The sequence below is a fragment of the Leguminivora glycinivorella genome, chromosome 1, assembly GCF_023078275.1.
Source record: "Leguminivora glycinivorella isolate SPB_JAAS2020 chromosome 1, LegGlyc_1.1, whole genome shotgun sequence".
Taxonomy (NCBI): Eukaryota; Metazoa; Arthropoda; class Insecta; order Lepidoptera; family Tortricidae; genus Leguminivora; species Leguminivora glycinivorella.
Genome location: NC_062971.1, coordinates 1,722,752 through 1,844,647, shown reverse-complemented (window position 1 = coordinate 1,844,647; position 121,896 = coordinate 1,722,752). Strand labels below are relative to the sequence as shown.

The following is a 121,896-nucleotide window of genomic DNA, read 5'->3' as shown; positions in this document are numbered from 1 at the left end:
ACTCCTAAGTTTCGACTTAGATTGGTTTCTTTTCCTTCTACTTCTAGAGGAAAATATTTAGCTTGAATTTCTTTTAATTTATGAAGCTTGTCATCTGTTGACTGGTTATTTCCTATCATCTCATTTGCTGTTATGATTTCCTCCGTTTCCATCGGATTGACATTAACAACTGGATCTTCTTTATCAACCATCTCTATGTCTTCTTGGAACCCAAGACCCTCCCCTGTCAGAAGAGAACTGGTTGGCTCACTGCCGGATGTGGTTGGCCATTTCTGTGGATCTTCTGTTATAAACTGCGGACCATTCAGCCATTTCTCCTTATCCTCCTCTGCACGAAGGGGTCTTGTGCCTACATCTGCCGGGTTCAAGCTTGATGGTAGATATCTTATCTCCAGGTCTTTGTTTGTCTTGATTTCTTCTACTCGTCTGGCAACGAAGGGAGGAAGTAGCTTGTTAGACTTACACCATTCGATGACAATCTGACTATCGGTCCATAAGACTTGTCTTACTATTTTCTGTTGCAGAAACTTAAGGACGAACTTCATCAGTCTACAGCCTATCAGTACTCCCAGAAGTTCTAGACGGGGTATCTTGAGGTTATCTTGATCCTTGGTTGGTATCAGACGGGATTTACCCATGATAAAGCTTTTCTTCGAGCCACAGACTAGAAACACCGATGCTGCGTAGGCTTGTAGTGAAGCATCTGTGAAGCAGTGCAGCTGGTAGTCCGCTTCCGTTGGTGTCTTTATGTAACATCTATCCACCGATACCTTTCCTATGACTTCTAGGTTCTGTCGGATGATGTTCCACTCTTCTGTTAGCTCGCTTGATAATGGTGAGTCCCAAGATACTCCGGCCTTCCAAAGTCCTTGCAGAAAAAGTTTAGCTGATAATGTATGAGGTGCAGCATAACCGCACGGATCATAAATTGATGCGATAGTCTTCAGTATTCCTCTTTTTGTGACAGCTTCCTCTTGGAGGTTGGGCTTCAGCTGGAGGGTGTCCTTTTTTATGTCCCACTCTAAGCCAAGTACTTTTACCTTGTTTTCTTGACATGTATCAGGGACCATCTTCATGAATTCTTCGGAGTTAGAACTCCAATCCCTGAGTGACATTGAAATATCTTGAAAAGATCCTTTTAAACTTTTGTAAAGCTCTATTGCTTCAGCTGTAGTACTACAGCCTGAAACAAAGTTGTCTACGTATATGTCATTCGCTTTCTGTTTGACATGCTGATCTTCTGCATTATTTAAATGTTCTTTAATAGTCGCATTCAGTAGAAACGGTGAAGATATCACGCCGAATGGAACTCTGCAGAATCTAAGGTAAAGTAGGTTATCCTGAGATACTGGTTTAGAGGTATCTTTAAGCCATAAGAATCTGGTAACGTCACGATCCTTCTCGTGTAATGCCATCTGTAAAAACGCCTTTTCTATGTCGGACGTCAATCCTATGTGATGTGTCCTGAATTTGATGAGTAACCCTGTAAGGTCTTCAAGCATGAGTGGTCCTCTGTATAAGCACTCGTTCAGACTCTTGGTGTTCTTGTTACTCTTGGAACTAGCATCATACACGATTCGCATAGGTTTTCCTCGATGACGTACTCCATGGAAGGGTAGGTAGTGAATAACGTTACCAGTTGACGTTCCTAATGTGGGTACGACTTCTATTATACCCTTAGCTAATTGTTGTTTAAACGTATCGTCGTATGACATTAAGGTTTCTTGGTCCATGCGCTTCAGTAAACTTGACAGACGCCCAAAGGCGATTCCAAAGTTATTAGGTAAGTCAGGCGGATAAGTTATCCATGGCCAGCTCACCGTGTATCTATTGTTAATTTTTACTGTAGTTTCATTAAAATTTTTAATAGCTTCTTCTTCTCTTGTTGCTTTAGGTGAATCACAAATTCCTATACATTCCAATTCCCAAAGGTTTTTAATGTCTCCCTCACAAAGAGGTGAATCTGGTTGATGAAGCTTCGTTTCAATACAAGTTTGAGCATAAGTCACTACATATGATTCCTCTTCAAGCTGTGGTTCCGTCTTGCCACTGACTATCCATCCAAGGGCAGAATCCACTAGAAACAAGTTACTATCTAGTTGTATCTTAGTTTCATAAATGATGTTAAAGTAGTAGTCGTTTCCGATTAGAATCTGCACCTGTCCGCTTACAGAACCATCATCCGCTAGTACATAAGACTCTGGTACGCCCTGTAACTTGACATTTGGGATGAATCCTCTTGAAATGCGTTGGACACAGTTAGCTTGTATAACTATCTTCTTATTTGTTCTAGTTATTAACTGTAGAATCACTATAGGACTATGTATTTCCTTCGGAGGATCTTCACCGAAGGTGAAAATTGTCAAGAGACTTTCTTCTTCGACTGGAAGCTTCAACTCCTTGGCCGCTTGAAATGTGACATAAGAACGTTGAGACCCTGGGTCTAAAATTAAACGGTATTTACACAATACATTATTCTTATCACCTAAGGGGTTAGCATAAACAACAGCTGTCTGTAGAGTGGTGATTCCTCTTTCCGAAATAGTAAAGACTGTTTCTTTGTTTTGGGATCCTTTGGAAAATTTGAAGGGCATAAGGCCATGTTGTGCCTTTCCTTTCCTGGGCAAAGTCTACAAGTCCAATTCACCCTACAGTCCTTTACAAGATGATTGTTCCTGAAGCATATAAAGCATCTTCCGGTCAACCGCTTCTTTCTTTCCTCTAAAGTAGAAGCGTCCTGGCACGTATGATTGCGGTGTTTGCCGTTGCAGAATATACAACCTAAGATTTTCCCTTTTTCCTTTGCAGTGATAATTTTATTCAATTGTTCCCGGAGTTCTTGTGTGGACTCATTCTGAATTTTCAGCTTTATTTCGTATATTAAATCCGAAGGAAATTTCTCCAAAATCATGAAACGAAGATGGTTGTGGTTGGTGTTTTCGCCAAGTGACTCTAGGATTTTGAGATTGCGCTCCACCTCGTTGAAAGTTCTTCTACAATCTTCTGCGCTGCTTTTTGCCACTTCGATTTTGTATAATGTAGCATAGTGGGCATCAATCAGATGAGATTTCTTGCCAAAACGTTCCTTTAGTAGAGTGACCGCTATCTTATAGTTTCCGTTAGTGGTAGGCAGGCCGTCAATAGCTTTCTTAGCATCACCCGTCACTGAAGTTTTAAGATAAGACAGCTTGTCTACATCAAGTAAGTTTCTTGAGTCGATATTGCTGCTAAAACTATCCCAAAATTCGCACCAGGAAAGCACATCCCCGTTATAAACCTGTAGTTGTAGTTTCGGTAGTCGACAAGAGGAATTCACTTCGGGCGGCTTTTAAGGGTCTCACGGGATAAGGTCACTTGGTCGATCTTCGCTTTGAGTTCTGCTAAAGTCTCTTCCGCTAAAAGCTGTTGGCCACTAATCAAGAAAATTTCATCTGATGCAGGAGTTGTAGCTAAACGAAAGTATTCTGATAAATTAGCGTTGAGCCTATTCACTGCAGCTTGCAGTCTGTTATAGACGACCTGAGCCTGTCCTATGTTTTCTGACCGAACCGTACTGGGTATTGTTTCCAGTTCTATACCAATTTTTTCATTGGTGATTCGAAGTCTGTTTAATAGAATCTCGTCCATCTTGTCCTGGAAGGTACAGAAATATATACTATAAACTAGTATCTTTTATTAACACTCTTATTGGGAAAAGTCTATTTAATTATCCTTCACAAGGATAGGTTTCTGACATTTTCTTTAATTATTTTAGAATGTTACTAGAAATGAGGAATTGTTTATTTTTTATTAATCTATTATTATTATGGAAAACACAACACTCAATAGTTAAAAGTAACAAAAGATTAAAATTTAATTTAATTTATGAGGACTCTTATTTGAAACTTTAATACTTTCACTTTAAAATTAATTTAATTAATGAGTTCTTTTATTTCCAAATTTAAATCATTTCACTTTAAATTGAATATCCCTAAAGAAAATTGAAATATCTGTAAACATAACATACGCACAGACATGTTATTGAACTCAAATTTATGTTAAGACTTATCACTTCTTATCAGTGCTTGTCAGTAACGTTGACGTTTACACGCAGGTAACTATAATATAACTTTGCACTGTCACTTTCACTAAACTCATTCACCTTAATCATTTGTTTTATTTTTGTATTTAATTTTTATTTTATTTGTATGACGTATTTTAACGAACACTATTGACACAAATTCACTTCTTATACTAAACCTGTAAAGAAGATGTTAATTCACATACACATACAATCAACATAAAAAAAATGAGGCCTTTAAAAACTTTCTCAAAGTTCTTTAAGAAATAAGTAAACAACATTGTGAGTTCAGGAAATATGCATAACATAATATGCGAAATATGCATAACATAATATCTCACGATGTTAAAAGCTTCTCTAAACTTTTAAAGAATACTAGAATTCGCCATTTTGACTCCGCTGCAAATGCATTTCTTCATCCAAGTTAATCTTCGCCAATAACAAGTACAATGTCAAAATATTCAAGATATCTCTAATAAAACGTAATACGGATGTTGAAACTTGAATATTGACTGTAATATCCTTACTTAACTAACTTTATTTCTACTTTTGAACTTTAAACACGCCATGTTTCTTTGCAAAACCACGAGGTCGTTTTCGCTAACTTTACGGCAAATTAGCTGACGATTGGTTTTTCTTTGAACAAACTAACTTCATGTGATGACGAAGTAGTTATTTAAAAACTTACCGAGGAATTTCTTTTCTCTTTTCTCGTCTAATCCGGTGGTATGTGTCGAGTCCGTGATGGTTCACGGAGGCCGGTTCGCGTTTTTGTCTTCCTATGACGTAAAATACACATATTTTTAATAATCGTACTCATTCACCAGTTTAATTCTTCTATAAAGCACTTGAAATTGTACGAAACAACTGCATCTTACCTATAAACTGGATGCAAACTTCTTGGGAACCAGCGCTGTTGCAGCTTCTCCTCCGTAAACAAAGTTTCAAAGTAAAGCGTATTCTCTACGGGAATTAGTGTTGCCAGCCTTAGTCAGAACTCCCTGATTTCTGACATATATTTAACGAATAAACTAACCGTAACTTGTTTCTTCTTCGGTCCTTTTAGATGTATCGTTATTATTTTTATACAAATACTTAATACTAAAATCTTAATTCTAATTAAGTTTAACAGACATGTATCAAGTAAAATTCAAAGCGGAAAATTCCTCTGCCCCTTCTTATTTACGCTTGTCTTATAAGACTTATAAGATATACCTGCAGTATACCATAGGCTAGTGCTTCTCTTCTTATCCCTGAAAAGATCTTCTAGCTTATATACTAATCAATCCAATATAATTACGAACACAAAGACAAAATTCTTACCGACTTATATCTATACACAGTTCAGTATGACCGTTTGACTTAATTACACATTCATCTTATAAGAAAATTATCATTTCTTCTTTCCAAGTCGAATCCGCTTGTAAAATAATTTCTTCTCTTCACTGAAGTTATCCGGTTAATCCTTTCGAGTCGTAATTTTCTCCCGACATTTTGGGTAATCTTCTTACTGTAACTGTAGCAACACTACTCCGTGCTATGGCCGCCGCGATGGCGCGATGGCCGCCATGTTTCGCTTTTGGCCAATCAAAGACGTATTCGTGACGTATCACGGAAGTAACTTTGTTCAATAACATGACCTTTTATTTTTGAATAATGAATTTTTAATTTCATAAATTCGGACGAATACTGAAATCTTCATACTTTTATTTTTTAAACATTATTTATAACAATTGAGCCTTTTTTCTTTTACGGGGAATAAAATGTATCTTATAAGTAAGTAAACCATCCTTTAGCCGAGAAAGTACGCCATGATGTATTTTCTCATATCCTGCCGTATTACATAGTCAATGAAATTACTTTTTTCATAAAATTCTTAACTTATTGAACTTTTTAAAGTAACTTTCATAACTAAATGAGCCAAAATTGATGTTGAACCAGACCCTATAATTATATGATTCCGCACGTGTACTTAAAGTACAAATCTTGCAATTTTTGTGACTATTGACACACACATGTTATTTTTGTTAGAATAATACATTTAATGTCAGGATAGTATACCTTGCATTCATTTTTAGGTTATGCCTTGATTCTATATCTGTTCAATCCCAGCACTAACCACCATTGTCGCCACCCTTCTCCTAGCCGCCTACGGTACATTTACGAGTCCGTAAAGGAGAAGGATGGCAACTTATTTGTGTGTGTGTGTGGTCAATATATATACTGACCACCAAACAGAATGCATGGTATACATACCTGACTTTTCTATAGATGATTCCTCATCCACGCTCACGCTGTCCCAACTTTCTCGGGGCCAGGTGAGCCTCTAATCTGCTTCGCTTGCTTTTATGTTACGGCGGCTGATTGTCACTCCGTGATCTGTGGGTTTTAAGTACTCATGAATATGGTATTCTCCTAACAACCGTCCCTAGAACATACATCATCGTCATACTACTCATACTAAGGATTGATCTTATTCAACCAGACAGGGTACACCAAATACAAAGTCCTCGGACGCCTGCACGCCCAAGTGGATAGTCGAGACGCACCGCTACACTACGGCACGTCTGTCTGGAGCTCGGCGGGTGTGAGGACGTGCTGAACTGTCAACACCCTCGTACCTATCATACCGACTCTTCTGGAGAACTCGTCTTCCAGGATTGATAACAGTGAGGGCCGTCGGCGTACCTCTCGACCCCCGGCGACCTCGTCTTTCCGGGCTGAGCCAGGTACGCTGCCGACGTGCCCCTCGACCCCCGGCGACCTCGTCTCTCCGGGCTGAGCTGAGCACGCCGCGGACTTGCACCTCACCCTCTGGCGATCTAGTCTTACCAGGATTGAGAACAGTGAGCCGTCGACGTACCTCTCGACCCCCGGCGACCTCGTCTTTCCGGGCTGAGCTAGGTACGCCGCCGACGTGCCCCTCGACCCCCGGCGACCTCGTCTCTCCGGGCTGAGCTGAGCACGCCGCGGTCTCACCAGGATTGAGCATGCATGCTTATTCTAAGTGTGTCTACCTGTCACTTACCGGCACCTTTAGCGTGCCTTGTCTGCTTGTGCCTCTGGAGAACTAGTCTTCCAGGATTGAGTACCATACTTACTATTTAGATAGACAACTTGGCACCTAGTGGCACCTTTAGTGCGCCTTGTCTGTTACTAAGATAATCGAGGTAATAGCCTTTAGTTAGATATGGAAACAATTGTAAGAGATACCATTACACCACTGCGAGCCACCAAGTATAAATAAATACTTAGCTTTAGTCGTCTCTGCAATATCTGGATAGCACGTGGATCACTTCACTGTGTTACACTTTTAAGTACTGGCGCGTTTCTCGCGCCTCGTGGAATGTCTACGTGGCACGTAGTTTGACAACTTTGAGATACTTACTATGGCTCCACCCAGAGGGCGCCGCCAGTGTTGCCGCAGGGGAATATTCTTGGGCTCTACAGTTTCGCGTTGGTCGCGACAATAGGAGTCGTTTTTGAAGGAATTCCATGATTAGAGTTACGTATGTTATCGCCCCATTGCAAAGATCTTTGTTGTCCGAAGCGTACGGATCGTAACCTTTCGCGTTTAAAATGATCAGCGCGGCCCATCGATCCTAATGGCAGATCTCAAAGGAGCTCTTACACCAAATCTGTAATCCCCACTGGCTCAGGAAAGTAAAAGCATTTGGCTGATCGACGCACGCTCACAACAGCCCACGAAAGTGAGCGCGCCACACGTATTTAAAAAAGTTAACTGTCAAAATCTCCCGCCAAAAACCATAGACACTAATTTTTTTTAAAGGTTTTATATCTTTTTAAATAGCATCGAACCTTTATGTGGAGTGCAGCGTTTCATAATTGTGGGTGTTATAGTATGTGGTGAAAGTGGTGTGACGCAACGTTACGGTCGGAGCAGACATGACGGAAATCGGTTTTGGAACGCAGTGTCTTACTGTCATCGGTGAGTTTGTTATTTTATGTAATTTTATGCTCGGCGGTTTTGTAATAGGTTTAGTGAGACGCGTAATTAAATTTAATTGCTCAATTATGTTTAGCAGCATAATTTTATTTGGCGGTAATGATTATAATTATATAGATTATCTAATACAAAAAAAAAGCGCGAGTTTTTTTTTTTCATAAAAAGTTTCAATAAATTTCTGGATCTAAATTGTTAATCAATAATATACATTTGATTGTGTCAAAGACGTCAGTTTAAATACAAAAAATGTAATCCATAAGATATACTCGCAAAATTTAAAATCCTATCTGTAAGAAATACTTTAGTCTAAATATGTACACGTACAGTATATGTGAGTGTGCACGGGAAAACGTCCCACTTTGTCGATTGCTATAAAGCCGCTTTGTCAGTTTATTCATATAAAGATACAAGTAAATCTCGCCTTAATGGTAACCGACAAAGTGGGACGTTTTACTAAACACACTCACGTATATTCAATGCCAAAATATAAAGGGAACCGTTCCTATTCATATATTCAATCGAATTCCAGGAATTTACATGTGGACGCACATTGTTTCCGATTGCCGGGGAATCGAATCAATTCGTGTTCCATTTTATTTACTTTTCTATTCGTCTTCATCGACAATTTTTATCGTCAAATATTTTATTTGTGTTTTACGTTACCAATTTTGATGCGTTCACTTGGTGAGGGAAATTTTCAATTAATTTCATTGCACGTATATACTCGGCCAGTATGCCAGTAAACCTTATTTTCCGGCCTCTGAAAAAATGTAATATAATGTACTAAACGTGCTCGAAATCCAGCTAGGAAAACCGTGTTTTATTTTTAATTGGACGATGTTTTAGTCATAAATCAGGTCTAATATCATACTCTTCCAATACCTACCGTTGCAGTCTATTAATTTTAACGTGCTTACACTACCTGTATATACTAGTTTATCAAAACCAATAAATAATTCACATAACTCTAGCATTAAACTATGTTACGCATTATTAGGTAAAGTAATACCAATTATCACAAAAAGTTTACGTTCATCATCACTGGTACACTCACTAGCAGTGTTGGTTATAGTTAAACGGTGAATAATAATATCAAAATCGTCATTATTGTTGTTTACATATTTGTTTTTAAATGTCAAATAGTTTTTGTGCCTACCGAATATATGCATCGCCTACTCTTATTGATTAAGTATGTTTTTTATTTCCGCTACCCAAAGGTTGTCTGGAAGAGATCGCTCTTTAGCGATATGACCGCCTGTTGTCTGCCTCTATTTAATTATTATAATTGTTTTGTACCATTGTGTTCTATCAATTTATCTATGTAGGTAAATTGTAGAGCAAAACCAAGATTTGAAGGCACGATTGATTTGTATTGTAACACCCGACTCAAAAACAACGGGGTGTTATGTTTGATGTGTCTGTCTGTCTGTTTGTCTGTCTGTCTACGTGTGTGTCTGTCTGTGGCCTTGTAGTTCCCGAACGGATAAACCGATTTAGATTTAGTTTTTTTTTGTTTGAAAGCTGAGTTAGTCGGGAGTGTTCTAGCTATTTTAGTTTTAGTTATTGTATAATTTGCATGCTGCCAAAACACAGCTAAAAAGTTGGTACACACAATTTATGTAAGACCTATCATGTTAACACTTTTTAAATGCGAATAAAGAATTATGAATTATGAAAATCGGTCCACTATGTCAGAAGTTTTTTCAAAATTTTAATTTTGTGGTTAGGTTAGGTTAGGTTATTACGTGTTTGCTTAACTCCGGGTTTTTAGTTTAAACCCGGATTAGCTAATCCTAGAACGTGCAAGTGGCGCTTATTCTGTAAAAACCACTTGCACCAACGAAAATGGTGGGTTAACCCTATGGAATTTGACAGTTGACAGCCCACTAACCCTGAGTTAAGTGGTTGGTGCAAGTGGGCCTTAAAAACATAAATTGAGGAGATCCCACAATTTACCATTCCCTCAATCAAATAATTTAATATTCCGGATCTCGCTATTGGCACACAAACCTGCTCAAGGTTTTGCCAACGATGGGTTTTGTGTCAAAATGTGTAATTTTTCTATTATTCATCTATAAACATATAAAAAATACGAAGGTAAGACAAAAGAAAATGGACAAATATATAAACTCGTTCTTTTTTGGGAAGTTAATTAAAAAACTTTATTTTAAGTGTAGGTACTTACCTCGCTCACGCACCAACGCATCTCGCTGATAAACGATACCGTGCTCAACGGCCGACGACCCAACCTGCGTTTTCTTAGAAATTTTAAATTTAGAATTTTGGGAACTTGAAAAGTGAGAACCTTGGAGGTATCACCATTACCTCTTGTGGGTGTGCATGCGCACACGCATCGGCTCTGATTTATGTCGTCGCGACGGCCGTTGAACCAGCCTTTCTTGCGGGAAGCGATCATGTTTACGTTAGAGAGTGAACATTGTTGTCTAATCAGACGCGCAGGTATTGAGAGTAATAAAGGTCAACTTGAATAGCCAAGAAATGATGACGGCGGGTTAGAGTGACGCAACTAAATGGTACATATTCTGTTTCACAGCTGGACAGGGCTATTCTAATGCGCAAGAGGTCTTAAGACCCCGTATCTTTGCATTTCTTTGCAGATATAGCGTAAACGTCGCTTCCTTACGCAAACAATATTGAAAATAATTTCATTATGATTTAAACCTGTTCTTCATTAAGATTAAGATTTAAATCGGGAATTCTGATGCCTTAGCACCATAAAGAATTTTTTTCCGCAGGTACATACGTTTTGAAGATCTACTCGTACTTGTACTCTTAATCGAAAGTTGGACTTATCCACTCGGCCACCATCGCTTAGAGCGGTTTCGTACTACGTCCGATCCAAATCCGATCGGACCCCGTGAAAATATGGCTAGTAATAGCCGTAGAACTATTTCTATGGTAATTTACGCAATATGGACTTTATTTTTACAGGTTCGGATCGGGTTCGGATTAGACGTAGTGGGAAACTGTGAGTATTTTTTTATTTAGCTTTGTTCTCACACATCCCATATTTATTAACTTCTGATTAGCAGAAACGTCTGCAATCGATGGCACTAGGCTTAGAATAAATTTAAAAGTGGAAAATGTCTGCCTAGGCTGAGACTTGAACTCGCGGCCTCTGGATCGATACTCCAGCGCTCTATTTATTTTGCAGCGCTTTATTTTGCTACATCATTTTGTTTATTGTATATTGGTACAATACAATACAATACAAATATTCTTTATTGCTCACCAATATAACAAGATGACATTAAAAAAATAAGCACATAACTTTAATTAACTATGTTAGACAACAGGCGGTCTCATCGCTAAAGAGCGATCTCTTCCAGACAACCTTGATGTGTGATCCGTTGAGGGTAAAAGCCTCCTCCATCTTCTTCCATCTGATTCTGTTTTCCGCAATATGCTCCCAATTATTTCCTGCGGTTTCTATGATGTCATCATTCCATCTTTTTCTTTGTTTCCCTATGTTTCTTTTTCCAAGAGGACCTTTCCATTTGGTTGCCAGACTGTGAAGTATAACACTTTATTATTTTGTCAATCTCCATTTGTCTCTAAGCCGCAAAGACATGATCTATTTACAAAGTGTAGCTCTGAAGGCGAACAGAATCAATAAAAGCCCACTTAGCTCCGACCTTTGAGTCTTCCCTTGAAAATCAGTTTAGTTCCGACGGCGGCCATATTAGATTCCCGTAATTTGGTTTCCTATGGCGGTGCCTAATCCTTTTATAGCTTTTTATAGATTAATAGGACCTAATTTAGGTATGGAGTAGACAGTTGACGTTCACTACGTTACAATGTAAGAACTACTTTACGATTACTCGTCCCTACCCCAGTTTTATTTTTGCATTTTAGACATTATAAGACTGAGTCGTCTGTCCATTAGTGCCTTAATTAGTTGATTAGAAGAAAATACACTTCCCATAATGAAAACGTCACTGGATTGCCTCTTAAATGACATAAATGATTGAGAATGATAGTGATACCCTTTCAAAGGTTACAGAGGCACATTTTCAACGGGGCTAAATGTTTATTGAAGACCGTAATAGGTACGTATATGTTTTAAAGAGCTCGACACCAGATATCAAATGGTTGAAGCGGAAATCTCTTTTTTTATAGGAGTGGATTCATATTTTTTTCTAAGTGCATGGTCATAGAAAAGGTATTGTGTGCAATGGTGTTTAACTGAGTCAAAAAATACTCGTGGCGTCTTTATTAACAATTTTCGGCTTCGCCTCAAATTGTTACCAACGCCAGCGCCACTCGTTTTTTTTTGACCTCCTTTAAACGGTTGCATAAAATACTATTTTACTTTGTAGACATGATTAACTGATATATGTATTACCTGCTGTCTAAAAATTGCTAACGGTCATAATAGACAAAAAACCTTGGATGTAGAGACTAATAGATTTACGGAATACGGATAAATACGGAATCAAAAATAAAAAGGTTCAACAACAACAACAACGTTTTTGAGACGTCGAAAACGTCAAAAACAGTATCCTAAGGTTCACATCACACCTGCGTGCGTTGAAACGCTTTCCTTCCTTTCTTCCATTGTGTAGCGAGCGCACTGCGAGAGGTCGTGTTTTGTTTTTAAAGGGCTTTGTACACGACAAACTACAACCGACGGCGATCAACTTTCTTTCCTTGGCGACGATGATATTGTGTTTTTGTTCAGTATCAAAAGTAACGGATTAGCCTATGCTTCTTTCTTCATCAGGTATAAGTATCGACTATCTATTTTACAATTACTTGTAGACTTTTGAACTGTATTAAGGTACTTAGAACAGTTTGAACGCGAGTCCTAATTCGTCGCTCTATTTTTGAATTCCGGTCTGGATACACTTTTAGGGCGTTGTTTATGCTAACCCAGTTAAGTATAAGTTTATATCGTTTACTAGCTTTTTCCCGCGGCTTCGCTTGCGTTAGAAAGAGACAAAAAGTAACCTATGTCACTCTCCATCCCTTCAACTATATCCACCTAAAAATCACGTCAATTCAATTCGTCGCTCCGTTTAGCCGTGAAAGACGGACAAACAAACAGATACACACACTTTCCCATTTATAATATTAGTATGGATATGGATAAGTTGCTGTAAGTATGACCGATATGATAACCAAATTGATAATACTTATATGGGGCTAAAAAATACATCACAATAGCTAATATTTGAAGGCCAAAGAAGTTCAGATTGAGGATCTCAGTAAGTAATAATTCTTTAGAATTATTGCAGTAAATAGTACCGATAAAACTTCCCTTCAAACAAAAAGAGCTAAAAACTGGTCCTCTTCACAAAAGTACCTATTATTTGCACATTTTCCCCGCCACGCGCAGCACCTTGTTTTTGTCGCACGCGGTGAAACTTAATTGTAATTAAACATCAGGTTTCCAAGACCCGAGGACCATTATAACTAAGTAGCAATGTTAGGTAACCGGTGACATCTCAGATAACGAACGGTCGCACGAGCTTCGTCTAGATTATGGTTACTCCGAGTACATCACGCTTTCTGATCTTAGACAGTGGTGAGAAACTGTGCGCTTCGGGCGAAATCGGATGCATTCGGCTCAGCAGTACTCTGAGGAGCAACTGGGGTTGGCGCAACTTAACTTCCCTGAATCGCTGTCAAACTTCGGTTATAATTTTTTGTTGGGCTTAAACTTTGAACTAAGTGCGAAAAAATAAATCTCTTATTCAATTTGCTGGTAGCAAAGTCCTCAGCACGGGAAGCATGGTCGCGCAATAGACGATAAAATATCAGCCCGTCCCTATCGCACTATTTGTAAGTGCGATAGGGACGGCCTGATATTTTATCGTCTATCGCGCGACCATGCTTCCCGTGCTGGACTATTGTAAATTTAATTAAGATAATTTTTAAGTATAATAATTATAATTTAGCTCTAGTGTATTAATTTAATTTAATGTATTCTAATTTTAATTTTAATAATATAATTATGATCCTATGTTGATCGCAGAATAAATTAATGAAATTAAATAATAGTGCCTATTACGATTTTTTTTTAAAGTCTTGGGTACGGGTTTTTACAAATACATAATTAGGTACAAAATATGTGTGCCACATTTGTATTAGGTCAAGATTAGAAAGACATTGCCAATTTCAGATACATATAAATCGCTATTAACCTTCCCAGGTACTCCCTGTACAATGTAAATAAGAGTGTACTCCCGTCTTAAGGTGGCTCGCTTTCCATACAAAAAACATCTACCATTTATTTAGTCACCGCACACTACAACTAAATAAAAATATGCGCATACATCTACTATACATTATCCGTCGTCGCGGTAGTGAATGAAATACATTGTTTCATACAGAAATCATGGACAAATCCATGTGAATTTTTTATTAATTTTACGTAAATGTGCGTGCCAAATTTTGTGTACAGACACAGAGCCGTCATATTTCGCACATTTTTAGTTGACATTGTCATCAGTGACATTTGGCTCTTGACAAGTAATTATTTAAAGATATTGGTTTAGTTAACTCAAGCAGACTCAGAAATAATGACGCATTTTGTCAACAAAGATACATATCGTGTATTTCGACACTGCTAATGTAAATCGAAATGGCGTCTCGGTCAAACGACCGACTATAATTCAGAAGATCGTGGGTTCGAGTCCGAAGTTTTTTTAATCATTTGAACTTTTATGGATTTATTAAGTATTTTTTATTTTTTTAATGGAATATTTGACTATTACTATATTGCTTTCCTATTTTTTATTTTCATACAAAAATACAATACAATCCTTTATTATGCCTTTGTTGATAAAATAAAATATTACACGTCTGGTATAATACATTATTATACATAGGTCATAGTGTGGGCATAGTATTAGTAAAGTATTGCATTTACTGAGCTGGTTGACCTATGTTATTGTTGTGTGAATGTTTTTCTTCAACAACTAAATGGTTATATACAAGAATATGGGTAGCTTTTGCACATTGTAATTTTTCCTCAGTCACCCGTTGACCACGAACGCTGTAAAGTGTTTGAAACATCGGGATGAATTTTAAACTCATTATACGCGATTCAATCCGTTTTCATAGTTTTTATTTCATGAGTAACTATCGCGGTAACTGAAGACAATATTAACTAAATGGTTACATCAATATAATCTGGTCCAGGCAGGCAATTATGGTCGCGCGATAAATGATAAAACATCTGGCCGTCCCTATAATCGCACTTACTAATAGTGCGACAGGGACGGCCTGATATTTTATCGTCTATCGCGCGACCAACGACCATGCTACCCGTGCTGTACTAGCTTTTGCCCGCGGCTTCGCTTGCGTTAGAAAGAGGCAAAAGTAGCATATGTCACTCTCCATCCCTTCAACTATCTCCACTTAAAAAACATGTCAATCCGTCGCTCCGTTTGGCCGTGAAAGACGGACAAACAAACAAACACACATTATCTTTGGTGAAACAACGAATTCTTCCACTTCAGATTATAGAGTAACCAGCTTTTCCCATTTATAATAAACTAGCTTTTGACCGCGGCTTCGCTCGCGTAAGAAAGAGACAAAAAGTAGCCTATGTCACTCTCCATCCCTTCAACTAAATCCCCTTAAATAATCACGTCAATTCGTCGCTCCGATTTTGCCGTGAAAGACGGACAAACAAACAGACACACACCCTTTCCCATTTGTAATATTAGTATGGATTTGACATTATTATTTATATTTAAATAATTATATATGTATAGCCCAATTTCGTCGGTAACAGCGTGTTATGTAATGGCGTCGTTGGTGAATAGTCGTCTGTCACGCCGTGAAGGTGCGTTCGTTTCCCAGGATTCTATAAACTTTTTGTATTTTTTTGGATATAAATTTCGTATTTTTTATTGACCGAGCAAGAATGGAGAGCCGAAGGTATCAATTTTATCTTAGAGAACATATTGATTTTTTTATTGTCATTTTGATTTTCTATTTATTAAGTTGAGATATAAAACACAACTTTTAATACCCTCGCTAAATATAATATTTTATCGAAATTACTCCTTAGATAAAAAAAGTCCACTTGAGTTTTTAAAGCATTACGTTACTCAGTTAACTATTGCATTTTCATTTACTGATTTAAGATTTCAAAAGCGATTTGAATACCCTTGCTCTATCGAAAATAAACAATTAGAAAAAAAAATCATTCGAATCGTAGTTTAGAAACTAAAATTTATCTATACTTTTTTGGAATTTTTTAAAATATCAGATTAGGATAATTATGTTAGAAATTCTGAGTTCGACGAACCCAAAAATTATTACCGTGTAAGAGAATAGGTTTTTAATCTTTTTTGTGGAAAACGCTCAGTAACTACTGTACGAGTACATATACATTTATGTATAATAATAAAACAAAAAATAGTGTCTCATAGTGTTGTGTTCCTGCCGGTGAGTAAGGCTGCCAGAGCTCAACGAGGGTGTGGGGTGCTGACGACGGGAGGACTTACGGAACTAATTTGTTCCGTCTATTGTCCTTTGAGTCGTCGGCAACCCAAACCCTCCTTTAAACTTGTACACTCCTTTTTGCTGTGCACACGCAGCAAAGGGGAGTGTAAGTTTCTAATGGGGCGGCAACGCGCATGCGACACTCTTTGAGTTGCAGGCGTCCATAGGTTACGGTGACCGCTTTCCATCAGGCGGACCGTATGCTTGTTTGCCACCGACGTAGTATTAAAAAAAAAGAGAAAAAGTCCTGGATTCGAACCCAGTACTTCCATGCAAATCATGCGATGGCACGTATTTACCGCAAGGCTATTTAAACAAGCTGTCGCCGCGTGAAATTATCGACTAGAAGGAATACAAAAACACTGTTTGTATGTGTGAGTGGTACTTAAAAATAGTGTAAAATAGTAAATTTATCTACATTAAGGGGATTAACGTTACAATGAGAAGTTGAATGTTTGTTGTAATACGTCAATTTTAATATTAAATGTTCGCGAAGCATAATTGAAAGTATATAAATGCCTGTACGACTCCACAAAAAAAATAAGACTGGTAATTTGCAGATTAACGCCATCTAACGCAGCCTGAGCTTCGGGTAAAGGCCGGCAACGCACTTCCATCTCCTTCCATGTCGCGCTTATCTTCAAGCAATCCATCAGCTCATATGCCTGCTTTCTCTTAGAAAAATATCTTGTTGTGTTGTGTTTTTATTCCAATTTTTAGACACATTTATATATATAGCGCTGTTGGTTTCCCATGTATCAAAATAAAATAAAATAAATAAAATGGACATGAATGGCAGATTGAAAAGTAAGTAAAATGGGGATGACGGAAACAGCACAAAAACAAATAAAACTAATATGGTACTAACAGATAAGCCAGATAAGGTTACATAGCGAAACTTGGTACACACTACTTTCCATTGACAAACCTCGAGAGAAACTGGAGAACAAGGTTAGGACAACAAACTGACACAAACGCACGTAACTCACTTAATTGTGGATTAGCTTTCGCGGGGCTCGCGGTGGTAGAACAGCTTAAGAAACGTTTAGCTAATTTACATAAGGTGCAGCTAATTTCAACTAATCCAAAAATTTCCCATGTTTTAAACTATTTACTAGTACAATATGTATCCACTGGTCAATATGGCACTCGTACACATAAACCACTAGACTTGATAATGTAACCTAAAACATTGAAGTTTTTTCGATCAAGTAGTTAAAAATTGTCCCTCAGTCGAAATAGGCCCGGTGCACCTTATATGTATCGTATCTGTTCTGTAGTTCTTTATTTTCTAAAGATGTTTTTAGATATCACGATTTTCTACTTCAAAACCAATGAATAGAAAAAGGCCATGTGCGTAGAACGTAGAACATAATAGGTACCTACTTATCTGAAAGTCTCATGTCATATTCTAAAAAAATCTTAACCAGATTTTTTGAGACATTTTTTAATTTAAGTGGTGTGGTAGTGGTACTTTACTTTTTAATGACAAACTCTGCCAATGAACCTATATCTAGAAAAAAATATATATTGACCATAAAATATAAAACAGAGGAAACAAAGTTTCGTCTGCCTCTCTTTTGTTATAATGCAAGATACGAGTAACTTAATTGACAAGTCACAATAAGATAATTCATTGAAGAGGGATCTTGACTGTTGTTAAAATAAAATATTTTATACCATGCACGAAATAAAGCATCAGATAGTTATAAGAAAAGCATGGACAGAAGTTATTTTTAAATCCAATTTCTATTTAATAAGTCAGGTAGAAATTAGGCATGTACCGACTATTGATTTGGCCGACTAGGCCGACTACCGACTAGTCGGCGCTGAGGTAGCCGATTAGTCGGCCGACTAGTCGGCTAGTCGGCCAAAACAGTTTTTTCATCTAAATTCACATTTTGAATGTCGTTTTTGGTCCTTTGTACGCGCTTTTCGTGATTTTTTTACAGGTTCAAATGTCTATGAGAATATTTAGATAGATTTTCCATTTTTAACAACCGGTTTGGCATAGTAGGTAGTGAATTAGTAATCCTGCCTCTGAAGTTGATAGTCCCAAGTAGGACATTTACTTCTGTGATATCTGATATTTGTTGCTTTGAATAAGAAAGGCATAACAAATAGGTACATAATACAACCACATCAGCTGTTGATTTATTTTTGTTTTATCACTTATAAAGTGCCGACTAATCGGCCTTTTTTGCCGACTAGTCGCCGACTAATCGCCGACTACAAAAGTGGCCGGATAGTCGGCTTTCCCGACTAGTCGGTACATCCCTAGTAGAAATATATAAAGTTTCATAATTTTCATAATTTCTTTATTGCATCCATGGTTACATCTAGGTGTTACATATTTATATTGGTTTCACATGGACCCTGACAGGGTACAGCAAGTCTTAAATCTAAATTATGCTAGGTATTGAATCGATTATAATATTACAATATTGAATTTTAACAAGGTAATTATGTAAAAGTATATAATAGGAAATAATGAAATAGGACATAAAGGTAGGTATGTCAAAAAATAATTAAAATTATGAATGTCACTTGAAATTGCTACGTATACCAAAATAGATAATATGTCACAGAATATTCAATTAAGAGGGTAAGAAAATAAAATAAGATTAAAATTATATTAATTAAATTGGCGTGTGTAAATTTGAACTAAAACTAATAGCATTCATAATCATCATTCTTTTCATCCAAAAATTCATTAAGTTTATAGTAGCACTTACTTATTAATAAATTCTTCAATTCGTTATTAAATTGTTTGTGTGATGTCTGAGTTTTAATATCGTCACTAAGTTTATTATATATTTTGATAGCCATCATTTTTGGGCTTGTTTTGTGTATGTGTAGTTCTGAACGTTCCGGTGGCGCCAGGTTATGTTTGTGCCTACTCTCATACCGTCGAGGACGGTCGGCTATTTTTGGAAAAAGACTTGGATATTTTCTAACGAACTTACAAATTTCGAAAATGTACATTGAAGTTACTGTCATAATTTTATACTTGATAAAATAGGGTCTGCAACTGTCCGGTACCGTAATATTTGCCAGTATTCGTATGCAAGTTTTTTGTAATATAAATATTTCTTCAATATCAGTACTGTTTCCCCAAAGTATTATCCCAAGAAAAGGCGTATGCGTAGTAGGCCTTAAGGGCGCATTCGAAGTTTGTCGATCTTTTTAATTCTCTTAGCGGTTACTGAGTTGACCGTGACGTCACTCAATTCGCAATTCTATTTCATTTAAATTACATATTAACAAGTCGTTAAAATTCGTTTTGACAGTTCTTAAAAAGAAGCTGATTTGACTAGGAGGCAAGCAGCCTATTAGGTGATAACATTGCTGTCGCTTATACCATTCCTCCTCCAAGCAGCTATTACGCTTTCGAGGCACGTGCTTGGCAGAAATGGCAGTCTAATGTTCACCACTTAAGAGATTTCGCATTACTCGCCCATATTACATTGTTTACAACCTTTTGACGACTATTGTTATGATAGGGATTGCGACTGTTAACGATGTCTAGTTTATGACGGCGATAATCTTAGCCTACGCATGATTATCTAATGAACTAACTTTCTGCAAGTTTATGGCAAATAAAAACCTTACAAAACACAACGGTAAAGCAAATTATAATCCTAGGTTTGATAGTTCAATAGTTCACTATTGAACTATCCCATAACATATATGCCATAAACTTGCAGAAAGTTACTTCATTTGGTATTGAGCTTAAGTTATAATAGAAGCAATGGGCGTCAAGGGTGTACTGAAGACAGCAGAACTTGCTAGAGAAAAATATTATAGAGTCGACTACTCCGTAGCAATAATCAAAGTAATTATTTTTCAATAAAAGGATAAAAACCTCTGATATATCTTAGTGACTTGTAAAAATTAGTTGTATCTCGATATTTATTTATGTAATATTAAATGTACTATTAGTTTGTGATATGTATTGACGCTGTATCTGCATGCTTCAGTAATAAACCAGTCATCGGTCCGAACGGTTGTTTTACTAGATACCTCACTGGCGACGACGCGAGAATACCTACTTACCCACGCGATTTAAAATAAAAACGAAAAATGGCGAATTCTTATCTCGGTTCTTTGCCTAATTTCGACTATAAATCCGGAGAGTGGTCTATTTTTAAAGGGAAATTAACACAGTTTTTTAAAGTAAACGCTAATAGCATTTCGTCGGATAACAAATGTGCAGTGTTAATAACACATCTTTCGGACGATTCGTATCGCTTGGCACGTAATCTCGTGTACCCTCGTGATTTAGAAGTGCATACGTATGACGAACTTATTACGATTTTAGACAAACATTTTAAAATTAAAAAGTGTTCATTCGCTAATAAAGCGAAGTTATACAGTGCGACGAAGATGCCAGACGAGTCTCTGGGAGAATGGGCGGCGCGACTGCGCGGGTTGGCAAGTCATTGTGACCCAGGCGACGCTCTGGAGACGGTCCTCACCGACCGTTTCGTCCTCGGTCTGGGCTCTGGGCCCGAGCGCGACAAGCTGTTTGAGCAAGATGCGGCGACACTTACGTTCGCCAAGGCGTTGGAGGTCGCAGAGCAAGCAGCCAGTGCTAGGCAAGCCCAGGCGATGGTAGGCGAGACTGGCAATATTGGCAACGTGCCAATAAAGGAGGAGCCGGTTTTCCGTGCGGCGAGCGCGGCGAGCCAAGGGCGCGGCGGCGCCCGTGGCCGTGCCAGCCGCGGTGGCGGAGCTGGCGCCGGTCGTGCTGCGGGTCCCGCTTCGGGTTCCAGTTGGCATGAACGTGATGACGTCCATAGGTGTAGCATTTGCGGTATGAAAAACCACAGTGCGGAAACGTGTCGTTATAAAGGTTATAAGTGCGCGAAGTGTGGTGTGAAGGGACACTTAAAGAAAGTATGTAAACTAAGGTTCCACAATATCCAAGCACGGGAAGGGGAACCCGAATCTTCCTGCGAGGACTGTGAGGAGTGCGCGCTATACAATTTAAGGTATGAACATTACGATCCGATTATTTTAACTGTATTGATCAATGGTGACAAATTTTATATGGAATTGGACTCGGGTTCCGGAATAAGCGTGATTTCTGATAAATGTTATAAAGAATATTTTTCTCATATTAAGTTACACGAATGCAACATTAAATTATGTGTTTATAACGGGCATAAAATGACGCCAATGGGTGTAATGTTAGTAAACGCTGAGTACAATTCAATTAAAAATATTCTTAAAATATATGTGATACCTAAGGGAGGTCCCCCCTTAATTGGGCGTGATTTTATGGCTAAGTTCGGCATTAAATTTACTACTGAGGAAAATTATAATAGTAATAGTATAGCCATTGACCATTACGCTGGGGAGGTTACTCAATTATTACGTTTTTATTCCGATTTGTTCAGCGAAGGGTTGGGAAAATTTAATAAATTTAAAGTCTCACTACGCCTTAAGGAAAATGTTGTACCGGTTTTTTTTAAACCACGACCAGTGCCTTTTGCCCTTAAACACAAAGTTGACGAGGAACTCGAGCGTCTTGTCGGTTTAGGTATACTTGTACCAGTGAACTTCTCGAAGTACGCGACTCCTATTGTTCCGGTTTTAAAGGAAAACGGGAAAATTAAAATCGCAGGCGATTATTCGGTAACCCTGAATAAGGACTTGGTTATTGATAAATATCCTATGCCACGTATAGAAGAAGTGTTCGCGAAGTTGGGGGGTGGTGAACGTTTTACAAAGTTGGATTTGAGTAACGCGTATAACCAATTTGAGTTAAGTGATGAGTCCCGCGAGCTCACTACCATCAGCACCACGCGCGGGTTATTCCAGTACACCAGGCTCGTGTATGGTCTGGCCAATGCGCCGGCCATATTTCAGAGGACAATGGAGACCCTGCTGGTGGGGATAGACGGGGTGAGCATATGGCTGGACGACGTGTGTGTCACAGGGCCCGATAAGGCGACTCACTTGGAAAGGTTGCGTGAAGTTTTGTCTCGAATTAAGGACGCCGGTCTTAAATTACAAAAAGATAAGTGCGAGTTTTTTAAATCTAGCGTCACTTATTTAGGTTATGTCATTGATAAAAATGGCCTCCGGACATGCCCAAAAAAATTGAGGCAATAGTTAAAGCACCTCGCCCTAGTAATGTCTTGGATGTTAAGCGGTTCTTAGGGTTTATTAACTATTATCGGAAGTTCATACCGCGCGCCTCGAGTGTACTTAATCCTTTGCACGAACTACTTAAGGTCGATGCTGTGTGGAAATGGGGCCCCGAGCAGGAGAATGCATTCATCGAAATTAAACGTGAGTTGGCTTCAGGCCGGGTCCTCACCCATTTTGACCCGGAAGCGCGACTTGTGTTAAGTGTTGACGCTGGACCCGCCGGTCTGGGTGCTGTGATATCGCTTGGGCCGGAAGGCCACGAGCGACCGCTGGCTTTCGCCTCTCGGGCACTTACGCCCAGCGAGAAAAACTACAGCCAGGTGCACAAGGAAGCCGCAGCCATAGTGTACGGGGTAAAACATTTCCACCAGTACCTTTACGGCCGTAGTGAACCATTTGTTCTCAAAACTGACCATCGACCCCTGCTTGCCATATTTGGCAAGAAAAATGGCATATCGGTTATGGCTGCCTCGCGTTTGCAACGGTACGCTATTTACTTATCAGCCTATAACTACGTCATTAGTTACATTACTAGTGAAAAAAATGTTGTGGCTGATTATTTCTCTAGGGCACCGCCGAAAGTAGTAAATCCGTCTGAGTTAAATATTGACGAAGGAACTTCATACCTAAATTTTTTAGACGAGCAAACCTTGCCAGTTTCGTTTGAAAATATTAGGGTGGCGACGTCCATGGACGAAACAATGAAACTTGTTATGAAATATATAAAAAACGGGTGGCCGCGTAAAATAAAATGTAAAAATATTCAACCGTATTTTAAATGTAAAACTGATTTGGAAGTCGAAAAGGGTTGTATTTTACGGGGCCATCGAATAGTTGTTCCTCCCGTGTATAGGGCACGCCTGTTAGAGGAATTGCATAGGGGACACCTGGGAATCGTAAAAACTAAAAGTATTGCGCGCGGTAAGCTTTGGTGGCCAGGTTTGGACTCCGATATAGAACGCGTTGTGCAGAACTGCACCGTATGCAGTAAACTGCGCGCGGCCCCGCCCCGCGCGCCCCTGCCGTGGCCGCGCGCGCGCGTGCTGGGAGCGTCTGCACATTGACTATGTGCAGGTGGGGCAAAGGATGTACTTGGTCGTGGTAGATGCGTTCAGCAAATGGTTGGAGTGTTTACACATGAATAAGGATGTCTCCTCAAGATCCCTAATTATAAGATTAAAATATCTATTTTCTACATTCGGTTTACCTAAAACTATAGTCTCAGATAATGACCCCAAAATAAATAGTGATTTATTTAGACACTTTTGTGCGGTTAACGGCATTAAATATTTAAACTCGCCCATTTATCACCCCTGCAGTAATGGTCAGGCTGAGATATGTTGTAAAATTTCGAAAAGAATGATAAAATGTATTCAAGACTGTGATAATAAAATGTCAACAGAGGCTATTAATGAGCGGTTGTTAAGTTTTCTATTTGAATATCGCAACAGCGTCCATTGTAGCACTAACGAAACACCTGCAAAACTCATGTTTGGTAGGGATTTGCGTAGTAAACTGGATTTAATTCTGCCTAGCAAAGATGTCGATCATGACGAGTCTAATAGTTTGGCAGGTGCTCGTAACTTTGCCGTAGGTCAAGTTGTTTTAGTTCGATGTTTTGTTGCTCAAAAGCCTGTATGGCGAGTGGGTAAAATAATAAATAAAGTTGGAAATAGAATGTTTACTGTAGACGTGAGAGGTATAGGTGAATGTATACGTCACGTCGATCAGCTGTTGCGATATTCAGGTGAGTCGCTTGTTGATGACGCTGCGCGAGCGAACCAGTCGCCGCCGCCGCCGCCGCCCGCGCCGCTGCCCGCGCCGCCGCCGCGCACTTTGACCTCGTCCGCCCCGACCCCGGCGCCGACGGCACAAGGGTCGCAATCGCAACTTTCATCCCCGCGCTCACCTGTGTCATTGTCGAGGCCGGATGCACTTGAAAATATTGATCAAGGTGATATTTACGAACCATTAGGTAACGCATCCGACAACGATTTTTATGAGTGCGATGATAATGTGGCAGGAGAGGAAACAGATCGACCGGTGATAGAACCAGAAGCGCTAAGCCCTGGCCCCTCTGGCCCCGCGCCCGTACTGGCCCCCGCGTCCCCCGCGAGCCCAGCCGCGCCCGCGCCCCCCGCGGATTCGCGCGCACAACAGCTGGACCAAAATGAGCTAACTGATAACCAGTTGGATCTAGTTCCTCGCCGATGTATTTTAAGGCCTCGTACTAAAAAGGTTAATTATAAATAATGTATAATAATAAGTAATTAGTATAAATAGTACCTATCTAAAATATTGTCTGTTTGTTGTCAGGTTCCCAGAATAATGTGGGAGGAGTGATATGTATTGACGCTGTATCTGCATGCTTCAGTAATAAACCAGTCATCGGTCCGAACGGTTGTTTTACTAGATACCTCAGTTTGGCAACAAAATCAAATCGACGTCATCAAAGAGTAAAAGGTCATCTAAATTCTTAAACACAAGGCACAACAAATGCACTATTTAGTTCTCCGTCTCAAGACAATTTGGTCTTATTCGAATTTAAATAAACTCAAGTATTAGATCTAGATCCGATATGGATAGGATAAGTTAATGTCAAAAGTTTCTCTGCCAAAATGACTAGCACCATATCGTATCTAGATAAAATTTTTGACGACTATTTAATAAATCTGTATCGGTCAATTTTCAACCACATCTGTACCGAACCTCACGCCTCTTGCATGAGTTGCGCATGCGCACGCAACGCCCAAAATGCATAGCCGGTTCATCGGTCAACAAACTTTAGCGGCTATTCTCAAAACTTACTCGACAACATGCTGCACGTTGTTCATTATAACTTTAGCCTTTTTGGATTCAAAATTTATGTTTTGTGAGTTAAAAAGTAAAAAAATCGCCTGATGGTTAGCGATTACCTAAAATTACCCACCGCACCAGAAAGGGTTTGTAATTGTATAGTATTTAAAGTAGCTGCCAAAAGTTTTTGTGAAGGGAATATCAATGCGTAGATATTCTCGAATAATGTATTCAAGTGGTATCGAGATTTCAGGACATTTTTTCGAATGACTGTTACTTTTTTGGCAAATGACCTGTAATTTTCTCGGCTGACACTCTTCATAAAAGTTCAAAGTTTAGTCAATGCTTGTTTCTTTACAAATATGTAACTACAGATGCGCACAAACCATTAGGTATTAAAAGGCTTGTAAAATTGTCCACGTATTTAATCTTCAAGCAAATTACTATTCAAATTATAGCACCCTTATAGACAGTACCCTTTAGTGGGTTAACGAGCCCTAGTTAAAGTAGTTAAACATCACATTTTACGTTACTTAGTAAGTTTAGGGCGCATAATTAGGCTAGCAACATATCGCGCCATAAAACATGTGCACACTGCCTAAGTGGCCAGTACATTGTAATCCATACTAATAATAAATGGGAAAGTGTGTGTGTCTGCAGTGTCTGTTTGTTTGTCCGTCTTTCACGGCAGAACGGAGCAACGAAATGACGTGATTTTATAAGTGTAGAGGTAGTTGAAGGGATGGAGAGTGACGCAAGCTACTTTTTGTCTCTTTCTAACCCCCCACTTCCCTACAATGGGGGGTGGAAATTTGTATGGATCATTCCGCAATTTTCGAATTTAATGCGCGCGTAGCCGCGGGCAAATACTAGTTTATCCATGAGATCAAGAAAGTATAATACAAAAGAGTAATATACTTGGTTGCGTTCTCCGTTGCATCCAGCGTTTTCTGATATTCAGTGATCTGATTGATCTATGAATAAAGAGTTATTAAATAACTTTGTATCTGGTACAGATAAAGTTAGAATCAGAGTATAAACCTATTTTGGTACATATATGTAGAAAAGCCTACTAAATGAGGGCAGCACCAGTTGTGTATCTACTAACCAAAATATCAACAATGTTGATTCAACATGTTAAATCGTATTGAGTCAAATTAGTTCAAACGTCGCCGCTAGCATTAGTGTTGGGCAGGCAGGCTCAGAAGATTACATGTTTTTGTGACAAGAAGCGCCACTTCTTCACGCACATTGCCAATACTAGTAGGTACCTATGCGTACATACCTACATTCACAGTAACAATTAGTAACAAATGCTTACTCAATTCTAGAATTTCATTGACGTATATTCTTGAGCTTTCCTCTCGGTAAGCGCTCAGAATAACACCCCAGATATAATCGCAAATAAAACAAGAAGCGACATGAGCGCGTATTATGTTTTAAAGGCCGTATTTTGTGCCGAAACACAAGCGTAATTGGAGCCGGTGAACTTTTACGAAAAATCGAAATAAAAAATACGACGGCGAATAAAAAAGTGATCTCGAATACCTATTTGGGTTTCGTATGTATAGGTAAATTATAAAGAGTTGTTATGATTAATGCTATTGAGAGTCTTAGCGTTCATCGACTTTGATAAGAAGGCATGGCTTCAATTTTCTCTCTGGCGACATAGACGTAGCTTGAAAAGTTTAAAATTAAAACCTTTTAAGAAAACTGGACTAAACTAAAAAATATTATAAATGGGAAAGTGTATTGGGTTGGTTTGTCCGTCTTTCACGGCAAAACGGAGCGATGAATTGACGTGATATTTTAAGAGGAGATAGTTGAAGGGATGGAGAGTGAAATAGGCTACTTTTTGTCTCTTTTAACGCGAGCGAAGCCGCGAGCAAAAGCTAGTACAAAATAATTTACATTATTACGAAACTCAAGAAGAATATATACAACACACAACACCATAAACAAACCTACATACTCAAAGCCGAGTTATAGCATAACTGTTCAGTGTTCCGGCTTTGTAATAACCGAGTAAAAGACTTAACAGTTAACTTGAAACCGCATCTAATCGAAGAAAACCCCAACTTACATAACATAACTTACCTACTAGTAACAATAACATAAGTTACCTCATATGGGTTAATGTGATTCAGCGGCTGTCACAGCAAGTGTGCCACACTCTCAAAACTCTAACTGTGCCACAGTTGTGACACATCCTTCGGTGCATCCTTCATTGAGTAATGTTTACAAACATCCTACATATCCTGGCTCATACGGTTTACGGATATTTTAAGCTCCAGACTAAAAGATAATGCTCATGAGCTTACGCAAAAAAAAGATATGGGAATTTTCACAGCTACTACCAATATCGTTTGACAACCGAGCAGACAAACACTATGACAAAATCATAAGACATTCATTAATAGCTGGCCATATGTTACTCGTATATGTCAAAATAAGCCACAAAATAATTGAAAACTCATTTTGGCGAAAATGAAGTGCACATGTAGTTATTCATCGTTCGTTGATGTCTTTTATTCTATAGAATACATTTGGTTAAAACCTTATGCCCACCATTACGCGTTGTTAGTCAAATTCGCAGTAGTCTTAAGTACTTAGTTAAAAACATGTTAATATTATTATGTATCGCTTTAATCACATCTCTACAAAAAAATATGTGAGTGTTGTAAAATAACCATACATTACAGTGTATAAAGCACTTTAAGCGCATCGGCTGGTAACTGCACTGCGTTAAGTAATAAATATGAATTACCAGAATGCGCATTATCAATTGTTAAGAAATGGAGTTGCATCTGAAAATGTTGCAATGTTCGCAGTCATATGGGATTATTCGCTTACACAATGTAGAGGTAACAAGACAATGTTTATGCCCTGCAAGGAGACAATAACAGCTTGTCTTGTCATAAATAGTGGGATTGTTGTGTCAGAGAACTTTTTAACAACATAATTATGTGTTGCACGACATGGCGTTCTATCTCTTTGGATTTTATGGCGCGAACATAAAGCTTTTTCTATAGGCTTTTGACGATTACGCACTGAGTGTAAGGATACCTTATTGGTTATGGTCTTAGACTCATACCACGTTAAGTTGGCAGCATGTTGGCAGCAATTATGGCAGTCTTCGATTACAATTATGACGTTTAAAGAACCCTTTCAGAGACGGGGCTATCAAAATATCTTGCTCTGAATCTATGACTAGACTACCTGACTAACTATATGAATAATGAAACCACTGCAGAGTTTGCTGTGACAAGACCACTCAGTGGTTTAGGAAGCAAGCTTATTTTTTTTTAAATTATTCACAATAAGTTCACTTCACAAGTACATGTTTTTGATTTACTGAATCGATATACCAGGTAAATGTGAACAAACTTTGAACGCAAGAGTTACACTGATTTAAACTTTCACGATTTTTACACATATTTAATAGTTATTTGTTATACAAGGGGGCAAAGTTGTATTTTAACGCCAAGTGTGGAATTGAAAAACGAGCAAGTGAAAGGATTCTATAATTGAACTACGAGCGACGCGAGTGGTTCGAGAATAGAATCCTGAACTTGCGAGTTTTTTAACACACGAGAAGTAAAATACATTTGCACCCGAGTGTAACACAAAACTTTTCCCCTCGCTATAGCGAGGAAACTACAACGCAAAAAAATGCATTTTTATCACTGCTTCCAGGTGGTAAATCATCTTAATTACTAGATTCACCTACTTTTATCAATTTTAAACCAGTTAATTTGACTTTATTCAAGGTCAAATTACTTTACCCACTAGTGGATAAAATAAGTTTTTACCCGCTGGTATTAAAGGACAAAACACGTGTTTCCGAGCTAGTGAGGGGAAAAATGTTTAAAACATAGTAATACGCGATTAAGTCCCGTTTGCAATTTTAAATATGTACTAGAGTTAGTACTAGTTAGATAAAGAGATGAATTGCATTTTATGAATTCTACGCAATCAAAATCGCAGGTAAAGGTGAATTTTATACACACTTCTCCACCACGCGATAAACCAGGTCATGACGTGCAAAAAACGTGATGTCACAGTCAAACTCGAACCATGACACCTAAATGGATCTGACCGCGATCGGCTGACTCATTGACCGGCAAACGTCGAGTGAAAGCGATGTGATGTCACTCTTATGCAACGGTGAATGTCAGCTGTTCGCGTTGTTCCTGGCTCTTATGTTCGTTTGGTTGTTCTTTGTAATGGACGTTTAAAGGTCAGGACGGGTCAGATTTTTATGATATATGCGAACGAGCAGACACATCGTTTGATGGTAACCGATTATCCATGGACACTAGAGAAGTTGGAAGGTCTTTGCAGGCCTTTGAGATGGGAGCACGCTTTTTCCTAATTTTTGTTATACATGGCATAAGCACCCTTGCATGGCTTGCATGGCTGGATTGCACCCTTAGCTATTTCGGTCACGTTACACGTAGGGAAGACTGCGCCATAGAGAGACTTGTTGTTCAGGGCATGAACCTACAATTCTATGGACGGATAACTCCGGATGTTCCGCCACCAAGCCATAAAAAAAGTAAAAAAAAATATATCCGCCATTGTTGGGTCACAGCCGGTCTTCAGTGAGGCTCTCTCTGTTTCTATTACTCTATGGTTCAGGGAAGAGTGGGCGGTACAAGACCTAGACTGCGCCCCTCAATGCGATGGACAGACCAGTGAGGGCTCTCACCGGATCACCTTTAAATCTGTGCGCGCTGAACGCTGCAAATAGAGGAATATGGCGGGAAATCATTAAAAAGGGCAGCACAACGACCCCAACGAACACGACTACTCTGACAAGAGCGGACTAAGAAGAAGAAGCATAAAAAATATTGGAGATTTATTTTAGACCCTATTTTGTATCGTGTCCTCCATAATAATCCATCTCAGTCGTCCTATGTTCATTTTGTCAAGCCTTCTGGTTAATAAACTAGTTGTTCTCTCCAAGAGACAACTCCTAGGTTGCCTCTACTAATATTAAATTTAAAACCAGACCTACCATATATTAAATTTAAAAAAGTGTTATTCAAATGGCTGATGGCAAAAATGTACTACTCGGTAAAGGAATTTGTTGACAGTAATATAGAGAACCTTACGCTGTAAATATTGTACATATGTATTATAATAGAATAGTTTAATATGTAAGTAATTAAGGGAATTTAATGTAATTTTAGTTAGTAGGTAGTATATTTTGCATGCTGTCAAAACCGGCTAAAAAGTTGGGACACAAAAATTATGTAACACCTATTATGTTAACACTTTTTAAAAAGCAAATAAAGATTATGAATTATGAATTAATTTTTCTATGAAGACAGTGACCTTGAATATTATGCACAAAATACTACGTGTAGACGAAGATGCTAAGCAAATAATCTTACTGGCTGTACGGTATATCTATCGTGAGCCCTTCCTAATATGGCTGGACAAACTGAAAAACCTTCAGAGTAGGTAAACCTTATTTTCAGAATTTGGGACCCAAAATTAGCTTAAGTCGTTAACAAAATTTAACTCGCTGTCAGTTTTGTGACGACAATAAAGCATGAAATATCATTAGAATTATTATTATTTTTATAGAATAGAATAGAATAGAATAGAAGAAATTTATTCAGAAAACGCTTAAATTTAGGAATTACATAGACAGTACTAATTTATTGTTAAGCGTCACTGAAAGGGTCTCCACTCAGCTTAATGTCAAGATACCACTTAAAGATCTCGACGCTGGTCTTCTGGTTTATGTTAATTACATAAACTTTAAGCGATAATCTTCGTGAAAAAAGTTAATTCTTATACAGATTTTATGCTTAATTGTCGTCATAAAACTGACAGCAAGTTAACTTTTGTTAACAGCTTACGCTAATTTTTGGTCTCAAATTCTGAAAATACCCATTAGTATAGAGGTCAACTATTATAGAGGTTGTAAGTACTATACTCTTTGCCCGTATCAAAGATCAATAACTAAGTATGTATGATAGTAGAGAATATATTTTACGCGTGTTACACATAAGTTAGTTACTGCATTGGCAAACTGCATCTAGTTCAAATATGTAGGCTTGCCGTGCTAATTATTATTGATTCTGTTGAAACTGCGTTCCTTTTAGGTTTGAATGTAAGGTCAGTGTGGAGAAGACCGTCTACCCAGAAATACCGTCTACTGAATATAACTTTTGTATTTATATATCTATCACTTCTTACACCTCCGAAGGTATACCAGTTTTTGAACCTTAATCCATGGGTCTTCAATAGATATCCCTAGGACGAATACTAGTTAACAAAAAACTTGATTCTTGTTTCGAACTCGACCATCGAGCTCAACATGGTTACGCAAAAAATTTAAATAAAATAGAAGCAGTTGGAATATTTGTGCATTATGTATGCAACGTGTTAATTTAATAATCGGTCTTCCTGTCTAGTACAATTAATGCTCTTAAAACGTGTTCAATTTATTGGTTTATTTCCTGAAATATAAAACTACGAAATTGTGCCTAGTCGGAAAGACCGGCATATAAGAGTAAGGCACCTTTTTTAGGTTTTATGGGAAATAAGTCGAGTTTAAACGGGTGTTGTAGGTTAATTTTAATTATAAGTTTCGGCTTTGCTTTTGTCTGCACCTGAAAGAAGCAGGTTATCAACCTCATTTATAGAAGAATGCTGATATGTTGAAAATATCAACGTTTTTTGTTTTAATATCTATCACATTACTCCCTGTTATTACAGAATATAACAATGAACATGATTTTGATACTTATTTCCATATGAAATTACGCGACAACGAGCACTAGACGGTCTTTCTGTACTCAGCGTGTGGGGACGGCCAACCCGCCGAGCCTCAACAAAAGTGAATTTTATCACATAAGTTTACTTTAATTCACCAAAGTATTATAAAAGCTGTGTAGAATATAAAAATTGCTAGCCCATAGGACCATGCAGATCACTCCACACTACTTTAATAGTCATGTTTTATCCACTCAAACTTTATTTAAAATAAAGTATGCCGGTCTTGCCCGCACTTGTTTTTATCAGTAGGTACCTACCTAATATAGGCTAGTTTCCTATACTATATGTCTAGATATCTTGATTTTTTCGGTTTGTCCAGGCTCAAATCTTAACCGCATATTTACCTATATATGATGTGACAGTGGGATTAGAAACAGAAACTGAAAAGGCAAAAATGCAAGTTACAAAAAAATACGACGTAAACTCCTTAATTTGTTAAAAACTGCTGCTGAAGCGACCAACGAAGAAGAAATTAACAGTAAATTGTCGCACTTATAATAAACTAATAATTACACATAAACAAATGACTTCATCATCCTCCTTGCGTTATCCCGGCATTTGCCACGGCTCATGGGAGCCTGGGGTCCGCTTTGACAACTAATCCCAAGATTAGTAAGTTCGTCATATTCTAATGAACACAAGTTAAATCATAATCTATTGAAAATATTTCAACTTGTGCTGTCTTAAAGTAGTCACACTACTATATATTTAAATTAAAACCGAAATAAATTACACATATGAAAGAAAAAGTGACCAAGTCCTCTGGTGCCTGAGGCTGGAATCGAACCAGCGTACTTTCCAATCGCGGGAAATGCCTCTATCCGCTCGGCCACCCAGGTCACAGCTGTCGAGGTCGAAATTATCTCTCATATGAGTAATCTATACAAGGACTCGTAGCGCCCTCTGTCCACCCCTAGGGCAGAACAGCTGTGACCTGGGTGGCCGAGCGGATAGAGGCATTTCCCGCGATTGGAAAGTACGCTGGTTCGATTCCAGCCTCAGGCACCAGAGGACTTGGTCACTTTTTCTTTCATATGTGTAATTTATTTCGGTTTTAATTTAAATATATAGTAGTGTGACTACTTTAAGACAGCACAAGTTGAAATATTTTCAATAGATTATGATTTAACTTGTGTTCATTAGAATTGATTTAGCAGCGCCATCTCTCGAGCTGTGTCGAAACCAACCTGAGTTTGGTTTACACGGGGGGCAAGAACCATACCGTTCTGCCCTAGGGGTGGACAGAGGGCGCTACGAGTCCTTGTATAGATTACTCATATGAGAGATAATTTCGACCTCGACAGCTGTGACCTGGGTGGCCGAGCGGATAGAGGCATTTCCCGCGATTGGAAAGTACGCTGGTTCGATTCCAGCCTCAGGCACCAGAGGACTTGGTCACTTTTTCTTTCATATGTGTAATTTATTTCGGTTTTAAGTTCGTCATAAGTTCAGAAAAACTCATTGGTATGAGCCGGGTTCGAACCCGCGACCTCCGGATCTAAAGGCGCACGCTCTTACCGCTAGGCCACCAGCGCTTCCAAACACATACACACACATAAACAAATGACTTGTGATGTAATAATAAAGCAAATAAAGGAAAACGTGTGCGTGTGGATTGAGTGAGCACCTTCCGAAAATTAATTATCTTTAAAACCAGACAACGAATATAAAATATTAGATGGTGGATATTTAGTAAAAATTTTTACTAAATGTTGAAGTACTTTCGAGTGTCTGTGGTGCTACAAATCTTAAGATATTTACATTTTTAACTTTCTCAAAACGTGTGGACTGAGTGAGCACTTACAAAATTTTATTATAAAAAAACCTGACACGTTAGTGGTTCGTTTTGTATTTTACAAATTCCCATTTCACTTTTACTAAACTATACACATATAATAGCGGTCTAAATCTTATGTTTTTCATCAAAATTCGGCTTTTCAAAAGTGTGAGGATTGAGTGAGCATAAGAAACTATTTGTAAAAAATTAAATACGTCACTAGGTGATCTAAAATTTATAGAGGTAAGTTGGCATATTTTTTACTAAATGTTAGTATATAAATATTATATGTTAAATGAATACATTCACTGTTTTCGTTGGTAGTTTGTGAGAACTGAGTGAGCACATGTTAATGACTGTATCTTTTGATCTATCTTTTTACAAATTCAGAGATTCGTTTTACAATTGTTTTAGAACTTTTACTAAATGATCAGCATATTTTTTTTTATTTTCAGAAGGTGCTCACTCAATCCACACGCACACAAGGAAAACTCATCTACAAAGTATTACGAAAATATACCGGAAGGAAAAGTATCTATTTCAGATCCGACACGCAGGCTTAGTCCTGGGGTAATCCCATCTTCACATCACCTAAAAGAGTTCATTGCCGTCCTCACCAATCAAAACAATAATGAACACCAACTCTGAATCGGTAATGAGCCATTTCCAATGCTCACTGACACTGAAGTGTATGATAATGGCGTATTTTCCGGCCCGAACTGGGTCGCTTGGCATTATGCAACGCCTTGGGCGAGGCGGGAAAGAATTAGAACTTTAATCATTATTTACAAGAATATAGACAGACGAATATGAGGCTGGCAACCTGTCACTGCAATGTCACAGTTTCGTTTTCTTTCAACCCCTTATTTGCCAAGAGTGGCACTGAAACTTGAGTAGTTTCATGTGCTCTGCCTACCCCTTCATGGGATACAGGCGTGATTGTATGTATGTATGTGAATATGAAGCGCTGGTGGCCTAGCGGTAAGTACGTGCGACTTTCGGTTTCGTTCCGGAGGTCGCGGGTTCGAAGCCCGGCTCGCACCAATGAGTTTTTCGGAATTTATGTGCGAAATGTCTTTTGATATTTGCCAGTCGCTTTTCGGTGAAGGAAAACATCGTGAGGAAACCTGACTAATTCCAATAAGGCCTAGTTTACCCTACGGGTTGGAAGGTCAGATGGCAGTCGCTTTCGTAAAAACTAGTGCCTACGCCAAATCTTGGAATTCGTTGTCAAAGCGGACCCCAGGCTCCCATGAGCCGTGGCAAATGCCGGGATAACGCAAGGAGGATGTAACATGAACAAAGATACAAATAAAGAGCTTCATTACTCAAAAACAATCAAAATAAATAAAAAAACAATTGACACACAACTCCAAATCCGATACCACAACTACTAAAAGTAGTAAATAAGTGGAAAGCACGTAATAATTGTAAGTGAGCCAACAGTGAGAGCGATGCGCGCGTTACACAACACCGGACCTTGCTATTACTTCACTCGGGAATGTTGTTGTTTTGCTCTTTTTGTCTCATTTCAGCCTCTCAATTTGATAAGTTTTAGTTAATGCTTGATTGATAAACGAGAAAATTCATGGAATTCTTCGGCGTTAAAGATTATAGCTATGCATGGCACCATTGTGACTGTGCAAGTGTATTAATTTAATTAGGTATATAATACTTATTCATAACATAAACCACACAAATGTTTCGTGTACGTACTTGTAAAAGTGCCCGTGAGACCTACTTACACAAGAAACATTGACAGCATGTTGATTTCTTCGGGCAATTTGTGCTATATATCTACTGAGTAATTAGACTAATTAGTTTACTTTGAGCTTTGGTTTACTGCATTTATAAACCGCTTGATTAATTTCATGTACTCCAAATAAGCATAGTAAATTTCAACAAAAAAAATCTATTGTCCGATCGAGACCGATCTTTTGTGCGTACATTTTTCGAATTCACCTTTTGTTTTATGCACAAAATTAGTTGATCCGCCAGGACATAGCATATTAACAAAAAAAACGAACTGCTTATATAATGGACAAACCGACTTCGTTCCGTCTTGCGGAAAAATATAATTTTACTTTCTTTTGCTGTTTATAATCCAGTATATAAAAACGCTTTAGGTATCATATATTTATATTAGATGTGTGTGGGACGCAACGTGACTTGGGGTTTCTAATTTCGGCAAACGATCACCCGATAAGGAGTGATTTCTCTCCGAGGATCCTTTACGGGACTGATGTCGAAAAATATATGGCCTGTTGCGAAACTTGCGAAAGATGGGATGAGTCAATGGGAAAAAAGTAAGAGTCATTGACTATGTACATCTTATGAAATTTATGGTTATTACATGGACATTGCATTTACATATAAGCTCGTTAAGATTTTATACAGCATTATTATTACTATTATTAGTAGGTATTAGAACGATTTTATATTATAAAGTGATTCACAGATAGTGTTGTGAATTTAAGCTTTGAGGCGTAAACTACAAAACTCGAGTCGCGACTTCTGAGTCTTAAAGACTCGAACCTTAAAGCCTCGACCATATAAGCCTCAACCTTATAAGTTTGCGTTGCTGCTTTTACGAGCACAGAATCCTCGAGTCTTTAGTCCTCAAGCTTTAAAGACTCCTAAGCTTTGAAGGTTTAAGTTTATAAGGTTTGTAGCATTTAAGTCTTAAGAGCTTTTAATAAACTAGATCCTAAGGTCAATAGAAGTAAAAAAACAGGCCAAGTGCGAGTCGGACTCGCCCACTGAGAGTTCCATACTTTTTAGTATCCTGAGATACATGAGATAAAGCGTGGTGACGTGACCGGGCGGACGGATATCTGAGTCTTAGTAATAGTTGGTAATAGACTTACGTTTTTACCCATTGTGTACGGAACCCTAAAATCTACCAAACCGACACGTCAAATTAAGGGTTAAAAATAAATACTATCTGCCTATAAAGCTCGTTGTTTGAGCTCTTAAAGCTTGACACAGGCCTTCGAGGTTTAGGGGGCTTGAGCTCTCTATAAAGCCCGTCTTAAAGACTCACTCTTAAGAGCTCATAAAAAGCTTGAGTCGTTAAGGTTCTGAACCATTTCTGAGCTAAAACCTTTAACGCTTGAGTCTTTAAAGCGTGAACCTTTAGGGTTTGCAAGTCTTTAAGGTTTAAAAGTCTTCAAGACTAGTCTTATAACAACACTATTCACAGACTGTTGTCCCTCATCAGGGGTACAGGGTTCTTAGAAAGGATTTCCACTGTTCCCGGTCCGGCCCGCTTACTTTAAAATGGAATACATTTTTTGACCTTAATTTTTTTAAGTCCCCGTGTACCCGTGGTACCCGTATGGTGACGGGTGACGAATTTCACCATTCCCTTTCTTTCCGTAGGTATCGTAGAAGTCCACTGTGGGATACGGGTTAAATAGTGGCGTAGGGAAGAGGCTGGCAGCCTGTCACTGCAATGTCACAATTTCATTTTCTTTTAACTTGAGTAGTTTCATGTGCTCTATCTACCTACCCCTTTAAAATGGGATACAGGCGTGATTGTAAGTACCTATGTCATTACATTATGTGTACTTTTTTCTAGGTCCTAGATTGTAAAAAAACCCTTGTCTTGTCAATGTGACTAAAGAGCTTTTTTTATTGTTTCAGGTTTCCTAAATGTCATAACGCAAATAAGATGCCAGTATCCAGCTCTTCACCCGGGTAGGTATGCATCAATGCTTCAAATTTACATAATAATCCGGCATATAGGCGATTGATAATTATTTACTGTATCTAGTACCTGTAGGTAACATTTCCAGGACAGACATTGGGTCAACAAGTTACTAAAATGAGCACAGCTATGCGATAGAGAATATCTATCCAGATAATGACATTGCTTTATTCTTTTTAACTTGAGTATTACTCCTACCATTAGAAATTATTCTGTAAAAGGTTATCCTCATCTTATTATATAAACAAACTAGCTTTTGCCCGCGGCTTCGCTCGCGTTAAATTCGAAAATTGCGGAATGCTCCATACAAACTTCCACCCCCCATTTTAGGGAAGTGGTGAATTAGAAAGAGACAAAAAGTAGCCTATGTCACTCTCCATCCCTTCAACTATCTCCACTTAAAATATCACGTCAATTCGTCGCTCCGTTTTGCCGTGGAAGACGGACAAACAAACAGACACACACACTTTCCCATTTATAATATTAAGTATGGATACCGTCCGTCTAAATATTACCGTTCGGTACTTTGACCCAATATGTTTACCAATTTAGTTAGACAGGATCCAAAACTATACGTTTTAGCTATGGTGTACAAAACTGAAGCTATTAAATTGTAACTACCCTGGAACTTTTGGCGCCCCCCGCCAACCCCTTGCTTATCGGAAACTATTGATGGGAAAATTATGCTCCCTACAGGCTGGTTTCGCGTTAACGTGCTAACTAATGTAAAGTAACGAACACTTCATCTTAATGTCAAAACGAGATAAGATCTTTGGGAGATGATATACATACTATAACTACTTAATATGATTTATATGATCATATCAAACATGTGTTTATGCGTGGTTTATGCTATATGTACGAGTATATTATGCCCTTGTTCCAATATTTATCTTTCTTAATGAAGGAATCAAAAGATATATTGCAGTCCATGTATAAATTATTTGACTAAAAATAGGTCACTATTATTTTCATTCGGCGTTCTTTGAGAATATGTAATTGTAAACCTACGAAATCCTTATCTACGGTTCCATAAACATTTTTGTTTCCAGTGTCGTTTGCGCAGACCCCGGCTGAATGGCACAACCCGCAACAACCCAGGAACCCGCCCTGGCAGTTCTCCGCGCCGAGGAAAAGGTCCCCCGACTCCATGCAGATATACTACAACACACACACCACACAAAACCATGGCCCGTTTGGTAACGCACCACATTTTCAACCAAACTACCAAAGTTACCACAACCAAGGCCCTCAGAATTACCAAAGCAGAAGTTCAATCGACCTCATTCATTCAGAAACCAGAGATAACCCAAGCGATCCACGATTGCTCTCCGATTCTGCTTTCACCAGGATATCAGAAACTTTAGGTGCCATAAACACAGTAGGCCATTATCTTGTTGATATGGTCAATGAGGAGGAGAAAGACGAGTCCGATCCAAATCTTAAACAACTTCCACAAGCCTTGTACACCATAAGCAAAAATGTCTTAGGGAGAAACGTTACAGACAAAATAGCTCCTATAGTTAAAAAGGCGCTACCAAGAGTCTTACCTGATGCCCCAATCACAAAAATTGCTACAGGAGATACGCAAGACTCAAAATCATGTACAACGCCCGATGGAGAAGCAGGAATATGCGAGGACCTGAGCAACTGTCCTCAACTTCTTCTGAACTTAATAAGTCTCCGAGAATCTCTCTGCTTCAAAGACCTATTTGTCCCTGGAGTATGTTGTCCTAAAAACGCTATAGTGACCACAACGCCAGCAATCGAAACACCGGTAGTAGCGACAACTACCAAGCCGACTTACCTGGTCCCAGTGACTACTCCTCGGCCTTCCAAAGCTACGACGACTAAGAGGCCATCGGCGGTGCTCGTGTTGACGACGAAACGGCCGCGGCCCGCGACGACGCAAAGGCCTTCAAGCGTGACGACTGCTAGACCGCCTTCTACTACGTTCGCAACAGTACCGCCTCCTGTTATCGCTAACTTCTCAAACATTGTCGATATAAGCGGTAAGTTACAATTCAATTAATTAATATTTAAAAAATAGTTTAAAATGTTGAAATTTTCACCTGTCACTTCAACTCATATTTTCGCAAAGATTTTAAAAGCAACAACTTTATCTTCCCAAGACAAAGTGTTGTTTTCGTAATCTTAAGTAATTAACCACTTAAATGATAAAGTAGCCTCAAATAGCAAATTAGTCACTTAAGTGCCATTGTGCCATGACCTGCCATTATTTTACTAACGTTGTTGAGCTTTAACGTAATTAAGAACATAGTAGGTACAAATATAATATATATTTCTTGGTATTCTAATCTCTGTACAAAACAGGAAAACTTTGTGTAGGTACAAGTAGGTAGTAGACGGACACTACGGACGAATGTCAAACCATATTATATTATCTCTACATATTTTTACATAATCAATCTACAATTACTTGCAATCCTACGGGTTTACATTAAAATATAAACCATCCTAACCCCAAGACAATGCCCATTCCAGAGTGCGGGCAGCGCGAAGACGAAGGCGGCCGCATAGTAGGCGGCACAGAATCGGCCCCCGGCGCATGGCCTTGGATGGTCGCCATATACCTTCACGGGAATAAGAGAAGAGAATTCTGGTGCGGTGGCACTCTAGTGGGGACAAGACATGTGCTTACAGCTGCGCATTGCACCAGGGACTCTAAGCAAAGACCGTAAGTGTTACCGTCCTGTTAACCTTAGTTTTATCAGACAACCACCGTCGGTGTCATTGTACTTTAGGGGAAACGCGTGACGCGTGGCCGATTGTCGCAAACTACTGTCAAAAGAATAAGAGAAGGCAGTTTGGGACCTAGACAGACAATAATTTAAAACTTAAGTCCAGTTGTAGATAAAATATTAACCAAAGTATTCAATTCAATTCAAAATATCTTTATTCATGTAGGCCTAGTTACAAGCTCTTATGAATAGTTCATTACATATATATTATGATCTTAATCTAACCTAATTATCAGAGCAATTTATTGTTGTAAATTATTGTTCATAATAATATTGAGTCTATAATATACAATTTCATATAAAAATAATCGTTAAACAAAAAATATATAATTAGGTATATGTATATATAAAAATACATGTCTAGAATATTTCTAGGAAAAATCCAATGTCCAAAAAAATACAATATTAATTTCATCAACAATAATAATAATAATAAACGTAAAAATAAGAAACCATTTCGAATAACAATTAATCCCACGTTGTTTTATCATTCATGTAGTCTTGTGTTGTATAATAAGCTTTGGAAATGAGTACACGCTTTACATGATTCTTAAATTTATTAATTGACAAGTCAGTAATATGATTCGGAAGTTTATTATAAAATCGAACACAATTACCCATGAATGATTTTTTAATTTTACAGAGCCGTGTGAAGGGCACCGCGAGTTTATGTTTATTTCTAGTATTTATATTATGTACTCGTACATCACAGTTTTTCTTAAAATTACAAATGTTTTTATGTACATACATAATATTCTCATAAATATATTGACAATGCACTGTCATTATATTAATGTCCTTAAATTTATCTCTAAGTGAGTCTCTATGGTTCATTTTATATATTGCTCGAATAGCCCTCTTCTGCAGAATAAATATGGTATTTATCTCTGAAGCACTGCCCCAAAGTAAAATACCATATGACATAATGCTGTGAAAGTAACTAAAATAAACTAATCGAGCTGTTTTCACGTCTGTTAACTGACGGATCTTGCTCACTGCAAAAGCTGCAGAACTAAGTCTATTCGAGAGGTTAACAATATGGGGACCCCACTGAAGTTTAGAATCTAAAGTTATACCAAGAAAAACTGTACTATCTACCAGTTCTAATTCCTCATCCTTCACAACGACACTTGTTTGCTCATTCCTTACGTTACTATTAGTGACAAACTTAATACATTTAGTCTTTTTTCATTTAATAATAAATTATTAGCATTGAACCAGTTAACTACTTTAGAGATAGCATTGTTTACATCACTGTGAGCTTGTTGCTGTCGTTTGAGTTTGAAAATAAGTGAGGTGTCGTCTGCAAACAATACTATATCATGGTGGGTCTTTACAAGGAATGGCAAGTCATTTATGTAGATAAGGAACAGGAAAGGCCCCAATATTGATCCCTGTGGTACACCCATAGAGACCAATGACCCAGTTGATCTCTGTCCATTGACATCTACCCTTTGTATTCTACCATTTAAGTAGGACTTGAGTAAATCTAGTGCTGATCCTCTGACTCCATAATAATGTAGTTTCCTGATCAATGTTTCATGACAAACACAGTCGAAGGCCTTAGATAAATCACAAAAGATACCTAAAGCATCTTGTGACTCCTCCCAGGCATCGAAAATATGCTTAATTAGCTCAACACCAGCATCGGTTGTCGAGCGACCCCGTGTGAAGCCAAATTGCTTATTATGCATTAAATTATTAACGTTAAAATGTCGTACTAATTGAGAAAGAACTAATTTTTCAAATATTTTACTGAAAGTTGGCAGCACAGATATTGGTCTAAAGTTAGTGGGGTCAGAGTGGCTGCCGGATTTAAATAAAGGAGTTATTTTGCTATGTTTCATTAGATCAGGAAACTCGCCGCAGTCAACACTGTTGTTGAATATAACTGCTAAGTCAGGCGCTACAACCTCAACTAAGGATTTTACGGCATGGACGGAGACCCCCAGAGGTCACTAGTTTTTTTGACATTAATTGATTTAAATGCCTTTACTATATCTGAGGTACAAACATGTTCAAAATAAAGGTCTCTACAACACTCAGGAACGTTTTCCTCTAATAATGTGACGGCAGATAAGGGTGATGAATTTAAATCCTTAGTTGTGAATGCTGGTATCTCGGTGAAAAATTTTTCGAACTCTGTTGCTACTTCAAAATTGGAATCTATAATTTTGTTATCAATATTCAGTTTAATATCTTTTACTGCGTGTTTCGAGCGACCAGTTTCCACATTAATTACTTTCCACGTTGCTTTAATAATGTCAGAGCTATTTTTTATTTTATTACTAAGATAATTTCGCTTAGCGATATGACAATCTATCTTGAACTTCTTCGAATATTGCTTAACATGTTCTTTAAATTCATCACTCGTATTAAACCGCCGTTCTTCATACAAGGCATACAATGCACGTCTTCGTTGATGTAACTCTGCAGTAGCCCACTCACTAAAAACTGATGCACCACTAACTACGACCGATTTTGAAGTAAATATTGCATTATAATGTTGCAGAAAAGTGTGAAAGAATGAATTATACATACTATTAGGACTCATATCGGAAGACAGGGAGGGTAGCGCCTGAACCAAACTTTGCTTCATTCGTTCCACGCGGTCGGAGGTTACTGGTACAAAAGTTATTTGTTTTCTCAAAGTATTTTTCCTTAATGTCTCAAATACTATCAATTGGCCTAAATGGTCTGATTCTAAGTTGCTAATTACATCTTTAGTAGTAGGAAAAATATCAGTGAAAATATTATCTATACAGGTGGCACTAGTGGCAGTCACTCTAGTAGGCTCCATAAAAATATGATTGAGATTACATGATTTGAAAAGATTCAACAATCTGATACTTATTGTTGAATTTTCCAAGATATTTACATTAAAGTCGCCGCATATAAGTATTTTTTTACTAGAAGATGATATTTTAAGTAGCACAGATTCCATAATTTTTTCAAAAGTTTCAAAATTACTTAATGGCGGCCTATACACACAGACAACAATAAATTGCTCCAATTCTACAGCACTTAGTATTATCTTTTGCAGATTCCCACCACGACAGTTCAGCGTGCGTCTAGGAGACGTGGACCTGATCCGAGAGGACGAGCCGTCCAGACCAGTAACGCTGCGTGTCGTAGCTGTGAGGGCCCACGAGCAGTTCTCCAGAGTGGGGTACTACAATGACATCGCTGTGCTGGTGCTTGGCGGTGAGTTTGTGATGTTAGACGTCATTGACCACAATCTTTTCTATACTAAGGTCCTTTGAATTTTGATATCAGAATTTGTTGTAGCAACTCCGCATAGTGCTTATGGCGGTCAGCAAAATATTATCAGCGCGTGACGATAATGTAACACTCGTCATCTCACGCAGGTCTAATATAGATAATGTGTGTATAGTTTGATAATTCATTTTGTATATAATCTCACAGGCTTATGTGCCTTTCCGATCCCATGATCTGAAGCAATTTCAAATAGGCCAATTCGTTGATTGAAGCTTTGATTGCATAATTATCATTAATCATATTCTCTTTTCCAGAAAGCGTCCAAAAATCCAAATACGTGATCCCCATCTGCCTTCCCACGCCCGACCTATACCGGCGTCAGTTCGACGGCGCCGTGGGAACCGTGGTGGGATGGGGCACCACTCGCTACGGAGGCACCGAAAGCTCGAGGCAGCTGGAAGCGAAGCTGCCTGTGTGGAGGAATGAGGACTGCGACAAGGCGTACTTCCAGCCGATCACTGAGGCGTTCTTATGCGCTGGGTACGCTAGAGGCGGGGTGGATGCGTGTCAGGTTGGTATACCTACATATTTTTCAGTAGGAACGAAGTATCATTCATCATATCAGTTCATCATCGTAAATATATTTTTTTTAGTCATACCTACGTCATAACTCTCATATACCTACTGCAGCAACCTTTGAGAAATGTTGCACCCTTTGAGATTTTCTGCTATATGATTCTATCAGGCCTACTATATGTTTGGTTAAAAGTCGTTTATAGTATAGGCTTCTCTACCAGTACTCCACTTGCCTCATCCTGGGCCAGTCCCATCCAGAATAGTCTGACCCAAAATTTACAGTCCATTGAAAGCAGACCCGAAATTTTCTAAAAGTTCATCTCATCTATTTCAGGGTGACTCAGGCGGACCACTGATGCTGCAAGTGAACGGTCGCTGGACGCAGATCGGCGTCGTGTCGTTCGGGAACAAGTGTGGAGAACCAGGCTACCCTGGAGTGTACACCCGCCTCACGCATTACTCTGGCTGGCTGAACCAGCATCTAGTTTAGGAACATTTATCATCTATACTGGATTCACTGTCTCTTAGATTCCCAATATTTACCTAAACGCCGAGGTTCTGGACGCAAATAGGCGTCGGAAACAAATGTGACAAACCATATTGTGTCTTTATGAGTATCATTTTAGGTATGTAGAATCTCTATCCATTTCCACCTAAACGTCACGCGTCATATACCAGCTGCTGGACGCAAGTAGTTTAAACTAAACTAAACCTAGTCTATGTTTATGACTTCCCCAACTTGTAACTTCTATACCTTGGAGTAATTCCAAATATTTATATCACATTAAAAGCTTCCAACGCAAAATTGCATAGCATTGCAATAGGTACAGCGTGAAACTGATATTTCGATGTCCAGCAATTCAGCAGAAAAGACGATGACAGATTTTTTTAAAGTTAAGAAATATGCTAACTTTAAAATATAACCCAGTTACCAACTTACAGAAAATATTTAGTCACTAAGATAATTTTGCCATAAACAACGAAAATATGTGGCATTCATATTTATTCAAAACTTTTCTGGCTTTCTATTTATTGTGCTTTTAAATCGGTACTGGATAATGTTTTGTGATAAAACTAATTTGACTGTTAATTATAGAACTTGATTGTAAGTAATAAGAAATAGATAGGTATTAGCATATGTTAAATAATAAGACCAATAAATAATGTAAATAAACAACTTATTGTGTTTGTTACCATGCTTTACGTAGGTTTACGTACCCCTTCAATCTTCATTAGTGTGTTTAGTAATACGTCCCACTTTGTCGGTTACCATTAAGGCGAGATTTACTTGTATTTTTATATGAATAAACTGACGAAGCGGCTTATAGCGATCGACAAAGTGGGACGTTTTCCCGTGCACACTCACTGAAACAGTTAGTAAACCGCCCAAATTAATTGTATGTAAAAGCAAGTTCCTTATCTTCAAACTCTGATAAACCTACTAAATTTATGAAGTCAAAAAAAACGAAAACAGATAGATCCCAACACCAAAGTTCGCCTACTTGGGCAAGCTAAATTCTGCGTGTGCAAGCACCATAAAATACAAAGTAAGTACCATACATTAAATTGATGAATTATGTTCGATTATCTTAAATGAAATCTAATTGTATGAAAAAATTATGCCTAATATGAGCTGGTGAATAGAGTCAAATTATGAGGGTTCCGTAACCCACGGAACCCTAATACTTCATTTATTTTTTCCTATGGCAACACCCGTTATCTGCCACCTGTCATACGTCAACTGTCACTTACGTCAGTCCTGAGTTCTCGGTGCCTGACTAATCTCTATTTCTAATGAAAATAAACAAGTAATTTAATAAACGCGACCACCAATGCGCTCTAAACATCCTCCGTTGTTAACCACTGATATATGGGTCACCTGAGCTGATTATTATTTGTGCTGAACGTGAATTACCATTGAAAATGAAGTACTCAACATCGCCAACCCCTAGTACTTCGTCCAACTTTAATTTCCCTCGTAGTACGTCTCCTTTGCCTGCCCCAGCCAACTACCAGCCTACGACGGCCAGCGCAGCCGTCAAGCGATACAAATACTTGCGGAGACTCTTCAAATTCAATCAGATGGACTTCGAGTTCGCGGCGTGGCAAATGGTGTACTTGTTCGTGTCGCCACAGAAAGTATTCCGGAATTTTAATTATAGAAAACGTAAGTATTAATCTTCTTGTACGTTTACGTTGGACGTGAAAGTGAAAATGATACATGTTCATTGAAGAATGTTAAACTTGCCAAAGATGGTATGTAAAGTATGATGTAAAGTTATTGTTCAATTGCTTTGTGACAAGTGGGTGTTACACGGTCATCTACAAATAGGCCACTTAACTACTTCCCTATGTTTCTGTTGAAAAATGATAAAATAAAATCTATGTGCAAAGTTAAAACCGAAATAAATTACACATATGAAAGAAAAAGTGACCAAGTCCTCTGGTGCCTGAGGCTGGAATCGAACCAGCGTACTTTCCAATCGCAGGAAATGCCTCTTTATCCGCTCGGCCACCCAGGTCACAGCTGTCGAGGTCGAAATTATCTCTCATATGAGTAATCTATACAAGGACTCGTAGCGCCCTCTGCAAAGTTGTTCAGAAGTACTTTTTTAAGTGTGAAATGAATCAATTGTTATGTAGTTTTAAGTAATCATACACAAGTTAAAGGAATTTAACATGAAATTTCCTTAAAAACGAATACCAAAGCTAAAAAAAAAATTCAGTTGCATTATGTTCTTACTATAGATCGGTCAAAAAGAGAAATAAAAAAACAAAGTGTGATGTAAAGCTGCATTTTTGGTATATTATTTAGGGTCCTTGGAGGACTGTGAAACTATGTTTTGCAAGCAAAAAAAGGGTGTGCTTTTTTTTTAATTTGCAAAAAAATGCAAAAAAATCGGAATTTTTTTAGTTTTTGTAGTGTCATTTAAAAACTAGACATTTTAGGCAATAAGTTGCTTCGCAAAGGTTAAAGAACATTAAATTTGAAATCATTTGAGCCTACTCGCAATGCCGTATCTCAAACAGTTTTTGAGATATGACACTTCAAAAAAGGGTATTTTTCCCCCTCTTTATGAACATTTTCGTTTTGCCAATATTTTGAGACAGATTTCAGCAAAACATATCACGGTATTATATATTTTGCGAAACAAAGTTGTAGAAAATTTAATTAGCTTTCATTTAAGACCAAAAGAGGGCCAGTTAGTCAAATAATCAAATTTATAACCTAAAAAAATAAGATTATAATAGCATAAATCTAGTATAACTAGATCAGAAATGAGTGGTGGAGGGTGATGGCCAAACGGGATAGTTTACGTGATATATATTTCAAGAGACGTAACAAATAAGGCGTTATTATTATTTGGGGACTGTTCAAGTATTACGTAAGCACTATAACAATAATAGGCATTATACGTAAGCACTATAATTATAGGGACCGAGGAGGTGATTGCTCTGCTTATAGGGTTTTGGTGATGATTTAGAGCTTTCATTACTTTTTTGCTGACAAGGGAAATGGGGGGAGGGTATATATTTGTAATAAATTAGCATAAGTAACTCTTGAATGGCCCCTTGTCCTTGACGTAGTCCCATTTTTTACTTCCTTCTATACTATGAGAAATACTACTATGTATTCTACGTCAGACTTATATTGACTGAGATATAGACCGTGATTAACTTTTTTATTTTTGTTGTGCTCCCGATATTTCTAAAAATGAAGAAGGCGGGTGCAGGTATAAATCCGGTCGCATTCACACACGATGGTCTGTCCAAACACACTACACTTACAATGTCACTACGTTTGTTCAATTCTGACTTCACTTACTCAAATAAATCACTGGATTCCATACATTTGATAGTTTGAAGTCATCAAGTATGTTGTGGCGCGTTCCGTCGACATTACCATAGGACTAAGCAACTTGACCGTCGCAATCCTAAGCCATGAGGAACAGAGGAAGAAGAAAAGTGTCATTATTTTTGACTGCAGCAATGTGTTCTTTAATTCTGCAGGCAGTGCGCTTGGTCGGCCGTATCATAACTCTTAATGTATTCAACATGTTTGACGTATGTTGTCTGGACAGTCAGTGGCCTTTTTCACCGCAGTGATATTGACACCTTGACACGCCCAAATCTGTACTAATTTCTAGTGTTGATTTTTAGATGAATAGTGTTTGAGTGCTATTAAAAAATGACCATTTCAAACACAAATTCTAGTGTTGCAAAATATTACAAGTACTCGGCCACTGCAATAGTCGAGCCACATTGGTGTTGGTGTTCACCACTTCACACCAATGAAGGTTTTCTGAATCGTTTTTTCGTCAGGCGGCGATACTGATGTGCCAGGTCTTTCTCACATCAAAATTCAGAATCCAGCAATAATAGTAAATCGCCACTCATTTTATTTAGTTCCACTGTTTCAGTGGCCGAGTATGACTGATATTTTGTGACGCTTGTGTTTGTGGTAATTTTTAAGAGCACTCACACACTATACAATCCATCCATCCAGCCATCTAAAATTTAATACCATAGACAATACACAGATATTAAAAAAAAAACACACACACTTTAAGATACCTGACTGTCTAGACAACATACGAAACATAATATTAAATACATTGTTCTACACACCTTGCCCCATACAAAATGTATAGAGGGAAGTAACAAGTGGAAGTATCTCAAAGACAAGGGGCCGTTCAACTATTAAGTAAGAAACTGTACAGTAAAATAGATAGAAACTGTACAGTAAATTTATAACAAGTGTTAGCCCTCCCCCATTCTTATCTTTATCCATCTTTTGGCATGATGTTTGGCCATCACCCTCCGCCACTCACTTCTGATCCAGTTATACTAGATTTATGCTATAATCTTATTTTCTTAGGTTTCTAATCTAATTTATTAAAAATATATACCATCCCCCCATTCCCCTTGTCAGCAAGAAAGTAAGGAAAGCTCTAAATCATCACCAAAACCCTATAAGCAGAGCAATCACCTCCTCGGTCCCTATAATTATAGTGCTTACGTATAATGCCTTAATAGGCATTACGTAAGCACTATAACAATAATTTGTTATAGTGCTTACGTAATACTTGAACAGTCCCCAAATAATAATAACGCCTTCTTTGTTACGTCTCTTGAAATATATATCACGTAAACTATCCCGTTTGGCCATCACCCTCCACCACTCATTTCTGATCTAGTTATACTAGATTTATGCTATTATAATCTTATTTTTTTAGGTTATAAATTTGATTATTTGACTAACTGGCCCTCTTTTGGTCTTAAATGAAAGCTAATTAAATTTTCTACAACTTTATTTCGCAAAATATATAATACCGTGATATGTTTTGCTGAAATCTGTCTCAAAATATTGGCAAAACGAAAATGTTCATAAAGAGGGGGAAAAATACCCTTTTTTGAAGTGTCATATCTCAAAAACTGTTTGAGATACGGCATTGCGAGTAGGCTCAAATGATTTCAAATTTAATGTTCTTTAACCTTTGCGAAGCAACTTATTGCCTAAAATGTCTAGTTTTTAAATGACACTACAAAAACTAAAAAAAGTCCGATTTTTTTGCAGTTTTTTGCAAATTAAAAAAAAAGCACACACTTTTTTTGCTTGCAAAACATAGTTTCACATTCCTTCAAGGACCCTAAATAATATACCAAAAATGCAGCTTTACATCACACTTTGTTTTTTTAGCAGATTTTCGTGTAAGATTTGACCGGTCTACTAGCTTTTGCCCGCGGCTTCGCTCGCGTTAGAAAGAGACAAAAAGTCGCCTATGTCTATGCTCTCCATAACTTCAATTATCTCCACTTGAAAAATCATGTCAATTCGTCACCCTGTTTTGCCGTGAAAGACGGACAAACAAACAGACACACACATCCCATTTATAATATTAGTATGGATTGTCAGTCTATTAGAAATTAATTGCATAATATAAACCTTTATTGTTTATATTAAGGTAATTTTATGTTTTCAGATACCAGATCACAGTTTGCCAGAGATGATCCAGCGTTCCTTGTATTACTTAGTGTTTGGTTATTTTGTAAGTATCATTACTTGAATATTTATCAATTATATGGAATGATTTCCCTATTTTTGATTACTTGTATTGGGTAAACACCAATCCCTCCCATTTTTACCTACTGGGTAATCAAATATTCCCACAAATTTCATGAGTTTGGGATATCAAACTTATTTTTTAACATTCATAAACGTCTGTGAGTGATACTACATATTTTTAAATTAAACTAAAAATGGAAATTTACACCTCTGACAGGACTTAAACCTGCGACTTCCCTCATTGACTAATTTAGCCACAGAGTCGTGAATTTCAATTGAATTTTTTATTTAATTTTAAATATGTAATTTGGGAAAATGTTGAACCTCTTTCCCAATCAACCCTATTATTTTAATACTTATTACATCAATATGTCTGTTATGCAAAGAATTTTTTTTTTCAGTGTCCTCTATCTGTTTCGGGCTGGGCATGGGCCTGGACTGGGGTCAGCTGGTGCTATTCATCATATTTGTCGTCTTTGTGGACTTCATCGGAGCTGGCTTGCTGGTCTCCACTATATTTTGGTAAATATCATTGTACCACTATTTATTTGCTTAAATATGAAGGTATGTAACCTTAAATATATGAAAATCATATGTAACTTTCAATGTACTGACATGTAAAATATTGACTTTTATCAATAAATGTCTTGTATCTTCTAGCTAGGGGCCCTAAACGATTCGTCACGATTTTTTTTTAAACTTCTTTATGATACGCGTGTGTAGAGGAAATTCGTAACTCGTATCGATTTAAAACACTCCCTTCGGTGTTTTAATATATCCCCACTCGATTCGGATTCCCTCTTTTCCGCACTTGTAGCGTATGGTGCTTCTTTATCGCTAGTGCAAGAATTTAATTTATCGCCACTGGTTTCGAACTACCTCTTTTCCGCACTTGTATCGTAACTAGCTTTTGCCCGCGGCTTCGCACGCGTTAAATTCGAAAATTGTGAAATGTTCCATACAAACTTCCACCCCCCCCTATGTTAGGGAATAGGGGAGTTAGAAAGAGACAAAAAAGTAGCCTATGTCACTCTCCATCCCTTCAACTATCTCCATTTCAAAAATCACGACAATTCGTCGCTACGTTTTGCCGTGAAAGACGGACTAACAAACAGACACACCCACTGTCCCATTATTAGTATGGATGTACTATTACATGTTTCCAGGTACATAAGCAACAAGTACTTACGCCGCGACGCGGCGGCGCCCGACGTGGAGTGGGGCTACGCCTTCGACGTGCACATCAACGCCTTCTTCCCGCCGCTCTCGCTGCTGCACTGCTTGCAGATCGTGCTGTTCAACAGTAAGTCGCTTTAACCTTCTCTCTGTGTCAACAACCTAACCAAATGTTATATTATGTTATCGGTGGATGTGTTCACCTCACAGTGACCGCCTGTCAAGAACGCGAACAGTCAACCTGTCATATATAGAATAGAATAGAATATAATTTATTTCAGTATAAAAACACAGTTATACAATGCATACACAATGAGATGAAAAAAAAGAAGACTTATAACTAACATGTACACTGTAGGTAATTACACTGAAAAAGGTGAACACTCAGCATAATGCCCGGTCCTACTGGAGTAGTACCCGACGCTGGTCTTCCGTGAACACCTGTAGGGAGCGTAGTTGCACGTAGCTATTTATAATTACTACATATAGGGTTATATACCTATATTTTATACATATATGTACTTCACAAAATTTTTGACGCTAACAATTAATGATGACGATTAGTCTATTAAGAGAAAGGACAAGTTAAGTGGCTATTCTTGTTTTATATTTATTTTAAGAATTTTGTACTACAATCAAGTTAAATAACAATTTGGAAACTATGCAGATGAAAGCTATAAAAATTACAAAACTTCAATCACCCTGACATTGACTTTTGCTTAGAAAGAAGATAACGTTTTATTTTTACTTTAAAAGACAGTAAAGAAGCAAGTTGCCTAAAAGGTGGTGGTAGGTTGTTCCAGCATTTCGTGGCATTTCATATCACCTACACGAGCTTAGATTGTGTGTGCTAGGAACGCGCCTCTTTCATATATTTGATTGCCAGTGTCTGAGGTGTGCCAAATGTGTTAACTAACATATCCAACGATCACGACCGGTCTGGCCTAGCGCGCAGTGACCCTGCCTGCTACGCCGCGGTCCCGGGTTCGAATCCCCGTAAAAGCATTTATTTGTGTGATGAGCACAGATATTTGTTCCTGAGTCATGGATGTTTTCTATGTATATAAGTACTAGCTTTTGCCCGCGGCTTCGCTCGCGTTAGAAAGAGACAAAAAGTAGCCTATGTCACTCTTTATCCCTTCAACTATCTCCCCTTAAAAAATCACGTCAATTCGTCGCTCTGTTTTGCCGTGAAAGACAGACAAACAAACAGACACACACACTTTCCCAGCATATTTTTAATATTCGTATGGTTTTGTATATATTATTATGTATATCGTTGTCCGAGTACCTGCAACACAAGCCATCCCGAGCTTGCCGTGGGGCTCAGACAATCTGTGTAAGAATGTTCAATGATATTTATTTATTTATATATAGGATCTCACTGACATTTAACTTCCAATTGTGAAAGCTAGTTTTTGTGCGGTCTCGAAATGGTTAGATTGCTGTGTGAGAACTAGATTTAAAATACGCAACATAATTGCAATATGATTTTTCATCTAATTTGCTATTAGTCTTCTTTTTAGGGTTCCGTATCAAAAAGGTATTTTTAATTTGTCTTGCTGTTGCACAACGGCCAGAATGGAAGTACCTAATGGGGAATATATATGTACTTTTAATATAGACTCCTTCAAGCCTTTATAAGTTACTACCAGGAATTTAGAATAGAGTAGTTACCTACCTCATACCTCAATAACTAAATTAAAGTGACTATTTTGGTTCATAGTGATCTAAAGTGAATCTTGGCCTCCGAAATGAGAGACCTGTCCCGATCCTGCGCATCAACTTATCAGTCACTGCTGACTTGAAGACATACCTAAATATTTATGCCAATTTTAAGTAAGTAGTTATCTCTAAACCTGACTAAAATAATTGCTTATTGTTTTCAGGTTTATTGAGCCATGAGGGAATCCTACCTTGCTTCGTGTCCAACACATTCTGGCTCGCCTCCATCATATACTATCTCTACATCACCTTCTTGGGATACAGCAGTAAGTTTCCATTATATTGTCCTGTAGTATTTACATGTATTGATTTAAACTAACATGATTTTCACTCATACATACATTTTTGTAATATCGTTCGTCATTACTCATTAGGAATCGTTTACGTAACCAGACATCAGGCTTCTGATAATTTAGAGATTGGAAGTCCAACCTTTTGTGAAAATATTAAAACGATACCTAAAATATTTCAGATTATGGCAAAGTAGTTGACAGTGGTAAGTCAGGGGACAAAATTGTGGGGATTCACTTTTGAATTTTTGACCTATGTTTTGCCAACTTCTGTGACTAACATTAGAGTATTTTACTTTATGTTTTGATTGGTATAAATTCTTTTACAAACGTGTGTTTTCAGGGGACTAAAGGAATCGTTTTGTTGTATACCTACCAATGGAAATTGATTATACCAAAAATAACCTAACACAACTATCGAGAAGTAGGGACTCATAGTCATAAGTCAATGTTATTTTTGTACTAAGTTTTGGGAAATTTTCTGTACGAACTTTTATCGCTGACTACTTTTCTTTCCACCGTCAACTACTCAATTCTAACAACACCAAAGTTTTATCAGATATACCTCCTGTCTTCATCTGCAGATCAGCTCAATTGGAAATAGGGATCATGGAGTCAAATTTAGCTTTTATAATTTGACCCTCACTAACAAGCATACTAACAGAACAAGGGGATAATATGTTCCATATTTAGATAAATAATCACGAATATTTTACATTTCCAGATCTCCCGATGCTGAGCAACACACGCGCGTTCCTACTGCCCCTACCCGCGCTCTGTATAGCGTATATCGCCTCTCTACTGATGGGCTTTAACCTCAGCCATATGCTTAAAGACTTCTACTTGTATAGAGTGCTGTAACCGAGAACAGTCAACACCTTCGTTTTAAAGTTGGAGCAGAACAGAGCCATGGAAAAACTACCTATATTATTTTGTTATCCATCCAATAAGAATGTAAAGTTGTTAGTTGAAAACTAAACAAAAAGTAGGTGTCTATAATTCAATCATAAGATTCATCAGTCGTGTAATTTCAAGCACTGATGATTAAAAGGCAAGCATTGATTCCAAACACAGCTAAAACTTCAGTTATAAAAAAATGGTATAACAAAAAAACGTTTAAAAAACTTCGCGTTAAAACTAAATATCGTCACTACTTTGCAAAAAACTTGTATCTTCTTATGTATGGAATGTGTGAAAAGTTACTGCGTTTTATAAGGAGCAGTGTGAGATAAGAGATTATGTCAAAGCAGTGACGATATGTAGCTTCATTGGTCAATAGGATGAAATTGAATTTAGTGCACTAGTTAAAAGCGCAAATTTCTTCTGGTTGGTGATACACAGATAGAGCGTGATTTTGCTTCAGCAGGTCACCTTAACTTCTACAATTTTCGTTAGACACAAACTCCAATTTGATAACTCATATTATTATTACCTATTATAGGTATTAGACTGTTTTGTCATCAATGACACTAAAATGGGGTGTAGGATAAGGAAACGCATTTTTGTAATATAACCATAGAATGAAAATTGTTGCATGGGACTGCATTAATAAGTTAATTATTAAAATATCATTGTACATAGTCAATAATTATGATATTTGTATTAAATGATTACTTTCTATTATTAATAAAATTGTAAATAGAATTTGTATTGTTTATTTACTTTACCCATGTGTGTAAATTGAGGATTCCAAATAAAAGACAATTTTACTATATCATGTTTATAAAATCAGAACTTGGGATTACATTAGCAAAATACATAATTAGGTACTTAGACTATTAAAATAAGCATAATCTTAATCATCATCCAATACGATAACTTCATCTGAGGATATAGTAGGTTTAGGGCGAGTTTCAGGCTCATTAAATGAAAGTGACTTTTTAGCCTCTGGCTTTTTGCCTTGTATAACCGACTGTGATGCCTGCTTCGCAACGCCAGTCTTTGTAATCGTTAGAGATGAAGGCAATCTACTTATTGAAGCATTGATTTCCTGTGAGCTAATGTTTTGGGTAGATTTACTCATTGTCGGCATATTTTTCTGACGCTCTGCTAGTTTCTCCTGTAGAGTTTTCCCAGGGCTAACTTGCTGGTGGAGCTGCGGTGGTTTCGAGTGGATTGCCGTATTAACAGTAGATGACGTAGACATGTGCGCCTGTGTGGGTACAGAATGAGAGGAAATAGGAGGCGGATTGTAGTTGCTTAATCCAGCAGTCATCGAGGCTGGAAGACTGGCCAACACTGTCCCCATGCTTGGAGCTAAAGGAGCTGATGTTGACTTCTGCAAACTGCTTGATGTTTTGGGCAAATTACTCGGTGAGGGCTTTTGCAAGCTGCTGACGGGTTTTTGTATACTGCTAGTCGTATTCTTACTGACTGATTTTGTTAAGGAAGTGGTGCCACTAAAAGATTTAGACGGCTTCAAAGGGTTACTTAAAGGATTAGGTTTCGGTTTCGGGCCACGTTTTTGTTTCTTAGCGGGCGGCGGCACGTTGTACGGGGAGAAGCTCTGCCCGAGGAACTGGCGGTAAAATTCTGCTTGGAAGGAATTCTGTAGCGAATTTTGGAGTGAGTTCTGTAAGGTGTTTTGGAGGGAAGTGTATCCCGCTAAAGCGTTGCTCAGGTAGGAGAGGGAGAGTGCAGCCGCAGTTTGTTGGGAGAGCATTGGGTCGTTCAACATGGGCAAATAGTTTTGGAAAGCGGCTGCCATTTCGTGTTGTGACATCTTCGGAAGCCCACTGCCCGCCGCGGGTAGAGGCGTCGGCAGAGACATAGTAACTTTTGGATCTGATTTACTTTGACTAGGCGCTTCTTTTGCCTTTGAAGTTTCAGCAGCTCCTGCCAGCTTAGCTGCTTGCTTCTTCTGTGCATTTTGAGTTTTCTCTAAATTATCAAGGTTATTCAACTGTTTCAACGACGATCGAGCGATGGATTGGCAATATTTCAGACTGACGTCTACGAGATTAGTATTTTCTGTAATGGGCATCGTCGTGATAAGTTTGTAAGCATCAATGATTAAGTTAACGAACTGTTTAGAATTGGACTGTTTCTGCGTTCTCTGGTAGGATTTGTAAATGTCGAGCATGAGGCTTTTTAGCGCCTGTTGTTCGATATCGTTGCTCTTCAAGTCTGGCTGCTGACTGAACTTAAGCACTTGTCCTTTCAGCGATTGTACTGACAGAGAGAATGCTTGTTGTGCTAGTTCCTCCCTGTCTGCGTCACGCAAGTATCTTTTGTCCGGTTCAGGGATCCTTTGCAACTGCAGACTCAAGTCGAGTAATGTTTTATGGTCATCTATCTCTTTTAATATTTCCATAGTAAGCAGGACACACCGATTCATGTGGAATGCGAAACCTCCAGCTCTCTCAACCTCCATCACTGGAATCTTCCAGATGTTGTTGAAGAAATTGGTCATTCTTCTCTCACTAAACAGTCCCCCGATTGACAAACCAAAAGTCGACGTAAACGTGGATAACATTAGATCCCGACATCTCTCAATATTTTTCCCCTTTTTGAAATAAAAATGATAATGTGCCAATCGATAAATTGCTTTATAGTGCGGAGGAAATCTGCTAGCGCAGTCTTCTAGTGCATATATACATGCATTTATTATTTTCATAGTTTCTTCTTCCGTTAGCGGCTTTGACTCGTTGGCAGATTTATTGGATGATTCACTATCTCTACTAGAATTACTACTACTGCTATCTGACGTGGAGTCACTTGAGCTGGAATCTGATGAAGAAGATGATGAGCTACTAGTTTCTTCCTTTTTGTCTGGGTTTACTTTTTCTTTTTCTTCTACTGTTTGTTCTGCAACTTGTGGTATTTCTGGTTTTTCTTGCGGTTTTTGAACCTCAGATATTGTTTCGTGTTCTGCAGGTAAAGTTACTGTTTCATCCTTTTTCTCTCCCATTAGCACATCTTCAACAGGTTTTGTTGTTTCAGTCTCCACATTAGTAGCTGGTTCAGTATTTTGAGCTGAGCTAATTTCTTTACTAGCATTCAGTCTTTCAGTGTCATAAGAAGCCGAACGTCGAACTTTCGCCGCCGCGGCCTCAAGTTTAAGCCGTTTCGCTTCCAGGTTATCTTCTTCGCCGGCGTCACTCACAGAACGTTTCAGTATATTAGCGGCTTGAACTGGTTCGTTTTGTTTTGCTTCAGCTTTTTCAGATTCTTTAGCCGCATCCTCTCGATCCTTTGCAGATTTCCTTGAGAACGGTCCCCTCCTCCATTCGTCTATACATGCCTGAAATACTTTTCCAACTGATGCCGGAATTGGTTTATTCTCGTGTTGTTCAATATATTTCAAAATAGAGGCATGTATTCTGTAGTGCAGTTCTAAAACTTCAATGCAGAGATGCACGGGCGCATTATAGTTAATTTTGAGAGGGTATATCGCGTCCGTCTTTTGTAGCATTGTTACGGCTTTTGAATAATAATCTAAATAGACCGCAGGTGGTTTGTTCCGTTTTTCGGCTACTTTGCCTAACATATAAAAGTAAAGCCATGAGTCCTCGTCGGATTTATCCTCATTGGTGCCACTATTGAGGTCGTCTACAGTAGTGAAACATTTTTGCGTAGTATCCAACATGTCTTCTTTTTGCTTTTCGAGCGACGCAAAATCATCCATGCTCAGAGACTCGCTGGCTTGTTTCAAAGCACGGGAGCAAAATGAATGTATAATGTACACGAACATTCCGTATTCTATCCACATGTTACAATGTTCTGGGTCTAATTGCAAAGAACGCTTAAAGCATCTTATCGTCGATCGTGCTGGATTCAAAAACTCCTTTTCGTTGTTGAGATTCTTGCAGGAGTTCAATAGCCTTTCCAAGTTCATGGCTTTTGCCAGAGCTATTTGCGCCCAAGACTCCAAACGGTTGTTATTGACGATAACGTCGAGTATGTTGAACTTAACTGCCATTTTGGCTTCTTCTCGTTTAAAGTAATGATCGCCCAACAAAAAGTAAATATCTTTCATCTTGTACGGCAAGAGTGTAGGTACGGTTGGAAGTTTCGTTTCAACACCTTTTATATATTTTTCAATATCGGGGACGTACTTATGTGGATCGCATTCTGAAGGCAGTAATGCTAAAATGCGATGGAAGAGTTGTTCTGTGTCAGCTGTTATGGCTGAAACCTTACCCTCGAGTTCGGGAAGTGTGGGAGGCCTAAATATTTCGTAAAGCTGCTGAGCTCTATGCCAATCTAATGAGTGTGGCGTTACATTATGGTCTGCCAAATATTTAACCTTACTCTTTCTACTTGGATGGCCGAATAAGCAAAAGACGCATTGTTCCATGTACTGCAATAGTTGTTCAGCTGACTTTGCTAAAGCTGGCGATCGTATTCGTGGCACTATTGTATCCAAAATAAAGTACAGCAGTTTCCCATCAGAACTGCAGCACCAGCCTCTGTCACCAAGTTGTTGATGTCCAATAAATAACACCATTATAGGATTCGGAACATCATCATCACTTTTATCACCATCATTGGGCACTGCTACTCGTCCTTGATCTTCTTCCCGTTGTAGAATATAGTGCAGTATAATCCAAGGTATGATTGTACCAAAAGGCATCTCTGTAGCATTGGTTTCAACCTGATGCCCTATTATTCTGATCAGATCTTCCAAACCTTGACTAATATCTTTTTGGCTAACTGTATCTAAACAAACCAAGCCTTCTGTAGTAAGAATGTGCTCCATACAGCAGAGTATCTTTACAACAGCAAGGGTCCACTTATTATAATCTTCTGAACCTGATGTATACCGAAAATAGTGTTTTAAGGCCTCATGTAAGCATATCAAAGACCATTTAAAGCATTCATTAACTTTTTCTAGTGCCCAGTAGGTGTCCAAAATAAGAGACAGTTGCACAGCAAAATCTAAAGACATCTCTTCTTCTTGTTTTCTAGCTATTGTCTTACAATGTTCAAATGAATCTATGATAATAGACAATACTTCTTCATAGTGACCTTGGTCATATAACTCCATAACTGTTGATAGTTTTTTATTTCTCTCTAAGAATTTTATATATTCGTCTATTTCATCATTGTTTATGATTGGTTTAAAGGTAAAGTTAATAATTTGCAGACTATACCTTTCACTGCATTCCCCCATTGCTTCAAATTCAAAGGATAGTTGATACAAGGCATCTAAACAAAGTTCATCACTTTTATTCAATAGATTAATATGTACTTTAACCCAAAGATAGCGCAACATATATTCCAGACAATCAATTCCTGAAAATATGTGTGGATTCATAGTAAGAATCAAGCCGATAGACTCAATCACGTCTAGATCATGTGTGTCTTTACTATCATTTACATTCATCTTTTCGTTAACTAGAAACTCTTCAACCAAAATATTAACTGCAGTGTAGTGTCTCAAGTCATCGTGGTTGTCTCCAGTACAAGCTGGTACATCAATGTGATTTTTGTAGCATTTATTACATTCGATAAATATAGTTGAGAGACCTTCAGGCCATTTTAATTTCCAATTTCCTGCTAAAATCTGTAGAAAATCATTTAAAATATCAATTATATCTTTCTTATTTTCAATGTACTTGTTAATGAACTGTTGCACATCATTATTCTCAACCTCAGAACCAAAATATTCAGTATCTCTTTTCTCAGGCTGATCTTTTTCATCAAACAGCTTGTCTAGATCTCTAACATCTGGAGAAGGCTCCCCTGCTTCTTTTTTATCAGTAGTATTGTCAGAAGTCAGGCAAGGTGGCACCAATCTCCTTAAAGTATCATAGATGTTATTGCTTAGTTTGTCCACTTTGTTGGTTGTCTTCTTTCTGCCAGAGCGCCGTTTGGTGCACCACTCCCATTGTTGCAAGAAGCTGAGAGCACTCCCTCGTCTTCTCACAGGCTGTTTCTTTTGAGTTTTAGCTTCAGGCTGTGCCTCAGCAGGTGCATCTGTAGCAGCAGTCTCAATGTCACTCTCAACTTTCTCTGTATCAGTGGCAGCCTTGTCTTTATCTGACATTTCATTGTCATTCTCTGACACAATATCATTATTTTTATCACTTTCTGCATTTTCTTCGGCTTTTTCAGGAGCTTCATCTTTCTTTGGCTCTTCACATACTTCCATAGGTTCCTGTTTATCTTCCTTTTCAAATATGACATCTATAAAACAGGCATGACTGTAGAAATTGTCTGAGATATATTGATGCATGTGTATCAAAGATTCCCCAACTGATTTCCAAGTCAAATCATTAATTGGCTTTTGCAATTTTAAGTGGGGTAATACATATTTGTGCTTTTGTTTTCTTTGTTGCTCTATGAATTCCTCATGTATCTCCTCTGCTTCTTTTAGTAGTTTCTTAGCTTCTTCTTCATCAATTGGATCATCATCTTTTTCATTCCATTTGTACATAGGGTTAAGATATTCCATAAAATCTTTAATGTATGGGTAGGTAGTGAATATGTGTTTTCTGTAAGCTAAACCTCTGAGATATCCCGGGTCCAGTTGTAGTGTATCATAGATAGCTGATACACATTCTTCATGAAAGTCTAGTCCCATCAGTAGAATGACAATTTTGTCGAGGCACGGCCAGTGGCGCGGGTTGCGGTCGGCACCGCGTTGGAAGGCATGGAGGGCTGTTTCGTACCGTTTTCCACGCATACACAGTTGCCCAAGGCGATGCCATAATGTAACGTCAGTATCGTCAAGTTCCGAGGCCGCACAATAACAATCAATGGCGGCATCTACATCAGAACTACTCAAAATTGTTGCAAGATTCTTATAACATAAATATTTTAGATTAAGCAAAGGACCTGATATTTTCTCACCTTGCGCTGGTTTCTTAATATCATAGAGTAGCTCCGTATCCAGGAGGTCCTTGAGTAATTGGGTAGCGTCCTTTAAATTGCCTTTTCGTTGTAACTCGAGAGCCTTTGCATATTGTTGCAATGCTATTTGTTCCAAGGCTTCTTTTGTGACTTCTTCTTCAGATCCACTTTCTTCTTCGGACTCGTCGTTTAATGCTGCTATTTTAATCATGTTTTATAGCATTTCGTGCTCGATTTTCATGACAAATTATGTACCCGGCGATATAATAAAATGACAACAATAATAGCCACAGACTAAATATACCAGACTGTCATTTTTGCTACCATTTTCACTACTTTCAGTTCTTTCTGAGGTGTGGCGCTTTTATGTTTATCTTAAATGGTTTTTATACAGTTTCTGTTTATGATCCGAACAATCTGTCAAATGGTACAGTGCAAATTCCGTCGCTTGTGTCATCCGTGACCGTCAGAAAAGGATCAATCGGACCATATTTGTGTTAAAATACTTGTTTTCTATTAATTTTACAAAATGTCTCGGCCCGGAGATAGACCTAATCAAGCGCAGACGTATAAACTAGTCGTCGTGGGGGGTGGTGGTGTTGGAAAAAGTGCAATCACTATACAGTTTATCCAGGTAAAAACCGTAATAGGTTAATCAAGGTCTCCAAACAAGATATTTACTATTCTTAGAATACACATAGCAGCGTTTACTCATCAAGCTTAGTTTAAGGGTCTCAGAGTCCTGATTTTGCTCCAATTCCTTCAGTTATGACACAAAGTGTGTGTCAAGGTCCTATCTCAAAGACGCCGCCCACTATTACAAGTGGTCTTTTAAGTGCCCTGTTTTTTTTTTTCTAGAGTTATTTCGTGACCGACTACGACCCTACGATTGAAGACAGCTACACGAAGCAATGCGTGATAGACGATATTCCCGCGAAATTGGACAGTGAGTAGAACATATTTTTAATTTTATTGTTGTTGGACGATTGGCTTGTCCGTTTAATGTTTGCTCGGCACTCGGCAGTGTGTCATGGCTGTATTCAATATATGCAGTTATTTTGTGGGCAGAACCCAAGTACTTTTTATGGCAAAGTTTCCTTATTAGTATTACCCACAGAATGTAATATGTAACATAGAATGGCTATTTTCATTTCTGAATTATGTTAAATTTACGAAACTGTTGGAGTTTATAAAGAAACCTTTGTAAAATATAAAACTGATTATACTTATAGGTACATAATCCCCCAGGTCCCAGGTTCAAATCCTGGAAAGGGTGTTTATTTGTGTGTATATTTGTATGGCTGAGTCAATAGCAAAGCTGCATTAAAAATTAGCCTGAAATTCATAGTACTGTATGGCATAAGTGGAGCTCATAAAATTATCTGATGCCCAATTGAATACAAGTATTTATAGTTGCTATCTCAGACAGTTGATAAGGTATTGGGTTACATTTGTTGAGATGACAAGATACCTGATAACAAAAATCTCTTTGATTGTTATCTTTCTTGTATAAATAATGTTTTCTAACAAATATTTATTCTGAACCAGCTTTATTCAAGGAGGTTTTAGACAGTTTTAATTCCTTTTGATTGCATTTTATTAATATTATTTCTTATTGGACACTTGAAACTTTTGAAGCTTTTCTTTTATTACATATTTCATTCTGTAAAAATAGTGTCTACAGTCTACGCCACATCTTGGGATTAGTTGTCAAAGTGGACCCCAGGCTCTTGGCTCTCTCCAGGAGCTGTGGCGAATGCTGGGATAATGCAAGGAGGATAATGATCAAAAATCAAAATCAAAATAATTTATTCAGAAAATAGGCCACAGGGACACACGTCACATGTACATAATTATTTAGATCATATATTTAGTTGCCTCTAACTCCTCAGAGGATTCTGGTGCAAATTTGTTAAATTGTTATAGTATACTTGATGTAAATGTTAATAGTTACCCCAGAATTAAATGTCTTTTTTTAATAGTAATTTCCTATATTGTCACTAATTTGAAAACATCTCGTATCTCACACTGCTCCTCAAAGTTAAAACGTAGTAAGTCTATATGCATTCCATACATACTACATTTTTTTCTTCATTGACACAAGAAGACACAAGTTTTTTTCAAAGTAGATATTCAACAGTTTAGGGTCATAAACAGGACAATAAATTCGTCATTAGAATCAACTGAAAAATGCGACCCATACACTACCCCTCCACTTTTGATATTAAGGAAACTTACCTCCCCTTCCACTATCTTATAAAATTAATGCCTCATTTTTAACATAAAAACTGTTTTCCCTTACAGTCCTGGACACAGCGGGCCAGGAGGAGTTCTCCGCCATGCGGGAACAGTACATGCGCTCAGGAGAGGGCTTCCTCCTCGTCTTCTCCGTGGCCGAACACTCCAGCTTTGACGAAATATACAAGTTCCACAAGCAGATACTACGTGTGAAGGATAGGGATGAGTTCCCCATGCTTATGGTGGGGAATAAGGCTGATTTGGAGGCACAAAGAGTGGTGAGTAACTTTGACTTACAGCATCGATCCAGGCTGAAAACGATACTGACTCATAGCACTCGGAAATACGCCTTTATAAGTTTCTCAAGCAGATTCTCCGTGTGAAGGATACGGATGAAAAGGGTTTCAGTAATGGAAAGTTTCAATCTGTATACAAAAATGAGGAAAGTTTCATAATTTTTCCTATGTTGAAAATTTCGCAATTTGGGAAAGTTTTCTTTGCACATTAGTAATTAAAACTGCCGGTATTTAATATTATTGTGAGTATTACAAATATTTTCAAAGTTGGATTCATTAAACAGGTAATCCCTGAATCACATTATGATATAACAATCAATATTCAACTTGAATACGTGAGTGAGTCACGTGTTTGTTTTCCTTTAAGTTTGTCCTGCACGTCATATACGTTCTCCCGATATGACGCGGTGTGAATGATGACTCAATTTAGGCCTTTGTCTTCGTTCGGAGACTTGCTTGAGCCCTTTCGCAATTGGTTAGATTCTAAAACAATATCAGAGACTTAACGTTTCGTTAACGCTTAAAGATGCTATCACGTATATAAACATCCCATGAGTGCAAAACAGTCAGACAACAAATGAGAAAACGTGACCATATTTCTGCTTTTATTTTAATAATAGTAATTTTACTTTATAATTATATTTAGTGGGTGGTTTCCATGTCGATGAAATTGTTAGAACAGCAAATAATTCACGTAATAAAATATAATTTCCTAATTTGTGTACTCCCAATAAGGTTGAAAATGGTGCAATTTTGGTCTCACTTTTGATATTTGACTGTTCTTCTTTGAATCTCACTTCAATTCGAAATACTTTAAATAATAGGTAGGTATGTAGAGTTTGAGTTAACTTTACACCGACAGAATAGAGCAAAGCTTATATAAAATACCAAATATATAATTTCATATTGTTTCATTAGAGTTTGACGTTAAAGATGACATGCAAATGTGGGTAATGCAAAGTTACTGTGGCCCGACTCTAGAGAGTCCTAAATTATAGGGTAACATAATTCCTTTTAAAGAATTTTATTCCCAGGTTAGACATATGTTTGCCCGGTGTACTACAATTTTATGACGACACCGTTTTAGAAGCAAACAAACATAAAACGTATTCGAGAAGCAGTAGAGTCTAATATTAATTCGCTGTTTATTTACGTCTTCAACGTCTCGGGACCGCTGGAGTAGTAAAAGTTTTATGGGTTGTAAATGTAGATGTCACGAATACTCGTAATGTGACCTAAACAAACCGTGTCACCTGAAACTTACATGTTTGGTATGCAACTATGCAGCTATATTCTAAGACAAAATATTAGTGTTTTTATTACGCTTATTCTCTAGGTCTGTTGCACTATTAAACCGTCCGTTACTGAATTTAGCGTTTGCATTTTTTTCAAATGGGTGCATGACTGCGGTGGATGCAACTGGCCCTTAGAAAAAGTAATAAATATTGGAGACTGAGCCCAAACTAAGCAAAGCTTGTACTACGGGTGCTAAGCGACGATATATATATATATATATACATACACACACATACGCAGTTTACATACATACGTAGTTTGTCGCGCAAGAAAATTGCCTCGCGACGTGCCTCGCTCTTCGAAAAAAAAAAATGAACTAAACGAACCATAACTCTCTTACAGGTATCCCTAGAAGAGGCGCAAGCCCTCTCCCGCCAACTGAAAGTCCCCTACATAGAATGCAGCGCCAAAGCGCGCATGAACGTGGACCAAGCCTTCCACGAGCTGGTGCGCCTCGTGCGCCGGTTCCAGGAGGCCGAGCGAGTCCACATCAAGGCGGAACACGGCAGGAAGAGTAAGAAGTGCGCCATTTTGTAACGTACGTGTGGACGGTGCTGTTAAGTCTGCGGAGTCGAGGTTGGGGAATTGTTTTTTTTTTTTTTGTTGCGGCGTTTGAGTGTGTCTGACAAAACTTAGTTGAAATTAAAAAGTGGCAACATTGCAGTGTCATCCGTTTCAAAATGCAAGAGAACGAGACTACACTGCGATATACGACGTTGCCACTTTTTAGTTTTTACTTTTTGTCAAGTTGTTATTAGAGTCTATCAAACCATTTCCGTCAGCAGATTAATCGGATTAAATATTTTTAAAGCAGGCGCGAAGGGTTGTAGACTCATAAAAAAATGCGTTTTTTTTTCTCTACTGGCAAACTTGTTCGACAGACTTGTACTCTCCCTCTGTGTTTTATACTGTCACGACATACTCAAGACCTTGAGAGTTACTTTTTAGTTTTTTTGTACCAGTTGGCCGTAGGTAACTTCATACATATCTTTTCGCAGACTCTGTGTACATTTTTTAAATCTACAGCAATATTGAGGCTGGATATTCGAAGAGATGGTCTATTCATTTCAAAATATTTGTCAAATAATATGAACTAATTTGAGATAACAACTTTTTTAATTTTTAGAAACCAGTCTAACTTTGAAAATAACGCTGAAAAGAGGTCATTATTAATTTACCTAATTAATGGCAAAGCTAAGACTTAACAGTAGATTAGGAATAAATAAAACAAGCTAGTTGTCATTTTCCCTCAAAAATCTTTGAGACCCTACCCCGAAATACGATAATCAAAATCTACAATCTGGCAAAAAAGTAGAACTGGAACTATTTTTTATTTATTTATTATAGCAACACTTACTGTTTTCATTCAAAAGTGACTCAGTAGGTGCCACATGCAAAACGACATAGACAATGGCGCCCCTATTAATTTCCACTTTTTTTGCGAGGTTGTAGATTTCTGTTAAAACATTTTACGTTTTCTGGGAAGACCCAGGATTTAGGGTATGACTGTACACTATATCTAGCTAATCCGAGCTTGTAGCTCTAATAATTTGAACACCTAAAACATATTTTTATATCACAATATTTAATATTTATTTTTTGTTCAGTGAGATTCATTTTTCTACTCTTTCTTTACATTTTGTTTAATCATAGACTAATAAATAGGTCTATCGTAAGGTATTTATTCTTTTTTTAGGTTGTTCTTAAGCTTTATTACTGGATAGTTATAATTTGTTGGTGGATGCATTTATTGTTTCCAATATTAGGAGTAAAAAAATAATTTCAATGCATCTGTTTTTGTTGTTATTTTTCATCGTATTTTGTTGGTGCTATAATTTATTTTACTAGTGCCATACTTTAAATTTCTACTGAGAGAAAAGAACACCAAATATCGCTTTAACATTAGGGCTTTAATTTTAACAGTTCTTTTGCTATAATGTTAATGTATACGGCCATTTGAATACTTAAATGTCAGTTGCTTCCTTAATATTCAAACAATTAGGTATACCACCGAATAGGTGAATTATTATTGATGCATATGATATGGCGTATACTTGTAGACAATATTATAAAATTATAAGTCGACATCCAGGTTACGCAATCGACCAATAGGTACATAATATATGATTAAATAAAGCTCGAGTCAAAAATTTGTTTCTCATGTGTAACAAAAGTTTCGTTACACTGATAAGTGTTTACGCGTAGAAGAAATTTTAATCTATTTACCAGTGGCGGCTGGTGAAAATTTCTGCTAGGCAACACTGAGCAAAAAGAAACCTACCTTAACATTAGATACTTTAGTAGTAATCAATTTTAGGCAAGCCGGTGGGAATTGGCTTGTATGGACCAGCCGCTGCTGCTATTTACACTTAAAAATCGAAAATAAGATGTTATATATGAAAAAAAAATTCTTTAATATATGAAATCTTATTTTCGATTTTTCATTTATATATATATTAGTGTGACTACTTAGAAAAACACAAATCAAAATATTTGTTAAAATAATTTAATTTGTTCCCATAGTTGCCTATTTACATTTCTTTCTTTTACAAATAATTTAAATTTATTTATGGTCGTATACATCCAGCGTTATATGAAAAAGGTGCTAACATATTCAACTTAGCTTAGCAGTATATATCCGTATACTTTTTTGAGTCATTTTGTCTACGGGATATGATCCCAATTAATCGCTGAAAAGGGTAAATTAGAAAAAAAGTTATACTGTTTACACCATCCGTGTATGTAAATAACTATTCTCTCTGGCTTAAGGCACTAGTCCCACCGGAAGCTAGTAAGCGATGTTATCGCCGATAGAAATGCTTTTGCTGGGACCAGTGCCTACTGCCTGAAGTCGTATTTAATTCTAAGAAACACAGTAACAAAACTGTTACGTCTCCCGAACGTTTGGAAACCAAATACTAATGTTTATGTATTTTGTTATTAACAGTTTTTCGGTATTTTAATATTAGCTAGCTGTAGACTTGCAATTTGACGTTCAACGGCTGAAAATGACACTAATTCTTTCATCTATTTTTGATTTCAATAGCAACTTTTTCAAAATATTTTAACTATCTAATAATCTGTGTTCTGTGTCAACAGTCACATACAACTATCGCCAAAAGTTATAGTTATGTTACGTAAATGTTCATGCCAAGTTTAGACTTTCGGCAGGTGTGTGATTTTTAACGTGGCTTGTTTTTTTTTTTTTTCATTATCAAATGTACCTAGTTATTTAAGAAAAGAAAGGATCAGTGTAATTTTTGAGCCAGCACAACAATAATTACGTGATAGGATGCACATTTTGTAAAGAGATATACAATACATATATTTTTATAACGTTGTATTTATTGGTTCGGGCTTTTGCTGCGCGGTTTGTGGTGCACAAGTTTTGATACGGTTTTACAATCATTTTAACGTTTGTAAGTAGTTTTACAGTAACTTGGATATTGTAACTAATGTAAGGACCTTGAGCACAATCAATTTCGTACTTTGAACTCCTATATTCGTGGATAATGCCGGCGATCACTGCCACTGTGTGAGCGAGACAACAATGTTGTTATGTGCGTGCGATAGAGATAGAAAATGGTGGGTCAATGTACGACATTCCTGGTGCTTAGCGTTTCTTTAGAAACTTGTATATAATATGTATGTGTAAACAATGTTAGGGAATTATATGTTTGATGTGGAAGGTCCCAAAATATTTATTCTGTGGTAAAATATTAAGGAAATCAGAAAATCTAACCTAGTAATTTGTCACTAATTTTATGATTCCATTGGGTAACGGAAATTAATCTTATTGTTAATATTTTGTTACACAATGGAAGCATTAGTTCATTAGTGAAATATATTTTCACCATACATAATTAGGCAGCAAAAATAAAATTAACTATTTAACCAAGACGTGTGTGTAAAAATGTCTAATCTGTTTGATGATATAGTAAATAGGCGAGCTGAGACACTGCCAAGAATGGTGCCGATGTGCGGTTTTCTACAAGAGTTTAACAAAACACTAACTGTAGTGTAAAAATCTAATTTTTGAGATAGCTTTTATAAAAGTCAATATGTGAGTGTGCACGGGGAAACGTCCCACTTTGTCGATTCCTATAAAGCCGTTTTGTCAGTTTATGCATATGGAGATACAAGTAAATCTCGCCTTAATGGCAACCGACAAAGTGGGACGTTTTACTAAACACACTCACATATATTTAAGTATCAAATGTGTAACATTTTTTTATTATCAATTATTTATATTTTTACCTAAAATTAGCTGGCATTTTCTCATTTTGGCATCCCTTTTATAAGAAAATCAAATCATATGGATTGCCAGTGACACATTGTTTGCTATTTTCTTTGTTATATTTATTAATACATTTAATACGTATCAATAATGCCTCTTATTATACCAGTATTGTTTTATGTTGTGATTTACTCAATACTATTTATTACGTTTACTTTAGTACAAGACACGTCGTTGTCAGTTCATGTTCAAATGCAATTCTGAATCATTCGCATAATAATTGTTAATTTATGTTTCTTACCAAACTGTTGTTAGGATTATCAATGAGCATTTCTTAAAAGGTGGAGTTACTGCAATTAAAAAATAATGATTTTTTTTGCAATTCAATTTTGTAACGGATGTTACTGTTGTCTGTTGAGTCATGTTTAATTTTCGTAACAGAATCAAAGAAATAAAATATTTGATTGATTGATTAATAATAACGTGCCCGACCCATCTACTTTACGCACATTTAAAAAAATATATAGTTTCGTACATGTCTATTTGGTTTATTGTTTTAGGTAACCTTAAGAAATTTACTAACTTTGTTAAAATAACTAACCTACAGTACTTTTTCAAACTGTCATTCAACTGTGTACTACAAGTAAATCTACTGTGAATCCACCTTTACTCGAAACATTCAATTGATTAATTTGCGAAAGGGTATAAAATAAACGGAATGTATTGTTATTATATTACTAACTAGCTTTTACCCGCGGCTTCGCCCGCGTAATAAAAGTATTCATTAAGATTTTCATTTGGATCCTTAGGTTTCTCTGGTATATTTATCTGCGATTATTTCGATTGCACATAATACTTTTGCTTGCAATGATTGTAGAAATATTACACATCGACCACAGCGTAGGTAATTCTATATACGCTGGGGAAACCTTTATAAACATCCCACATAGCCCGTATTTCGACACTATATGATCGGTGGGTAAAAAGTACTTTTTTCTATTATCCCTTACAATTTTTTACATTTTGCTTATACTTATCGCAAACGTAATCTTCAAGCAAGCAAACAACGATCGTCTTAGAGCACTTTGATTGTAAGAGACCGCCGACCGATTATCCGTATCCCTCTAACGATACCCATATTATCCGTATCCGTATCCGTTTCCGTATCCGTATCCGTATCCCTATCCGTATCCCTATCTCTATCCCTATCGCTAACGCTATCGCTATCCCTATCGCTATCCCTATCGCTATCCCTATCCCTTATCAAGATAACACTAAGTTCTCGCGCTTTGTACACATATTTAAAGTCACATACAGGTCGAAAGCGATTAATTAACATTATTTTTACCTTTTTTCCCAACGTTTCGGCCAGGTTGCACTGGCCGTGGTCGCGGAAGACTGACGTCCCAGCAAAATGTCACCGGAGATGTAAACAACACAAAACTACCCGATATTAATTTATATAAATGTTCGGGGTAGACAAATAAATATAATTTACCCGCATGTAATTATTTACGACATCACATTAGAAACCTCAAAAATAACAGTACTTCTCCACTATTTAATGGATGTTATTATACATATAAACCTTCCTCTTGAATCACTCTATCTATTAAAAAAAACCGCATCAAAATCCGTTGCGTAGTTTCAAAGATTTAAGCATACAAAGGGACATAGGGACAGAAAAAGTGACTTTGTTTTATACTATGTAGTGATAGCGATTGTAAGTGAAACAGCCTTTATTCGGTAACGTTATCGACTTAGTACATTTGTCTCTCTCATTCGTTTGTTGGTAAAACGAGACAAATGTTATATCGATAAATGTTACAGTGCGAACAACACATTCTACGGACCAGTTTTTACTTTTTTAAATAAATTGCAACCCAAGCATGTGGGGCGGGGGAGGTAAGAGCTCAGCTAACAAGGGAGATGAGGGGTAAATAATTATAATAAACCTGCTTACGTAATCCTGAACGGCCCCGTGCTAAATCCTTACGTTTCATCTGCAATAAGCTCGGTAAGTCATCGTGGACCTTATTGGACTGCAAGAAGGTTGAAATTGAGTCGTAGCGCGTCATTCAACGTACTTGGCGGTCAAAGGGTTAAAAATATGTATTTGGTCAGTAGAGTGGTGTTATAACCTGAAATAATATCTTATATAATAAAAGTGACGAGTTATTTTTGGTCACTTCGGCATAAAATATATTGTTGCAGGGGGTTTAATGTTAAAGGGCACCCCATTAAACTGTTAATGTTGTCCAGCTAATGTATTGTACCTAATAAACACGGCAATAACAATCTGTTTTATTATTTTTCCTTAGAAATGAACAAAAGATAGTTGCTCCCGTGTAAATAAGACGAGCAAGTTTCGGCGCCGAGCGATGAACTACGCGCTCTCTTTTATTCACATGGGAAAGACTTTTTTTTTTATCGCCGATTACTTGCTTTTGGTGGGAACAGTGCCTTAGCCTATCTTATCTTACCCGTGGTTAAAGGGTGGAAGCATTTTCTCGAATAAAATAAAACTATGTAATAATAATAGCCGAATGGCAATCGTCGCCGCCAGAAATGCATTTTAGCTCTGTCGCGCCAACACGCAAGAGCGATAGAGATAGATAGTCACGAAACAGATTATCGTGAGCGTTTGTGCATTTGGCTACGTACCCTGATCTCTTTACTGATTACTAGACTTAGGACTTTTTATGGCATACCGTGGTTCTAAAATCCGTGGAGTCGCCATATGAAAAATTTTCAAAGTCAAAGTCCAACGGTATGATGTCACATTAAATATAAATATTTATACATACTGTCACATCGTCACTGAGTTCATTTTAATCGAACGTAGTTGATTTTATCTTAATAGTATTGTTGGTATTATTATATAGTCTAGGATTATGATAAAATTGACTAATAAATAACATTATTAGTTAAAATGAAATACGTTCGATTAAAATGAACTAGGTAACGTTGTGACAGTATGTATAAATATTTAATAATATGATATTATACTGTTGGACTTGGACTTTGACTTCGAAAATTTTTCATATGTCGACTCCACGGATTTTAGAACCACGGTATGCCATAAAAAGTCCTAAGCCTACTGATTACATCCTCATTAAATAAATGTACACTTTTTTGTTCCGTTTCTATCGTCGCATCGCTTCCTCGCTTTTGGTGAGACCAGTGCCTTAGCCTATCTTATATTACCCATGATTAAAGGGTGGAAGCATTTTCTCGAATAAAATAAAACAATGTAATAATAACTGATCTCTTTACTGATTACATCCTCATAAATAATGTACAGGTTCTAAGTCTACTTGCGGGCGGCCAACGCGGCCAGGTCCGCGATGCAGCGGTCCAGGGTCTGCTTCTCTTGGTCCGGGGTGCTGGCCTGTAACAAAACAAATTATATTATAAGAGCATTTGAATGATTCACGGTTATTTTCATTAGACTTATATAGACCGTGATTACCTTTTTGATTTTTGTCGAGCTCCCGATATTTCCCGGTCAATATAAGTCTAATTATAAGAACATTTTCAGAATTAGCGTAAGTCGTTAACAAAAATTAATTCACTGTCAGTTTTGTGACGATAATTAAGCATGAAATTTCTATAAAAATATTGTTTTTGTGTTAATTACATAAACTTTAAGCGAAAATCTACATTCAGAATGTGAAAAAAGTAAATGTTTATACAGATTTTATGCTTAATTGTCGTCACAAAACTGACAGCGAGTTAATTTTTGATAACAACTTACGCTAATTGGGGGGCCCAAATTCTGAAAATGCCCATAATATAAATAGTAGTACATTACGCATGGCCGGGTCCACACCGAGCAAGGCAATGTGCTCGCGAGGCAAACGTGCTATGGGTATGACGTCTAGTCCCTCGGCCGAGTAACGCATGCACTGTATCAGGCGAGGCACGTCTATACAGCACGTTTGCCGCGCGAGGAAATTTCCTCGCGGCGCTCTGTGTGGACCCGGCTAATATGATACAAAAATGTGAAAAGGAAGAATTTTCGAGTGGCGATAAATTAAAACACGACCGAAGAGTGTTTTAAATTGAGAAGAATTTCGAAGTCCCTTTTGGCACGTGTATCGTATTACGTGGCGTACGCCGCCGGTCATTTTTGCCACGCCGCAGCCGCCGATCATTTCACCGGCGTGAAAAGAATTCCTAATTTTTGGCTTGTTCTTTGTTGTTCATACTGTAGACGTGTGCGCCGATTACAAAATAATGGGCAGCGGCGCGGCGTTTGCCAAAAATCGCCCGTGGCGGCGTGTTTCCGGCGTGGTCGAATTAATGGTAAGTGTTCACTGTCCATACCTTTGTAACGTTGGACACGATCCAGTCGACCATGTGTTTCTGCGCCAGGCGCCTCTCCACGTTGGACTTCTCCAACTGGTAGTCCAGGCGGCGTTTCACCTGCAAAATATATGGCAGTTGTTGAATAGAAGCCGAGAGAGGCTGATATCAGTTTTCTAATCACAGTGTAAAATCTGTTTGTCAAAACCTTGAACTGTACCTCATTGCACGTACGAGGCCCTAGCTGAAGCTCAAGTAGTCTCCTAAGCTGACGAGTTTAACCTTTGATGCTATAGTTTTCATTAGTGTCACAGTACCTCCGAGTAGGCCTTCATGAGTCGCTCCCTGTAGGCGGCCTCGAGCTGCAGAAGCACATTCTACTTGGCCTGCACCAGCAGTTCCTGACCCTCATTGCCTCACTAGGCCGATACTTTAGACCTTCTGACTCAATGATAACCGTAACATACTAATGGTGTTATAGAGTACCTCTGAGTAGGCCTTCATGAGTCGCTCCCTGTAGGCGGCCTCGAGCTGCAGCAGCACATTCTCCTTCTTGGCCTGCACGAGCAGCTCCTGCCCCTCGGCGCGCCACTGCGCCTTCTTCTCCTCCGAGATGGCCTTCTCCAGGGACTCGATAGTCTGGGCGCGGCCCTCGTTCCAGTTTGATTCTATCGCCTGGAATAACAAATTTCACAACATAGTACACACAAAAAGAAGCATGCAAACAAAACACAATGAACGCTAAATAGGACCCTCACTCAGCATGATGCCGCGGCAACCCGCAGCGCTGGTTTTCTGTGAGGACCTGACTACATCTAACCTACCTACATGTACTTTATAATTATAATGGACAGATAATAAGGTAAAAAAGTGGATATATTGAGTTGACTGTACTTATTTACATCTTCATAGAATTAGGATCTGTCATAATCATAAACATTATGTAGTAGCTTCTTTTGTTTCTTTCATTGATTTTTAAAGGAAACAAAATTCTAAATTTAAATATTGGGACATTGTACAAGTTTTTGCAAACCATATTGATACAAAATATGTAAAAAAAAACCGGCCAAGAGCGTGTCGGGCCACGCTCAGTGTAGGGTTCCGTAGTTTTCCGTATTTTTCTCAAAAACTACTGAACCTATCAAGTTCAAAACAATTTTCCTAGAAAGTCTTTATAAAATTCTACTTTTGTGATTTTTTTCATATTTTTTAAACATATAGTTCAAAAGTTAGAGGGGGGGGGGCGGACTTTTTTTCCTTTAGGAGCGATTATTTCCGAAAATATTAATATTATCAAAAAAATGATCTTAGTAAACCCTTATTCATTTTTAAATACCTATCTAACAATATATCAGACGTTGGGGTTGGAATGAAAAAAAAAAATCTGCCCCCACTTTACATGTAGGGGGAGTACCCTAATAAAACATTTTTTTCCATTTTTTATTTTTGCACTTTTTGGCGTGATTGATATACATATTGATACCAAATTTCAGCTTTCTAGTGCTAACGGTTACTGAGATTATCCGCTGACGGACGGACAGACAGACATGGCGAAACTATAAGGGTTCCTAGTTGACTACGGAACCCTAAAAATGAATACATTTTTGTACTACATCCGTATGGTGTTAGGACTAATATACTCAATCATATACAGTTCAATCAACTTACATCAACTTCCTTGTCCAAGAAAGCAGCAATAGAGGGACCGAACTTCTTGGCAGCGACGTAGACCATGACAAGCAGAGATAGACCGCTGTAGTACTCGTGCTCCATAACGTAGATCTCCTTGCTGCAGAGGTATGTGGCCAGGCCGACGCCGAAGGTGTAGGGGCCAGTCACGCCGGTCTTTGAGTGGAACAACTGGAACCTGGAAGGTGTAGAATAGAGTATAGTTCGTGACTGAAGCAGTATTACAGTTATAATACGAGTCAAAGCGCGCGTCTTCGGGAATCGACCCAACCTATGTTTAGTTGCAGGGTTTTTTTTTGTGGTAATCGAAGAAAACTACAGGGTGTCAGGTGAAGATAATTTTTGATGTCAATCAATTCAGTTCTTATCCAGAATCAGAAGGTAGTATCATAGGGAGAAATAGCAACAATGATCCTATATAGGCAGTTCCATATTATTTAAATCTCAAACTCAAAATACAGTGTTTAGCGCCCGCAAGCACTCATGCCTGATGACGGGTCTCCATATGACTCGAAACATGTCGCCGAATGTGATGTATTAACGTGATACATCTGTATCTTTAAATATTTGAACATATCTCACGAAAGTATAATGTTAAAGACTCTTCATAATGAGGATATGGCATCATACTTTGGGGCAAAGGTTGGTTATTTAAGTTATGTATTATAGCTATTTAATTAAAATGCGGCTCTTTAGTAACCTACACTGTACATTACTGTATTAGCCCAGAACGAGCGCCAGTACTAACCATTCTTCAGGGATGAAGCCGAGCCGCACCTTGCCGGGCTCGCCTCTCACGGGCCTGGGGAAGTTCTTCTCATCCCGCACACCGGAGACGTCAGTGGCTGCGCTGCGGGCCACCAGCGCGGTGGTCGCGGACTGTCGGGACGCCGCTGAAATTAATAAAACAAGATTATTTAAAATTATATTTATATATTTACTTATGGCCACAAAATAGACGAGGCGAATATGTGGCCCTACGATGGAGCGAGCCTGCCCAGGTGTGTTCACCCATGACTTGAAGGTTGCTTGTTATATGAGCTTGGAATTATGGATGTTGGTTTATCTTGAGATTCTTTGTATATATAAACTGTAACTATTGACGTATAATGTATCTGTGCATTTACGAAATAAATTAATATGAATATCCATAAGAAAACAGGCTGGATAACATTAAGAGGACTACAATCAATAGTGACTCCTTAAAAATAATAGTAAGCCCTATCTAGCAACCAACATCTACATATATAGACTATAACTATCCTTTAAGACGCTACGATACCCCTCATTTCTCCATACAAACGCTCTCGCCTGTTTCCTCTCTGGTTTTTGAAGCTAGATCAATGGTTTTTTCAACACAGACTTTTATTATCAATATCTGTGTCGGACCGTTTTGCTTTTTTTGATATTTTTGTTTTAAAAGGAATTAGAGCCTCTCAAAGTTGGCAAAAACGGCTTAATTGAATTTGCCAGAAAGAAAGGCGTGGTATTCAAAACTGAGATCAATTATCCAAAAAAACGAAACGGTCCGACACAGATAATTTCCTTGTCATTCTGATTTCCAAATTTCGTAACGATTGGTTAAGTTTTGGAGGAGGAAACAGTCGAGAGCGGAACCTCGATTTTTGCAGTTTTTACGCGGGATTTCGCGCCTGAGCTGCAGTTGTCCCTATCGCACCAAATTTAGGGGCGGGGCTAAGTTTTTATATACGTACACTGAGATAAAGTGATGGGAAATACTCGACATCTAATGTCGATAATCTAGTGATGTGAAAAGTTATCGATATACTACGTCGAAATATCGACATACCGTGTTTGACGAACTTTTTAGTTAGAAATACGTACTATTATATGTTCATATTTAAAATTGGTGGTCCAAAAAGACCAGTCTGCTCCGAGACCACGGGGACAATGCCGTCCTTGAAACGTCGGAGGTTAGTGTTTAAAACATAGTAAATACGCGATTAAGTCCCGTTTGCAATTTTAAATATGTGTAAAAATCGTGAAAGTTTGAATCTGTATTATATATTCTGTGGAAATACTAAGTCCATATTTTTATAAGTATAGGTACGTAACAATTGCATACAGGTATAGGTTTATTTTATACATGCATAACTTTTCTCGTCATTGGTTTACTAGTAACAATTATAAAGTTATGCTGTATTTTACGATAGATTCCACGAATATTAGGCAACTATTTGGTATTCGGTCTTTTCAGCCATTTTGCCGAAAATTTGGTATTCGGTCATCATTGTTTATTTATTACTATTCTGCCGAACACCAATTAGGTAAGTAGTTATATTAGTCATATTATATGTACTTATTTACACACAATAAAAACAGACATAATATTAATAATTTAAGTCATGTTTTAAAATATAAAAAAAAACGATGGGCCTTATTTAGTAATACATAGTTTGTTCAGGTTGGTACCAGTACCTGCCCTTAATAAGGCCCAGTGCTTATATTTCTTCTAAGTTTTATCAATCATGCCGTTTTGTATATTTTCTTCGCAGACATAGAATCAAAAAATGCCCTAAATAGTTACTTCTCTAAATAAGGCCCATCGCTCGCTTCTTAAGTTTTATAACTTTGTGTAAACATTGTGTTCATGAATTCAATCATCAATTTTTGAGATAAGTATTTATACTACGGTCTGTCGTCTAAAACACATTTATTCAGGACTATGCATTTAGGATATGATGGTACTCTAAATTAGAGGGGTTCAAGTCTTAACAAACAGTGCGTCAAGGTCAATGTGGTCAAGATAGGCAGACTTTATTTCATATTAAGTTTAAAGGGACAAAATTAGGTACTTAATTAAAGTAGTGTGGGGTAGCCTGCTGTCCTACGGGGCAATAAATATTATAATGTATTGTGTTTATGTGTATTGTGTATCATAAGTACTGGGCGTTTGCGGGGTCGCCTTCCACTCTGAGGCCACCACTCAAATACTGGCGCTGTTGATAGCTCATCTTTGAAGATTATATCCGATCCATCTCTATTTCCGCAGCGCTACTTCTTGGGTATCGAAGGTTGTGAACATGTGGACACATGGGCGGCATGGGCCTTATTTCATACCTGCATCAAATAAGACCCATAGTTTTTCTGTTTAATAATACTTACTTTTTACTTTTTTACTTACTGCACGAAATTTTTGAACCATTTACACTTATCAATTTATAAAATGTACATAACATTTCGAAACTTAAAAGCCGGGCCTTGTTTGCATTGACATTACATATGCCCTTAGTAGGTAGATGAAATGAGTATTACCAACGTTTTAATTCTGCGGTAACAAAAATGCTTTGCCGAAAAGTATAAATAAGATCTAAATAATAAGTATAAATAAATAAGATAAAAGTATCTATACGTTTAAATAGCCTAGGTTTAAATTTAGCTGGCAAATTAGTTAAGCATTTTTATGGTTGGTATGCATGTTGGTAACCACGAAAAAATGCACATTTTATTACATTATGGTAAGTAATTAAATAATTAAATAAATATTGGGGACACCTTACACAGATCAACTTAGCCCCAAACTAAGCAAAGCTTGTACTATGGGTGCTAGGCGACGATATAGCGCAGGACACCATCGCGAGCGCAGACTTCTGGCCGAAAGGTGTGGTTTTTCGGCGATTCCGGGGCAACTTGCCGAATCTTACACTGGGGCAAACGACGCAACGGAGCCACGCTGTTACGTCATCGCCCAAATAAATTGTTTAGTTTTAAACTTGATTGTTTGTTTTTTTTTTCATGTTCTTACTTACTGTTTTTTTTTCTTTTTTGTTATCTAAGTTTCGTGACGCATTGGTTTTACTGTAATGTCATGTAAACATGTTTTTACTAATAAATAAATAAATAATACATACTTAAATAGATAACATACATACATACAATCACGCCTGTATCCCATAAAGGGGTAGGCAGAACACATGAAACTAATAAAACTTCAGTGCCACTCTTGGCAAATAAGGGGTTGAAAGAAAACGAAACTGTGACATTGCAGTGACAGGTTGCCAGCCTCTGGCCTACGCCACAATTTAACCCATATCCCATAGCCTGTAAAGGTGTAATATGTAGAACTATCTAGTATATAAGACCATTTTGTAACCATATTACTGCGAATAAACCATTTGTATTGTATTGTATTGTATTATAGATAAATACAAAACCATACTTAAATAGATAAATACATACTTATATACATAGAAAACATCCATGACTCAGGAACAAATATCTGTGCTCATCACACAAATAAATACCCTTACCGGGATTCGACGAACGACGACGGGAACCGAAGACAACATTAAAATTAGGTAGTTAATTAAAGTACTTTGAAGTAACCTGCTGTCCTACGGGATAAATATTATAATATATATAGGTATCCATATATTTTTATTCTTTTCCTTCCGGCGACCGTCCTTTGTCACCCATGTTTCACAACTAAAGAGTAAGACGAAATAGACGAGTGAAGATGCTCTGACTGAAACAATTACTTTTCATATTATTAATGTTTACCATTACACACAGAGCACAATCTCATCGGTAAATATTGTCAATTTTACTTTATTTCGACGTGCGTTTATCATAGCGCTCTTGAACTGTGCTCTTGAATAATACGATTTTGTAAAGAAAATATCTCCTAGATACATACTATCAATTGAATAATACGATTCTGTAAAGAAAATATCTCCTAGATACATACTATCAATTGTGTCGCTTAGTTTCAAACTTGGGTACTTAAATCCATTCTGCTTTAAGATTGAATATATAAAAAATATATATTAACCTTGTAGCAGAATGGATTTATCCAGGTTTGAAGTTAAGCGACACAATACGCTTAATTCGGTATGTAAGAAATGCCTTATTTTTTGTTAAGTTACTGATGGGCCTTATTTCATACATGCAGCAATTTGGGAAAAGTGCACCTACTTAATGCACAATTGCACATGGACCCAATTTTTTGACCCATTTACACTTATCTAATTATAAAATGTACATAACATTTCGAGACTTTTAACCGGGCCTTATTTGTATGTAGATTACAGATGCCTTTAGTTGGTAGATGAAATGAGTGTTATATACGTTTTAATTCTATGGTAACAGAAATGCTGATATGTAAGTATAAATAAGTTTTAAATAATAAAAATATCAAAAGTATCTATACGTTTAAGTACCGATACCTAGGTTTAAATTTAGCTGGCAAATTAGTTAAGCATTTTTATGGTTGGTCTTGTTCTGTGCTAAGCCTTGTATTTCTAATGCTAGGTAGGTAATATGTATACACAACCCTAGAACATTAGAAATATAAGATGCATATGTAGCTTTCCATAAAGGTCCTTATGCTTCATAATTATGCAATAAGATTTTGTTTGGCAGATTTTTTGTTAGTATTCTGCTAAAAAGTTCTAATTACCTTGGAACATAATCCGGTGTCTGGTAAGTATAATAGGTACCAAATTGTTACCTAGTTAAATTTTCCTACGCTGTCACTTCTGTCAAACATGTGCAAAAAAAAGAATAAGATTCACATACATTTTTGGTAGGTAGATACTGTCAACCAATTATGTAGAATCCTAGGCCACTCTAGAACCCTGTCGTATTGACACCGTCCTTTATTTGCTACAGAAGCCAGTTTTACTTTTACTGTGAAAGGGTCTAGATTGGCCTATGACCTAGGATTCAGATGTGTGCGTGCGCCACGCGCACGCACACAGGGCCTCTCTGTGGGTGCCGCCCCCGTCAGCGCGACGGCGATAAAGACCTAAAAATCTCAAATTTGAATTCGTGCTTCGGTATCGTATCCTTTAATTTCACTCATGGAATTGGTCTGTTGAAAATGAGATATGAGCGGCTGGTTTGATCTGGAGCGAGGCCACGAGGATCGCTGAAGATAGGAAGGCGTGGCGCGAGCTTGTAAAGGCCCTTTGCACCTCTGGGGTGCCTTAGGACTATAACAACATACTTTAATTGACATATTTTGCTTAAGAGATACCATTTTTCACTGACTTAATTAAAAAGAAGAGTGTGAAAAATATTAAATAAAAATATGCATCAAAGATCAAGGTTTTGTATTCCACTGGTTCCTCCTCCATAACACCAATTGTAACATAATTGGAATCTTAATGATAATGAAATTTTACAGCATGTATGGTGCTATATTCCAACATCAGTGCTGGAAATAAACAGTTGTTTGTAGACTGAGAGAGAGATGTTAATGTTACAGACGGCCTGACATATTTTTTATGAGTATGTTTGGCCACAATTCCAATAGGTACTCATTTGATAAATAATTAAATAATCAACACATTTTAATACTAACTCATTTATCATTTGAAGGTTTCTTCTAGTCTATGCTATGATTAGTGGATTCCAGTAATTGTTTTACATTATTTGACTAATTACATGAAGTATATTGAAGTAAGAACTAGCAAGTTATTTTATTATGATATAAAATATAGTTGAAGAAGACTTATAAGAATAAAACCTTCGGTTGAGCAAAATATACATAAGGTTATAACCTATACATTAATCATGGTACTTAATTAAAGATGTCCAAAATATTGTAAATAAATGAAGTACGGCAAAATGACGGAGAAATAAATGCAGTAACTTTTAAATTCTTAATTAAAGAAGATTAAACAGGTAAAACCGATCGTCAATTGTCAAATCGGTGATTACATAAACGTCGTAACTTAGGGTTAAGGTTAAAATCATATTTTCTTTTTATTACAAGACGTGTGCAGAAACTTATTAAAATGTACATACCTGAACGCAAAGCTACGCGGGATAGCATATTTAATAGCGTATTTATAAATTAATTTATAATTTTCGACAGTCCACCTCGAAAAAGTACTTTGCGCTAGTGTTGCGACTTCATCGACATATCAAGATTATCAAGACAAGTGGCATGTCAAAAAGTATGCGAGTATTAAAAGGTTTTACTAAACTCAATACACGGCCCGGTCGTTTCTTTAGCTAGAATTAACAGCAAAAAGGTTTTTTTTTCACTTTTATTTTATTAAAACCTAATAATTATATAATTATTTTATCCTGTACATTCGTAATTTTATTTCATCTGGTACCGATTAACTTTATAATCGAGTCAAAACAATTACCTAATCGAACTTATGAAATATTTACATGATATCAAAATTTGTGATTTGAGAGGTAGTTTAAATTTTGATTGTTTAATTTAGTATTTCCCATCATTTTATTTTTGAAACTATCGGTTTCTCATCGCAGAGCTGAATTTTATTCGCTGTTGTTCGCAACCCAGCAACCTGTTTTCAATATTTTGTTTGTTGGTCATATTTTGCGTTTATTGATCTATTAGTTAGCTTATCAAACCGTATGTTCGCAATAGCCTTTACTTACGCATTATTGTTTCAAACGCTAGGCTTAGTTGTGACAACTTCCAAGCATAAAGTAACTTAGCATATCAGTGAAATGGCAAACGTTCAGTCTATTTGGAAGAAAATGGTTAGTTTAGCTTTTATGAAAATTTGAAATGTTTCGACATAAAAATATTGATATCATTATCAACTATCATTTACGTTGAACTGATAATGACAATAAGCCTATTCTACTAGCTTCTGTCCATGTCGTGTTAGTTTTAGCCCTATTTAGTTTGATTCTGGCTAAAATATCATTTTTATGTAGGTAGATAGATAATAGATAGTAGATATGGTGGATACCTTGTTTAGATAACTAGGATTTCAAATTTCAATAGTCTTTACTTACTTAGTCTACATTTAGGTTAGCGTTCTATAAATTGGTCTAGTCTACAGCTGTCTGCACAGGCTGTCTGGTTTTACTGCTGACTAGATTTTAGATAAAATCAGTTAATCAATGGACTAGCTAGAGACTAGACTACATGTTTAAAAGGCAAACTATTATATAGAGTATACGGGCACATGAGCAACTCTGTTGTTACAACTACTTTGTCTTTTCAATTCTCCCACCTCCTACCTAATGTGTTGAAAAGTTGCGTCGGTGACTGATGGTGTGAGACAAAATAGTTACATTTTTTTCCAATTTTTTTCAATATTTTTTTTTAAGTTAAATAAAGCAATACCTTTCAATTGAAATATGTTTTGTCAAAATCGGACGACGTACAAAAAAATTAGATTTTTTTTTCGGTTTTCGTAACAGACCTCACTACGCTCGTCGTCCTAAGGGATGAGATTATGATATCCTCGGAATTTTTTATTTTATTTTGAGTTGTACTGTCACTATGTACTTTTCTGTGTAAGGAAAATACATTATTTCAGACTTTCTGGCAAAGGAATTTCAAAGTGGCCATATAAAGCAAATTTTCCCAACTTTGGCAACATGTATCTTAAAAAATGCTAATCCGATTTCGATGCGGTCTTTAGTTTTCAACTATACTTCGTTTCTTTTAAGATTAGAATTATCTGTCAAACGGGTAAACAAAGAAGCAGTGGTCGTAGACCTTCCTTCTTCGATTTCGGCCGATACCACTGATTTCTTGGAACTTATGTACATAGTATTATAAGTTATAAGTTCCAAGAAATCAGTGGTATCGGCCGAAATCGAAGAAGTTTATCTATGACCAATGCTTCTTTGATTTTACCCGTTTGACAGATAATTCTAATCTTAAAAGAAACGAAGTATATGAATTTATCTGTCTTTGATTTAAAAAAACTCATATATCGACATTGTACATTTTGTCTGTCATTCTTTGAAGTTATTCAGTGCGAGACGTAAATTTACTTTTTTATGCTTTTTCTTACTTTTTTTATAATAATTTTTTTTCAATTTTTTTTTAAATTACATAAAGCAATACCTTTCATTTGAGATACGTTTTGTCAAAATCGGACGATACAATAAAAAGATAGAATTTTTTTCATTTTCATAAAACACCTCGCTACGCTCGGCTTCCTAAGGGATGAAATTTCGATATCCTCGGAAAAAATCGTTTACTATATAAGACGTCTACTATCACCATGCAAAGCGGCTTGCTTCCATCTAAAAGTGCAGCTTTTTTTTCATAACTAGTATGACTATAAACAAATAATAAATAAACTCTAGAGTTAATACGTGCAGCTTCTGACGTTTCCCATACAATTGAGCGGCAACAATTTTACTAGCGCCATCTAGCGGTTCGAGTTGATCAAAGTAGTTGTTCAGACTTTTATTTGAGTAAATTAAAATAGAAAAAGCTATTACTTGATCTACTTTAACATTTTTAGACGAAATAAAACAAAAAAATAAGAATTTGTAATTTTTTTTAATTTTATGCTGTATGAAACTAAACTATTTTGATCAACTCATGCCGCTAGGAGCGCTAGTGTGCATGTTGCCAACTTTGGCACCGAGCTGCACGTATTAACTCGTAGAGTTTACATAGTATTTGCTATAAAGGACCAATGTGGGACGAATGCCTAAAATAGTAGATTGAATACTTCTTTTCCTATTTCTGAACGCAACCAATCAATTTCATGTTTTCTAGTTTCTAAACGAAGCTGTCAAGTTAACATTTGTTGACGTTTTCTGATAGGAGAATTTTGGATTGGATTATTTTGTTGCTATTTTCTAACTAAATGTGGAATATCTATTCCAAAAATGGGAATATTTACATCCTGCTGTAAACCTCAAGCGGCAGACGTTTTAACACCAGATGCAGTAAGTTCACTGCCGTTACTTCGTACTTTCTAGACTACCTTAGCGATCGATTGCAAAACATTGCTGGGTTCAATAACTTTGGTGTGGCATAACGTTCCAAAGAAATGCTAAATACTTACTATTGTTTCATTGTGATTGCTTATAATGTAAACAGATGATAAGCAGATGGTTAAAGACATTTATTTGTTGAAAAAATATCAAGTTTTGAAGAATGTCACCATACGCTGTACGTCGTCATTCGGGCCTCTAATGAGTCATTAATATTCATTATAATTGGATTATCACTATTATACTTGATGACCGGTTTTGCGCTTAATACCATTACAGAGTATAGTCTCAAATTGATTGAATCCTGGTTTGTTATATCTATTTCCTTTAAAATATTATTATCGATCAATTCTAATCTAAATTTACTGTACTAGGAAACCAGACGCCGTCACCTGGTGGAAGCGGCGGAGAAGCGACGGTCGGAGGAGGCCTCCCGCGGGGTCAAGGACCCTGAGAAGGTGAAGCGCATGCAGCAGCGGTCCGAGGAAATGGAAAGACGAGAGGCTGAGCTGGCTAAACAAGGAGGTTCAAACCTCAAGGTTTGTTTATTCATAGGTTTTCTAACTTCGAAAAGTAAGAATGGAAGAGACAATATGATTTAAAGACAGGAGAAAAATTTAATAAAATCATTCTGCATCTAAATTATAATCTGAGATCAGACGGATTTGTGACATTCTTAGTGACTTTACGTCATTCTAATGACTTTTAGTATGAGATGACGCACAAAAATCCGATCTCTGATTATAATACAGATTTATCAAATTTCTATACACATATTTTCTTCACTTAAACCATAATTTTCTTACAGTGGACGACAGGATGAGATCCGAAGCAAGGCGGAACCAGTCAGAGCAGTCAGCCCGACCCGCCCGCACCCCTTTCCAAAGAAGACAAATACCGATACAAGAACTAACACCTATTTTACATTATGTCTCTGGATTATAGATAAGTGTGATGTTGCTTATTTATTATTATCATAATAGTTTTACAGTTACCATTTTTAAAGGTGTTATAAATACGAAATATTCTGACGCCTAAATTAATAAGATGCAAGATAATTTTGAATATAGCTGTAAAGTTTTACTTTTGACTTCAATATTGTAAGTATTTTAGTAATCAATATTACTTCATCAATGAAATGTTCAATATACAAAAGCATAAATATTAATGTATTATTTATAATTGTACAGTTGATTTTGTAATTTATTTGAAAAGTATTTGTATATAAAATGAATGAGTTTTAATTGATAGAAACATGTTTAATTTCAGTATTTTTATTTACTAAGGCTGATAGTCCACTATCATATGTTAACATAGAAATGTGATCATAGGCAAAATGCTGTCGTTTTTCTTCATGTTGGAGAAAAAGGGAGGCATACAGATCTATGAATCCTATGATTATATTTCTATGATAAACATATGATAGTGGACTATCGACCTAAAATAAAGTTAATAACATTTTTACAGACAGCTCATTTAAAGCTTGTTCCACATAGTTATATAGCTTTCAGCTGAAACCCACCCTATAGTCACTATTTAGTCCAATAAAAAATATTTTCTGAGCATTTGTACACTTATACACTATGGTAGACTTTTGTGGGGAACCTTCCCTTATTGTCCATGGAAATCTATTACAAAATTCCTTGAGTACCCAATGGATCAATTTCATAGATTTTACCGCCTTTATACATGACACACGATTGTTATAGACGGTCAAGCAAATCTCGGCACTAAAAAGGCGGCAAATTTGTAAATTGTAGAGACGTAGATTTATCGTCCAATATAAAATTAGAACTTCACGTTTTTTTTAACTGACAAGTTTTGCTTTACGGTCTATATGAGACATTATCTGGGTAAAGGGATCCTATTGTCGACGGCGCTTACGTCCCGCGGCGTCGTATTTGTACTAAAACATCGCTCATAACGCCGTAAGCGCCATCGACAATAAGGACCCTTTACCCAGAGAATGTCACATTATGTACTAAAATCGAGAATTTTGCATAGTTTTACACAATTATTGAAGCTTATTGTTTTTTTAGCGTGTTGGTTTAGTTGCTTAGTGTGTTGTTATTTGTAAGTAAGATTGTATTTAAATGTGCTATTAAATGATCTTTGTATATCTTTGTACATGAATGTATTTTTGTAACTCACTTACATATCCATTATAATAAATGTTATATAATACTTATTGCTGTATCATATTAGTAGAGAAATTTCTCTACCAATTAGCATTTTTAGACTTTTTTTTGGATTACGTTGTTACTTATTATTTTGACAATATGTCAGACTTTACTACAATATTATGTTTATGAAAAATTTAAGCAGTATAAAATATTTTCATGAAATAATTTATAAATAAATTCTAATTCAGGACACATATAAAATATCTTTAAATGTAAAGAATCTCACGAACCCGTCGCTCCTATACAATAGAAGTTACGCTCTTATTTTATGAGTATTTTCTCATTATCCGATCTTATTTTCGATTCGGAGGTCGTGGGTTCAAACCCCACTCGTAACAATGAGTTTTCGGAACTTAATGTACGAAATGTCTACCTAATGTGAAAACATCGTGAGGATATCCTAATAAATTGTGGCGTTATCTGTGTAAAGGGACCTTATTGTCGATGGCGCTTAAAGCGTTATGAGCGATGTTCGTGTACAAATATGACGCCGCGGGACGTAAGCGCCATCGAAAATAAGGTCCCTTTTCCCGGATGATGTTCAATAATATCTCCACTTATAACTAACGATTTAAATTATACTATCAGAATCGAAAACGAGTGGTCATTACCATTGAAGTACATAGAACACGTAGTAGTAATAGCTCAATGGTCATTACCACGAGATTTAAAATTAGGCACACACTAGACGTCTTTTTTCAAAAAAAGCATTTCGTTCGTTGTCTATAGATAGACTTTCTAACGGCGAATTTGCGTTCGAAATTCAAAAATCGGTCCCCAGTTGCTAAAGCGCTCCCGCTTTCATTGGGCCGTGGCAAAATCTCAAAGAACAAGAGAAACGCAAACGTAGTTTAGGTGCCTACAGATGTAATAGAGTGAAAAGATTTTCCTTCGTAATTTTACGTAAACGTATGAACGTGTCATTCTATTTCAGTCTTAGTACTATCGTACTACCAATACTACTGACAATGAGTACTGACAATGTCTGAACTAGCATGACAAATACGAACGTTTCCAGAAAAATACAAAGGGAAAGCTTTTCGCACTACATCTGATAATGTCCAATTCATATAAAAGCCAATAAAATGCACACATCCAATCGAAATGGCACATGACAATAACGGTTTCTGGCTGGATCTGGATAGCAAAGTTACGGTCATGGACAGAAATTTGGCAAGAGCGGAGGACATTAGGTACCATATTCAAATAGTACATTACGATACAAGTGCCAAAAAAGGAAGGAATTTCCATTTTGCACGTGTATCGTAGGACGTTTTTCAGTACAGATGGCTCTCCGAAGTTTCGACCTGACAAATAATGAACCACCTCTCGCACTAGTGCGTAAAAAAACGCCATCTATACTGAAAATAGAGATGTGTGTCTATACATAGAAATAATAAATAACACTTTTGCATTTCTGACCGCGAACTACAAATTTAAGTATCTAAAACATTAGCAGCGAAATTATCGTTAATACATAATTTTATCGACACTTTCAATCACTAGTAATTAGTCTTTGACCATATTTGACGTTTCGTTTGTTTACTATATTGGACAAGTAAGGCTGAATAGGGTGTAGTCAATGTATTCAGTCCTTACGGGGATTTGAACCCATGGATAACTTCTTAGACAGGATCATGAGTGTCATTATTCACTAAGCCAGATTATATAAGTACCATTGAATGAGATGTACCTATCTATCTCTGTGTCATTGCCGAAATGATAATAATATATCTTTATGGATCACGTAATTACCACTGTATTCATCATTTAGGCACACCACAGACAGTCTGTGTTGTTTAACCGCACGTGCCAATATTGAAGCCCGAGCAAGCGAAAGATTCCAATATTGAACCGCGAGCGTAGTGAGTGGTTCAAAAAGTGGAATCTTGAGCGTTGCGAGGGTTTCAAGGCACGAAGGTTAAACAAACTTTGCCGCCGAGTGAAATACAAAATTTTTCACCACACCAACACGAACAAAATACTGACTACCTGTAAAACATCAAACTAAATCAAATCTATCAATTTGTTCAATATTTATAATTCAAAATCATCATTTATAGGTAAATTTCTACCAACCAGCTCAAGATATCAAGTTAAGATTTGTATGAAATTACTTAATACCTTCTTGCTTACCCTCCTAGGACTTAGTTTATCTGTGTAATAATTTCCATAAAGTTTAATAATTATGTCCGAGGTAAATAAATAAGGAAAAATATCTCTTCTTGGGGTTCCGTAGTCAACTAGGAACCTTTATAGTTTCGCCATGTCTGTCTGTCCGTCCGTCCGTCCGCGGATAATCTGTCTCAGTTAGCACTAGAAAGCTGAAATTTGGTAAGTACTTACACTACTTACCAATAATATATCTATATCAATCACGCCGACAAAGTGGTAAAATAAAAAGTAGTTTTTTTTTATTAGGTTAAGTAAGTAGGTCGAAAGTTTATTGTGGTCGAATAGGCTACTTGCATCCTAGTCAAATCAGATTCTTTTTAAGAACTGTCAAAACGAATTTGAACGACTTGCTACTTAATATGGCATTTATATGAAATCGAATTGAGTGATGTCACGGTCAACTCAGTTACTTTATATATTTCTACTTGACTTATTAAATAGAAATTGGATTAAAAAATAACTTCTATCCATGTTTTTCTTATAATTATCTGATGTTTTATTTCGTGCATGGTATAAAACATTTTATTTTAACTAACAGTCAAGTTCCCTATTGTCTTGATAAATGGAATTTAAGTGAAAACATTTTGTGACAGACGGGAAACTACGGAACCCTACACTGAGCGTGACCCGACACGCTCTTGGCCGGTTTTTTTTTTGAAAATGGGCTTACTCATGCATGCCACAGACTATCCGAGGCGAAGACGTTGGCCTACGATAAAGCGAGCTCGCCCACAAGTTGCCTGTTCACCCTGGATTTGATGGTTGCTGGGTTATATGAGGATTTAGTGACCTAAATTGTTATTATTATATTAATAAGTATAATATGTTGTCACTTACAATTTTTATGAGATTATTGTCACATTTTGGATTTTTGAGACGAAATTTACGAGGTATTTTAATTGTTCTAAATTTTTCAATGGACTATTATCAATGTAAAATAAAGGTGACAGCTGGCAAAGAGGATCAAGTATTAAAGAGAGTTACTGTCAAAGTAAAATGTGTAATCACAGTGCATAGACTGCCATCTCTTGACACAGGCTTGAAACTTTTGAACATCAGTTTTGACAATTTGGGCCATATTCTTAGCTTGATATGTGTTAAAATGTCAAATATTAATATTAGCGCCATCTAGCTGATGAGCGTACCCCAAAGGTGTAATGTCATCTAGCCCACCGTACCTTTTACTGTATGGTACTGAGGTACGTTTTTTTCTTAGACTTTATAAATAATAAATATAAATAAATATTGGGGACACCTTACACAGATCAACTTAGCCTCAAACTAAGCAAAGCTTGTACTATGAGTGCTTATACATACTTAAATAGATAAATACATACTTATATACATGAAAACATCCATGACTCAGGAACAAATATCAGTGCTCATTAAATGCCCTTACCGGGATTCGAACCCAGGACCACGGCTCAGCAGGCAGGGTCATTACCGACTGAGCCAGACCGGTCGTCAATTTATCGGTCTATACGGAGTTATATATGTCTTTGCAGCTGGTAACTAATTAGAGCTACCAAAAGCAACTGAATGGTTGTATTAATTACATTAATTACTACTAAATGTATGCACTATGCACTGGTAAAGTATGAAATGTATACGACATTGCGATAGTTGTGAATAAATGTGTTATGGAAATGTATGTATATTCCTTTCATTAGAGACGAAAATATCCCGTACCTAGTATCTATTTAGTACCTACAAATTAACTTATACCTACTCATTAGCACAAGTGCGTTTTCACAATTTCCGATCCGATATCGGATGTAGGACCGAAATCCCATTACATTTAAGCAGCCATCTTTGATTTTTGCCTTTGAAATCCTTCCGACATTCAATTAATACAGTTATTTAAAAAAATCTGCCAGTTCTGATTCTTGATGAACTTGGCTTGACACGCTACCGCGTATAGATATGTATTTTCCCCTCACTAGCTCAGAAACACGTGTTTTGTCCTTCAATATCAGCGTGGAAAAACGCATTTTATCCACTAGTGGGTAAAGTAATTTGACCTTGAATAAAGTCAAATTAACTGCTTTAAAATTACTAAAAGTAGGTGAAACTAGTAATAAAGATGATTTACCACCTGTGGAACTGTTGGAAGCAGTGATAAACGCATTTTTTGCGTTGTAGTTTCCTCGCTACAGTGAGGGGAAAGTTTTGTGTTACACTCGGGTGCAAATGTATTTTACTTCTCGTGTGTTAAAAAACTCGCAAGTTCAGGATTCTATTCTCGAACCACTCGCTTCGCTCGTGGTTCAACTATAGAATCCTTTCACTTGCTCGTTTTTCAATTCCACACTCGGCGTTAAAATACAACTTTGCCCCCTTGTATAACAAATAACTATTGTTTGTCAGTTATTCCCATATCCATTTTGCCGCATGATTATACCTATGTAGACCCATGTGACACTATAACGGCAGTGATATTGAATAATTCAAGGTTTCAACTTGTAACGTTCCGGTCTGTAGTTTCAAATACTGAATTACATGTATGAAAGTCACTCCTGTTGTAAATCATGACCAGAAATATATGTATGACTATATTGACTATGCGTCATGTTGCGGAATTCATTTTTGTTTCACAAGGGGGCAAAGTTGTTGTTTAAACGCATTGATATCCGAGCAAGCGAAAGATTCCAATGATGAACAGCGAGCGTAGCGAATAGGTCGAGAAGAGGAATCTTGAGCGTTGTGAGGGTTTCGAGGCACGAAGGTTAAACTTTGCCGCCGAGTGAAACACAACATTTTTTTCCCCTCACTAGCTCGGAAACACGTGTTTTGTCCTTTAATACCAGCGGGTAAAAACGCATTTTATCCACTAGTGGGTAAAGTAATTTGACCTTGAATAAAGTCAAAATAACTGCTTTAAAATTGATAAAAGCAGGTGAATCTAGTAATAAAGATGATTTACCACCTGTGGAACTACTGGAAGCAGTGATAAACGCATTTTTTGCGTTGTAGTTTCCTCGCTATAGTGAGGGGAAAAGTTTTGTGTTACACTCGGGTGCAAATGTATTTTACTTCTCGTGTGTTAAAAAACTCGCAAGTTCAGGATTCTATTCTCGAACCACTCGCTTCGCTCGTGGTTCAACTATAGAAATCTTTCACTTGCTCGTTTCTCAATTCCACACTCGGCGTTAAAATACAACTTTGCCCCCTTGTATAACAAATAACTATTACCACACCATCACGAATCAAATACTAACTTTGAAACATCAAATTAAAAATGATACAAAATCATCATTTATAAATAAATAGGTAAAATTCTATCAGCCAGCTTAAGACACCAAGTTCAACTTTGTATGAAATTTGCACTCTTGTGGATAAAATGCAATTTTGCTAGGTATCTGTTTTCGAATAATCAAGAAGAGAGCTAGCTTTTACCAGTTGGTATGGTGAAAAATATTGTAGACAGGAGCGCCTGCGCATTCAAGGAAAGAGCGTACCTACACCCATCTTAAAGGCCGGCAACGCACTTGCAACACTTCTGGTGTTTCCATGGGGTGTCCATGGGCGGCAGTGATCGCTTGCCATCAGGAGACCTGTCTGCTCGTTTGCCTCCTATTTCATATAAAAACAGTATTGTTTATTTAAGTTCCACGTGGATCCCTAAAAGTAGAGTACCTAGCCCATTTAAGTAGATACATTTGTCTAAGATAATAGCGGCAGATTTCTTATCTGCATATACTTATATATATGTACGTTTGAACCAACATTTTGCCAGTATATTCAGTGCAGTTAACATACGAGTCACTACCATAGCTGGGCACCGTTAATCAAATAGTTAACTTCGATAATCGTTAATCCGTTACTTAAAAAGTTAACTTCGTTAATCGTTAAAGCGATACATTTCGGTAGATTTAACGGAAGTTAAAGTTAATCGATAATCCGTTAACACGTCATAAAAATAGGACTTCACTGTAGGTATTATGTATTTGTATTTACTCAGTATCCACCAAAAACCATTAAAACCTGTGACGCCAATCGGTAAAAAATCGAAATGTAATAATTACGGTCTCTTCGGGCTTTTACCGCCGTTGGTTGGCTAAATCCTAGGTTTTACTTCGGATTGGTAATTATTGGGTCATTCATGCGGTCGCGATCGTGGTGCGTCGGTTCTTCAGATTGAGATTTGAGATGACAACTCGATGCTGTGGGCCACGATAACTTGGTAGAGTAATCTAAGGCCCGCGCCGGACTCTAACTCGATTCGTCGGTTGTGCGATTTGTCTGTCATGGCTGATGATTGCACTCTATTCCCAGGTTAGTGATCGATCTAGCACGCCTACTCGTAATTAAGATTTAGAAGATCTCGAATAAGTGATCCAAAGTCGCCAATTGGTCTTTAGACTGTTTACAACCGACGGATCTGCTTTTACCGATATATCCTAGGTTTTGCCGTACTACGGGCTTTTAAAGTAGCAGTGAAAAAAAAAAAATGAAAATGAAATATTTATTTTTCAAGTAGGCATATTACAATGCGCATATGAACGTCAAATAAAGCTACGCCGGCTCTAACCCTACGCCTCAGCCTCGAGAAGATTTCAGTCCCCCCTCAGTTGGGAGGGGGGTATCCACTATGGGACCGGCAAGAAACTCGGCGGGCAACTTCTTTTCAAAACATTACATCTTATAATTAACATGCAGTTAGGACGTGGTTTTTGCGGCGCAGCGAGCCGCTTGGGATTCTGGATTAACGATTAACGGACTCGATGAAATTTAACGGAAGTTAACGAATCCGTTAACATTTTTTAAAGTTAACTTAAAAGTTAATCCGTTAACCGAAATGTTAACTTCGTTAATTAACGATTAACGGATTGACGAGTTAATGCCCAGCTATGGTCACTACGCATACCTACATACGAGTACCTATAATAAATGGTTTAAATTTAACTCACTACGCATACCAACATACGAGTACCTATAATAAATGGTTTAAATTTAATATATAGTGACAGCTAAATTTGAACATCTCTTTTTTAAGTTTTATGATTTTTGATAGAAACAGATGATTAAGAATCTCAAAAATCGTTGTTATGTTTTTTGTTCAGGCGGTTCTACTCTGCGAGTGTTTACATTAAACAGTTGAACGTCGCCCATGGGTACTCACTGTTGTGTGCATTACACTATTTTTTTATTTCAATACTTGAATAAATGCTCCTTTGTTTAAGTGTTTAAATATATTGGAGTAAATTTTGTTAATCTAAAAAAATTGTGAAAGCTGAATTTTATGAAAATGTTGAACGCTGGGAAAGGTAAGTGAAATATATAAATCACGGGTTTTTTGGAAAATAAAATATGTGGATAAGAATTAAAAGAATGGATGTAAATTAAAAAAATGGTGTTGCGATCCGCTAAGAATTCCACCACCGTCTTGCACTCGCTGCGCTCGCGGTTCAATATTGGAATCTTTCGCTTGCTCGGGTATCAATTTCCGCACGGTGTGCGGTAAAACAACTTTGCCCCATTGTAAAACAAATACACTAGTCTACATGTACACCTACAGCCTAGGTAAATAAAATGCAAATTACTTTTGCGTGAGACATAACACATACTTAATGCATAAATTATAAATTTAGTGTAGGTACATACTAGATAACAATTTTATATAGCTTATAGCTTTTATAAAATCAATGTTTTTGACAATGATACACATTTTTTTCTCATTTCAAATAATCAGGCTTGGACCAAGGCACACCTCGGACACTGGCGATCAAATATATGAAAGAGGCGCGTTCCTAGCACACGGTCTAAGCTCGTGTAGGTGAACGCGTACCATGCTTGTATGATGAGATACATGACAATCGACGCCTGTTCCCATAAAGGACAGGCGGTAACTGTGAGGTAACTACTAAAGCTTCAGTGCCACTTTCAGCGGGGAAATAGGGGTTGAAAGAAAACGCCAACTGTGACACAGTGACTCTTTGCCAGCTCTCGCCAAGGTAAGTAACTTAATTTAACCCATTTCCCATAGTCGCCTTCTATTACACCCACGGGAAGAAAGGACAAATGCTTGTTCCTGAGTAAAATGGATGGTTTTCTACTGTTATAAGTATTTATATACAGGCGTAACTGTGAGTAACCGACAACACAAGCGGCACTTTCAGCGGGGAGCATCAATCTGTGGCCATACTGTACGACATAATATTTATTTATATTTATTTATTTTATTTAATATAAATTTTATTTTTAGGTAAAATTTGTCTATTTTTATTCCGAGACCGGTACGATATTTTTAAATTACTTCTATAGGTAGCAGTAGTTTTATTTTATACACCTATGGATTATTATTATCGCAACTTCAAGAACCTTATTTTCTAATTAATCCAATATTTTGGAACAGAATTAAGCTATAAAAAAACTACGACGAGAAAGGAAGCAATTCTTTGAGAAAATGAGCTATACTAGTTAAACTTTTGCACCATTGCAATTATAGACGGTCAACAAAATCTTGGCACTAAATAAAATGGCGGCAAATTTGAAAAAATGTAGGGCTCACCGGCCAATCAGGAGGCACACTCAAAGGTTATGACAGATGGCGCCACCCTATTAGTCCATTGCACAGATAAAGAATTTCATACGTGAGAGCGAGAAGATGATGTTTGTTTTCTCTCTCACATATGAATGACAGTGACACGCCTAGACAGTTGCACAGGCGCCGCCTGGCGGGATAAAATGTCAGGGTGCCTGACATTTTAAAGATTGATCTTCATAAAGCGGGTACATGTACATTCCTAAACTTTGACGTTGGGTTGGCGGAATCATCAACGAGCCATACTAAACTTAACACTTAAAAATTGATTGAAAATGTAGGGGCGAATGTTTATTTCCCATTGAAAAGCGCCTTTACGCCGTGTCTTGCGTGGGCGACGGTCGCGCGACCGTCGCCGTCGCGTCGCATCGCATCGTCTACTTCCATATCGATAAGGTTTGATTTCGTATGCGTCGCATCGCCGTCGCGCGACCATCGCGCGACCGTCGCCCACGCAAGCCACGGCGTTATTTAGTGCCAAGAGATTTAGTTGACCGTTTATAATTATCCATACTTTATATTATAAATGGGAAAGTGTGTGTGTCTGTTTGTTTGTCCGTCCTTCATGGCAAAACGGAGCGACGAATTGTCGTAATTTTTTAAGTCGAGATAGTTGAAGGGATGGAGAGTGACATAGGCTACTTTTTGTCTCTTTCTAACTCGAGCGAAGCCGCGGGCAAATGCTAGTTTTTTATACAATACACTTCAAACAATAAAAAATAGATATGTATTTATGATGCTTAACTACCTACATGTTTAGTGGTCAACGGAAAAACCAACAGATCAAAACTCGATGAAGAGCTTTCAATCAATGTTTAATTAGCAAAAACGTATTAACAGGATATAATAATAATTATAATTATCTAGATTAAATAAAGACGTCAATTAGGGTGTTGCTTAGAATTCCATTTTTAAATGTTTTATGTTTATGTCACCCCTAAAAAATTCTCTGCCACTAAAAAAGTATAAACGTTTGTATTTTTTCAAAATTTTCCGTGTTACATTTTAGGGGTTGCTACCACATATTGAAAATTTTGATTCCTCATACAAAATCATTTTTATTTTTGAATTTTTTTTCTGTTTTTTCTTTATGATACTTATGACGAATCATTGTGTATTTGTGTTCCTAAAATATATAACATGACAGCTTAATACTTTTTTTATGCATAATATTCGTGTTTAAGGAGTTTTGAACACTGATTTTAGTGGATTTTAACGACTTGTATCAACAGTACAGGAATAAACATTATTAAAAGTCAAACAATATTATTCTTAATACCAAATATACTCAAAAATAGATTTAAATAACTTAATGCATTGTTATAGATAGAAAAAACGAAAAAAAAAATAAAAACAAAAATCGTTTTGTATGAAATAAGTATTAAAATTTTCATTCTATGGTAGCGACCCCTAAAATGTAACGAAACATTAAAAAAAAAAATTACAATGAAATAAATAAATAAATTCGAGTAGGTATAACGTTGCCGTTACTCGTCATATACATGGGAGCGCCATATCTTGACAATTATTATCATTTAATTTATGCGTTTATTTGTTACAAAATAAACGAGACTCTGGCTAGAGGTTAGAGTTCAAAAACTAGACTGTTGGCAATTATTAACTTGATGTCTTAAGCTAACTGATAGATTTTGCCTATAAATGATGATTTAGAATCATACATATTGAATAAGTATTTTGTTCGTGTTGGTGTTGTGAAAAAATTTGTGTTTTACTCGGTGGCAAAGTTTGTTCAACCTTCGTGCCTTGATACCCTCGCACTCGCAACGCACAAGATTCCAATATTGAACCACTCGCTACGCTTCAATATTGGAATCTATCGCTTGCTCGGGTATCAATATCGGCACGTGCGGTTAAACAACAACTTGGTGGTTTACATAATAAGGTTTTAATAATAGAAAGACCGAATGTTTCCTCATAAATACGTATAGGAAATATTGAGATAATAAAAAAAAATATAGGACATTCTTACACAGATTGACTGAGCCCCACGGTAAGCTCAAGAAGGCTTGTGTTGTGGGTACTCAGACAACGATATATACAGCATGAAGCACGGTGGGAATGAGTATACCGACAGATTTTAACTAACGCTTCTAGGGCCCATTTCGACTCAAAAAGTTAATATAAACATTGCTAGTTAAAGCCTTAGTTTTCGAGATATTAAAATATTTCAGTAATTCGCATGCTGAAAAATGTCCATGGTACCACGCCTTTATAATGTGACGTAACCATCCACACAAGGATGCACACACGAAGTTTAAATGCGGTAATAGCAAACTTGCCTGCCAGTCCTAATAATTTTGTGAAACTTTTTGTTAATAGTTGAGTTTCAACAGCAAAGAGTTTTAATTATTTAGGATTATGTGTTAAGTACTTATGGCTGCCATAACTTAGCACTCGAACGTAACGATTGCTCTGTATGAACGTAGCTGTCCTCAAAATATCCTTAAAAGCTAGAATAATATTATCACTATTAGTTTGGTCTTATGTTTTACTACCTGTTCTCAACGATATGCAGACTTTTCTGGTCGTGTACGTTTACTGGCCTTTAATCAGTTAGGAAACGTTCTTGACATATTATGACAATAAAATCATAACCGATTGTCACCAAAGTCAAAATAATAAGTTATTATGCCGCAACATTATTGTAATAACCTAATAGCGGATATTCATTTTGTATATGGATTCTGTAACGGAAATGGACGCAGATCAGTTGCCGAATATAGGAGACGATTTCCTAATCGTCGCACTCCGCACCATACTACTTTTGCAAGTATTCATAGACAAATTCGTGAAAAGGGCTTAAAAGCGGGGCATGCAGAAAGAGCAATTAATTTAGACTTGCGTACAGAAAACCGGATCATGAATTTAATTGTCGAAGATCCCACGTTGTCTTCAAGAGCAGTAGCGAGAATTGTGAATGTGAACTACAGAGTTGTCTTACTTGTATGGAAAAGGTATGGCCTTCGTCCATATCACTACAGAAAAGTTCAAGGACTAATACCTGGTGATGGGCTAGCCAGGGTGGCTTACTGTCAAATAATACACCAAAAGCTTTTGGAAGATCCGGATTTTACAAGAAAAATACTATGGACAGATGAAGCCCTCTTTACCAGGGAAGGAATATTCAATTCGCATAATATGCATATGTGGCTTGAAGAAAATCCAAAGGCAAAGTGGGTACATTCTTACCAGCACAAATTTTCCATTAATTTGTGGGCTGGGATCATTGATAATGTTCTGATCGGCCCAATTGAGATTCCACCACGCTTGAATTCCGCAAATTATTTAAATTTTTTGAGGCATGAATTGAATGTTTTGCTAGAAGACATCGATTTGCAAACCAGACGCACTATGTGGTTTCAGCATGACGGCGCTCCACCCCACTTTGGCCGTGAAGTGCGAAATTGGTTGGATCAAGCATATCCTCGCCGCTGGATAGGACGTGGAAGTGAATCGGTAGCCTGGCCGGCCAGATCACCCGACCACGACCACGGAACGACGACGACGATCACGGAACATTAAAGGACAAGGTGTACGCAAGGCCGGTAAATACAAGAGAAGAATTATTGGCACGGATCATGACAGCTTCGGATGAAATAAGAAATAGTAATTTCTTATTACATCATCAAATCAGATTACGTTTAGCTCTTTGTGTTGCAAATGAAGGCTCGCATTTCGAAAATTTATTATAATAAAAAGTATGTGGTATTTAACCGTATTTTTTTCCTAACTCATAGTAGTCATAGTAGTCTAGTTATCTTGCGTTACGACTAATGTGTCGATTTTGAACTCAAATTTTGATAGTCGTACCAAGCTATAAGCTGGTAGTGATTTTGACAGCCCCGCCGGTGCAAATGATATTTCAAATAGGTATTCTATGAAACTATTACGTTTACACATGCGGGTCTGGTAAAATCTTTGCCTTGCCAACTTATCTTGGACTGACTCTAATTGACAAAAAGGACATAGTTTTTAGTTATTTGTAAATTACAATAATCCCATTAATTAATAACAAAAAATACCAAATCCAACCTTTGGTAAAAATAATTTAAATTTCTTATTTTGATAAAAATAGTAATACCAAAATTAAGTCATAGGTAAAAAATATCAACAAAACATTTTAATCCCGCCGTCTATCTATTATAACTGGATGCTAGATGAGGTCCTTTTATTGAACTTACATAGTCTCATTTTTTCTTATGTACCATTCCGACCAAACTACGTAGGTTCTTGTCTGCTGTCAGGAACATTCTACATACTCCAAACGTATTTTTAATTTCGTCGTATTGTCTAAGTCTATGGATCACACTAATATGGCGGCGAAAGTCGACGTTTGTTGTCTTAAACGCTTGAACTCGTAAAAAATCAAGTGTCATACTGAAGTTCACTCGTCTCTTATCTCGTATCTTGTCGGAGCCGTTCGTGAAGTGTATAGTTTTCTTTATCACTCCTTAGACTTAGGATTTGTTCACAAGGAAGACCATCGTTAATTGATTTTTTTTGTTCCAGAAATTAACTAAGTTAAAATGTCGGTATTGGACCAATGTTGATATAACAATATTTACTTGTAATGTCACCAGGAGGCTGTTGTTAAAGTCTGTCGGTATACTCGTTCCCACCGTGTATAATATACAAATACTTATATACATAATAGAAAACATCCATGACTCAGGAACAAATATCTGTGCTCATCACACAAATAAATGCCCTTACCGGAATTCGAACCCGGGACCGCGGCGTAGCAGGCAGGGTCACTACCGACTGCGCCAGACCGGTCGTCAAATAATATGAATGTGATAAATATGAATGTGACCCAAAATGGCATATAAACCAATTTTACCAACCGTCATTATTCCATAGTTGCGTACTTTTGAATGTATGATTAAATTTTAATCTTTGCAATTGATCTTTAATATCAAATTACTGTCATACGTAGTTACGTAATTTATGACCTTATGAAAGCGAAACATACCTAAACTGAGTAGGTAATATTAGGTTATGTTTCCTTTATGTACAATAAAGCTTATACATACGTACATACAAAGCAGCTTATTTGCACACGCAGTATAAGACTCGTATGTACTTATTAAAATTAGATACCTACCAGCCGGTTTTTGCGTAATATTTCTGAGTAGCCAAATCACCACCATTTTATACCATCTTCAAGTATGTTTACAGTGTTTAGTGTCTTCCACTTTTTGCCTCCATCTGCGTTATAACGACCTAACTTACTGTAATTTACTTTTCAAGGTGAGGCCTAAGTTTTTCGAGTCTAGAACAATCTGTTATTGTTTTTGATTTCTTATAATTTTACATCAAAAACGATGATAACTATATTATAGGATGTCCATGCACTCAAGTTTTCCAAGATTTCTTCTCTGAATGTTTGTTGTCTTAACATCCAATTTTCTTCGTATTTTTTCCACAGTATGCCCATTTGCTTGAGTGTTTTTCTTTTAGGTCAATACGGGTACGATCTCTTACTTATCATGCGTCGTTTGACACTCGAAACATACATAGGCCCATTTTTACAAGCTTTTATTCAACTTGCCTTGTTAGTATGTTAGTGTGCGTCAAAAGTAGTCAAAACGTAGAAGCTAAATTTGACCCACTTCCCGGTTTCCGATTGAGCTGAAATTTTGCACACATATGTAAATCACGTGACAATGCAATATTATGGTATCATGAAGCTGATCTGATGATGGAGCGGAAAGGTGGTCATAGGAACTCTGTTATGAAACGTCGTATCCCCATCGAGTAAGGGGTTTTTAGAAACGTCTCGGGGAGCAGTAGATGACTGTTGAAAGAAAGGTACAGTTGGCAATAAAAGCTTGTGCCGAAAATGAAATTTTTGCAAAAAAATATTTATCAGTTATATAATATTTTTATTACCTCAGATGATTTTACCTATTTTCGGTATATACAATAGTGTATCTCACATGAATCAGAATTATCAAGATAATATTGTATTAGTGGACGTCGACAAACGAAACGTGAATTTTTATCTTCTTTATCGATTTATCCGTTTTTGAGCTGTGGATACAGGAACTGATAACGATAACGAAATATTTTTTGCGGCCCTTTGAGACAGATAAATATTAAAAATGTTTTATGTAGTGGGATAATTTTATAGTCATAATTTTATTTTATTAGTAAGTAAATATCTAATTTTATTTTTTCTATAAAGATTGTTTCTTTTTGGGCCTCCGCCTTGCCACCAAATCTGACCGTGTCGAAGAGTTTATTTAATTACATTAAATATGCGAGTGTGGAATATTGTATATTGAAAAAAAAAAAATTTTTCCAAAAGGAACTCGTCACACTTAAGTTAGGTACGTATATCTCCAGAATTCTTGATAAAATATCGCTTTACTACGAATTCACAAAATGTTTCTTATAATTGTCTTACTCGTAATTTCGTAAATTTATCTACCTATACATGGTGTAACATGAAGAAACCGAATAATTATAATCACGTATTCCTGATACTATTTCAAGACCAAAATTTCATAAAAGCTCTGCTGGTATAATTTTGCCTATTTTATTAAATTACCTACTTGAAAAATACTATTTTTGAAAGACTCATAAAAACCTCTTTCATTTGATATGTAACACAATACATGTAGTTCAAAAAACTCATTTTAATTTTCACGTTTACTTCCCAAAAGTGGCACATAAGTATAATTAAATTTTCGTTATTTAAATTACATCTCCGTCTTTGGATGACAGTCACAGGTTTAACATTTATGTCTGCCAAATTTCAAGTTAATCGGTTCAGTAATTTCGGAGAAAATTGGTTGTGACAGACGGACAAGCAGACACACGAGTGATCCTATAAGGGTTCCGTTTTTCCTTTTTGAGGTCCGGAACCCTAACAATGACAAAATTAATTTCAGTTAAATTATAATAAATACAATATTTGTTTGCTAAAGATTTTTTTAATCAAACTCATATGTATACTTAAATTAAAGGAAAAATGGAAAAATTCACACCTCCGGCAGGACTCGAACCTGCGACCTCTGGCCTTGCCGGGCCGGTCTTTAATTTAAGTATATGTAATATCGCTCGCAGACGTTTCTGCATGATAAAAAAAAAAGAAACTCATATGTATAAATGTAATATATTTTCCGTATTTTGGTCTCATCCTCAGTAAATCTTTCGGGTTCCGTATGTTACACAGTGTATATAGATACATATTTAATCTCGTGATACGATATATTTTTACTACGAACTCGCGTGTTTCATCCGAATTATCTAAATCGTGAATTATCATACAATTATCTTTAATACAAAAACGTTTTTACAATATTAAATACCTCGTGTCTTATATCACCGCAAATCCAATCTTATGTTGTAGGTACTTGAAAAGTTGAGTTTAGATTAGAATGAAAATCTTCATACGACCTCACTCAAGTTATCACCCGAAGGCTAATTTGAAAATATCAAAAAATTCAAAATTATCTCTTATACATTTCGCTTATACTTGTACATACACGTATTGGTGCGAGTGAGATGCACTGAGATTAATAAATTTATTTAAATTTGATACTATGTTAGTTCGAATTGGTCTCCTTGATTATCCTATACTTATTGACACATCGTAGCTCCAATTCACGTATCATTAGATTATCAAGTAGGGTGTGTAGCAGACATACTGAATTAATCGCAATAAATCGTGTTAAATTCAGTTTTTACTAGCATTTAATTAGATTAAATAAATGGAATTAAATCAGTGATTAATTTTAGTGAGAGTATTATAAGTTGTGTTTATTTATTTACTTAAAATTGTATTTTAAGTTTAGGTAAAGTTATGGAGAGTACACGTTTATTACCGGGTGGTGCTAAGGGTAAGAGTATTAGTCTAATAAGAGTAATAAGTATTGAAATAATTATGTATTTATCTATAGGTGAATTCGCAGTACATTGCGTGTTTTTAGTTATTTGTTTTACAAGGGTGCTAAGTTATTATTTGACCGCACGTGTCACGCAATTATTGATGCTTACCGCGAGTGTGGCGACTGGTTGAAAAAGTGGAATCTTGAGCGTTGCGCGTGCTTCAAGCCTTCATGAGGTTAAACTTTGCCATCGAGTGAATCACTAAATGTTTAAAAACACCAACACAAAGGAAATCCTTAATTTAAAACATCAAAAACTAAATCAAAACCATCAGTTCATTTGAAAATTTTATAATTTACTTAATAAGTATTTTTTTGCAAAAATTTCATTTTTGGCACAAGCTTTTATCGCCGACTGTACCTTTCCTTCAACGGTCATCTACTGCTCTCCGAGACGTTTCTAAAAACCCCTTACTCGATGGGGATACAACGTTTCATAACAGAGTTCCTATGACCACCTTTCCGCTCCATCATCAGATCAGCTCCATGATACCATAATATTGCATTGTCACGTGATTTACATATGTGTGCAAAATTTCAGCTCAATCGGAAATCGGGAAGTGGGTCAAAAGCTTCTACGTTTTGACGCACACTAACATACTAACAAGGCAAGTTGAATAAAAGCTTGTAAAACATGTCAATGTCAATCCTTTGGTATCAATTTGTGTTAAATTATTTTGCCCTTAGATCATATATCGTAATTATAATTAGATATCGGAATAGTCTTAGCTTTTGCTTTGTTCGAAGCAAGGTTGACCTTGTGTAAGATGTTCCCTACCAGCTGTCAGCTTTATTTTACTTGATAATAGAGTCCATTGAACATTTTAGAGCAATTATATGGTAAAGGTTACTACAATATATCTTCGGTTATCGCAACAAACTATGTAATGCGAATGCATTTAATTGTGGGCGGCAAATTGCTCATAGCGCTATGGTTACAGAGCCAAACAAAGCGTTTTAAATTTTTTCGTTACTGCGCGCATGCGCGGAAAGCCGGCAGACGCTGGCTTTGGGGAATATACTTCTATGTACCTAGGGTTTTAAAGATCTATGCACGAACCTGTAAATCTAGAGCTTTACCTACGCTAAAAATTAACCATAAGTATCTTTACTTTAGAGCATTATTACCTTTTTCTACTCGTCGACTGTAATCTGTCAATTAGGACACCACAGACTAAACTATAAGTGCTAACTTTTCAGTGTTGGATACTCTATGGCAGTTCCGGCTCAACTATAATAATCCCATTATAGTTGACTTTAGTTAACTGTAATAATTTCAAAAATAGAACTTCATACAATTTCTATACTAATTTGCGATACCTGGCAAATTTTTCTGCATCTGAAACACATTTTTTTTTATCTGTCGCGTTATCGGCCAATCAGAGACGGTTATTACAAACAATTGGTTGCTAGGTAATTCGATGTTGATACAACGGTGAACGACGCTATTAACATTAATTTTAACTTGCATGAATGATGATATTTCCGTCCATCGATGATGAAGATGATGACTCGTAGAAAAAGTAATGAAGCTTTTCACTCTCGTACCGTACTATTAGGCCACTCAGCAAGCTTCGTGGCCTAAACATGGTACTCGACTGTAAAGCTTTGTATTATATCACGATTGTATAAAATACTATTATAGACAGACACCATTATGAAGGGTTACTTCCGGTTCAGATTAACCAGACCGGAAACTAAATCTGCGATTGCCTAAATCATAAAAAGGATTGATAATTATGATTCTTTGTAAATATGATAAAAAATAAAGAACAATATAAATCAATGGATTCAGTGTCGAGTCACACATTCATGAAATTTGCGCAATTTTATAATTGTGATTAATACATACACATAATACCGACAATCAGTAACGAAATCGCTGTGACTAACTGACACAATACACAATCATACACAATCTTATAATAATGTCACGGGATCCTACGGGGCCTATCCATCCAAGATGAGCCGGTAATCGATTAATATTGTCACATTTTTTTTTTAAATGTAAGTACTCGTATGTGCAATACGACCACAAATCGAAGTAATTACAAAATGGTAATTTCCGCATTTTATAAAATTTCCAATAAAATGGATCGAGAAAAAAAGTTGGCTACCTGGTAAAAAAAAAAAAATAATAATATTAATTACAGAAAATGGCCAAAATGGAAGGGGGGCAAATTGTAAATGTCAAGTTACTAGGTTAAGAGGGGTATCGTTAGAAAGAGCTCAAATTGTACATATCAAAACTATTTTTTATAATTTTTTTGTTGTGGAAAAAAATAATTATGACTGAAAATGTAAAAAAAAATACCTCTCTCTTAGCCGGTTTTTTTTTTTTTCATTTCTTTATTTTGTGTGTTGCCAGTGCGCGAGCATGTCCGCAAGTTCTTCAACCCAGAAAGCTTCGATGCGCTGGGCTTCCGAGACACGATCAAGCTGGGCTTACTGGCGCTGCTGTTGGCAGAGCTGGTGGTCTACATCTTCCTGCAGCAGAGCGCGGACCTTGGGGAGCTGCCTCACAATATTACAGGTAATTTGTGTTAAAACACCAGTGGCCCTATTTCATAACAGTGACAATTGGCGCCCGACAGTGACACTTCGCCGTTCATTGCCTGTTCAACAAGGAAATATTGACGCTGAGTAATGTTACTTATCAACCCAGAAATAAGCACAGAATTGTCAGTTGTCAGCCCAATGTGAGTCCTTCTCCTTTATTTTTTTATTTTTAATGCTTATTGTTTAAGTGATAGCTGTTGATCATCCTTAAATCATTATTCGCCTGCCCTTATCCCAGTCATTTAGGATCGGCACGGCATGCCCTTCTCTTCCATACCTCTCTTTCACCTCTCATCCCACCATTCACTTGTTTTCATTTCATATCATTTTTCACTCAGTCCATACACCTTTTCCTCGGTTCGTCTCCCGTTACTTCCTTCGACATTCGTTGGTCCTCCTTAAATAACTCATTAAATATTCGTTTTCTTCCAGATGCCGCTATAGTCAGCATATCTCTGCTGGAGTTCCTAATGGTCCCGATCATCAGTGGCCTGTCTTCGAAGAGAAGAAGGAGTGTACTGGTAGGCTGGACCATCGCCGCTCTGGTGACCACGATACCTCTGTTCGCGCTGCCTGACCCGGATGTTACTATTGATGAGGGTAAGTTTTTAGTTTTGTTATTCGGAGCTTTAGATTACTTATGATGTAGACCTTTAAGTAGGTAGGTACTTGAAAATACTACTAACCAGTGAAGCCGTAATTTCAATGCGGAGGTCGTGTGTGCTTTTTGAAACTTATGTGAACACATCGTCAGGACACTTGAATTCTAATAAGTAAGTTGGCTAGTTGGCTAAGTGCGTTTTCACATTATCCGATCCGATATCGGATGTCGGAAAGATTTCAATAGCGGATAATGTGAAAACGCACTAAGTTTCCCCCACCTCTCGGTTGGAAGTTCGGATATTAGTCGCTTTTCGTGGCAAGCAAATAGGCGCTAAATATATAGCTTTTAACCCTATGTTATGTAGGTATCATAAAAATAAAGACGTCTTCCAGTACATTTGGCTAGTCCAGTATATTCGATGCCGATTTCTTCATACGGAAATTATTTATTTAGCGATGCAGTTACTTACGAAGTTATTTTCACAAATTCAACGGTCCCCTCACAGTAACCTCCTTTTTCTGGTTTACAGGTCTTTGCACAAGCGTAGTTCAACCACTAGCTCCTTGGTCGTCCTCAACGGGTATCTCCGCATTGGCTGCAGTACGTCTGACCATGCTGCTCGTATGTGGCGTGGTGAGCGCACTGGGAAGGGCGGCCTTCTTTTCCCATGGACTTGCGTATTTGGACGAGCAGAATCCTTCGTATAACCTGCATATGCATGTTGGTAAGTGTATTGAAAATGTAATTTCCGGAAAAGAGTAACACTAGCATTCTAAATGAAATTAAAGTCACGGTCTTAAGCCACTTTCAAGTATGAGTTCCATTCAGCAGCATCACGTTATCGTGATATATGAAATCGTCGAATGCCTCACCCTCGGTTGGAATGGGGGCTATGTATTTAATCAAATTATTTATATATATAAACCAAAATAGTAATGGACCCAAAATAGAACCTTGTAGCACTCTTAATTGAAGTACATTTTTTGTCTTGTTTGCCATTGCTAGTAAATAATATAAGTAGATTTCTATAGAACCTAATGTATTAGGAGCCTCGTCTGCCAACAAACCATACTCTGGTTTGGCAGAAGTTAAAGTTTAGTTTTAAGTTTTAGTTTTGAATAAACATTTATTTCATTTCATTATTTCATTAGACGGGGTTAATTGTATAACTACTGTGTGTGTTCTATTTCTAAGCTATGAAGACAAATATTAAGAAATGTTGACTGGATACTGTGTTCTAATTTCAAAATAACCATTCCATTCATTAGTAAAATCATAAAATTTGGCGAGTCCATCACAAAAAGTTTCCCAAATATGTTTGACGAGTGAAACATTCTCTTTCAATCCAGCTCTCTTCATCCTCCACCGTGTGATTGTCTACATCATCGGCAGCAGCATGAAAACCATGACCCTAAACATGCCGTGGCTGCAAATCCTCATCATCGCCATCAAATACCTGGTGACGCTGCTGCGGCTCTACAGGTATCCGGAGGCCATTCCGATGCCGGATAAGGAACGTCAAAGTGATAAAGGTACCACTACTTAGTGAGCAAAGGGGTAATCAAATCCAGATTAAAAAGTTTTTTCCTCAGTGTTAAGTCATAGTCTGTAAGTTAGATAGATGAATCCTGCAATAAGTACGTATTGAGCATGCTTAAATGTTTGTTTAAATTTGGTTTAAATGAAGTAAAACTATTAACAAGTTGTTAGAATTAAGTAAATAGGTTAAGTTATAAGCATAAAAATGAGCGCTAACTCGCCATCAAACGTCATAGTTTGGCGAGATATATAAAATTTGTAAAAGTGTACATGTTGTTCTGAATAATAAATAAAAAAAAAAACTTACTTCGTACACAAGATGGCTAAGGCCTGAGTACATGTCAACAATTGAAGCTCATACGATTGTCATGAATCGACGCTCCATACGTAGGTAGGGCATGCTCCCGGTATTTCCCGGTTCTCGATTTCCCGGGAAATCCTGGTAATTTTACGGTGGCGAAAGAACCGGGACCAAAAATTAGGAACCGGTGTTCCCGATTATTTTCAAAATATCCGATTACTTATTTTTTTAATTGCATCTGCATTTGTATTTGTGCAATGGCATTTTTAATTCATTGTAAGGAATATTCGTGCAAGGTGACCCGTTATCATGGTGCCTGTGTATAGCAATTAAGTTAGATAAGCTAGTAGTAAGTACATACTACATATAAGTCCGGGTGTTTTTTTATTCGCCAACAAACTGTTCCGCAGTTTGGCGAAGTTATTGTAAGATTTAAGTGTTTTGTTTTTACTTAGCAATAAATAAATAAAAATGTAAATCATTAGTAAAGTTGAATCTGACCTGACAAGATAAACATGATAATTATTGCAAATAAGCACCAAATATGATAATTATTGCTTCGCGCTCGACTTGGTGGGGGCACTGCCGACAGGATAGGATCTGCCGATAGGATCTTCTTTTTTGAGGGAGTTGACAAAAACCTAAACAATATAATTAATTTTGTAGAGGTACCACGAGGATTGTATTAACTATCCCAACCAAAATGTCAGTGTAACATAAGCACGGCCCGCCTGCCTGATGGAAAGCGGTCACCGTAACCTATGGACGCCTGCAACTCAAAGAGTGTCACGTGCGCACTGCCACCCCATTAGAAACGTGTACATTCCCTTTTGCTCTGTTAAATACACAGTAAAAAGGAGTGCACAAGTTCGAAGGAGGGTTCGGGTTGCCGACGACTCAAAGGACAATTAGTAATTAAGTCAGTTCCGTAAGTCCTCGCGTCATCAGCACACCGCACCCTCTTTGAGCTCTGGCAGCCTTACTCACCGGCAGGAACACAACACTATGAGTAGGGTCTAGTGCTATTTGGCTGCGGTCTTCTGTAAGGCGGAGGTACTACCCCAGTTGGGCTCTGCTAGATTCGAGCGTGATGATATCCGCTGTGCTGTTCCCTACCAGACAAAGCGGAATATCATTCGCTATGCCCTACCCCTATTTGGATTTGGTTGACTGACTTTTTGTTTGTTTCCAGGTTTCTTTCGTAGCTTGGCTCGCGTTCTTAGCAGCGGGTTGGGACTTGTACAGGTCCTGGCGATGGCCTTACTGCTGCTGCTTGGCGGGGCTTCGGGCTGTATTATGCGGCCTTTGTCCAGGTACGAATATACATATGATATAACTTATGTGCTCCTATTGATTTGAAAGGGATGACACTATTTACAATGTTGCCACTTTTTAGTTTTTACTCTTTTTTGTCAGAATGTACAACATTTTTGATAGGGAATTTTGGGTCTAGTTGTACTTTAAATTGAGTTGAATTTCATTTGTTTGAAAAAAATTTTAAAACAAAAGAAATGCTACTTTATTTGTTTAGGCATGTAGGTAAGGTGCACTAGGGTAATTCCGAAAGCTAGTAGTCTAATTTCGAAAGTCGTACAAAAATCACCACTATTTCCATCATATCAATATTCCCCTTTCGGAATTACCAGAGCATTTTTGTCATTCGGAATTACCCTAATGCACCTTACATGAAAGTTAAAATTCCATTGAAACCAAATGTAATTACATCTAAATTTTGAATGTACATTATGGGCGGCAAGAGGATAACATTTTTTGATTTTTCGTATGATCTCAAAGTGGTAATTCCATAAATACGTGGTCCAAATTCTGTTGATTTTATCTATGTTTGGAGAATGCTACTATTATAATCTTGCATTTTTGGTAAATTTGGTAAGTAGGTAAGTAATCACTGAAATTAGGTTACCTACACAACACGGCGTTCCTATGTAGATTACAAAATTGGCCAATAGGCTTGGCAATGATACCATTTAGATAAGAAGATAAATAAGATAATGACCGTTTTGTGTTAACTAATCTTAATCTTGAAGTGCCTACCTATTTCCTTGAGTTTTGTTTGTTTATCTTAGTACTTTGTTAAAAAGGGATGTACTTAAAATGACATCTGTGAATGTAAACAAATCAAATAAAAATCAAACCAAAAAGACTGACACAAGGAAATTAACATGCAAAATTCAATACCTACCTGGGCCATTTTTTTCAAAGTTGTCCACCCCACTTTTTTTGTAACATGGGTATTTTTTACGCGATTCATACTCAGAATCGCGAGCTCTTTCGATACTGATAGGAGAAAAAAAATGTCCCAGGATTTCCATACATTTTTCAGACCTTCCATTCCGTTAACGCCATTCAAAATGTATGAAAAAATGGTAACGGAATGGGAAAAAGAACCTGAACCTGGGATACTTTTTTTCTCCGGTTAGGATTGAAAGAGCTCGCGATTCTGAGTGGAAATCACAAATTTCCAAGTGGACAACTTTGAAAAAAAAATGGCCCACCTACTCATGCTTACTTGCATATAGACCTGTTGAACAATACTCTTTCCGCACAGTAATCTTTCTGTGGGTATACTTATACATACAGTATGTTAGTCTCACAAAAATTGTATGGAACCTTGACACGGAGGTATATTTGCTATTAGGAAAGATTGAAATAGCCATTTTTTTCCAGGTGAAATACAACGTGCGCCATGACACCGACTCTGAAACGGGAATGGTCACTATGAACACACAACTTATAGGACTAGTCATGACAGTTATTGTAAGTTATAGGTACTTAATTTACGAAAATATTTTCTTTTATGCAATAGAAGGCAAACGAGCAGACAGGTCGCGCTGTGGCCTAGGTATTTCACAATAGTGGCAGTTGTACATACAGACAGACAGACAGACAGACAGACAGTCAGACAGACACGTCAAACGTGTAACGCCCCTTCGTTTTTGCGTCGGGGGTTAATGAAGAGCCTCGAGTCGGATCCAGACTACTCTTTGAACGCAAATTACTTGCTATTCGAAAACAGATAAGTAGCAAAATTGCATTTTGTCCACAAGAGTGCAAAGAAATTCATACAAATTATAACTTGATGTCTTAAGCTGGCTGGTAGAATTTACCTATAAATGACGATTTTGAATCATAAATATTGAATAAATTGATAGATTTGATTTAGTTTGATGTTTTATAAAATAGTCAGTACTTTGTTCGTGTTGGTGTGGTGAAAAAAATTTTTCACTACACCAACTGTTAAAGGCTTACTTTGCTATTCGAAAACAGATAGCAAAATTGCATTTTATCCACAAGAGTGCAAAGTAATTTTATACAAATTTTAACTTGATGTCTTAAGCTGGCTGGTAGAATTTACTTATTTTGTGTTTCACTCGGTGGCAAAGTTTGTTTAACCTTCGTGCCTTGAAACCATCGCAACGCTTAAGATTCCACTTTTTGAACCATTCGCTACGCTCGCAGTTCAATATTGGAATCTTTCGCTTGCTCGGGTATCAACATTGGCACGTGCGGTTAAACAACTACTTTGCCCCCTTGTAAAACAAATAACTATTTCCCCTCACTAGCTCGGAAACACGTGTTTTGTTCTTTTTTAATACCAGCGGGTAAAACGCATTTTATCCACTAGTGGGTAAAGTAATTTGACCTTGAATAAAGTCAAATTAACTGCTTTGAAATTGATAAAAGTAGGTGAATCTAGTAATAAAGATGATTTACCTGTGGAGCTACTGGAAGCAGTGATAAACGCATCTTTTGCGTTGTAGTTTCCTCGCTACAGTGAGGGGAAAAGTTTTGTGTTACACTCGGGTGCAAATGTATTTTACTTCTCGTGTGTTTAAAAACTCGCAAGTTCAGGATTCTATTCTCGAACCACTCGCTTCGCTCGTGGTTCAACTATAGAATCCTTTCACTTGCTCGTTTTTCAATTTCACACTCGGCGTTAAAATACAACTTTGCCCCCTTGTATAACAAATAACTATCGTTTCACTCGGTGGCAAAGTTGGTTTAACCTTCGTTCCTTGAAACCCTCGCAACGCTCAAGATTCCACTAATATTGCACTATATATATTCCAGAATATTTGAATCTTTCGCTTGCTCGGGTATCAATATTGGCACGTGCGGTTAAACAACAACTTTGCCCCCTTGTAAAACAAATAACTATTGTTTCTAGAACGCATTATTAGAGTTGGCTTCAACTGCTGGTGGTCGTGGTCTAGCGGTAAGAGCGTGCGACATCCAATCCGGCGGAGGTCGCAGGTTCGAACCCAGGCTTGCATCAATGAGTTTTTCGGAACTTATCTGTGAAATGTCATTTAATATTTGTCAGTCGCTTTTCGGCGAAGGAAAAAATCGTGAGGAAACCGTACTAATTCCAATAAGGCTTGGTTACCCTCGGGTTGGAAGGTCAGATGGCAGTCGCTTTCGTAAAAAGTAGAGTCTACGCCAAATCTTAGGATTAGTTGGCAAAGCGGACCCCAGGCTGCCATGACCCATGGCGAATGCCGGGATAACGCAAGGAGGATGCTTATAAACCTATATCTCTTATAATTACAGCTAGCTGGCTACATCTACACGGCTCCTGTTATGCCGAAATTTGACCGCAAAGCAGCCGTCGGCAGCAGCGCAAGAATGTGTTTCCTAGCCACTATCTTCTACGTTGTCATGACAGCGGCCCTGGGCTGCAATAGAGGGCCGGTTGGCGGGCTGACCGAGCTGAATTATACTCAGCCTGCTTGTGGACAATTCTGCGGGTAGGTTTTAAAGAAGTACTGGGTACAAAAGGCCCAAGTGGACGTTCGGAGCATTCGGTTCGACGGGGCGGACTCGCCCGTGTGCACGGCTGCACGCTATGCAATCGACTCAGGACACCTACCTATATGAACTTCAATTATTTGACAATTGACATGCACGCCCCATATGTATAAACGTGCACTCAGGGGCCCATTTCTCGAAGCTACAAGTACAAGTTACAATTTACAAGTCGTCGCTGCGCGTGCAAAGTTCGCTATGTGTTTTTAACCTACTTTACAGGAGACACAAAAAACTGTTTATTTCGGCAATTATTGAACATAAACAAATCAATATTTTTATGGAATAAGTATTTTCACTTTTGCATACATTAAGAAATTACTTGAAATTATATTTTAGTTATTATAAGGTTAAAAAAATATTTTTTCATAAATATGTTACATAGCGATTAAAATTTGAGTCGTAAATAACCGGTATGTGTCTTACAATCACATAACTAGATTTTATTCTTAAGGAACAAAATACAATTTGTGCACTTTATCGTCACATAGTTATTTAATCATATGATTTGAATCAACTATGTTGTTGTTTATTTGTAATTTATCAATTCATTTTCGAATTAATTATTTCAGAAAAACCACGAATTAGAACTATACGCTTAAATTGTGTATTAACTAACCATAATAAAAAACTCGATTAAATTAATATATTACTACCAATATATTACAACTATAATAATATATTTATTCCATTATTTTTTATGAATGGTGGTTATTTCAGTTACAAAGTTGCTCAATGCGGTATTATGTAAACATTTATGTATTGAATAAGTTTTCATTATGCATGTTTAACTTGAAAAAACCGGATAATGCTAGTCTGGCTCGAACACCGAAGGTTACGTGTACATTTTACATTTTTTTTTCTCAAAACTATATTAATAATCATGTACTGATGTATAGTGTAATACGATTTATTTTCCAAATTTCATAGTTTAGGTCAACCGGAAGTACCCTATTAATTTTGACTTCCTAGAGAGTGTAGTATTTTTTTCAACTTAATTAACCTATTTTGTATTTACCTACTTAAAAATGAGGCTTTTTTACAGCTTCAAGGAACGGTACAGTACAGTACACTTGAGTATAGGGTTTTTCCGAAATAAAGAATATTGCCAAATAGATAAACAGATTGACAACAAAGTACACAATTGTATAAGGGTTCCATATTTCCCTTTTGATCCGAAAAAGATAAAAAATCTTTGTCATTCAAAACTTTATGTGATTTCTCAAGTCAGCGTTTTTTCATTTATTAAACATTTCATTTTCATTAATTTATTTTAAAATGTTTCCAGAAAGGATAGATAGATCTTATCACACAAAATTTCATACAAAACGATGTCTTACCACTTCAAGGCAATGTTAAATCACTTGCTGTTTTTTTGAGTTATTTAGCATAAATTTATCTTATTTCAATATTTTGTAATATAAGTACGTTGACACACACTGAACCCTATACGAAATTTGTCAGTATACTAAACACTAATAAATTTCTACCAGTTAATCTTAAAAATCAATTTGAAATGATTCATTTTTAACAAATATTAAAAAATAACTATTCGGTCAGAGTGAGTACTTTCAGACATAGTCTCAATAAAAAGGGAAACTACACTCTCTGCCTCATTTATAGAGGTTATACTTGACGACAAACCCACCTACCATACACTATTTAAACAAGTTTTAAGAGAGTAGGCTAGATTTTTATAAGAAAAGCCCTGCTATGTGACGCAAAATACACGATCTGGAAACATTCACGATTTCTACAAATAGTACAAAATTATCGCTATGTATGAGATTGTACAAATCGGGCACAAACATCTAACACATCTTTTTATACAATATTTCCGAAAATATAGCTATGTGTCATAATTCACATAGCAGGCGCAATTCCAAAACTGCTGTTATAAGAAGATAATGTAGTTATGTGATTTATTGCAGTTAGCGATTATAGGAAGAACATTCAATGTATGGGCATCACATATCTACTTTTGATAAAACCTGTAATACTGAAATGAGCTCGACGCTGTTTTTGGAGCATATGTATTTAGAAATAAGGTTTAAAATGGCATTGAAAACGAAAAATCGCTAAAAATCACATAGCGAATTTTGCACGCGCAGCGACGAAGTGCTTGTCAATGTCTAATCTGACAGTTTGGAAAGAGACTTCCGCTTGTAACTTGTAACTTTCAGTTTTGAGAAATGGGCCCCTGGGGCACGTTTCTCGAAAGGTACAAGCCTTGTATTACAAGTGTGTTTCCATGACAACCCATACGATTTGACAGTTCGCGCACTTGCAATACAAGGCTTGTACTTTTCGAGAAACGGGCCCCAGGCCTCACACTAAGACTATGCGGTGTCGATAACGTTCTGCAGGGTTAGCACATGATTGTCGCGAGAGTATGTCGCCGCCGAGTAGGTACCCGTCCTTATGTCATTTAATACAATTTAGAAGAAGACGGATAGTCTATCTCGCGGCGACATACTCTCGCGATCTTCTTCTTCCTCGTTCCCTCAATGCTGAGGATCGCGACCACAAGTAGCGTGTCTCTATTGAGCGCGGTCATAAGCCACTATCTCTCGCGATAATCATGTGATAATCTTTAATCCTGAAAACTTTTAATCCTGTGTCGAGAGATGGCATGCAGTCTTTGCACTGTGACTACACAGTTTACTTTGAGAGTAGGTAACAATACACGGTAGGAATGAGTATACCGACAAATTTTAACAGCGTATCGTATTCCTGATCCCATTTTAAGACTAAAATGTCATAAACTTTTCTGGATTTTGCCTAGTTTCATACATACTCGATCCCCTTTGTTTGTACCTATAAAATAATACTGTGGCTAAACAAACTTTACCATTTTTTAGTTGCGATCGGCCATGGATGGAGTTTGCTCCCGTCTGCGTGACTGAGCAGATGACGACGTATTTCTCTTCGTGCCACGCCGGCTGTGCTACGACTGACACAGTCAATAATATTGGGTAAACACTCTTTTATATTTTTATACCACGTCGATGACAAACAAGCATACGGTCCGCCTGGTGGATAGCGGCCACCGTAACCTATGGACACCCAAGCGCGGATCCAGCTTCTTGCCCAGGGGGGGGGGGTCACGTGGTAATGGCCCAGGGTCCCAGGGGGGGGGGGGTCACGTGGTCTATTTGTACGGCCAACTTAGGCTCCAGGTCATGACCCCCATGACGTGCATGTGGACGTCTGCAACGGCTGCAACTCAAGGGGTGTCACATCGTTGCCGACCCATTAGAAACTTGTACACTCCTTTTTGCTGTGTACTTATTTCTAATGTGTACATATTTCTAAAGTGTTCGGGGTGCCGACGACTCAAAGGACAATAGACGGAACAAACTAGTTTCGTAGGTAGTCCCATCGTCAGCACACCGCACCCTCGTTCGTTGGGCTCTGTGTTGAACATAATAGATCATCTGTTATAGATATTCATGATTGTCTATGCTATATATTAGCTATGGTATTAAAAAGTAAAGCGAGATCTTTCTCTTTTCTCTAAGCTCACGCTCAAGCAGCACCATGTAAGATTTGTGTCGTCCCCGTTTACTTTACTTTATTTTAATTAATTATTTTTTATACGTGCCCTTTACACACATGATTAATTAATTTTATTATAATGTATAGTGTGTCAGTTTAACTGAGCTAAATAGACCCTATATAATTTAAATGTGAAGTATCATTTCGCCATCCCGTAATCTCAGTGTCCAGTGCCTGGCTTCCCTGTGTGTCCTGTACCTCTGCTGATTTCCAACACTCTGGCAGCCTTACTCACCGGCAGGAACACAACACTTACTTTTGTAACCATGATTCTTTTGCAAATCATACAAACGTCTAATTGCCCAAAAGTTTCCAACTGGGTTTTTGGCGAACTATGTATTTTACTAATTTATTGGTTCTGTTTCAGGGTATATTCGAACTGCACATGCGCGCCGGGCGGTTTGGTCACCAGAGGCGCGTGCGACGACGGCTCGTGTGCGAGCGCGTACAATTTGCATCAGATGTTCTATTTGCTCGTCTGCATGGTCAGCAGTAAGTTCAAATTCTTGACTAAACCAAAATTACAAGTCTTCTCCTTCTTTTCCTGAGTATATTCGCGTCCACTGCTGAACATATGCCTCTTTCATGGATTTCCCTTCCGTTCTATATGCGGCGGTTCTGTGCCAGTGGCGGAAACTACAAGTGGCGGCAGGAAACTCGAGCGCTGACCGTTATTGCGCAGAAGTCAGAAACAGGTCTCTCATGGAAGCTACAGGGCCGAAGGGTATGCGTCCCCATGCGCAGCTATCCCCTCCACATTTCACTCAACGCTAAACTTACGTGCCGCTACTAGTACTGGCCTTTGCTCCTATACGGTTTATGGTAGGCTTGTGCCGTTTCGTTCGTTGATCGGAGCGCTCCGATCTCGTTCAATCGCTCCCACGAACTAGTTCGCTCTTTTAGGTCTTTTGCTCATTTAGTTCAGACAGACCAGTGACCACTGCGGTCGGAAAGATCAGAATGAATGGGACCAAATAGTGTCAAAATGATATGAATAGTCAACAGATAGTAACATTCCGGGCCGAAAGGTTGTAAGTAACCGAAGTTTAATATGAAAACTTGACTTTTTTGTTGCTCTGCTAAGTAGCTCTCGCTCTCGGTCGGCGCAGTCACACACTCGTTCTTGATACAAACCGCTCGCGTTCGCCGATCCTATATACTGAACTAAATGAGCAAAGACCGATTCTCAGAGCACGGAAAGATTCAGTTCATTTCGGTCATTGATGGGATTTTATTCCTAACAGTTCATAGTTCGTGAACGACACAAGCCTAGTTTATGGTGCAACCTATGCGAGAGCCACGAAGCTGACAAGGGAAGCTTAAAACTAGTTAAAACTGATTGCGACGTTTGGCTACGGTGCCTTCTTTCTCTTTTGTCTGAAGTGCCGTTTTATCGACGAACGCGACCATTTCAAATAACCTAAAGAATCTTAAACTATCAAGTATCTTCCACATATGCGATGATGGCTCGTGTGCGAGCGCGTACAGTTTATACCAGATGTTATACCGCCCTTGTGCACGCTATGCAGCGTGGACTCAGAACACTTGTATGATCTTCAATTGTTTGACATGCACGCACGCCTCGCTGCACGCCCAATATGCACTGCACGTGCACTAAGGCCTTACACTTATTGTTTCCAGCTCTGGCGTTCATATGGCAGACCACCATATTACTGGAGTCAGTGGAAAAGCGCGACGTAGCGATGGCAGTGGGTGTCGCGTCGAGCGTTGTGTCTCTCGTCGCGTTTGTGGGGGCCCATGGGTTCTACATGGGGATTAGCTGTGAGTATACACCAACATTGTATTGGGAACAAGAACTCCGGATCTGTATCATCAACAATAGTACCATTTTTATGTGGAAAATACTTGAAGCGTGTCATTTCGATTATGGTATGCTGAGGGATCATTGGAACAATGTCCACTATTGTAAGCCGATCATGTAGATTCGGTAGCCCTATCCCAAAAACTGTTTAAGGGTTATGCTCAATGTTTCATGGTTGAAATATTATCTATCTTGAATGTGACGTGGAACTGTAGGGTAGGTATGTCTATATTTTTTGTATCCACTTCTTTGCCCACTCACGAGTGTCTACAAAATTTTTGTTTCCAGTATTCACATGCGCGTTTTCCCGAGGCTCCAAGTGTATCCTCCAAAACGACTACTTCACGCCCTGGGTAGGGTACACCAGCGCCGTCCTGGCTGGCCTGGCTTTCATACTCACTATCATCTCCTGTGTCATCCTGAGACGACAGAAGGAACCCAAGGAAGAAGACATGGACCTTGGATAGTGCAAGGATAGTTTAGATGTAAACCCTGATCTTACTGAAGCAAAAGACTTGTGGTTTAAAGTAGCTACTTTCTTCAGAATTTTCACTTCGCACCCTAGATGGGCTAATTACACCAGCGCCGCTCCTGACTGGTGTGGCTTTCATACGCACTGTTATCTCCTGTGTCATTCTGAAAAGACAGAAAGACCCGAAGGAAGAAGATATGGACCTTGGATAGTGCAAGAATCTTGGTTTAGATGTAAACTCTGAGCTTACTCCAACAAAACAAAGACATTGTATTTGTGGTTTAAAGTGCTTTCTTCACAATTTTCACTTCACATCCTGGGTAGGCTATATCAGCGAAGTTCTACCTGGTCTGGCTTTGATCTCACTGTCATCTCCTGCGTCATTCTCAGAAGACAGAATGAGTCGAAGGAAGATGGAACATTAAGAAAAAAATATGTGATAAAAAAGGTGCATTGACCTCCCAAGAAGACTTTAGTGGCATGAGCTGTTTTATTCTGTGAAAGTGTGTGTATAGTGCGTAAAAGTACCTAGACTGTAGGTATATACAGTTGATAAGGCGTGTTCAGATATTTTTGTGCGACCCGGCCGCTCAGATATACCTGATGGCGAATGTACAATAAAAATAGATAGCTAAGTATTTAATTGGTTACCACATAAATATTTATAAATATTAAGTAGATTAGAAAGGTAGGTACTGAAAGTATCAATTAATCTGTAAGTACGATAAGTAAATTTATATTTTGTATATAAATATTGAACATGAATCATGTGTTTTTTTTCACAAGATGCTTTATGAAACTATAGGTACCTACACCTACCTTGGAAATACTTGCTACTCCACGTAGAATAGACAACAGGTACAAATAAAAAGAAATGTAGGCGCGGATAGTCGATTTCCTAATACAGAAAATGCAAACTTTCCGATTTTTTACTTAATCAAACAAAGTGGATGTGTATCAGTATATTTCTCGAAAAAACATTTGTAATTAGTTTGTTCCTAAATGCTTCTTACACATCGAGTACATACCCTAATAGAGTAGAAATGTTATTCAATTTGTTCGAGAACGATTCCGCCAACTCGCAGCTACTCATATCCCCTCTCACTGCGCTCCCATTGGCTGATACAAGGTCAAGTGATAGGTGCTAGGGATGAGGTAGTGCGTAAGTAAGGTTTATCGATAACGATATTTTAACCCCTTACGCGCTTTATGCACCACCGTCTGTGCAAGCCCCAAAAGTCTGTAACATTACATGCACACACGGTGGAGCAAAAATCTGTTACATAAAACACGGTATACAAAAAGGGAAAACTATTTCTTGGAAGTAAAAATGGTATAGTTCGTGGTCTCACAAATGGTCTCGTCGGAAGATCAGCGCTGACCTCCGGGTCAGCATTATGCTGAGACGGGACCTTTTCGCAATAAACTTATTAATCCCTTGTACGTTTGTAGTTTTAGTAATACTGTTTTTTTGCATATTGTGTAGTTTTAAGTTTGTTACGAATAAATATTTTGATTGATTGATTGATTGATTGATATAATAATCAGATTATAATTATTTTAAGTAAAAATCATGAAATTTTCCAATCCCTAATTATGTATCTTCGATTTTTTCAAGTTGTGTTTTTTATTTCGATTTAAATAGCAATTTATTATTTTACAAAGTACTTGAACGTGATATTTAAATTAATACATATATCAGATAGAGATTTTACGAAATCGTGTCACCTAAATATACCCAAAACTATCTAATTACACCTAAGAATTAGGTACCTAATACATCAGTACATATAATCAATCAAGCTTAACATAATCGATAATATACAATTATTCGACATAAACCGTTAATTTAATGCAAACATAAGTGCAAGATAACTTTCTCGTTTGTTTATTTAAATAGAGTGTGATCATTATGTAGTAGGTACATACAATAATATTCCTTACTCATTACTTAAATATCGATACACCACTTGATGCTATAAATTAAGCATGTACAACACTAGTGCAGACTGGAAAGAGACGGTGTGATGTGAATTGAGTTACGTGGAAGCAAGAGATAACGACATACGTCTAGCCTGCGTCATCACCTTTCACTTTTGTTGTCCAGTTTAACTTGATCTCTGGACAAAATTTAATATAAAGTAGTTTATAATTTAAAATCGTAACTTACCGATGAAAAGTTATTCCTTATGTTTTAAAGTCAGATGTTTTGCTGTTTTTTTCTACGAAACTGAATAGAACAGCACGCCATTATAATAATAGTAAAACAAACTATAATTT

At 37.3% G+C, this 121,896-nt stretch overlaps 7 protein-coding genes across 11 annotated transcripts; 5 read left to right on the top strand and 2 right to left on the bottom strand.

The window, feature by feature from the left end:
- The first annotated feature begins 7,746 nt into the window (after window positions 1-7,746).
- On the top strand, window positions 7,747-45,471 carry LOC125228895 (proclotting enzyme-like). Of its 2 annotated transcripts, XM_048133602.1 has the most exons (7): window positions 7,747-8,009; window positions 37,681-37,734; window positions 38,797-39,756; window positions 40,250-40,442; window positions 43,550-43,710; window positions 44,040-44,296; window positions 44,636-45,471. In XM_048133602.1, the coding sequence occupies exons 1-7, from the start codon at window positions 7,967-7,969 to the stop codon at window positions 44,789-44,791; spliced, it is 1,824 nt and encodes a 607-aa protein (XP_047989559.1). In that variant the 5' UTR covers window positions 7,747-7,966; the 3' UTR covers window positions 44,792-45,471. The 2 variants fall into 2 exon arrangements, with proteins under 2 accessions (XP_047989559.1, XP_047989568.1); XM_048133611.1 differs by lacking the exon at window positions 7,747-8,009 and having other exon boundaries at window positions 37,681-37,738.
- Window positions 45,472-46,047: 576 nt separating this feature from the next.
- LOC125231696 (protein unc-50 homolog) lies at window positions 46,048-55,203 on the top strand. Its single transcript, XM_048137231.1, has 6 exons — window positions 46,048-46,468; window positions 50,286-50,351; window positions 50,770-50,890; window positions 51,535-51,671; window positions 53,434-53,535; window positions 54,284-55,203. Exons 1-6 carry the CDS (start codon window positions 46,225-46,227, stop codon window positions 54,418-54,420), a joined length of 807 nt encoding a protein of 268 aa, XP_047993188.1. The 5' UTR covers window positions 46,048-46,224; the 3' UTR covers window positions 54,421-55,203.
- A 60-nt stretch (window positions 55,204-55,263) lies between these two features.
- LOC125231070 (calcineurin-binding protein cabin-1-like) lies at window positions 55,264-61,703 on the bottom strand. The gene has a single exon (XM_048136452.1). The coding sequence runs from the start codon at window positions 61,565-61,567 to the stop codon at window positions 55,355-55,357; it is 6,213 nt and encodes a 2,070-aa protein (XP_047992409.1). The 5' UTR covers window positions 61,568-61,703; the 3' UTR covers window positions 55,264-55,354.
- Window positions 61,704-61,768: 65 nt separating this feature from the next.
- Window positions 61,769-69,819, top strand: LOC125231161 (ras-like protein 2). Its single transcript, XM_048136563.1, has 4 exons — window positions 61,769-61,990; window positions 62,215-62,302; window positions 63,661-63,872; window positions 65,529-69,819. Exons 1-4 carry the CDS (start codon window positions 61,886-61,888, stop codon window positions 65,721-65,723), a joined length of 600 nt encoding a protein of 199 aa, XP_047992520.1. The 5' UTR covers window positions 61,769-61,885; the 3' UTR covers window positions 65,724-69,819.
- Window positions 69,820-72,680: 2,861 nt separating this feature from the next.
- On the bottom strand, window positions 72,681-82,333 carry LOC125227647 (ATP synthase subunit b, mitochondrial). The gene is made up of 6 exons (XM_048132013.1): window positions 82,192-82,333; window positions 76,169-76,313; window positions 75,400-75,598; window positions 74,218-74,406; window positions 73,753-73,851; window positions 72,681-72,814 (listed from the first exon to the last, which is right to left on the bottom strand). The coding sequence occupies exons 1-6, from the start codon at window positions 82,217-82,219 to the stop codon at window positions 72,737-72,739; spliced, it is 738 nt and encodes a 245-aa protein (XP_047987970.1). The 5' UTR covers window positions 82,220-82,333; the 3' UTR covers window positions 72,681-72,736.
- A 446-nt stretch (window positions 82,334-82,779) lies between these two features.
- Window positions 82,780-87,305, top strand: LOC125227774 (small VCP/p97-interacting protein). Of its 2 annotated transcripts, none has more exons than XM_048132115.1 (3): window positions 82,780-82,905; window positions 85,494-85,658; window positions 85,928-87,305. In XM_048132115.1, exons 1-3 carry the CDS (start codon window positions 82,873-82,875, stop codon window positions 85,940-85,942), a joined length of 213 nt encoding a protein of 70 aa, XP_047988072.1. In that variant the 5' UTR covers window positions 82,780-82,872; the 3' UTR covers window positions 85,943-87,305. The 2 variants fall into 2 exon arrangements, with proteins under 2 accessions (XP_047988072.1, XP_047988062.1); XM_048132105.1 differs by lacking the exon at window positions 82,780-82,905 and adding an exon at window positions 84,925-85,071.
- Window positions 87,306-94,616: 7,311 nt separating this feature from the next.
- LOC125231187 (solute carrier organic anion transporter family member 2B1-like) lies at window positions 94,617-120,381 on the top strand. Of its 3 annotated transcripts, none has more exons than XM_048136567.1 (8): window positions 94,617-94,744; window positions 106,306-106,470; window positions 106,929-107,096; window positions 107,630-107,824; window positions 108,450-108,632; window positions 110,133-110,253; window positions 111,626-111,715; window positions 113,510-113,648. In XM_048136567.1, the coding sequence occupies exons 1-7, from the start codon at window positions 94,720-94,722 to the stop codon at window positions 111,627-111,629; spliced, it is 861 nt and encodes a 286-aa protein (XP_047992524.1). In that variant the 5' UTR covers window positions 94,617-94,719; the 3' UTR covers window positions 111,630-111,715; window positions 113,510-113,648. The 3 variants fall into 3 exon arrangements, with proteins under 3 accessions (XP_047992524.1, XP_047992515.1, XP_047992532.1); XM_048136558.1 differs by lacking the exon at window positions 94,617-94,744 and adding an exon at window positions 103,686-103,889; XM_048136575.1 differs by lacking the exons at window positions 94,617-94,744; window positions 106,306-106,470; window positions 106,929-107,096; ... (1 more) ...; window positions 108,450-108,632; window positions 110,133-110,253 and adding exons at window positions 116,626-116,739; window positions 117,690-117,814; window positions 118,964-119,104; window positions 119,433-120,381 and having other exon boundaries at window positions 111,627-111,715; window positions 113,510-113,706.
- Window positions 120,382-121,896: the final 1,515 nt, after the last annotated feature.

What these genes read in the sequence shown, in the direction of transcription:
- LOC125231070 (XM_048136452.1), bottom strand. Translation starts at nt 61,567, where the DNA reads ATGATTAAAATAGCAGCATTAAACGACGAGTCCGAAGAAGAAAGTGGA.
- LOC125227774 (XM_048132105.1), top strand. Translation starts at nt 85,012, where the DNA reads ATGGGAATATTTACATCCTGCTGTAAACCTCAAGCGGCAGACGTTTTA. An exon ending in ACGTTTTAACACCAGATGCA is followed by an intron (nt 85,072 to 85,493) that starts GTAAGTTCACTG and finishes TTACTGTACTAG; the next exon opens with GAAACCAGACGCCGTCACCT.
- LOC125228895 (XM_048133602.1), top strand. Translation starts at nt 7,967, where the DNA reads ATGACGGAAATCGGTTTTGGAACGCAGTGTCTTACTGTCATCG. An exon ending in CGCTGTGCTGGTGCTTGGCG is followed by an intron (nt 43,711 to 44,039) that starts GTGAGTTTGTGA and finishes TCTCTTTTCCAG; the next exon opens with AAAGCGTCCAAAAATCCAAA. An exon ending in GCGGGGTGGATGCGTGTCAG is followed by an intron (nt 44,297 to 44,635) that starts GTTGGTATACCT and finishes CATCTATTTCAG; the next exon opens with GGTGACTCAGGCGGACCACT.
- LOC125231187 (XM_048136558.1), top strand. Translation starts at nt 103,853, where the DNA reads ATGGAGAGTACACGTTTATTACCGGGTGGTGCTAAGG. An exon ending in ATTACCGGGTGGTGCTAAGG is followed by an intron (nt 103,890 to 106,305) that starts GTAAGAGTATTA and finishes GTGTGTTGCCAG; the next exon opens with TGCGCGAGCATGTCCGCAAG. An exon ending in GGAACGTCAAAGTGATAAAG is followed by an intron (nt 108,633 to 110,132) that starts GTACCACTACTT and finishes GTTTGTTTCCAG; the next exon opens with GTTTCTTTCGTAGCTTGGCT.
- LOC125227647 (XM_048132013.1), bottom strand. Translation starts at nt 82,219, where the DNA reads ATGCTATCCCGCGTAGCTTTGCGTTCAG. An exon ending in TCATGAAGGCCTACTCAGAG is followed by an intron (nt 73,852 to 74,217) that starts GTACTCTATAAC and finishes TATATTTTGCAG; the next exon opens with GTGAAACGCCGCCTGGACTA. An exon ending in TCGTGTCCAACGTTACAAAG is followed by an intron (nt 72,815 to 73,752) that starts GTATGGACAGTG and finishes GTTTTGTTACAG; the next exon opens with GCCAGCACCCCGGACCAAGA.
- LOC125231161 (XM_048136563.1), top strand. Translation starts at nt 61,886, where the DNA reads ATGTCTCGGCCCGGAGATAGACCTAATCAAGCGCAGACGTATAAACTA. An exon ending in TCACTATACAGTTTATCCAG is followed by an intron (nt 61,991 to 62,214) that starts GTAAAAACCGTA and finishes TTTTTTTTCTAG; the next exon opens with AGTTATTTCGTGACCGACTA. An exon ending in ATTTGGAGGCACAAAGAGTG is followed by an intron (nt 63,873 to 65,528) that starts GTGAGTAACTTT and finishes ACTCTCTTACAG; the next exon opens with GTATCCCTAGAAGAGGCGCA.
- LOC125231696 (XM_048137231.1), top strand. Translation starts at nt 46,225, where the DNA reads ATGAAGTACTCAACATCGCCAACCCCTAGTACTTCGTCCAACTTTAAT. An exon ending in GAATTTTAATTATAGAAAAC is followed by an intron (nt 46,469 to 50,285) that starts GTAAGTATTAAT and finishes TTATGTTTTCAG; the next exon opens with ATACCAGATCACAGTTTGCC. An exon ending in CTGGTCTCCACTATATTTTG is followed by an intron (nt 50,891 to 51,534) that starts GTAAATATCATT and finishes ACATGTTTCCAG; the next exon opens with GTACATAAGCAACAAGTACT.